The sequence below is a fragment of the Chiloscyllium plagiosum genome, unplaced genomic scaffold (assembly GCF_037043375.1).
Source record: "Chiloscyllium plagiosum isolate Xiang-an unplaced genomic scaffold, Cpla_swu_hap1 HiC_scaffold_19, whole genome shotgun sequence".
NCBI lineage: Eukaryota > Metazoa > Chordata > Chondrichthyes > Orectolobiformes > Hemiscylliidae > Chiloscyllium > Chiloscyllium plagiosum.
This window is the reverse complement of record NW_028270157.1, coordinates 64,629,092-64,747,822: the sequence shown is the minus strand read 5'-3', so window position 1 is coordinate 64,747,822 and position 118,731 is coordinate 64,629,092. Positions and strand designations below refer to the sequence as shown.

Here is a 118,731-nt window from a genome sequence, read left to right as displayed (position 1 = left end):
GCAGGAGCCCTCAATCAGGAATGAGGCTGGAAGCCTCAGGGGTGGAGAGATAAATGGGAGGGAGTGGGACTTAGTTGAGAGTGCAAAAGCTGGATGGAGGAAGGGGTAAAGGTGATGGGTCAGAGAGGAGGGTGGAGCTGATAGGCGGGCAGGAAGATTGACAGATGGGACAGGTCATGAGGATGGTGCTGAGCTGGAAGTTTGGAACTGGGGTAAGATGGAGGGAGGGGAAATGAGGAAACTGATGAAGTCCACGTTGATGCCCTGGGATTGAAGGGTTCCGACGTGGAAGATGAGGCATTGTTCCTCCGGGCGTCGGGTGGTGAGGGATGGCGGTGAGGAGGCCCAGGACCTGAATGTCCTTGGCAGAGTGGGAGGAGGAGTTGAAATGTTCGGAATATTCATGGCAGGTGAATTTATTTTGCAAGTGATGAGAATTTTGGTACATCGATCTTCCTCTTATTCTGTGTGTCTCACCTAAGACCTTAAATTTGGTGCTTCATAGATTCATGTCCAGCCCCTTTTTATCATTCCTTTCATTCTGTTATTTTTGAAATCCTTAATAGTTGAACCATAATTCTTAATTGGTCAGATTTTTGAATAAACCTATATTGCTACTGAAAGTAAGATGAGAATTAATTTGGCTGAACAGCTGACTATTCGTCTGCTGAAGATGTCATTAGTCTGGATCTATTACCTTGACAAATAAAAGCTGTATCCTATTTCTCTGACTAAAGGATGGTTGTAAGAGTTACTGTTGTTCAGTGCAGCTTGACCTCTTGGCTAACCTGTCTCCACACAATATTCAGGGTGCTGACTGATCGACTTTGTTGCTTTGTGCTGTGTTAACTCTCAGGTGATTCCATCTGCAAAGCAGACCTTTTCGAGAAACTACTGCTTTGAACTTTCTGCTGCATGTTCGGTATCGACACTCTCCCAAGATGCTTCATTCAAACTTTACAGGAAAACTTCAGTTTCTGGGAAGACAACCGGATTATAAATTTGTTTGGTGCATTCATGATCCTTATATTTCTTATTAGCCTAAAGCTTTTTTTTTTAGTGTGCCTCAGTATCAATTATCTTTATTTTCACCAAATATTGGTCCCAGGTAGTGCTTTGATAGGATGTTCTTACGCTAGAAGTCACTTCGGAAGATGAATAAAAATCATCCACAGTCTGTTACAGAGAGACCAATCGTTGCTAGAGGTCCAGGTTCAAGACACACTTGGCCTGGAAGTGTGTCTTAACATGTTTGGAATGGTTGATTAAAAGTAACTGGAGACAAGTAGTTGATTGGTACCAACCCTTAACAAGAACACACCAGTTTAATGAGCTAGGCCTCCATGAGATATCACAGTCAGTACAGAGTTGAGCCCACACTCTTGGTTATCTTTTCTACTACATTCTAACCATGTAAGCTAATCATCCACGCATAGCAGCTACTTCCACGAATCAGATTTATTTGCAAATTTAATTATTTACTGAGGTAAACCATATATATTATATGCTAAACAGTGCAATAGAAAAAAAATTATGTAGTGCCTTTTATAACCTCAGTGCATTATTATCATAGAGTCATAGAGATCTACAACACGGAAACAGACCCTTTGGTCCATCTAAACCATGCTGACCAGATATCCCAACCCAATCTAGTCTCACCTGCCAGCGCCCGGCCCATATCCCTCCAACCCTTCCTATTCATATATCCATCCAAATGCCTCTTAAATGTTGCAATTGTACCAGCCTCCACCACTTCGCCTGGCAGCTCATTCCATACACATACCACCCTCTGCGTAAAAAAGTTGCCCCTTAGGTCTCTTTTATATCTTTCCCTTCTCACCCTAAACCTATGCCCTCTAGTTCTGGGCTCCCCAACCCCAGGGAAAAGACGTTGCCTATTTATTCTAACCATGCCCCTCATAATTTTGTAAACCTCTATAAAGTCACCCCTCAGCCTCCGACGCTCCAGGGCCTGTTCAGCCTCTCCCTATAGCTCAAATCCTCCAACCCTGGCAACATCCTTGTAAATCTTTTCTGAACCCTTTCAAGTTTCACAACATCTTTCCGATAGGAAGGAGACCAGAATTATTGAGTATGTACAGCACAAGACTCACACGATAGTTTGCAAAGTCTTAACCAAACAAAGGCCACCCCACAAGTCACTATGCAAATCTTTCTGTTAACCATGGTGCATGATGCCGCATGAATACATATAAGTTATCTTGTTCCTTGGTGAACACAGATGCAGTGTTTGGAGGAATTGCACTCATTTACGTGAAGTCCTGTGAAGCCAAAGGATTATTAAAGTTGACGAACACCAAACAGCCTGTCAAATGTGATAGGATAAACGTTACTACTAATGTCTACAACTTGTAAATACCAAATAGAAAGATGGCCACATGGGTTGTTGATTAGTGACCTGAAATAAATGTGGCTTACACTCGGGACATTCTTTGTATTTCAAAATGCCTGGTTCACTGCACTTTCACTCAGTGGGAACCATGTGGTTTTGACAAAGTGTGGGGTGGGGAGGGGAAGTACATGAGAGGGAGTCCAGAGAGAAAGAAAAAAGGATATGCAGATAAAAGAATTGTTACAATGGAAGAGAAGCTGGATATGTGGTAGCAGAGGCTATGAGTGATTGAAAATGGGTTGGCTGTGCACAAAGCAACTCCTTTCATAACTGGGCCAGGATAGGTATGTGAAGTGGAAGGGTTTAGAGGGACAGAGGTCAAGTGCTGGCAAATGGGACGAGACTAATTTAGAATATTTGACATGGATGAGTTGGACCAAAGGGTCTGTTTCCATGCTGGACATCTCCATAACTGGCTTCTGGCAGGTGACGCCATGCGAAATGTCCGTTCGGTGACGTCACATGTGCGTCCGTACGATGACGTCATATCAGCCTTTCGATTGGGCAACACACCCGTCTGGTGTACCATGACGTCATAACGCAATATCATACTATGACGTCGACGTTTGTCATGAGGTGACATCATGCGGCTCGCCGTTCGATGACGTCACCGTAAGGCAGGCTTGAATGACGGCCACGGGTGGCGTTGCCATGGTTTCCAAACCTAGCGTCGGCCGGCTCGAGCCCCTTAAATTTTGTGTTTGGCGCCACCTTTGAGCGACGCGAGTGACGCACGGGTGCGGAGGGAGGAAAAGCGAAAAAAAATAGAAACAACAATCGATCGCCGAGTGGCCGCCCGCCCCGGTTTACGGTCAAGGCCAGACAGGGAGGCGGCGGAGGCGGAGGCCACGGGGACATGGACCCGAACCGGATCATCCAGGCGCTGAAGGGGACCATCGACCCGAGCCAGAGGATCGCGGCCGAGAGCGAGCTCAATCAGGTGGGCAGCCCCCTCACTCGCTTAACCGCCGCTTTTCGGGCTGCGTGCGATTTTATATCTGCTCGTCATCGTGGTCTCGGCCTGGTCCCACCGCCCGGGGGGGAGTGGGGGGAGAGAGGGGGGGAGAATTGGGGAGAGAGCGGGGGGGGGGGGAGAGGGGAAATTGGGGTGGGGAGAGAATGGGGGGAGAGAAAGTGGGGGGGGGGGGATCGGAGAGCGTTGGGGGGGAATCGGGGGAGGGAGGGGGGGAATCGGGGGAGGGAGGGGGGGAATCGGGGGCAGTGGGGGGGAATTCGGGGGGAGAGAGATTGTGGGGTATTGGGGTGAGACTGGGGGGGAATCGGGGGGGGAGAGAGTGGCGGGGGGAATCGGACGGAGAGAGTGGGGAGAATCGGGGAGAGAGAGTGGGGGAATCAGAGGAGAGTGTGGGGGGGAATCAGGGATTAGTGGGGGTGAATTGGGGGGGGAGAGAGTGGGGGGGAATTGGGGGAGAGAGAGTGGGGGGGGGAATCAGGAAGAGAGAGTGGGGGTGAATTGGGGGGGGAGAGAGTGGGGGGGAATCGGGCGGAGCGAGTGGGGGGAATCAGAGGGAGAGAGTTGGTGGGAATCGGGGAGGAGTGGGGGGGATCGGGGAGAGAGTGAGGGAGAATTAGGGAGAGAGGGTGGGGGGAATCGGTAGGTGAGAGTGGGGGGAATCGGGGGGGGAGAGAGTGGGGGAAAATCGGGGGGGAGAGACTGGGGGGGAATCGGGGGGAGTGGCGGGAAATCGGGGGGAGAGAGTGGGGGGGGGAATCGGGCGTAGAGAATGGGGGGCAATCAGGGAGAGAGTGGGGGAATCGAGGGGATAGAGTGCGGGGATAATCTAGGGGGAGAGAGTGGGGAGAATCGGGGGGAGATTGGGGGAGAATTGGGGAGAGAGTGGAGGGGAATCTGGGGAGAAAGTGGGGGAGAATTGGGGAGAGAGAGTGGGGGGGAATCAGTAGGTGAGAGTGGGGAGAATTGGGGGGAGAGAGAGTGTGGGGGGAGAGTGGGGGGGGGTGTCAGGGAGCGAGAGTGGGGGAGAATCAGGTGGAGACAGAGTGGGGGGGAATCAGGGGAGAAGAGTGGGAGGGAATCGGGGAGACTGTGGGGGGTAATCGGGGGGAGAGATTGGGGGAGAGTGGGTGGGGGGAATCGGTAGGAGAGAATGGGGGGAATCAGGGGGAGAGAGTGGGGGAACCGGGGAGAGAAAGTGAGTGGGGGGAATTGGGAGAGTGTGGGTGTGTCAGGGAGAGAGATGGGTGGAATCGGGTGGAGACAGAGTGGCGGGAATCAGGGGGGAGAGAGTGGGGGGAATCAAGGGGGGAGAGAGTGCAGGGGAGTCGGGAGAGAGTGGGGGGAATCGGGCGGAGAGAGAGTGGGGGAATTGGTGGGGAGTGGGCGGAATTGGGGAGAGAGTGCGGGGGAATCGGGAGAGAGTGGGGGAGACTTGGGGAGAGAGAGTGGGGTGAATTGGTAGGTGAGAGTGGGGGGAATCGGGGCGAGAGTGTGGGGGAGAATTGGGAGAGAGTGAGGGGGAATTGGGGGGAGGGAGTTGGGGGGGGGAATTGGGGGAGAGAGTGGGAGGGAATCTGGGGGACAGAGTTGGGGGGGAATCGGGGACAGAGTGTGAGGGGAATCGGGGGGACAGAGTTGGGGGGGAATCAGGGGAGAGAGTTGGGGGGGAATCGGGGGAGAGTGTGGGGGGGAGTTGAGAAGAGAGAGGGTGGGATCGGGGGAGAGAGTGGGGGGGGAATTAGGGAGAGAGAGTGGGGGGAATTGGGGGAAGAGTGGGTGGAGTCAGGGAGACAGAGTGGGGGGAATCGGGTGGAGACAATGGGGGGGAATCGGGGGGGAGAGAGTCGGGGGGAATCGGGGGAGAGACTGGGGGAGAATTGGGGAGAGAGGGTGGGGGGAATAGGTAGGAGAGAGTGGGGTGAATCAGGGAGAGAGTTGGGGGGAATTGGGGGAGAGAGTGGGTTGGAATCGGGGGGAAGTGAGGGGGAATCGGGGGGAGAGAGAGTCGGGGGAATCAGGTGGGAGAGAGTGGGGGGGAATCAAGGAGGGAGAGAGTGGGGGAGATAATCGGGGGGAGAGAGTGGTGGGATAATTGGGGGGAATCGGGGGAGAGAGAGTGGGGGGTATTGGGGTGAGACATCGGGGGGGAGAGAGTGCGGGGGGAATCGGACGGAGAGAGTGGGGGAGAATCGGACGGAGAGAGTGGGGGAGAATTGGGTGGAGAGAGTTGGGGAGAATTGGGTGGAGAGAGTGGGGGAGAATTGGGTGGAGAGAGTGGGGGAGAATTGGGTAGAGAGAGTGGGGGAGAATTGGGGAGAGAGAGTAGGGGGTATCGGGGAGAGAGTGGGGTGGAATCGGGGGGAGAATCGGTAGGAGAGAGTGGTGGAATCGGGGGAGAGAGTGGGGGGCAATCAGGGAATGAGTGGGGGGGGAATCGGAAAGAGAGAGTGGGGGGAATTGGGGGGAGAGAGTGGGGGGGAATCGGCGGGAGAGAGTTGGGAGGGAATCGGTGGAGAGAGTGGGGGGGAATCGGGGGAAGAGAGAGTGGGGGGGGAATCGGGGGGAGAGAGTGGGGGAAGTCGGGGGTAGAGAGTTGGGGGAATTGGGAGAGAGTGGGGGGATAATCGGGGGGTGAAGGTGGGGGGAATCGGGGGGGAGAAAGTGGCGGTGAATTGGGGGGAGAGAGTGGGGGGGAATCAGGAAGAGAGGTTGGGGGTGTAGAGTGGGGAGGAATCGGGGGGGAGAGAGAGTTGGGGGGAATCGGGCGGAGAGAGTATGGGGGAGTGGGGGGAATCGGGGAGAGAGAGTGGGGCGAAATCGGGGGGAGTGTGGGGGAGAATTGGGGAGAGAGTGCGGGATAGTCAGTGGGAGAGTGGGGGTAAATTGGGGAGAGAGAGTTGGGAGAGAGAGAGTGGGGAGGAATCGGGGGGAGAGAGTGGGGCAAAATCGGGGGTAGACTGGTGAGAATTGGGTAGAGAGAGTGGGGGGGATATGGGGGGAGAGAGTGGGGGGAATCAGAGAGTGGGGGGGAATCAGGGGAGAGAGTGGGGGGAAATCAGAGAGTGGGGGGGAATCAGGGATAGAGAGTGGGGAGGAAATCGGGGGAGAGTGTGGGGGGAAATCGGGGGAGAGTGTGTGGGGAATCGGGTGGGAGAGAGTAGGGGCGTAATTGGGGGGAGAGAGTTGGAGGAGGGGGAGAGAGTTGGGGGGAATCGGAGGAGAGAGAGTGGGGGGAATCGGGGGAGAGAGAGTGGGGGGAATCGGGGGGGAGAGAGTGGGGGGAATCGGGGGAGAGAGATTGTGGGGTATTGGGGTGAGACAGTGGGGGGGAATCGGGGGGGAGAGAGAGGCGGGGGGAATCGGACGGAGAGAGTGGGGTGAATTGGGGAGAGAGAGTTGGTGGGAATTGGTGGAGAGTGGGGAGAATTGGGTAGAGAGAGTGGGGGAGAATTGGGGAGAGAGAGTGGGGGTATCAGGGGAGAGAGTGGGGTGGAATCGGGGGGAGAATCGGTAGAAGAGAGTGGGGTGGAATCGGGGGGGAGAGAGAGTGGGGGGGAATCAGGGAGTGAGTGGGGAGGAATCGGAAATAGAGAGTGGAGGGAATTGGGGGAGAGAGTGGGAGGGAATCGGGCAGAGAGTGGGGGGAGAATCAGGAAGAGAGAGTGGGGGCGAATGGGGGGGAGAGAGTGGGGGGGAATCGGACGGAGCGAGTGGGAGAATCGGGGGGAGAGAGTGGGTGGGAATCGGGGGGGGGAGTGGGGGGATTGGGGAGAGAGTGGCGGTGGAATCGAGGGAGAGACTGGGGGAGAATTGGGGAGAGGGAGTGGGGGGAATCAGAGGAGAGTGTGGGGGGGAATCAGGGAGTGAATGGGGGAAATCAGAAAGAGAGAGTGGGGGGAATTGGGGGAGAGAGTGGGAGGGAATCGGGCAGAGAGTGGGGGGAGAATCAGGAAGAGAGAGTGGGGGCGAATTGGGGGGGGAGAGAGTGGGGGGGAATCGGGCGGAGCGAGTGGGGGGAATCAGAGGGAGCGAGTGGGGGAGAATCGGGGGGAGAGAGTTGGTGGGAATCGGGGAGGAGTGGGGGGGTGGAATCGAGGGAGAGACTGGGGGAGAATTGGGGAGAGGGAGTGGGGGGAATCGGGGGGAGAGAGTGGGGGGGAAATCGGGGGAGAGACTGGGGGAGAATTAGGGAGAGAGGGTGGGGGGAATCGGTAGGTGAGAGTGGGGGGAATCGGGGGGGGAGAGAGTGGGGGAAAATCGGGGGGAGAGACTGGGGGGGAATCGGGGGAGAGAGTGGGGGCGGAATCGGGGGGAGTGGCGGGAAATCGGGGGGAGAGAGTGGGGGGGGAATCGGGCGTAGAGAATGGGGGGCAATCAGGGAGAGAGTGGGGGAATCGAGGGGATAGAGTGCGGGGATAATCTAGGGGGAGAGAGTGGGGAGAATCGGGGGGAGATTGGGGGAGAATTGGGGAGAGAGTGGAGGGGAATCTGGGGAGAAAGTGGGGGAGAATTGGGGAGAGAGAGTGGGGGGGAATCAGTAGGTGAGAGTGGGGAGAATTGGGGGGAGAGAGAGTGTGGGGGGAGAGTGGGGGGGGTGTCAGGGAGCGAGAGTGGGGGAGAATCAGGTGGAGACAGAGTGGGGGGGAATCAGGGGAGAAGAGTGGGAGGGAATCGGGGAGACTGTGGGGGGTAATCGGGGGGAGAGATTGGGGGAGAGTGGGTGGGGGGAATCGGTAGGAGAGAATGGGGGGAATCAGGGGGAGAGAGTGGGGGAACCGGGGAGAGAAAGTGAGTGGGGGGAATTGGGAGAGTGTGGGTGTGTCAGGGAGAGAGATGGGGGGAATCGGGGGGGAGAGAGTGGGGGGAATCAGGGGGGAGAGAGTGGGGGGAATCAAGGGGGAGAGAGTGCAGGGGAGTCGGGAGAGAGTGGGGGGAATCGGGCGGAGAGAGAGTGGGGGAATTGGTGGGGAGTGGGCGGAATTGGGGAGAGAGTGCGGGGGAATCGGGAGAGAGTGGGGGAGACTTGGGGAGAGAGAGTGGGGTGAATTGGTAGGTGAGAGTGGGGGGAATCGGGGCGAGAGTGTGGGGGAGAATTGGGAGAGAGTGAGGGGGAATTGGGGGGAGGGAGTTGGGGGGGGGAATTGGGGGAGAGAGTGGGAGGGGATCTGGGGGACAGAGTTGGGGGGGAATCGGGGACAGAGTGTGAGGGGAATCGGGGGGACAGAGTTGGGGGGGAATCAGGGGAGAGAGTTGGGGGGGAATCGGGGGAGAGTGTGGGGGGGAGTTGAGAAGAGAGAGGGTGGGATCGGGGGAGAGAGTGGGGGGGGAATTAGGGAGAGAGAGTGGGGGGAATTGGGGGAAGAGTGGGTGGAGTCAGGGAGACAGAGTGGGGGGAATCGGGTGGAGACAATGGGGGGAATCGGGGGGGAGAGAGTCGGGGGGAATCGGGGGAGAGACTGGGGGAGAATTGGGGAGAGAGGGTGGGGGGAATAGGTAGGAGAGAGTGGGGTGAATCAGGGAGAGAGTTGGGGGAATTGGGGGAGAGAGTGGGTTGGAATCGGGGGGAAGTGAGGGGGAATCGGGGGGAGAGAGAGTCAGGGGGAATCAGGTGGGAGAGAGTGGGGGGGAATCAAGGGGGGAGAGAGTGGGGGAGATAATCGGGGGGAGAGAGTGGTGGGATAATTGGGGGGAATCGGGGGAGAGAGAGTGGGGGGTATTGGGGTGAGACATCGGGGGGGAGAGAGTGCGGGGGGAATCGGACGGAGAGAGTGGGGGAGAATTGGGTGGAGAGAGTTGGGGAGAATTGGGTGGAGAGAGTGGGGGAGAATTGGGTGGAGAGAGTGGGGGAGAATTGGGTAGAGAGAGTGGGGGAGAATTGGGGAGAGAGAGTAGGGGGTATCAGGGGAGAGAGTGGGGTGGAATCGGGGGGAGAATCGGTAGGAGAGAGTGGTGGAATCGGGGGAGAGAGTGGGGGGCAATCAGGGAGTGAGTGGGGGGGAATCGGAAAGAGAGAGTGGGGGGAATTGGGGGGAGAGAGTGGGGGGGAATCGGCAGGAGAGAGTTGGGAGGGAATCGGTGGAGAGAGTGGGGGAGAATCGGGGGAAGAGAGAGTGGGGGGGGAATCGGGGGGAGAATCAAGGGGGGAGAGAGTGGGGGAAGTCGGGGGGAGAGAGTTGGGGGAATTGGGAGAGAGTGGGGGGATAATCGGGGGGTGAAGGTGGGGGGAATCGGGGGGGAGAAAGTGGCGGTGAATTGGGGGGAGAGAGTGGGGGGGAATCAGGAAGAGAGGTTGGGGGTGTAGAGTGGGGAGGAATCGGGGGGAGAGAGAGTTGGGGGGAATCGGGCGGAGAGAGTATGGGGGAGTGGGGGGAATCGGGGAGAGAGAGTGGGGCGAAATCGGGGGGAGTGTGGGGGAGAATTGGGGAGAGAGTGCGGGATAGTCAGTGGGAGAGTGGGGGTAAATTGGGGAGAGAGAGAGTGGGGAGGAATCGGGGGGAGAGAGTGGGGCAAAATCGGGGGTAGACTGGTGAGAATTGGGTAGAGAGAGTGGGGGGGATATGGGGGGAGAGAGTGGGGGGAATCAGAGAGTGGGGGGGAATCAGGGGAGAGAGTGGGGGGGAATCAGGGGAGAGAGTGGGGGGAAATCAGAGAGTGGGGGGGAATCAGGGATAGAGAGTGGGGAGGAAATCGGGGGAGAGTGTGGGGGGAAATCGGGGGAGAGTGTGTGGGGAATCGGGTGGGAGAGAGTAGGGGCGTAATTGGGGGGAGAGAGTTGGAGGAGGGGGAGAGAGTTGGGGGGAATCGGGGGAGAGAGAGTGGGGGGAATCGGGGGAGAGAGATTGTGGGGTATTGGGGTGAGACAGTGGGGGGGAATCGGGGGGGAGAGAGAGGCGGGGGGAATCGGACGGAGAGAGTGGGGTGAATTGGGGAGAGAGAGTTGGTGGGAATTGGTGGAGAGTGGGGGAGAATTGGGTAGAGAGAGTGGGGGAGAATTGGGGAGAGAGTGGGGGTATCAGGGGAGAGAGTGGGGTGGAATCGGGGGGAGAATCGGTAGAAGAGAGTGGGGTGGAATCGGGGGGGAGAGAGAGCGGGGGAGAGAGTTGGGGGGGAATCAGGGAGTGAGTGGGGAGGAATCGGAAATAGAGAGTGGAGGGAATTGGGGGAGAGAGTGGGAGGGAATCGGGCAGAGAGTGGGGGGAGAATCAGGAAGAGAGAGTGGGGGCGAATGGGGGGGAGAGAGTGGGGGGGAATCGGGCGGAGCGAGTGGGAGAATCGGGGGGAGAGAGTGGGTGGGAATCGGGGGGGGGGGGAGTGGGGGGGATTGGGGAGAGAGTGGCGGTGGAATCGAGGGAGAGACTGGGGGAGAATTGGGGAGAGAGAGTAGGGGGTATCAGGGGAGAGAGTGGGGTGGAATCGGGGGGAGAATCGGTAGGAGAGAGTGGTGGAATCGGGGGAGAGAGTGGGGGGCAATCAGGGAGTGAGTGGGGGGGAATCGGAAAGAGAGAGTGGGGGGAATTGGGGGGAGAGAGTGGGAGGGATTCGGGCAGAGAGTGGGGGGAGAAACAGGAAGAGAGAGTGGGGGCGAATGGGGGGGAGAGAGTGGGGGGGAATCGGGCGGAGTGAGTGGGGGGAATCAAAGGGAGAGAGTGGGGGAGAATCGGGGGGAGAGAGTGGGTGGGAATCGGGGGGCAGTGGGGGGGATCGGGGAGAGAGTAGGGGGAGAATCAGGGGAGAGTAGGGGGGGAATCAGGGGTAGGTGTGAGTGGGGGGAATTGGGGGGAGAGAGAGTGTCGGGTGAATCAGGTGGGAGAGAGTGCGGGGGAATTAGGAGAGAGTGGGGGGGAATTGGGCGTTGAGAGTGGGGTGAATCAGGGAGAGTGTGTGGGGGAATCAGGGGAGAGAGTTGGGGGGAATCATGGGGAGAAAGTGGGGAAATCATGGGGAGAGAGTGGGAGGAATCGGGGGGAGAGAGTGGGGGGTAATCAGGGGGGAGAGAGTGAGGGGGAAGAGAGTGGGGAGTAATCAGGGGGGAGAGAGTGGGGGGGAATCGGGGGAGAGACTGGGGGAGAATTGGGGAGAGAGGGTGGGAAGAATTGGTAGAGAATGGGAATCGGGGGGAGAGAGTGGGGTGGAATCGGGGGGAGAAAGTGGGGGGAATCGGGGGAGGGAGGGGGGAATCGGGGGAGAAAGTGTGGGGGGTGAAACGGGGAGTGAGTGTGGGGTGAATCGGGGGGGAGTGGGGTGAAATTGGGAGAGTGGGGGGAATTGGGGGAGAGAGTGGGGGGGATTGTGGAGGGGAATCGGGGGGAGTGGGGGTGAATCGGGAGAGAGTTGGGGGAGAGAGTTGGGGAATTGGGGGAGAGAGTGGGAGGGAATTGGGGGAGAGAGTGCGGGGGAATTGAGGGAGAGAGTGTGGGGGAATCGGGGGGAGTGGGGGGGATTCAGAGGGAGAGAGTTAGGGTGGAATCGGGGGAGAGTGTGGGGGAATCGGGGGGAGTGGGGGGGATTCAGAGGGAGAGAGTTAGGGTGGAATCGGGGGAGAGTGTGGGGGGAATTGGAGGGGAGTGGGGGAGATTCAGAGGGACAGGATTGGGGGAGAATCGGGGGGACAGAGTTTGGGGGGAATCGGGGAGAGAGTTTGGGAATCGGGGGGGAGTGGAGGGGAATCGGGGGGACTGAGATCGGGGGAATCGGGGGGAGAGAGAGTGGAGGGGAATCGGGGGAGAGTGGGGGACACACGGGAGTGTGGGGGGGGAATCGGGAGGGGAGAGAGTGGGGGGGAATCGGGGGGGGAGAAAGTTGGAGGGAATCGCGGAGAGAGAGTGTGGGGGTTGATTCGGGGAGAGAGAGTGGGGCGGAATTGGGGGGGGGGAGTGTGGTGGTGGGGAATCAGGGAGAGAGAGTGGGGGAATCGGGGAGAGAGTGAGGCGTAATCGGGGGGAGACTGGGAGCGAATTGGGGGGTGAGGGGGGGGTGGAATCGGAAGAGAGTGGGACGAAATCGGGGGGAGAGAGTTGGGAATCAGGGAGAGAGTGGGTGGGAATCGGGGGGAGAGTGTGGGGGAATCGAGGGGAAAGTGGGTGGGAATCGGGGGCAGGCAGAGTGGGGGTGAATCATGGGAGAGAGAGTGGGGGGAATCGGGGGAGAGAGTGGGGTGGAATGGGGGGAGAGTGGGGGGGGAATCGGGGGAGAGAGTGGGAGGAATCGGGGGAGAGAGTGGGGGTGAACGGGAGGGGAGAGAGTGGGAGGGAATTGGGGGGAAATGGGAGGAGCGAGTGGAGGGGGAATCGGGGGGAGTAAGTAAGGGAATCTGCTGGAGTGAGTGGGGGGTGAATTGGGGGGAGAGAGTGGGGGGAATCGTGGGGGAGAGAGTTGGGGGTATCGAGGGGGAGAGAGTTGGGGGAATCGTGGGGGAGAGAGTTGGGGGGGAATCGGGGGGAGAGAGTTGGGGTGGAATCGGAGGGGAGTGGGGGGGATTCAGAGGGACAGCGTTGGGGGGGAACCGGGGGGACAGAGTTTGGGGGGAATCGGGGAGAGAGTTTGGGAATCGGGGGGGAAGTGGAGGGGAATCGGGGGGACAGAGATGGGGGGAATCGGGGGGAGGGGGGGAATCGGGGGAGTGAGTGGGGGGGACACGGGAGTGTGGGGGGGAATCTGGAGGGGAGAGAGTGGGGGGGAATCGGGGGGAGAGAGTGGGGGGAGAGAGTTGGAGGGAATCACGGAGAGAGAGAGAGAGTGGGGGTTGATTCGGGGAGAGAGAGTGGGGCGGAATGGGGGGGAGAGAGTGGTGGTGGGGAATCGGGGAGAGAGAGTGGGGGAATTGGGGAGAGAGTGGGGCGAAATCGGGGGGAGACTGGGAGCGAATTGGGGGTAGAGGGTGGGGTGGAATCGGAAGAGAGTGGGACGAAATCGGGGGGAGAGAGTTGGGGGGGAATTGGGGAGAGAGTGGGAGGGAATTGGGGGGAAATGGGAGGAGCGAGTGGAGGGGGAATCGGGGGGAGTAAGTAAGGGAATCTGCTGGAGAGAGTGGGGGGGGGGAATTGGGGGGAGAGAGTGGGGAGAATCATGGGAGAGAGAGTGGGGGGGTATCGGGGGGAGAGATTGGGGTGGAGTCTGGGGAGTGAGTTGGGGGAGGAATTGGGGGGAGAGAGTGGGGGTGGAATGGAGGGGGAGATTGGGGGGAATTGGGTGAAGAGAGTTGGGGCAGGGGATCTGGGGGGAGAGAGTGGGGGAAATCGGGGGGAGAGAGAGTGGTGGTGGGGAATCGGGGGGAGAGTGGGGCGAAATCGGGGGGAGACTGGGAGCGAATTGGGAGAGGGTGGGGTGGAATCGGAAGAGAGTGGGACGAAATCGGGGGGAGAGAGTTGGGGGGGAATCGGGGAGAGAGTGGGTGGGAATCGGGGGGAGAAAGTGTGGGGGAATCGAGGGGAAAGTGGGTGGGAATCGGGGGGGAGACAGAGTGGGGGGGAATCATGGGAGAGAGAGTTGGGGAGTTGGGGGAAGAGAGTGGGGTGGAAATCGGGGGAGAGTGTGGGGAATCGGGGGAGAGAGTGGGAGGAATCGGGGGGAGAGAGTGGGGGGGAATTGGGGGGAAATGGGAGGAGAGAGTGGAGGGGGAATCGGGGGAGTAAGTAAGGGAATCTGCTGGAGAGAGTGGGGGGAATTGGGGGGAGAGAGTGGGGGGATTCGTGGGGGAGAGAGTGGGGGGGTATCGAGGGGGAGAGAGTTGGGGGGAAATCGTGGGGGAAATCGGGGGGGGGAGAGTGTGGGGGGAATCCGGGGGAGAGAGTTGAATGGGTAGAGTAGGGGGGCGAATTGGGGGGGGAGAGAGTGGGGGTGAATCGGGGGGAGAGATTGGGGGGGAGTCTGGGGAGTGAGTTGGGGGAGGAATCGGGGGGAGAGAGAGGGGGTGGAATGGAGGGGGAGAGAGGGGGGGAATTGGGTGAAGAGAGTTGGGGCAGGGGATCTGGGGGGAGAGAGAGTGGTGGTGGGGAATCGGGGAGAGAGAGTGGGGCGGTTTGGGGGGAGAGAGTGGGGTGAAATCGGGGGGAGAGTGTGGGCGAATTGGGGAGAGAGGGTGGGGGGGAATCGGGCGAGAGAGTGTGGGACGAAATCGGGCGAGAGAGTGTGGGGGAATCGGGGGAGAGAGTGGCGGAATTGGGGGGAGAGTGGGTGGGAATCGGGAGAGAGAGTGGGGGGAATTGGGGGGAGAGTGGGGAGTGTCAGGGAGAGAGAGTGGGGGATAATCGGGTGCAGACAGAGTGTGGGGAATCAGGGGGGAGAGGGTGGGGGGGAATCATCGGAGGAGAGAGTGCGGGGGAGTTGGGGGGAGAGAGTGGGGGAATCGGGCGGAGAGAGTGTGGGGGAATTGGTGGGGAGTGGGGGTAATCGGGGAGAGAGTGGGGGGGAAATCAGGGGAGAGAGTGGGGGAGAATCGGTAGGTGAGAGTGGGGGGGAATCGGTAGGTGAGAGTGGGGGGAATCGGGGGAGAGTGTGGGGGGGAATTGGGGAGAGAGAGTGAGGGGGAATTGGGGGGAGAGAGTTGGGGTGAATCAGGAGAGAGTGTGGGGGTTGAATGGGGGGGGGGAGTGGGGGGGAATCTGGGACAGAGTGTGAGGGGAATCGGGGGGGACAGAGTTGGGGGGAATCGGGGGAGAGTGTGGGGGGGAATTGGGAAGAGAGAGTGGGGGGAATCGGGGGAGAGAGTGGGTGGGAATCGGGGGGAATCGGAAAGAGAGTAGGAGGGGAATCAGGGGAGAGAGTGAGGTGGAATCAGGGAGAGAGAGTGGGGGGGAATCGGGAGAGAGAGTGGCGGGGAATCAGGGGGGAGTGAGTGGGGGAATCGGGGGAGTGAGTGGGGGAATCGGTGGAGAGAGAGTGGGGGGAATTGGGGAGAGAGTTGGGGGGAATCGGGCGGAGAGAGTGTGGGGGAATCGGGGAGAGAGTGGGGGGGGGAATCGGGAGAGAGTGGGGGAGAATTGGGGAGAGAGAGTGGGGAGGTATCGGTAGGTGAGAGTGGGGGGAATCGGGGGGGAGAGAGTGTGGGGGGAATCAGGGGGGAGAGTAATTGGGAGAGAGTGGGGGGGCAATCGGGAGAGAGAGTGGGGTGAATCGGGGAAGAGAGTGGGGGGAATTGGGAGAGAGAGAGTGGGGGGGAATCGGGGGAGAGATTGGGGGGGAATCAAGGGGGGTGAGAGTTGGGGGAAGTCGTGGAGAGAGAGTTGGGGGAATTGAGGGGAGAGAGTGGGGGGATAATTGGGGGGTGAAAGTGGGGGTGATTTGGGGGGGGAAATCAGGGAGAGACAGTGAGGGGAATCTGCAGAGAGAGAGTGGGGGGGAATCAAGGGGGGAGAGTGGGGGGAATCGAGGGGAGAGAGTGGGGGGAATCGGGAGAGAGTGGGGGGAATCGGGGGGGAGTGAGTCGGGGGGAGAGAGTGCGGGGATAATCTGGGGAGAGAGTGGGGGGTGGGAATCGGGGGGAGAGAGTGGGAGGAATCGGTGGGAGAGAGTGGGGGAATCAAGGGGGGAGATTGTTGGGGTGAGTCAGGGGGAGAGAGTTGGGGGGAATCGGGGAGAGAGTGGGGGGGAAATCAGGGGAGAGAGTGGGGGAGAATCGGTAGGTGAGAGTGGGGGGGAATCGGTAGGTGAGAGTGGGGGGAATCGGGGGAGAGTGTGGGGGGGAATTGGGGAGAGAGAGTGAGGGGGAATTGGGGGGAGAGAGTTGGGGTGAATCAGGAGAAAGTGTGGGGGTTGAATGGGGGGGGGAGTGGGGGGGAATCTGGGACAGAGTGTGAGGGGAATCGGGGGGGACAGAGTTGGGGGGAATCAGGGGACAGAGTTGGGGGGAATCGGGGGAGAGTGTGGGGGGGAATTGGGAAGAGAGAGTTGGGGGGAATCGGGGGAGAGTGTGGGGGGGAATTGGGAAGAGAGAGTGGGGGGAATCGGGGGAGAGAGTGGGTGGGAATCGGGGGGAATCGGAAAGAGAGTAGGAGGGGAATCAGGGGAGAGAGTGAGGTGGAATCAGGGAGAGAGAGTGGGGGGGAATCGGGAGAGAGAGTGGCGGGGAATCAGGGGGGAGTGAATGGGGGAATCGGGGGAGTGAGTGGGGGAATCGGTGGAGAGAGAGTGGGGGGAATTGGGGAGAGAGTTGGGGGGAATCGGGCGGAGAGAGTGTGGGGGAATCGGGGAGAGAGTGGGGGGGGGGAATCGGGAGAGAGTGGGGGAGAATTGGGGAGAGAGAGTGGGGAGGTATCGGTAGGTGAGAGTGGGGGGAATCGGGGGGGAGAGAGTGTGGGGGGAATCAGGGGGGAGAGTAATTGGGAGAGAGTGGGGGGGCAATCGGGAGAGAGAGTGGGGTGAATCGGGGAAGAGAGTGGGGGGAATTGGGAGAGAGAGAGTGGGGGGGAATCGGGGGAGAGATTGGGGGGGAATCAAGGGGGGTGAGAGTTGGGGGAAGTCGTGGAGAGAGAGTTGGGGGAATTGAGGGGAGAGAGTGGGGGGATAATTGGGGGTGAAAGTGGGGGTGATTTGGGGGGGGAAATCAGGGAGAGACAGTGAGGGGAATCTGGGGAGAGAGAGTGGGGGGGAATCAAGGGGGGAGAGTGGGGGGAATCGGGAGAGAGTGGGGGGAGTCGGGAGAGAGTGGGGGGAGTCGGGGGGAGAGAGTGCGGGGATAATCTGGGGAGAGAGTGGGGGGTGGGAATCGGGGGGAGAGAGTGGGAGGAATCGGTGGGAGAGAGTGGGGGAATCAAGGGGGGAGATTGTTGGGGTGAGTCAGGGGGAGAGAGTTGGGGGGAATCGGGCAGAGAGAGTGGGTGGAAATCAGGGGGAAGTGGGGGGAATTGGGGAGAGAATGGAGGGGAATCAGGGGAGAGAGTGGGGGAGAATTGGGGAGAGAGAGTGTGGGGGAATCGGGGGGAGAGAGAGTGGGGTGAATCAGGTGGGAGAGAGTGCGGGGGAATTAGGTGGAGAGAGTGGGGGAGAATTGGGCGTAGAGAGTGGGGTGAATCAGGGAGAGTGTGGGGGAATCGAGGGAGAGAGTGGGGGCGGAATCGGGGGGAGTGGGGGGAATCGGGGGGGGTGAGTTTGGGGGAATCGGGGGGAGAGATTGGGAATCGGGGGAGAGAGTGGGGGCGGAATTGGGGGGGAATTGGGAGGGAGAGAGTGGGGGGGAATTGGGGAGAGAGAGTGCGGGGATAATCTGGGGGGAGAGAGTGGGGGGGAATTGGGGAGAGAGAGAGTGTGGGCGGAATCAGGGGGAGAGAGAGAGTGGGGGGGGGGAATCGGGAGAGAGTGGGGGAGAATTGGGGAGAGAGAGTGGGGAGGTATCAGTAGGTGAGAGTGGGGGGAATCGGGGGGGAGAGAGTGTGGGGGGAATCAGGGGGGAGAGTAATTGGGAGAGAGTGGGGGGGCAATCGGGAGAGAGAGTGGGGTGAATCGGGGAAGAGAGTGGGGGGAATTGGGAGAGAGAGAGTGGGGGGGAATCGGGGGAGAGATTGGGGGGGAATCAAGGGGGGTGAGAGTTGGGGGAAGTCGTGGAGAGAGAGTTGGGGGAATTGAGGGGAGAGAGTGGGGGGTGAAAGTGGGGGTGATTTGGGGGGGGAAATCAGGGAGAGACAGTGAGGGGAATCTGGGGAGAGAGAGTGGGGGGGAATCAAGGGGGGAGAGTGGGGGGAATCGAGGGGAGAGAGTGGGGGGAATCGGGAGAGAGTGGGGGGAATCGGGCGGAGAGAGTGGGGGTGAATCGGGGGGGAGTGAGTCGGGGGGAGAGAGTGCGGGGATAATCTGGGGAGAGAGTGGGGGGTGGGAATCGGGGGGAGAGAGTGGGAGGAATCGGTGGGAGAGAGTGGGGGAATCAAGGGGGGAGATTGTTGGGGTGAGTCAGGGGGAGAGAGTTGGGGGGAATCGGGCAGAGAGAGTGGGTGGAAATCAGGGGGAAGTGGGGGGAATTGGGGAGAGAATTGTGGGGAATCAGGGGAGAGAGTGGGGGAGAATTGGGGAGAGAGTGTGTGGGGGAATCGGGGGGAGAGAGAGTGGGGTGAATCAGGTGGGAGAGAGTGCGGGGGAATTAGGTGGAGAGAGTGGGGGAGAATTGGGCGTAGAGAGTGGGGTGAATCAGGGAGAGTGTGGGGGAATCGAGGGAGAGAGTGGGGGTGGAATCGGGGGGAGTGGGGGGAATCGGGGGGGGGGGTGAGTTTGGGGGAATCGGGGGGAGAGATTGGGAATCGGGGGAGAGAGTGGGGGCGGAATTGGGGGGGAATTGGGAGGGAGAGAGTGGGGGGGAATTGGGGGTAGAGAGTGCGGGGATAATCTGGGGGGAGAGAGTGGGGGGGAATTGGGGAGAGAGAGAGTGTGGGGGGAATCAGGGGGAGAGAGAGTGGGGGGAATTGGGTGGAGAGTGGGGGGGGAAATCGGGTGGAGACAGAGTTGGGGGGAATCGGGAGAGAGAGAGTGGGGGGAATCGGGGAGAGACTGGGGGAGAATTGGGGAGAGAGGGTGGGGGGAATCGGAGGGAGAGAGTGCGGGTGAAATCGGGGGGAGAGAGTGGGTGGGAATCGCTGGAGGGGGGGGAATCGGGGAGAGAGTGGGGGGAATCGGGGGGAGAGAGTGCAGGTGAAATCGGGGGGGAGAGTGGGGAGAATTGGGGAGAGAGAGTGGGGGGAATCGGTAGGAGAGAATGGGGGGTATCAGGGGAGAGAGTGGGTGAGAATTGTGGGGAGAGAGAGTGGGGGGAATCGGGGAGAGAGTGAGGGGGGAATCAGGAAGAGAGAGTGGGGGGGAATCGGGGAGAGAGTGGGGGGGAATCAGGAAGAGAGAGTGGGGGCGAATTGGGTGGGAGAGAGTGGGGGGAATGGGGGAGAGAGTGGGGGGAATCGGGGGGAGAGAGTGGGGGGGAATCGAGGGAGTGACTGGGGGAGAATTGGGGAGAGGAAGTGGGGGGAATCGGGGAGAGAGTGGGGAGGAGTCAGGGAGAGAGATTGGGGGGAATTGGGCGGAGTCAGGGAGAGAGATTTGGGGGGAATCGGGTGGAGACAGAGTGGGGGGGGAATCGGGGGAGAGAGTGGGGGGGAATCAGGGGAGAGAGTGGGGGGGAATCGGCCATAGAGAGTGGGGTGAATCAGTGAGAGAGTGGGGGGAGAGAGTTGGGGGTAATCAGGGGAGAGAGTGTGGGTGGAATCGGGGGGGGGGGGAGTGAGTCGGGGGGAGAGAGTGCAGGGATAATCTGGGGAGAGAGAGTGGGAGGAATCGGTGGGAGAGAGTGGGGGAATCAAGGGGGGAGATTGTTGGGGTGAGTCAGGGGGAGAGAGTTGGAGGGGAATCGGGTGGAGAGAGTGGGTGGAAATCGGGGGGAAGTGGGGGGAATTGGGGAGAGAGTGGAGGGGAATCAGGGGAGAGAGTGGGGGAGAATTGGGGAGAGAGAGTGTGGGGGAATCGGGGGGAGAGAGAGTGGGGTGAATCAGGTGGGAGAGAGAGTGGGGGAGAATTGGGCGTAGAGAGTGGGGTGAATCACGGAGAGTGTGTGGGGGAATCGGGGGAGAGAGTGGGGGCGGAATCGGGGGGAGTGGGGGGAATCGGGGGGGGAGTGAGTTGGGGGGAATCGGGGGAGAGAGTGGGGGCGGAATTGGGGGAGAGAGTGGGGGGATAATCAGGGGGAGAGTGTGGGGGAATCAGGGGAGAGAGTGGGGGGAATTGGGGAGAGAGTGGAGGGGAATCAGGGGAGAGAGTGGGGGAGAATTGGGGAGAGAGAGTGTGGGGGAATCGGGGGGAGAGAGAGTGTGGGGTGAATCAGGTGGGAGAGAGTGCGGGGGAATCAGGGGGAGAGAGTTGGGGAATCAAGGAGGGAGAGAGTTGGGGGGGAGGCGGGGGGAGAGAGTGGGGGGGAATTGGGGGAGAGAGTGGGGGGATAATCGGGGGGAGAGAGTGAGGGGAATCGTGGGGAGAGAGTGGGGGAATCGGGGGGAGAGAGTGAGGGGGAATTGGGAGGGGAGAGAGTGGGAAGGAATCGGGGAGAGAGAGTGGGAGGGAATCAGGCGGAGAGAGCGTGGGGGAATCGGAGAGAGAGTGGGGGGGAATCAGGAGAGAGAGTGGGGGAGAATTGGGGAGAGACAGTGGGGGGGAATCGGTAGTTGAGTGTGGGGGGAATCAGGAGGGAGAGAGTGGGGAGGAGTCGGAGAGAGTGTGGGGGGGAATCGGGTGGAGACAGAGTTGGGGGGAAATCAGGGGGCGAGAATGGTGGGAATCGGGAGAGAGTGGGGGGGAATCGGGGGGAAAGAGTGGGGGGAATCAGGGAGAGAGTGGGGGGGAAGAGAGTGGGGATAATTGCCACCATATATTTATGACATAGAGTCATGAATTGGTGGGAGAGAGAGTGGGGGGAATTGGGGGGAGAGAGTGGGGTGGAATCGGGAGAGAAAGTGGGTGGGGGAATCGTGGGGAGAGCGTTGGGGCATTGGGGGGAGAGAGAGTGGGGGAGAATCGGGGGGAGTGAGTGTGGGGAATCGGGAGGAGATAGTTGGGGTGGAATTGGGGGAGAGAGTGTGGGGGAATTGGGGAGGGTGGGAGAAATCGGGGTAGAGAGTTGGGGGAATTGGGGGGGAAATCGGGAGGAGAGAGTTGGGGGGAATCGGCGGGAGAGAGTTGGGGTGGAATCGGGGGAGAGAGAGTGGGGGGAATCGGAGGGGAGTGGGGGGAATCGGAGGGGAGTGCGGGGGAATCGGGACAGCGTTGGGGGGAATCGGGGGGATAGGGTTTGGGGGAATTGGGGGGGAGTGGAGGGGATTCGGGGGGACAGAGTTTGGGGGAATCGGGGGAGAGAGTGGGGGCGGAATCGGGAGGAGTGGGGGGAATCGGGGGAAGTGAGTTGGGGGGAGAGTGTGGGGGGGAATCAAGGAGGGAGAGAGTGGGGAGGAGGCAGGGGAGAGAGTGGGAGGATAATCGGGGGTGAGAGTGGGGGTGAATCGGGGAGAGAGTGGGGGTAATCGGGGGAGAGAGTGGGGGCAAATCGGGTGGGAGAGAGTGGGTGAAATGGGGGGGCAGAGAGTGGAGAGGGTAATCAGGGAGAGTGGGTGGGGGGAATTGGGGGGAGATAGTTGGGAATCGGGGGAGAGAGTTCGGGGGGAATTGGGGGAGAGAGTGGGGGGGGGAATCGGGAGAGTGTGGGGGGGGAATCGGGGGGAGTGGCGGGAGAGAGTTGGGGGGGAATCGGGGGGAGAGAGAGTGGTGGTGGGGAATCGAGGAGAGAGAGTGGGGGGAATTGGGGAGAGAGAGTGGGGCGAAATTGGGGGGAGAGTGGGGGTGAATTGGGGAGAGAGGGTGGGGTGGATTCAGGGGGAAGTGGGTGGGAATTGGGAGAGTGTGGGGGGAATCGGAGGGAAGTGGGTGGGAATGGGGGGAGAGAGAGTGGGGGGGAATCGGGGGGAGAGAGTGGGGGGGAATCGAGGGGGAGAGAGTGGGGGGGGAATCGAGGGGGAGAGAGTGTGGGTGGAATCGGGGGGGAGTGAGTCAGGGGGAGAGAGTGCGGGGATAATCTGGGGAGAGAGCGTGGGGGTGTGGGAATCGGGGGGAGAGAGTGGGAGGAATCGGTGGGAGAGAGTGGGGGAATCAAGGGGGGAGATTTTTGGGGTGAGTCAGGGGGAGAGAGTTGGGGGGGAATCGGGCGGAGAGAGTGGGTGGAAATCGGGGGGAAGTGGGGGGAATTGGGGAGAGAGAGTGTGGGAGAATTGGGGAGAGAGAGTGTGGGGGAATCGGGGGGAGAGAGAGTGGGGTAAATCAGGTGGGAGAGAGTGCGGGGGAATTGGGCGTAGAGAGTGGGGTGAATCAGGGAGAGTGTGTGGGGGAATCGGGGGGGAGAGAGTTGGGAATCGGGGGAGAGAGTGGGGGCGGAATCGGGGGGAGTGGGGGGAATCGGGGGGGAGTGAGTTGGGGGGAAATCGGGGGAGAGAGTGGGGGCGGAATTGGGGGGAGGGGTGGATTGGAGAGAGTGGGGGGAGAGAGTGTGGGGGAATCGGAGAGAGGGGGGAATTGGGGAGAGAGTGGAGGGGAATCAGGGGAGAGAGTGGGGGAGAATTGGGGAGAGAGAGTGTGGCGGAATCGGGGGGAGAGAGAGTGTGGGGTGAATCAGGTGGGAGAGAGTGCGGGGAAATCGGGGAGAGAGTTGGGGAATCAAGGAGGGAGAGAGTTGGGGGGGAGAGAGTGGGGGGGAATTCGGGGAGAGAGTGGGGGGATAATCGGGGGGAGAGAGTGAGGGAAATCGTGGGGAGAGAGAGTGGGGGAATCAGGGGGAGAGAGTGAGGGGGAATTGGGAGGGGAGAGAGTGGGAAGGAATCGGGGAGAGAGAGTGGGAGGGAATCGGGCGTAGAGGGGAAATCGGAGAGAGAGTGGGGGGGAATCAGGGGAGAGAGTAGGGGAGAATGGGGGAGAGACAGTGGGGGGGAATCGGTAGTTGAGTGTGGGGGGAATCAGGAGGGAGAGAGTGGGGAGGAATCGGTGAGAGTGGGGGGGAGTCGGAGAGAGTGTGGGGGGGAATCGGGTGGAGACAGAGTGGGGGGGAAATCAGGGGGAGAGAATGGTGGGAATCGGGAGAGAGTGGGGGAATCGGAGGGAGAGAGAGTGGGGGGAATCGGGGGGAAAGAGTGGGGGGAATCGGGGAGAGAGTGGGGATAATTGCCACCATATATTTATGACATAGAGTCATGAATTGGGGGGAGAGAGAGTGGGGGGAATTGGGGGGAGAGTGTGGGGTGGAATCGGGAGAGAAAGTGGGTGGGGGAATCGTGGGGAGAGCGTTGGGGCAGTGGGGGGGAATTGGGGGCGAGAGTGGGGGAGACAGTGGGGGGGGAATCGGGTAGAGAGTGGGAGGGTATTGGGGGAGAGAGTGGGGGGAATCGGGAAGAGAGTGGGGGTAATTGGGGGAGAGAGTGGGTGAAATGGGGGAGAGAGTTTCGGGGGTAATCGGGGGGAGTGAGTGTGGGGAATCGGGAGGAGATAGTTGGGGGGGAATTGGGGGAGAGAGTGTGGGGGAATTGGGGGGGAGTGTGGGGGAAATTGGGGGAGAGAGTTGGGGGAATTGGGGAGTGGGGGAAATCGGGGGGAGAGAGTTGGGGGGAATCGGCGGGAGAGAGTTAGGGTGGAATCGGGGGAGAGAGAGTGGGGGGAATCGGAGGGGAGTGGGGGAATCGGAGGGGAGTGCGGGGGAATCGGGACAGCGTTGGGGGGAATCGGGGGGACAGGGTTTGGGGGAATTGGGGGGGAGTGGAGGGGATTCGGGGGGACAGAGTTTGGGGGAATCGGGGGAGAGAGTGGGGGCGGAATCGGGAGGAGTGGGGGGAATCGGGGAAAGAGAGCGGGGGGGAATCAAGGAGGGAGAGAGTGGGGAGGAGGCAGGGGAGAGAGTTGGGGGGGAATCGGGGGGAGAGAGAGTGGTGGTGGGGAATCGAGGAGAGAGAGTGGGGGAATTGGGGAGAGAGTGGGGCGAAATTGGGGGGAGAGTGGGGGTGAATTGGGGAGAGAGGGTGGGGTGGATTCAGGGGGAAGTGGGTGGGAATTGGGGGGAGAGTGTGGGGGGAATCGGAGGGAAGTGGGTGGGAATGGGGGGAGAGAGAGTGGGGGGGAATCGGGGGGAGAGAGTGGGGGGGGAATCGAGGGGGAGAGAGTGGGGGGGGGGAATCGAGGGGGAGAGAGTGTGGGTGGAATCGGGGGGGAGTGAGTCGGGGGGAGAGAGTGCGGGGATAATCTGGGGAGAGAGTGAGGGGTGGGAATCGGGGGGAGAGAGTGGGAGGGAATCGGGCGTAGAGGGGGAATCGGAGAGAGAGTGGGGGGGAATCAGGGGAGAGAGTAGGGGAGAATGGGGGAGAGACAGTGGGGGGGAATCGGTAGTTGAGTGTGGGGGGAATCAGGAGGGAGAGAGTGGGGAGGAATCGGTGAGAGTGGGGGGGAGTCGGAGAGAGTGTGGGGGGGAATCGGGTGGAGACAGAGTGGGGGGGAAATCAGGGGGAGAGAATGGTGGGAATCGGGAGAGAGTGGGGGAATCGGAGGGAGAGAGAGTGGGGGGAATCGGGGGAAAGAGTGGGGGGAATCGGGGAGAGAGTGGGGATAATTGCCACCATATATTTATGACATAGAGTCATGAATTGGGGGGGAGAGAGAGTGGGGGGAATTGGGGGGAGAGTGTGGGGTGGAATCGGGAGAGAAAGTGGGTGGGGGAATCGTGGGGAGAGCGTTGGGGCAGTGGGGGGGAATTGGGGGCGAGAGTGGGGGAGACAGTGGGGGGGGGAATCGGGTAGAGAGTGGGAGGGTATTGGGGGGAGAGAGTGGGGGGAATCGGGAAGAGAGTGGGGGTAATTGGGGGGAGAGAGTGGGTGAAATGGGGGAGAGAGTTTCGGGGGTAATCGGGGGGAGTGAGTGTGGGGAATCGGGAGGAGATAGTTGGGGGAGAGAGTGTGGGGGAATTGGGGGGGAGTGTGGGGGAAATTGGGGGAGAGAGTTGGGGGAATTGGGGAGTGGGGGAAATCGGGGGGAGAGAGTTGGGGGGAATCGGCGGGAGAGAGTTAGGGTGGAATCGGGGGAGAGAGAGTGGGGGGAATCGGAGGGGAGTGGGGGGAATCGGAGGGGAGTGCGGGGGAATCGGGACAGCGTTGGGGGGAATCGGGGGGGACAGGGTTTGGGGAATTGGGGGGGGAGTGGAGGGGATTCGGGGGGGACAGAGTTTGGGGGAATCGGGGGAGAGAGTGGGGGCGGAATCGGGAGGAGTGGGGGGAATCGGGGAAAGAGAGCGGGGGGGGAATCAAGGAGGGAGAGAGTGGGGGAGGAGGCAGGGGAGAGAGTGGGGGGATAATCGGGGGGAGAGAGTGGGGGTGAATCGGGGGGAGAGTGGGGGTAATCGGGGGAAAGAGTGGGGGCAAATCGGGTGGGAGAGAGTGGGTGAAATGGGGGGCAGAGAGTGGGGAGGGTAGTCAGGGAGAGTGGGTGGGGGGAATTGGGGGGAGATAGTTGGGAATCAGGGGAGAGAGTTCGGGGGGATTTGGGGGAGAGAGTGTGGGGGGGCGAATCGGGGGGAATGGCGGGAGAGAGTTGGGGGGGAATCGGGGGGAGAGAGAGTGGTGGTGGGGAATCGGGGAGAGAGAGTGGGGGGAATCGGGGAGAGAGAGTGGGGCGAAATTGGGGGGAGAGTGGGGGCAAATTGGGGAGAGAGGGTGGGGTGGATTCAGGGGGAAGTGGGTGGGAATTGGGGGGAGAGTGTGGGGGGAATCGGGGGGAAGTGGGTGGGAATGGGGGGAGAGAGTGGGGGGGAATCGGGGGGAGAGTGTGGGGGGGGGAATCGAGGGGGAGAGAGTGGGGGGGGAATCGAGGGGGAGAGAGTGGGGGGGGAATCGAGGGGGAGAGAGTGGGGGGGAATCGAGGGGGAGAGAGTGGGGGGGAATCGAGGGGGAGAGAGTGGGGGGGGAATCGAGGGGGAGAGAGTGGGGGGAATTGAGGGGGAGAGAGTGGGGGGGAATCGGGGGGGGAGTGGGGGGGAATCGAGGGGGAGGGAGTGGGGGGGGATCGAGGGGGAGGGAGTGGGGGGGGGAATCGAGGGGGAGGGAGTGGGGGGGGAATCGAGGGGGGAGGGAGTGGGGGGGGGAATCGAGGGGGAGGGAGTGGGGGGGGAATCGAGGGGGGAGAGAGAGTGGTGGTGGGGAATCGGGGGAGAGAGAGTGGGGGGAATCGGGGAGAGAGAGTGGGGCGAAATTGGGGGGGGAGTGGGGGCGAATTGGGGAGAGAGGGTAGGGGGAATCGGGGGGAAGTGGATGGGAATGGGGGGAGAGAGTGTGGGGGAATCGGGGGGGAGAGTGTGAGGAGGAATCGAGGGGGAGAGAGTGGGGGGGAATCGAGGGGGGAGAGAGTGGGGGGAATCGAGTGGGAGAGAGTGGGGGGGAATCGAGGGGGAGAGAGTGGGGGGGAATCGAGGGGGGAGAGAGTGGGGGGGAATCGAGGGGGAGAGAGAGGGGGGGGAATCGAGGGGGAGAGAGAGGGGGGGAATCGAGGGGGGAGAGAGAGGGGGGGGAATCGAGGGGGAGAGAGAGGGGGGGAATCGAGGGGGAGAGAGAGGGGGGGAATCGAGGGGGAGAGAGAAGGGGGGGAATCGAGGGGGAGAGAGAGGGGGGGGAATCGAGGGGGAGAGAGGGGGGGGAATCGAGGGGAGAGAGGGGGGGGAATCGAGGGGGAGAGAGGGGGGGGAATCGAGGGGGAGAGAGGGGGGGGAATCGAGGGGGAGAGAGGGGGGGGAATCGAGGGGGAGAGGGGGGGGAATCGAGGGGGAGAGAGGGGGGGGGAATCGAGGGGGGGGAATCGAGGGGGAGAGAGGGGGGGGGAATCGAGGGGGAAGAGGGGGGGGGGATCGAGGGGGAGAGAGTGGGGAGGGGAATCGAGGGGGAGAGAGTGGGGGGGGGGGGGAATCGAGGGGGAGGAGTGGGGGGGGGGAATCGAGGGGGAGAGAGTGGGGTGGGAATCGGGGGAAATGGGAAGAGAGAGTGGAGGGGAATTGGGGGGAGAGAGTAGGGGGAAATCAGGGCGAGAGAGTGGGGGGAAATCGGGAGGGGAGAGAGTGGGGGGGAATCGGGGGGAAATGGAAGGAGAGAGTTGGGGGGGAATCGGGGGAGTAATTAGGGCAATCAGCAGGAGAGAGTGGGGGTGAATTGGGGGAGAGAGTGGGGGGGAATCGGGGAGAGAGTGGGGGGAATCGAGGGGGAGAGAGTTGGGGGGCTGTGGGGGGGATCGGGGGGGAGAGTGTGTGGGGTAAATCAGGAGAGAGTTGGGTGGGGAGAGTGGGGGGGAATCAGAGGGAGAGAGTGGGGGTGAATCGGGGGGAGAGATTGGAGGGGGGAGTCTGGGGAGAGAGTTGGGGGAGGAATCGGGGGAGAGAATGGGGGTGGAATCGAGGGGGAGAGATGGGGGAATTGGGAGAAAAGAGTTTTGGCGGGGGATCTTGGGGGAGAGAATGGGGGGGAATCGGGGGTAGAGAGAGTGGTAGTGGGGAATTGGGGAGAGAGAGTGAGGGGGAATCGGGGGGAGAGTGTGGGACGAAATCGGGGGAGAGAGTGTGGGGGAATCGGGGGGAGAGTGGGTGGGAATCGAGGGGGAGAGAGTGGGGGGGGAAGTGGGGGAGAGAGTGGTGAGAATCGGGTGGGGGAGAGTGTGAGGGGAATTGGGGGGAGAGAGTTGAGCAGGGAGAGTGGGGAGAGATTGGGGTGGAGTCTGGGGAGAGAGTTGGGGGGATTCGGGGGGAGTGAGTGGGGGAGGTGGAATTGTGTGGGAGAGAATGGGGGGAATCGGGGGGGAGAGACTGGGGGGGCAATCTGGGGGGAGACTGCGGGAGAAATTGGGGGGAGAGAGTGGGGGGAATTCAGGGGAGAGAGTGGGGGGAATCGGCGGAGAGAGAGTGGGGAGGGAATCGGGGGGAGGGGGGAATCTGTGGGGAGAGAGTGGGGGGAAAAATTGGAGGGAGAGAGTGGGGGAGAATCGGGGGAGAGAGTGGGGGGAATCGGGGGCGAGAGGGGGGAAATTGGGGGGGAGAAGTGGGGAGGAATTGAGGGGGAGAGAGTGGAGGGCAAATCATGGGGAGAGATTGGGGGTGGCGAATCGGGGGGGAGAGAGTGGGGGGGAGTTGGGCGGGAGAGAGTGAGGGAGGAGTGGGGGGGAGAGTGTTGGGGGGGAGAAAAATGTGGGGGAGGAGAATTGGGGAGAGAGTGGGGGGAGAATCGGGGAGAGAGTGGGGCAGCAAATCGGGGGAGTGGGGGGGGCAAATCGGGGGAGGGAGTGGGGAGTAGAGAGTGGGGGTGAATTGAGGGAGAGGGGGGGATAATCCGGTGGGGGGGGGGGAAGTGTGGGGCAGAATCGGTTGGGGGGGAATCGGGGGAGAATCAGGTGGGGGAGGAGGGGGGGCGGTAGAGTTGTTTCGGGGGGTGATCAGCAGACGCTGGGTCTGGAGAGGAGTGGGAGGGGGATGCTGGGGCCGGAGGGGAGGCTTTCATCTATATCCCAGCATGGAGCACTTTTTCTGTGTATCCTAATCTGTATGATGATCTGTATGATTTCTCACTGTATGCACTAAACTCTTTCCAGCTAAAAGAGTAAAATTTCTCTCCTTTTGTGGTATTCCAAGCCAGTTCCAAATTTTCTCCTATTTCCACATTCATTTCTGGGTCCACTTTTTGAATTTGGACTGCATATTATGGCTTTCCATGTCTCTGCTTCATTTTTCCAATTCATGCATCATACCTCCTGTCCCTCATCTTGCACATTAAGTCAGTGTTTATATTTACTGCGGCATTCTTCCATTCAGTTGTTCCTAAAGACAAGTTTGTTTCTTTGGTGCTTGTCCCTGGAGGCAAATAACTTTGTTCTGCGTCACTATCCAAATTTAGTCAGCTCTTCATCTTCATTAATCAAGTCCTCATAATTATCTAACATGTATGCGAAGTGCATGGTGCCTCATCATTTCTATGACATGTTCAGATGATGTTAATTGGTAATCTTTACCAAACAACTTCAAAAGATGGATGCTAAACATTCGTTCCCATGCTAAGAAACTACTGTTATTAGCCTTATCCAGTCCTCCTTTGCTTTCTCATTTTTTTTGTTATGTACCATGTCCCCTAAATACATGCTGGCCGTGCTAGCAATGAATTAAAAAATGTTTTGGCTGACTTTATGCAGTTCTATAAGGCTCACCAAATTTTCTCTGAAGCCTTAGCCTTAACGTATTCAGGTCCTCAGAAAACATAGAGCTAATTGGAGTCCCTTTCTAAGACTGAGGTTGATCACTTAATACTGAAGGAACTTTTTGAATTTTTCCCAAAAGCCAATTGATACGGACAGCAGCTCCAATTACTGCAGTAAGTTCTTTGCACGGACTATAAATGCCAGAATAGATGTTGCATTACAACTTGTTCAGTCTTAAAATGTTGTCGAGTAACTCATTTGTCACCATGTAATTTCTTTAATGCACTCCATTACCAAAGAGACTTTGTGTTCATCACAACAGTGTTCATACTTGCTAAATTTCTTAAATATCTCCCTAGTGTCAGTTAGGAATTTGCCCAGTCCCGATCCAGTTCTCCATTAGCTTGTTCACAATCATTCTTTTCTATTCACTGTATGTTGTATACGGCATTCTTGTCCATTGCCATGCTTTTGTTAGTGTTTAGATAATGGGCAACTCAGTATGACCCATGGAGTTATATGCCCATAATTTTCTTTTTTTACGGATATCATGTTTGTTGCTGAATAGGAAAGTTTAGAGGGATATGGGCCAAATGCTGACAAATGGGATTGGATTAATTTAGGATATCTGGTCGGCAGGGATGAGTTGGACTGAAGGGTCTGTTTTTATGGTGTACAACGCTATGATTCTCCTGTAAGATTAGTGCACTCATTGTCCTTGTTCCTGCATCCTCCAGAATTTTTAATGTGCGCTCATGGATGGGCAAACAACCACTTAATTTTAAAATACAAGTAACACTTAATTTTTGCCTTTTTAATTAGCCCATCTCCTCATACCAGTTGCACCTGCTAGAGAAATTAATGCTAGAAGTAATGTCCAGATCATGGATATAAAGTTTACAGACTTCTCAAAAACAATTGCCTTGTCATGTTCCAACACTATTTCACTTGACATTACTCCTGTGCTGATAACTTGGTTTCTCCTGCTTATTTTACAAGGCATGGCCATTCTTTTGACTGACTCCAACACACTGTCAGCGCCACACCTGAAGCAGGACAAATTCTAAAATTCCTTTTTCTTACTTCAGTCCGTTTACCATTTAAATTTTAACCATCCAATTCCACAATCACTATGTATTCACTGTCCAAAACAATGCAATTTAATGAGTCTCCGACCAAAATATTAATTGCTGGGCTGAAGCTCCTGAAGTTTCTCCAACAATATCTATTTTTGTTTCAGATTTCCAGCATCTGCAGTTCTTTATATTTTGTTCTGATTTGGAGGTGCCGATGTTGGACTGGGGTATACAAAATTAAATATCACACAACACCAGTTTATAGTCCAACAGGTTTAATTGAAAGCACTAGCTTTCGGAACTCTGCTCCTTCACCAGGTGTTAGTGGAGTATAAGATCGTCAGATACAGAATTTATGGCAAAAGTTTACACTGTGATGTAACTGAAATTATATATTGATAAAGACTGGATTGTTTGTTAAGTCTCTCATCTTTTAGAATGGGTATGTTCCAGAACTTTCTTAAAGTTACATTCTCAAGTGAACTTTAAAAATAGGGGCACTTAGATGTACTCGATGTCCTCATAAGAACGGAATACGATGCTCAACTCATCGACCGCCAGTTTCGACGTATCCCAGGGAGAAACCATAAGGACCTCCTCAGGAGACAGACATGGGCTGTAACCGACAGGGTACCCTTCGTCGTTCAGTACTTCCCAGGAGCTGAAAAACTACACCATGTTCTTTGCGACCTGCAACACATCATCAAAGAGGCACCTCGCCAAGACCTTCCCCACACCTCCACTGCTCGCCTTTAAACAACCACCAAACCTCAAACAGGTCATTGTTCGTAGCAAACTGCCCGGCTTTCAGGACAACAGCATACAACCCTGTCATGGTAGGCGCTGAAAGACGTGCCAGAGTGTGGACATGGACACCACCATTACGCGTGGGGACACCTCCCATCATGTACGTGGCTGGTACTGATGTGACTCGGCCGACACTGTCTATCTCATATCCTGCAGGCAAGGGTGCCCTGAGGCATGGTACATTGGTGAGATCGAGGAGAGGCTACGGCAATGAATGAATGTTGTACGGTGTCCAATCAGCAGACAGGAGTGTTCCCTCCCAGCCGGAGAACACTTCAGCGGTCTGGGACATTCGACCTCAGACCTTCAGGTGACCATCCCCCAAAGTGACTTTGGGACAGGCAACAATGCAGAGTGGCCAAGCAGAGGCTGATAGCCAAGTTCAATATCCATGGGGATTGCCTTAACTGGGACCTTGGGTTCATGTCACACTACAGGTGACCCCACTGCACTACATAGATAGGCACACACACAGAGGCAGACAGACACACACACAGACAGAGACACAGTCACACACACACACTCCTACAGACCCATACACTGATGCAGACCCTCTCTCTCATACCCTCAAACATATACTTCCACATTCACACAAGCACCCTCTCACAGACTTATAACTCTGTACACTCACACCCATATAATACACACACTCTCTTACAGACACTCATACCCCCCCTCCCCGCGCACACACACACACAGGGCACCTCACACTCTCAATGCATTATCTGGGCCAACATGTCACCTATTGTTAAAGTTCACTTGAGAATGTAACTTTAAGAAAGTTCTGGGATTTATGAAATATGAAAGAACTGAAACCAACATGCCCATTCTAAAAGATGAGAGACTTAACAAACAATCCAAGTTTTTTTTCAATATGTAGTTTCAGTTGCATCACACTACAAGCTTTTGCTGTAAATTCTGTGCCTTACGATCTTATACTCCAGAACCACCTGATGAAGCATAAGAGGTATAACTAGTAAGTTTGCAGATAACACCAAAATTGGAGGCATAGTGGACAGTGAAAAAAGTTACCTCTGATTACAACGGGATCTTGATCAGATGGGCCGAGGAGTGGCAAGTGGAGTTTAATTCAGATAAATGCGAGGTGCTGCATTTTGGGAAAGCAAATCTTAGCAGGACTTATACACTTATTGGGAAGGTCCTAGGGCATGTTGCTGAACAAAGAGACCTTGGAGTGCAGGTTCATAGCTCCTTGAAAGTAGAGTCACAGGTAGATAGGATAGTGAAGGAGGCGTTTGGTATGATTTCATTTATTGATCAGAGTATTGAGTACAGGAGTTGGGAGGTCATGTTGCGGCTGTACAGGACATTGGTTAGGCCACTTTTAGAATATTGCTTGCAATTCTGGTCTCCTTCCTATCAGAAAGATGTTGTGAAACTTGAAAGGGTTCAGAAAAGATTTACAAGGATATTGCCAGGGTTGGAGGGTTTGAGCTATAGGGAGAGGTTGAATAGGCTAGGGCTGTTGTCCCTGAACCGTTGGTGACCTTATAGAGGTGTATAAAATCCTGAGGGGCATGATCAGGGTTAATCGAGAAGGTATTTTCCCTGCGGTGGGAGAGTCCAGAACTAAAAGACATATGTTTAGGGTGAGAGGGGAAAGATATAAAAGAGACCTAAGGGGCAATGCAGAGGGTGGTGATACGTGTACGGAATGAGCTGCCATAGGGAAGTGGTGGAGGCTGGTACAGTTGCAACATTTAAAAGGTATCTCTGGATGGGTACATGAATAGGAAGAGTTTGGAGGGATATGGGCTGAGTGCTGAAAGGTGGGACTAGATTGGGTTGGGATATCTGGTCGGCATGGACAGGTTGGACTGAAGGGTCTGTTTCCTTGCTGTACATCTCTATAAGGAAAATCTTAGAATAAAGGGCAAGCCGTTTAGGATAGAGAATTCTTTGAAATTTTCTGCCCAAAGAGCTGTGTCACCTCTTGTTGAGTATGTTCAAGAGTGAGATTAATAGATTTCTACTCATTAAAATCATTGAGAGATGCAGGGGTAAGAGTGGGGTAAGATGTTTCTGCTGCTGACCCGTAGGGCTAACTGTTCATTTCTTCCTCATCCAGAATCTCTGATAATATTTCAGAGGTCATGAAACAACATTCCAGAATGGAAAATCTATAGCAAAAGTGTAGAGCCTAATATCTACTACAACTTACATAGCTGAAATAAGCTTAGCAATGATTTTGAAAAAAAAGTTGTTTTGAAATGCTATGTAGGCTGGATGTGCTACAGAGAAGCATCTAGGGTGACTTCTCTTTTGTGGGAGATATGGGTCGTGCTGCTGTCTTTATCAACTTTCTCCTTATTAGCGTGACACTGCTGTTAGAGAGACAGTTGTTAGCCACTGACAGTATCCATTAACAGCTATTCACCCTCCTCGCCAGATCTTTATGTCCAGCTGTGTTTCCGCCCCCCCCCCCCCCCCGCAACACCACTACCACCCGCTGCCCTATCTTCTGCAACTAGCTACCACCAGTTCTGCAGAAGGGTCACTGGATCCAAAATATTAACTCTGATTTGTCTTCACCGATGCTGCCTGAACTGCTGAGCTTTTCCAGCAGCTTCATTTTTGTTTCTCCTTGTTAGGTTCATTTCAAAAGATGAGTCATGGTTAGAGTGAGGTGCTATCAATCTGTATGTTTCCTCATTGGCAAAGTGGTAGTGATAACAAGTATTCTATAGCCTCTGAGGAAAGAGACTGTTTAGTTAGCTTGCCATATCAAAGTAGTGCAATCATAGGGGTTGTTTATTGATGTGCATCGACTCTTAGCATCTGGCGAGTTGCAGGGAATTTCTCATAGGTATTCAACTAACTCCTAGCTGGTGACTTCAGCAGTACAGACGTTTCCTAGTTAGCATCCAGATGGAGTAGGATGCTTTCTCATATTATTCTCAATGACCTTGCTGACTGCTTATGGTTAGAATAGACATGGAAAATCATCCCTCTTTCCATGGAAGTAGAGCCCACATTTCTGATGAGTTTACATTGAAAATGCAAATACTTCAGTAACCATGAAAACTTAATATCATTTGCACTTGAAGTTATTTGTTTAGATTAAGTCTTTACCTATGGCCTGATGTAAAATGTTTAGTTCATGGGAGAACAATGGACAAGGAAAGGGTTCTCTCTATCGATTCCTTTTGAAATTTATTATTGTGGAAGGTGGAATCAGCATTTACTCTGTTACCATCCAAGTTACATAATTTGTCAGTGCCCAACATTCAGATTTTTATATTTGAAGAATGGCCATTTGAACAATTACCAGAAGATGGTTGCCAATGGAACTGTACTTCAGCATGAGTGATTGTTATCAGCAATGCATAGCAGCTGGAAGGAAATGAGGCAGTTTGGGACAAGTGTGCAAATCTTCAAGGATCAATGATTGGGCAACCTTTGGAGAGATTGTATATTGATTGTCCCTTTGGATTTCCTCTTGCAGTCAAGAAATTTAAAAAGACTGAACATAGGAGGGTGGGATTGGGAGAAATTCAGTTTTGAACCTAGGAACACTTTTTTTTGGTGCCTGTTGTTGTTCTGCTGGCATTCTGCTTCTGAATAGATTCATAGCTGTTAGTATTTTGGAAATAGGTTTATAAGATATACAGAGCATGGTATCAGAGGATGTTATGCTTAAAATGAAGCTGTTCTACTAATATCATAGATAACACCAGGAAATTATAATTACAGGTAAGAATTTTGGTGTAACCATAAGCTTGAAAAACACATTATTCTAATATCGTTCAAAAACCCGGCTCAAATTATACATGAGTTATATTAAAAAAAAGTTTGATCAGATATGGTATCAAGGAGCCTTGCAAAACTGGAGTCAGTCGGAATCCAGGGAAAAGCTCCCCATTGGAGGTTGGGGCTGTTTTCTCTGGAGCGTCGGAGGCTGAGGGGTGACCTTATAGAGGTTTATAAAATTGAGGGGCATGGATAGAATAAGTAGACAAAGTCTTTTCCCTGGGGTTGGGGGGTCCAGAACTAGAGGCATAGGTTTAGGGTGAGAGGGGAAAGATATAAAGGGGGCAACGTTTTCACACAGAGGGTGGTACGTGTATGGACAATTGATGCATGGCACCACCACTCCATGTAAATTCGCCTCTAAGCCACACACCATTCCAATTTCATTGCTATTTCTTCACTGTGGAGTCAAAATGTCCCTTCCTACTAGTACTGTGGCTATACCTACATCAATGGACTGCAGCAGTTCAAGAATGCAGCTAACCACTATCTTCTTGAGAGTGTTTGGTGGGCACAAAGTTTTGACCTTGTATATTTATTCCCATTAACAAGTAAACGTAAAAAAAATACTTTCCTGTCCCTAACCAATGAGTGCTGCAGTTGTGATACCCCACAGCTGGCTTTGTTGAACTAGATTGTTCACTAAGGTTGAAAGTTAAGTCTGGAACCTAGCAGTCTATGTGGCACAGGAGAGCTGCCCTCCAAATTGTTGTGATGCACAGTATATAAACTTTTGAGTTCAGGTCTAATTTTAGACATTTGTTAAGCAAGTGTATTGTTGAGCAACTTTGATGTAACTGTGGCTCAGCCTTAGATAGTTAACATATTCCATCTCTTAAATAAGTCAATACAGTATGTTTTAGAATTCAGTCTAAGGGAATAAACACTGGATTTAGGGTTAATATTGAATAATATTGGGTAAAAGTGAATAATAAAAAAATGCATATTGCTCTAAATCGAGCTGTAATCAAAATTATTCTTTGCAGAATCTTTGATTTTTTTGGTATACGTTTGAAGTATACATGATCAAATAGTTTGCTCAAAAGTGTGCCTATGTAGAAAGATAGTCATACAGCGCAAATTTGGTCCAAATCATTCATGTCGAGCAGGTTTCTCAAACTAAATTAATCCCACTTGCCTGCATTTGGCCTATATTCTGCTGAACCATCCCTATTCATGTACCAGTCTGAATGTCTTTTAAATATTGTAACTTTAAGGCACCTGCCAGTTCCTCTGGCAATTCATTTCACATATGCCACCCTCTAATGTAAAACGTTGCCCCTCAAGTCCTTTTCAAATCCTTCTCCTCCCATCCTAAAAATATTCTCTCTTGCTTTGAACTCCTCCACTCTAGGGAAAAGACCTTTGCTATTCACTTTATCTATGCCCCTTATGATTTTATAAACCTCTATAAGATCTCCCCTCAATCTCCTAGGTTCCAGTGAAAAATGTCCCAGCCTGTTCCAGTCTCTCCATATAATTCAAGCCCTCCAGTCTTGGTAAACATCCTGCTAAAGCTTTTCTGAATCCTCTCCAGTTCAACTACATCAATCCTATAGCAGGGCAACTAGAACTATACACAGTACTCCAAAAGTGGCCTCACCAACATTCTGTACAACCTCAATATGACATCCTATAGTCAATGGTCTGAACAATGAAGGCAAACGTTCTAAACATTTAACCACCCTGAATACCTGTGATACAACTTTCAAAGAACTATGTTCTTGAATCTCTCTGTTTGACTACACTACCCAGGGCCCTATCACTAACTGTATAAGTCCTGCTGTATCAAAATGCAGTACCTAATATTTATCCATATTAAACTCCATTTGTCACTTCTCAGCCCGTTGGCCCAGTTAATCAAGATCCCTTTGTAATCTTAGATAACCACCTTTACCATGTCAACAGTTCAAAGAGGTGACTCACTCACTGCTGCATCTTATTTAGTTCGCATCTTAAAACTTCTTTCACTGGATATGAGCATTGTTAGCTCAGCCAGCATTTGTTACCCATCCCTAACTTTCCTTCAGAATACAGTAGTCAGCAACCATCTTGAACTGCTGCATTGCACTAGTGTCCCTACCTCTGGGTCAGGAGGACTGGGTTCATGTACCACGTGCTCCAGACATGCGTAATAATATCTCTGAACAGGTTGTCCCAGAAATTTCGATCCCATAGAGCTATTAGTCAGAGAATTTAGCTCCAGTGATAGTGAAGGAATGGCAATATGGTTTCAAGTCAGGTTGGTGTGTGGCTTGGCGGGGAACCTTCTGGTGACTATGTTCCCATACATCTGCTGCACCTTATCGTCTTAAGTGGAAACTAAAATCCACCAATGTAATGTAAAAGAGCAAGAGGTGAGATAACTCCTGTTTTAATATTTTGGATAACATTTAGGGAGAACTTGTCCATCATTTAAACTCATTTCCCCAATATTAAGATCAAATGATTCCTTTCAGAACATTATTTGAGTTTCATTGTCAACTCTGTATATTGGGCAAAAAAGAAAGATTTTTTGTATCTGTTTTTGACAAAACTATATATGACTGACTGTTCATTCAACACGCTCTCCCAAGACCTCAGCCATTTAAATTGCTTTTTCATGACGTCTTCATAAGCCCCCCCCCCCCCCCCCCCATCAACAACATGATTGCTGAAAAGATTTTTGGATCTTCTCACTACCATATTGAATGTACCTTATGTTGCCGGGATGACCTGTAACTTCCTCCCAGGCTTCACTGAATCTCAATTTTCAGTTTACTGTCAGAAGCTGAGAGAAAGTAACAAGGATTGTCTTCTCAACAGAATTGAATTTATTTTAGTTGGTCATACCTATAGCTATTTATTCTCCCCTCTTTTAAATAGCTTCCTTCCAGCAACTCCAGCAGGTGCAGAAATTTGCTAAGTTTCATCATACAGTACTGTCTTTTGTGAGGGCAGGCTGTCTTCATTTTTGAAGCAGAAATTGCGGCTAGAAAGTTTGATTCCCTTCAAAATCCCCGTGTGTTGCTTTTCTTTGCTAACTCTGTCACTGTAGAAAATTGTACAGTAGTTTTATTAACATGATTGGATGAAACTGGCTGCACTATTGCAGAAGAATGCCAAAAGTCGAATGGAGTCTCTGTCAAGTATAATTTAAGGTTTCATGATTTTTAACACATCATTTGTGTATGCGCCCACTCCAAGTTTGAATTAATGAGAACCATGCATATATGCTGACGATGTCCATTTGAGGTGGCCTGTCACATTAAGTGTACTTTCTTAGGTACACAGGCAAAAGCTGGCATGTTTTTAGAAGTTTTTATCCAAAAAATACTTGGGGAGAATTGAAATGTAAACCAACTTGTACAGTTTCACGCAATTTTCCCATTGTGCTGAAAATGGAAGCTCTCTTCCCTGGAGTGTATTCTTGCAATTGACCAATACCCATCATTTAAACTTTAGTCTTCTGTGGAGAAGATGCTTTATGGAGCTGTAATGAGAAGTGACATTGAGCCAGTGAAAGATTGCAAAATGATGGTGACCAAGGTCGTGGCCTAAAAATGGATTTTAAGGGAGAATGAGTACACTGGAACTAACTATGCAGAAACCTCGAGGGAAACAGTTACAAAATATGGTTCCTGTATACTGTCTGCATTTCTGAAGATGAGTTTAAGGGAATAGGTTGTCAGTGAATGTTGATGGGGTGGAGAGCTGGCTGGCAGCATGAAAGATGCTAAGGCTATGAAATTAACCATAAGGAATTTTAGATTAGCGTTTTTATCAATCAGGAACTCATCAACACTGTGAAGTCCAAGCTTCAAACCATTCATCCAAAAAATATTTTTCCATCATCTTGTGAGATGTGACTTCAGTAAAAGAAATAAAGAGTTGTGTTTAAACAGTAGTGTATCATGTCTTTGTACGTCAAAGCGACTTATGTTCAGTGCTGGTTGTTTTGCAAGTTGAATTTGCCTACATGTAACAAGATGCCACAATTTGAATATTTTAATATTGGTGGATTAGCGGAATAGCTCCTGCCTTTCTTTGAAATTATTCCTTTTTCTCTCAAAAAGCTATAACTTTTTAAAATTGTAAAGGTACATGACAGTTTAAATTTGACTTTTCACAGTGTAATATAGCTCACTTTATTTAAGTCAAATGGGTAGTCCTCTGAAATCCTTCACTACAATTATATGATTACAGTATATACAATATATCTATTTTTCACACCAAAATATTCACTATTAAAGAAGACCATAATTCACAGAAGCAGAAATTAGGCCATTCAGCCCATCAAGTCTGCTCCACCATTCAGTCATGGCTGATAAGTTTCTTATCCCCATTCTCCCACTTTCTCCCCATAACCCTTGATTCCCTTGATGCTCAAGAACATAGTTGAGAGATTCTACACTGGTCCAGTCCCCCTCAGTACCATTGTCAGAGGGCCTTTGATAGTGCCTTACCTCACTGAACTTTCACATTGGCTGCCTTCAGTTTTAATCCTGGACATTGGAGGGTGCCAGTTGGTAATTCTTTGTCAAGGAAAACTCCTTTCACTCTAAGACCAACAAATTTCGGGGACACCAAAGAGTATCTTCTGCTGTGTTTCTTTATTACAATTAGTTGGATCATTTAGAATAAGGGGTTGCAGACATGTTTCACCTGAAAGATGCAACTCCAACACTGCAGCATCCCATTCTTACTGAAACAGAACGATGGGTTAATTTACTCAAGTCATGGGACATGAACACGTAACCTCTTATTCAGAGGCAAGAATGTTGTAGCTGAGACAAGCAATGTATCACTGTGTCATTGGGGGACATAAAAATAATTGGCAGTCTGGTTGTATCAGTGACACAGAAGCATTCACTTTCAATTCTTCTGCCAAAATGTAATAACCACGAAGGCAGAAAACCTTAGTACAGCAACTAAACTCTCATCATGTTTTGAAATCCTTATTTGTGAGAACAGTTGGTATTATTGGTCGCTCTGTTAACCTCTTTTTCACTCCTAGATTGCCATTTCCCTCCTATCTTTGCATGGACTTTCTCTTTTAAGCTATTCCATTTAATTCCTTTTTAAGGCCCTGTTCTTACCTTCCTTACACTCTGTAGAATCCAAGAATATAGGATGAAATAGGATATATTTAATCAACAATTATTGCACAGTCTGCAAAACTAAGTTTCAACAGAGGTGCAGTAATTGTAAATGGAGATTGCAACTGGGTAGTGAGGGAAGCTGAGACTGCAGTTCTGATATTAAATGGGACAAAAGTAGAGACCAGGGTTAGCCTGTTCTCATTGTGATCAAGAGAAAGTTGATGCAAAGATTTACATTTGTATAGTGATGTTTGCAGAATATCTCCAAGCTGATGTGAAGATTAGGTCCTGAGCTGAAAGTTGCAGGTATTCCAGGATGTGACTGCAACTAAACTGAGGACAGCAAGCTATTGCTTTCTTGATTTTGAATAGTTTCTTCAGTATTATCACACCTTATTGCTGTAGTGTGCTGGAAATAGAGCCCCACTATTCATAACGCCATCATTAAAAGTTAAAAGATTTTATAACTGTATGTAAAATTCTCAATTTAGACCCAGGTTGACAGAAAGTATGGACCAGGTTTCTGTACTTAAAAATAATTTGTTATAAATATATTTTTATTATAAAAATATTTTATTATAAATAGATTCTAGCTGCAGGTGTACTAAAATGACCTATTATATAGCTCAACTAGTTAAAACTCTAATCCCTTAAAGCTCACCCTACAAGCACATATAGACGGACATAAAATAAAACCATTGTGGTATGGATGGAGGGGAAAACTGGGGAAATGATTAATTGGTCTCTGTCCACAGGTTCACTGAAATTATCTTTTTAGTTTGTCAGGACATGATGTTTTGTTGATCTCTCTCTGTTATCTAAGTACTTTCACTTGCCTGGAGGAAACACAGAGCAACTGGTTCATAACCTACAGTCTCTCACTTATTTGTTGACAGCAACAGTTTAAAGAAAGTGTTGTGAGAAAATAAACTGGCTTTTGTCGAGCGTCAGGGGTTTTCTTATTGTAGCGAACAAGTCGGTACTTTCCTTTTCAGAGGTCCAAAGACTTATGGCTATCTTGTTGGCACTCATAAACTGTTCAGCCACCTGGGAGGAAATCACATAGCTGGTGGCAAACAGAAGGCCTTTATCATGAAAAACCAGTCATCGATCCACAGACCAATCAGCTACTTAGTACTTGTTCATCTGAAACTAAACTTCATCCACTGGTTGAACAAACAATCATGTAAATAGCAGTGATGATTTGGAGATGCCGGTGTTGGACTGGGGTGTACAAAGTTAAAACTCACCCAACACCAGGTTATAGTCCAACAGGTTTAATTGGAAGCACACTAGTTTTCGGAGCGCCGTTCCTTCATCAGATGGTAGTGGTTAGAGTTACCTGATGAAGGAGCGGCGCTTCGAAAACTAGTATGCTTCCAATTAAACCTGTTGGACTATAACCTGGTGTTGTGTGATTTTTAACTATGTAAATAGCAATTACATTAAGTGCTGGTAGCTTGCTTTTAAAGTGAAGCAATCTCTTTCACAGTTCTTGGTTTTTAAAATCAGTCATTTTCCTAATTCACTCCACGATCATAAATTCAGAAAACAAAACGATATGGTCATCGCAATATATATTGTACTTGGAGCAGCTAAAAATACACAGATTCCAGTTAGAAGTTTCATACTTTGGAAGTCAGCAAACAGTAAAAGGATCTCTCATGTGATCTCTCTATGATGAGATACCTTAGCCTGACCTGTTAGAACAGGATAGGAGTCAACTGTGCTGAACTGTCGAGTTTGACTTGCAAATACTGTGTGCGTTTTAAATTTGGTTTTGTATTTACTCATCTTGAATCTGCATTTTTGTTTTTTGCAGTCTTACAAGATCATAAACTTTGCTCCAACATTGCTTCAGATCATTGTGTCTGATCAGGTCGAATTTCCAGTCAGACAAGCTGGTGAGTTTATGTTGTCCTCTTCCAAATGTTTTCCTGTCATCCAACTAATGGATGATTAATATAATTTGATTTATTTTTAGTACCCAGTATTAAGAACAAGCCCTCTTAGGATGAGACATAGCATAGCAACATGAAACTTACTATTCCAAAAGACTTTAGTTCAGAAGATCATTCGTTACCTGCTCAATTTCTCATGCCATTAATTTCTTTCTATTTGTATTATCAGTTTTCATTTTATGACCGGTTGTATTCAGTGGATTTGAGCATTTAATCGTCATAACTTTCATTCACCAATCCTAAATTTATTAGGACCCATATGGTGAACAGTAATAGTTTGCTGATCCCCTTGTTTGAGTTTTGATTTAAATTCAATTCCTGAAGGCAAAACTGCTGTGCTTGCCTCACAGAACTGCAGTGTGTTTGATAATGTTTGGAATTTAATCTGCCACTCTTTATCTCATTGTTGACAAAAAGGTTTATTTGCTAATCTGAACAGAAACGATACTTTTCCTTATTTGATGAGTTATTTGTTTCCTCTGTCCTGCTGTGTTAGGAGTCTCCTGTTATCCCTAAAATCTGTAATCTGTATAGTATAGGACATGTAAGTTTTGTGTGCGTGTAAGAACACACAGATCCACTTTGTGACACAGGTTGATCTGTGTATCTCCCAGCACCACAGCTGAGATAAGAAACCCTCCACATGGGAAGAGAATCTACTAAATCACAGAAATTTACTGTTTGGTGACGATCACACCTGCACAGTGATAGTTGTTGAACTGAAGTAATCTTCTGTAATGTTCTTGACTCATGTCCTTTTTATATTCTTCCTTTTACAACGATGTTAGTCTCTGATCCAGTCATTACTTGTGGGGATAAAGAAATCCCGCAGTGAGAACATGATTATGAGCGTAGTCCCCATTTTTGCCATCTAGCCCGGGACAGTGAGGCAACTTGTGTGACCCATTTATAATCAGTTAACATGAAGACATCATGAATTGAATTTGATATTTTAATAATCTGTTTAGATTAGATTAGATTAGATTACTTTACAGTGTGGAAACAGGCCCTTCGGCCCAACAAGTCCACACCGACCCGCCGAAGCGCAAACCACCCATACCCCTACATTTACCCCTTACCTAACACTACGGACAATTTAGCATGGCCAATTCACCCGACCTGCACATTTTTGGACTGTGGGAGGAAACTGGAGCACCCGGAGGAAACTCACGCAGACACAGGGAGAATGTGCAAACTCCACACAGTCAGTCGCCTGAGGCGGGAATTGAACCCAGGTCTCTGGCGCTGTGAGGCAGCAGTGCTAACCACTGTGCCACCGTGCCGCCCACTAGAATTACACCACTGAGGAGATATTGAAGTTGAAATGACATGCACTTGTATTATGCACAAGTTATTAATTGATCATTAGTAGGCAAGATGTAATACTGTTTGGCTGTACTGAAATGTCACAGAGTTGTATAAAAACCCCATTATTATCTGTTTATTTTTCTCCATTCACTTGAAATATAATTACTGAAAAAAGTTGTTGAACTGCATCCAGTTTTCAAATTTAAATTCTTAAATTTCTATATTAGCCGCTATCTACATGAAGAACATGGTGACTCAGTACTGGCCTGATCGTGAAGCACCTCCTGGGGAAGCCATGCTGCCCTTCAACATACATGAAAATGATCGTCAGCAAATCCGGGACAACATTGTGGAGGGGATCATTCAGTCTCCTGACTTAATCAGGTAACATCTAGTCAGAGACAGCAATCACAGAGGCACCTCGATTTTCCGAAGGACGCAGGCAGGGAGTATTTCATTCAGTTAATCGAGTGCCGGATAATATAATTAGCTACGCATCGAGACCTTGCAATCCTGTTCAGATTGTCCGAAATTCGGGTTAATGGAATGCTGGATAATCGAGGTTCCTCTGTACTGAAGTTCTATAAGATCATGAGATATCAGAGCAGAAGTAAGCCATTCAGCCGATAGAGATCTGCTCTGCCATTTGATGAGATTATGGCTGATGCAACGATCCTCAACTCCACTTCCCTGTCATTTCCCCATAAGCCTTGATTCCCATGCTGATTAAACATCTGTCTATCTTCACCTTGAATGTACTGAGCCTTGACGGTCCTCTGCAATAAAAACTTCTGCAGATCAAGTTGAAAACCCCACCATTTGTCTACATTGAAATCTCAAGGTTTTCCCATTCACTTAATTTCTAAACACCACTTACATTATTATCTATCTTTGCGTCATCAGCAGACTTAGATATGTGGCTTTCAATGCTGCCATCCGGATCATTAATAAATATAACGAATAGCTGGGGCCCCAACACGGACCATTTTGAGACCCAATAGAAACATTCTGCCATTCGAGCAGCTGCCCATTGTTTGACCTCTTCTGTCCTTAGGTCATCCAGTTTAGTTTCTTCATTATTTTGTATCCTCAATGAAAATTCACTTCAAAGCTGCATTTGCTGTTCAGAATCAGTTTTTCACCCTACGTCTGTGAAGTCTGCAGAACAGAATTACCACGATATCTGCTATGAAAAAATTTGAAGAACAAATTGGAAATACTGAGACTGTTTTGGTTAGAGCAAGACATTCTGGAACAATTAGAAAGATTAACATTATGAAATGAGGGAAGAGAGTAGATTGTTTTGGCGGTCTTGAATTAAAGAATATCATCATAGAATAAGATAGCACAGAAGAGACTCTTCAGCCCACCAAACCTGTATTGGTAAAATATACTACATTCACTAGTCTCACTTTCCTGTACTAGCCCATAGCCTTGAACGTTATGATACTTTGAGTGGTTATGAGGTTTCCTGCCTGAACTAACCTTCCAGCCAGTGCATTCCAGACCCACACTATCCTCTGGGTGAAACAGCTTTTCCTCAAATCTTCTCTAAACCTTTTACCATACAGTTTAAAATTATGCCCCTTGTTAGTGACCTTTCAACTAAGGGGAACAGCTGCTTTCTGTTCACCCTGTCCATGCCTGTTAATCCGATACACATCAATCAGTTCCTCCCTCAATCTTCTTTGCTCTAAAGAAGATAACCCGACTCTATCTTCTTAGCTCATCATAAACAAGGTCCTGATGAATCTCCTTTGCATCCTTTCCAGTGCAATCACATTTTTCCTATTGTGAGGTGACCAGTACTCCAGTTGTGGCCTAACCAAAGTTCTGTGCAACTCCAACATGACCTCCCTGCTGTTAATAATCCATGCCAGAACTAATAAAAGTAAGTGTTCCATATGCCTTCTGAACGTTTCCAGCCACCTTCAGGGATCTGTGAAGCACCCCAAGATCCCTTTGTTCCTCTAACTTCCTAGTGTCTTTCCATTCATTAAATATTCCCTTGTCCTTCTTCCAGACTGCATTCACCTCACATTTAGATTAGATTACTTACAGCGTAGAAACAGGCCCTTCGGCCCAACAAGTCCACACCGACCCGCCGAAGCATAACCCACCCAGACCCATTCTCTTACATTTATCCCTTCACCTAACACTACGGGCAATTTAGCATGGCCAGTTCACCTAACCTGCATATTTTTGGAGTGTGGGAGGAAACCGGAGCACCCGGAGGAAACCAATGCAGACACGGGGAGAATGTGCAAACTCCACACAGAGAGTTGCCTGAGACGGGAATTGAACCCGGGTCTCTGGCGCTGTGAGGCAGCAGTGCTAACCACTGTGCCACTGTGCCGCCCACAGGGTTAAATTTATCAGGGTTAAATTTCATTTGCCACTGAGCTTCCCATCTGACCAATCTGTTTATATTTTGTTGGAATCTAACACCCTTCCTCTTCACTGTCAACCACCCGGCTAGTCTTTGTGTCATCCACACATTTGCTTATCATTCCTCCCAAATTTTCATTGACGTCATTTCTGAATATATGTGCATAAGAGTAAATGGGATAGGGAACAGGAAGAAATTGGGGCTAAGTATTCGACAGCCTCACAGCCCTCTCTTACAACCCTCTAACATCAATCTTTATGTATCAAAACTAAAGTGTCACAATTTTAAAAACATTTAACATTTAATAAAGCAAGCAGTAATAATAAGCGAGTGAAACCAGTCAAAATAACATTGGATTTTTAAACCAATCCATAAGGGATTAAAACCTTACTGTTTTGATGGGTTTCTTTGTAAATCTTTTCACAAAAGAAGGATGAATGCTTCTTAGAATGCGAACAAATATATTGTCCATTCTGGCTGTAGTCTTTCTGATTTATGTTGCAGATTTATTATGTCTAACTGTACATTGTATCTGTGTGACAAGGTCAAAATTACAGTGAACCAGTACATCAAAAGTGCTAGATTATTAGATCCATAAAAGCTTTTAAATACAGTCTTACATTTTGAGAAATTAACAACAGCAAAATATGTAGCAAGTTGTATTTACCTACTCTGATGCAGTCGGTTCCCAAGTCAGGGCATCTCCTTTGTGGAAGTTGACTCACATTGTCCTATATCTGCTTATACTTTACTGTGATCTAGCATTATGATGTGTCCCCTTGTGCTGTGTGCATGTACTAGTTTCTTGGACCTTTCTTCTATCACTTGGGAAGCAGATTAAACAAATATTTGGTGCAATGAGGCCAGGTAATGAGCAATTATGATGCTTTATTTTTCTGCAAGATACACAAAGAGAATAGCAATGAATTCCTCAAATCTAACAAACAAAGACATGCTAGAAATACTCAGCAGGTTGGGCAGGATCTCTGGAGAGAGAAACAGAGTTCATGTTGCAAGCAGATGACCTAAAGTGTTTTGAGGAAAGGTCCTGAATCTGAAATGTTCACTCTGATTCTTGGTCCAGAAAAGATGATCTCCTGAATTAAATCTCTACAATTTTATTGAATGTAATAATACAGCGTATTATTATTATTATTTTAGAAAAATCAAAACAATAATAATTTAATCTATATGTTGATTGGGTTAATCAGATTAGAAAGGGTAGCTATGATAATAAAATTATAGAGTACATTAGAGATCGTTTCCTAGAGCAGTATGTCATGGAGCCAACCAGGTAGTAAGCTGTCTTGGATCTGGTAATAGATAATGAGGTAGGTTTAATAGGAAATTAAATTAATTTCCCTAGGAAATAGTGATCAAAACAAAGAGTTTAACACTAGTTTGGCAGTGAGAAACTTGGGTCAGAAATAGCTGTGTTTAACTTAAAAGGTAATTAGAATGAAATGAGGATAGATTTAGCTAAAGTGAACTGACCTGATAGATTAGCTGGGATGACAGTAAGCAAGCAGTGGTAGATATTTAAGGAGGTAATTCATGACTCAGCAAAAATGCATCCCAGTAAGGAGGAAAGATTTTAAGTGAGGGATAAACCAACCATGGCTAACGAGTTAAGGAGAGAATTGAGTTGAAAGAAAAAGCATATAATGACACCAAGGTCAGTAGTAGCCCTGAAGAGTGGATTTCACAACCCATCAAAGGCAGACTAAAAAGTTGATAAAGACAGAGAAAATGAATTGTCAGATATATGCAAATTGTCAACAAGAGTTTGTTTAAATATATAAAAAGAAAGAGAGAGATCAAAGTGAAATAGGCCCCTTAGGAAATGAATGTGGCCACATAGTTTTGGGGAACGAGGAAATGCCAAAGGAATTAAACGTATACTTTGCATCAGTCTTTATGGTTGAAGATACTTGGAATATTCCAGCTAAAGAATTTGGGGGAGGAATTAAATGCCATCACCATCTTTAGGGATGTAGTATTAGACTAACTAATGGGGCTAAATACAGTAATTTGATCTTTCAGAAATCACTGGAGTCAGGGAAAGTCACAGATGATTGGAAAGTTGCTGTTGTAACCCACTTGTTCAAGAAAGGATCAAGACAAAATATAGAAAATTATTGGCCTATTAGCCTCACCCCGGTTGTAGGTAAAATTCTGGAATCCATCGTTAAGGATGAGATTTCTAAATTCTTGGAAGTGCAGGGTTGGATTAGAACAAGTCAGCATGGATTTAGTAAGGGGAGGCCGTGCCTGACAAATCTGTTAGAATTCTTTTGAAGAGGTAACAAGTAGGTTAGACCAGGGAAACCCTGTGGATGTTATCTACCTAGACTTCCAAAAGGCCTTTGATAAGGTGCCTCATGGGAGGCTGCTGAGTAAGGTGAGGGCCCATGGTGTTCAATGTGAGCTACTGGCATGGATTGAGGATTGGCTGTCTGACTGAATGCAGAGAGTTGGGATGAAGCGTTCTTTTTCAGAATGGCAGCTAGTGACAAGTGATGTCCCACAGGGTTCAGTGTTGTGGCCGCAGCTGTTCACTTTATATATTAATGATCTGGATGTAGGGACTGGGGGCGTTCTGGCGAAGTTCACTGATGATATGAAGTTAGGTGGATAGGTATGTAGTACTGAGGAGGTGGGGAGGCTGTAGAAAGATTTGGGCAGTTTGGGAGAGTGGTCCAGGAAATAGCTGATGAAATTCAATGTTAGTAAATGCGAGCTCTTGCAGTTTGGAAAAAGAATACAGGCATGGACTATTTTCTAAACAGTGAGAAAATTCATAAAGCCAAAGTACAAAGGGATCTGGGAGTGCTAGTCCAGGATTCTCTAAAGGTGGACTTGCAGGTTGAGCCAGTGATTAAGAAAGCAAATGTAATGTTATAATTTATCGCAAGAGGGTTGGAATATAAAAGCAGTGATGTGCTTCTGAGACTTTATAAAGCTCTAGTTAGGCCCCATTTAGAATAGTGTGTCCAACTTTGGGCCCCACATCTCAGGAAGGACATACTGGCACTGGAACGTGTCCAGCAGAGATTAACCCGGATGACCCCTGGAATGGTGGGCTAACATACGATGAATGGCTGAGGATCCTGGGATTTTATTCATTAGAGTTTAGAAGGTGGAGGGGAGATCTAATAGAAACTTATAAGATAATGCATGGCTTAGGTTAGAACTAGAATATGTTCCCAATAGTAGGGGGGAAGACTAGGACCCCTGGGCACAGCCTTAGAATTAGAGGGGGTCAATTTAGAACAGAAATGAGGAGACATTTCTTCAGCCAGAGATTGGTGGGCCTTGTGGAATTCATTGCCATGGAGCGCAGTGGAGGCCGGGTCGTTACATGTCTTCAGGGCAGAGATTGATAAATTCTTGATCTCGCAAGGAATGAAGGGATACAGGGAGAGAACGGGTAAATGGAGTTGAAATGCCCATCAGCCATGATTGAATGGCGGAGTGGACTCGATGGGCCGAGTGGCCTTACTTCCACTCCTATTTCTTATGGTCTTGTAATCTATATATCTCAAAATTTTCCAGGGGTTGCAATTTCCTGTCTCCCATTATGTGCCTTGTTGATCTATTTCTCGTTTTGTTGTTGGGCCGTCCTTCCTCGGGCATGCCAAATGTGCAGCAGAACAGTTTGTATTTCATGGACATGTGACTATTTATCTGCTAATGTAATGTTTGAAGGTCTCAGTTGGCTGTCTGTCTTCGTGCTATCATTAAATACGACTTCCCAGGGCGTTGGACGGCAGTGGTGGACAAAATTGGCTTTTTCCTCCAGTCTCCAAATAATGCAAGCTGGCTTGGCAGTCTGATGTGTTTATATCAGCTGGTCAGGACATATGAGTAAGTATCTACAGCATACTTCTTTTATTGTTGTGTTGATTAATTTTTAAGTGAAATAAAATTTGATGAAGATGGACCTCATTGAGCAACCATTGTAATTTTCTTAAGCCAATAATGGGACTTGATTAGAGCTACACATGTAGAAAGAGTTCAATTAGAATCTGGACTGCAGATTAGAGTCCTTTTTTTCAGTATAGGAGGCTGATTTTTACCAAATATCAGAGTAAAGGAGAAATAACAATGTATAAGTGTGTTGATGGGTTGACTCTGCTTTGTCATGGCATTGTCATGAAGCTAGCTATAAATATTGTTTTCCGTTTGCAATTCTTACAAATTGTCCTAATGAATGCAAGATAAAAAGCTTTGATTAAATTTTGATAAAAATGTTTCATACAAGAGAAACTAAGTTTAAATGCCATAGCTTTTAAAATGAAATAGTCTTGTGCAATAGTTGAAACTCAATTTCAAAATACCAACAGTAGTTCATAAAATATACAGAGGTACTTGAGGTACAGGTGCCAAAATTCTGAACTAAGAACAAAATACTGGAAATACCCAATAGTCTAACAGCATTTGTAGAGAGAGAGAGAGAGAAAGAAAAACCGAGTTCATGTTTTAATTCTGTAATCTTTTGCTATGGTACGACTTTCTGGTGATTCTCATCTCCAAACCTCATCAGGATAGTTTAAGACCACCTGTTACTAATTGGTCTTCCATCTGGCTAAACTTGTTCTCACAGATTGAACAACTTCAAATTCAATTTCATTCATTTCCTCAAAATAAAAAGATGCAGCTATGGGATCCAGCATGGGTCTTATCTATACTGACCTTTTTTTTTGTGGGACATATACAGCATTCTTTGTTCCAGTCCTGCCAGGCTCCTCCCTTGCTTCTTTCTCTCATACAGTGATGCTTACATTGGTGCTAGCTCCTGCTCTCCCACCCTGACACAGAAGACGTCATTGAGCTGTCCTCCAATTTCCACCCTTCTCTTGTCTCTAGGTGTTTTATCTCCAACTTCCCTTATCCTGACTTCCCTGTCTCTATTTTTGGGGAGATGCTATCAATCTGTATTCACAATGAGCCTATTTGACTATATTTTCTTGAATCTCACAATTACCTTTACTAACCTTGATGCCATGTTTCCTGCAGAGACTTCTTTTTTTTCTCCATTACATCTGTACAAGTGATGCAACACTCTGTGTTAAAGTTGCAGATAAATGTTCTTTCGAAATGTTACAGATCTGAAACATGAACTCTGTTTCTCTCCTTGCAGATGCTGCTGAGGATTTCCAGAGTTTTCTGTTTTCATTTTCAATAAAATAGTTTTTTTTCAAAACTGATTTTGCTGCTTTATTAAAAAACATTTTATCTTGCACTTATCAGGGCAATTTGTAATAAGTACAAACGTAACGGGAAATAATAATAATATTCGGAGTCACCTTGGTGGCAGGTCAGGCAGTATCTGAGGAGAGTCGACATCCTGAAGAAGGGTTATGCCCAAAACCCTGACTCTCTTACTCCTCAGATGCTGCCTGATCTGCTGTGCTTTCTCCAGCACCACTCTTTATCAATTCTAACTCTTCAGCATCTGCAGACCTCATTTTCTCCAAGCCACTTTCATGGCAATGCCTCATCAAATCAGAGTTCACTTGCCAGCCAGTCAGCATTCTTATGTGGTGAGGATGTTAGTTTCCCTATATTTGAGTGTTTCTTGCAATTGTCTTGATGAGTACAAAAACATTTAGCAACATATGTTTGTTTATTTTCAGCCTTACTCAAATTCTGTACTACTAGCCGCTATTTATAGACCTGATTTTATGTAACAGTGAGGCTTACAGGATTGTAGTATTTTCTATAGCAATAATGCTGACTACAATAGACCTCCCTTGACATAGTTCATAGGGAGGCAATGATATATGGTGCCAATGGAGATAGTGGGCTGTAACGTAAATTAAAAGAGTCAGCCCTGTGGGAACTCTGGGTAATGGAGGCTACACAGCTTTCAAATACCAAATTTGTAATTTGGCAATGGTTAATTTGGTTTCATGGAATGCTTTATGATTCTCTCCTGGCTATTTTGTATTTTTTTAATTGAAATTGTAAAAATAAATTATAAGGGACTGAAGTTGAGTCTGAGACAGGAATTCGCATTAAAAGTGTGGTAGTTCTATGGATTCGCCATTATCACTCTTCAATTTCCTGTGACCTTGCTGAAAGTATGTCAAACCTTTTGAAAAATAGGGATTTAAAAATCACGTAATTTCTCTGCAAATTTTGAGCTGTATTTGCAGTATGTTATAGCATTTTTAAGACCACAAAATCTAATTGTAAATAAATACAATATTGAAGTTGAAGTAGAGTTTGACTGCTGTTGCTGGGAGATGTTTGAAGATTATTAGGTTTTTTTAAAAGTATTTGTTCATGGATTGTGGGTATTGCTGCTAGATCAGCATTTGTTGACCATTCCTAAATGTATTTGAGAAAGTGATTGTGACCTGCCACCTTGAGTTGTAGGAATGCCCATAGTGCTAATGAAAGTTCCAACATTTTGACTCAGTTATGATGAAAGAAAAGCAGTACCATACCACTTCAGGACAGTGCGTGGCCTGGTGGGAATATTGCAGGAGCTGGTTGCATCCGTAGCCCTTGTTGTTTTAGGTGATAGGAGCAGTGGATTTGGAAGGTGCTGAAGTAGGATGTTTGCTGCAGCCCATCTTGTATTAGTGGAATGAATGAACATTGAAGCTGGTGGATGGAGTGCCAATCAAGCAGGATGGCTTTGTCCTGTCCTGTGGCAATTTTCTTGAGTGTTGTTGGAGATGCTGAATCCGTTTGGTTTGTTTTATCAGATTCAAGAAGGCAGAAGAACGAGATCCTCTGATAGCAGCGATGCAAATGTTTTTACCACGAATTCAGCAGCAAATTATACAGCTTCTGCCGGATGCATCCCATTGGTCAGTGCTGATACAGAAGCAGATCCTGAAAATCTTCTTTGCACTTGTTCAGGTATGAACAACACCCAGGATAGCAGAGATGCATTTCTTAATTATTGGGGCTGCCTTCTGCATCTTCATTTGTTCAGGCAATTTATTTTAGCATCTGAATGTTAGCCAGTTACCTTCGTACAGTTAGGCCAGAGGGAGAGAGTAGATCATGAATGGATTTACAATCTCTAGTAGTGTAGTCACTTTACCTTGACTGATAATCCAGTGAACAAATCAAGAATCTGAGTTCAATTTATCAAGAAATGCATAGCTGATATTAATAAATGTGGCCATGATTGTGTCTGATCTTGTTCCACATTTTCGGCGATTCATAAGGTAATCAGTTCACGAATGCAAGAGGGTTTTAATGGCCCCAGTTAAATAGCTGATCCAGCTGCCCTGTCGTGTCTTTATTAATAACGTCATATTCTTACTATTCGATGGCCATTCTGGTTTCCATACATCATACCCTTCACCACACACGTTGCTGATACTGGGATCTGAGGTGCAAGTTGGTTGTCACCCTTCCTACATTAGTGATTACACATGACAAAGGCGTTATTGATTGAAAGCATACTGGGTATCTTGGGGTCATGAAAGACTATATAAATCTTACCTCTCCTTTCACCATATGCAAAATTCCTAACTTTTTAGCATATTGGGCGTATTGATACTGTTCAGATGCCATGTTTAACTGAGTATTCTTGCCGTGTTTAACTGAGTATTCTTACTGTGTTTAGCATTGAGTATTGACAGGTTACTGAAGTGCAAAGACATGTTTACAGAAAGCCTGGTGTTGTTACATACTTCACTTTCCTCTGCAATCTTTCTCTGTCAAATCTTCTTTGGAAACTGCACATTCAAGCTGTTGAGGAACAGGGCACTTTGCTTTGCAGTTAGAATTTAGCCACTTCATGATGGGATACTATAATGGGAGCAGTTTTTCCATTGGATAACTAATTTTATGGAGTTTACTTTGTGGGTTCTGAAGAAATGGAACATCCTTTAGTTGCTATCTAACCATAATTGAACATAATATGCCAGGAGAAACTGAGGACTGCAGATGCTGGAGAGCAGAGCTGAAAATGTGTTGCTGGAAAAGCGTAGCAGGTCAGGCAGCATCCAAGGAGCAGGAGAATCGATGTTTCGGGCATGAGCCCTTCTTCATAATATGCCAGTCCAACACACAATCATGTACATCAAAAGCACAAGGTTTTTTGCTAGTCTGACAACCTCAGATGGATTGATCCTATTTTAGAACTCATTTCTAACCACTTTACACAAAACAAAAAGCTCTGTGACACCCGGTTTGGATTTTATCAGGACCACTCAGCTCTTGATGTCATTCCAGCCTTGGTTCAAACTGTCAAAAGAGCTAAATTCGAGAGGTGAGGTGAGAGTGACAGCCCATGACATCAAAGCTACATTTGCCAGCATGTAGCATCAAGGAGCCTGAGCAAAACTGGTATCGGTGGTGAATTCTGTGCTGGTTGGAGTCATATCTGTCACATATGAAAATGGTTGCAGTTGTGGGAGGTCAGTCATCTCAGTTTCAGGACAACTATGTAGGAATTCCTCTAGGTAGTGTTCTAGGCCCAAGCACTTCAGCTGTTTCATCTATGACTCCATCATAAACTCAAAAGTGGTGATGTTTGCCAATGATTGCACATAGTTCAGCACCATTTGCGACTCTTCAAATACTGAAGTAATCCATGTTTAAATGCTATGCTCCAACTGAACTAGATAAAACAAGCACCTGCTCAAGCCAGTCACTGTTCAAAGCAGCCCCTGCAGGAGTCTGCAGCAAAGTAAGTAGTTTTCACTAGTCGTGTTATTTTGCAGGCAGCCTTGTTAAAAATAATTTCCAATGTCCACCATGAACTTAGATTAGATTACTTACAGTGTGGAAACAGGCCCTTCGGCCCAACAAGTCCACACCAACCCTCCGAAGCACAACCCACCCAGACCAATTCCCCTACATTTACTCTTTCGCCTAACACTACGGACAATTTAGCATGGCCAATTCACCTAACCTGCACATTTTTGGACTGTGGGAGGAAACCGGAGCACCTGGAGGAAACCCACACAGACATGGGGAGAATGTGCAAACTCCACACAGTCAGTCGCCTGAGGCAGGAATTGAACCCGGGTCTCTGGTGCTGTGAGGAGCAGTGCTAACCACTGTGCCACCGTGCTGTCCACTAATTTCCAATGACTTTTTTTACACAAACCAATGCAAATATTTCCACAAAACCTGAAATAATTCTGTTTTCCACAGTCTTTCAAAACTTAGTCCTCCAAGCAATATTAAACATTCACACCTTGTTTCAAAGATGGTATATGTAATTAATTGTGTGAAGATTTTCAGGCTTCCACTTTCAGCAAAATTCGAAATCAGATTCAGCTGATCTTTCTGCAGTTTCTGGGTTTCTGTAGAGCAGTTGCAAGCATTGATGACTTCTTAGTGACTGCTAAGAGACTTGCACCCTGAGATGTATCAGACCTGCTCTAGTGGTCCATCCAAAATATAATTGAATGTTGCTTCTCCTTTGCTATGACAAGCTAGATTTGGGAAAATTGGCACAAGAGGAAAAGAGGGCATGAGGGGGAAAAATACGCTATGATCTATTACAAACTGGAATGTAGTGTCAGAAAAACAGCTTCATTAATAACCTTCAAAGAGAATTTGAACGCACACTTGAAAAGAGGGAAAATGGCAGGGCTTTTGGGGTAGAAGGATAATGTATATACAGTACTTGTTTCTTCCGCGAAGAATTTGTGTTGTCTTAAAGAACTGAATGGCTTCCTGTGTTCTATCTTTGCACCAATAGCTTCACCACTTCTTGAGCTGGCATTCCTCTGCCTGGAGCAATGATTCTGACAGGAGTTGAGTTGACCAGGAGTAGGGCTGCCCACTCCATACAGAAATGTTGGCGTTTCCAATATATTGAAGTGAATCAACATGCACCAATGCTGTGCTATTCATCATAACTGTATCCCTCTTGGCAAATGATAAAATTTGTATGCGTGTAATTATGAGGAAGACTCTCATTTATATTGAGCCTTTCACAACTTCAGACAGCACACAACAGATTAATGAAGCACTTTTAAATTTCAACCACTGTAGAAAAGTAGGAGTATTGAGATCACTCTGTTCATGACTTTGTGTCTGTTACTCAATTTTTTATGTATTTTATTAAATTCTTTATATTATATTAAATTTATTAATATTTTTATTTATTATGAATCAAAAACATAATTCCTAACACGTTCATTTAGCCACGGATGGCAGATAAGGTGTGGAATAATACTGAAGTGAGGTGCATAGGGATGTTCAGTACCCTGTGCCAATAGCAGAGGAGGCTTTTACTCCTTGGTGATGATTGTTATTAAAAAATCTTTGTATTCATGTAACTGTTACAACTGCAGCTGTAGGATAGTATACCATCACTGTAGTCCCACGATTCCATGGAACAAAACATAAAATAAAAATACTTTTTTTAATTACAAGGATCACCAATTAAAATTCTTACCTACTTAAACAACAAGATCTATCAACCAGGTTTCGTAATGAGCATAAATATTAGTTTATTATCGAAACAAAACTTATTTAATTACGGTGCAACAATTGGTTAACATAGACAGTGATATAGAAGTATAAGCACTTACCTGTTAAATAATTTCCACATGCAAAACACTTTCTTCTCAAAAAGGAAGGGAAATAAAATAAATTTTTCTGGAAAGATTGGCTCCCTGAAAATAAAAATACTTAGCCAATGGATTATTCTTATAAACAAAAGCACATAAAAAGCATAGAAGAGCCTGGAGTTTGTTGCTCTGATTTCTGACACATGTGGTCAGTTCACTAATCATGGATGGCTGTCTCTGGAGTCTTGCAGGCACAGTTTGCTCAGGAATTGTAAATTTGATGTTTCTTCAATCCCTGTTTCAAAAGAAGGAATAGATTCACCTTGAACTCAATAAGAGGGTTTTCCACTCAGAATTGAGAGAGATGAGCTAGACAACTTGTTGTTAGTAAGTTTTCCTCCCAATTCCGCTGATATTAGTAGACTTTTCTCTAACTCAATGTGTTCTCCAGAAGCTTCTCTCCAACTATTAAACAAGACAATCTCCATGTTACTTGCTGCTCAAAAACAGTCCCTGGAATTGTTTCCATTCTCCAAACTACTCACTATGCAAAAATATGATCTAGGATCTCTCTACAGAAAAGCAAGCAGTTTTTACCAGTCTTGTGATTTCATGCAAACAAGCATTTTTAAAAAAAAACTTGAGAGTCCATATTGAACTTGCAGTTATTTCTTTTAAAGGAACCACTCCAGGTATTTCCATAAAGCTTGAAATAAATAGGCAGTAAATGCTGGCCTAACCTTTATCCCATGAATAAATAAAAGTGAATCACTAAACAAGGTAAAAATGGAAGAGTTTCTCTTTTCTCCCATCCTCCATCATTGTTATGGTTCTGGTAATAAACTTACTCATTGTCTTAGGATTTTACATTGGGAGAGGTAAGAGGAAACAAACTCTTCTTCAGTTATTTTTCCCGGATATATTTACCCTCCATCATCATTAAGTTGTATCGCCCTACTGTTCATTAACTTTTGAGTCAGAGCATTTGGTAATCTTCATTGTTGTGTGTTTGACTGATCTTGAAACTCATCAGTTAAATATGAAGTAACTAAATGGAAAGGACTACATCTCTAATCAGAAATTTCTGACAGTTTGATTTAGTTTTTGGAGATTTGTTCAACTAACTTGTGTCTCTGGCTCCCTTTTGCTAGTACACACTACCACTGCAACTGGTAAATAAACAAACCATGACTCAATGGATGGAAATATTCCGAACAATCATTGACCGTGATGTTCCTTCTGTAAGTGCTTTTTGAAATGAAATGTTTACTTTGTTGTATTGAACGTCTAATTGGGTATGTGCTTATGTATTATGTGCCTCTTGCCCATTTCTATTGGGGTGTGTGTGTGTGCACATGCGTGCGTGCAGATGGAACAACAGTTATATTTATTGATTCTATGAAATAAGAGGGATTGAAAATACCAGATATTTTAGTCATACGGGAACTTCCTGTACTACTAAGACTAGCTTTGAACCTCAGTCTCTTAAGTAATGCATCAAGTTCCTGTCATTGTGCTCTGTCAAAAAAGGATGATTGTTCATTACAAATTACTTCGCCTTTGTTGATGTAGTTTAAATTCACTTAACACCAGGTTATAATCCAACACGCTGATTTGGAAGCATTAGCATTCAGAGCGCTCCTCCTTCATCAGGTAACTTTGTCTACCCCAGTCCAAAACCGGCTCCTGTACATTTTTGTTGATCTAAATCAGGGTGACCAACCTTCTGGACTAAAAAGGAGAAAGTGAGGAATGCAGGTTCTGGAGATCAGAGTCAAAAAGTGTGGTGCTGGAAAGGCACAGGCGGTCAGAAATGATGAAGAGCCTATGCTCGAAATGTCTACTCTCCTGCTCCTTGGATGCTGCTTGACTGGCTGTGCTTTTCCAGCACCACACTTTTTGACTTCTGGACTAAGAGGCCAGTAATGATGTGACCTTTAGCATATTCTATATTCAAAGATTTGCAAAAAGTCTGGATTATGCTCTCTTATTTTGGCTTTTCTTTCCTATCACATTTTTTTTTGTCCATTTGTCTGATTCTTCTTTCTCTCTATTTTTCTAATATGTTTGTACTAATGTTCTTTGTTTTGTATTCTCTCTCCCAATTGTTCCTTCTGTCCCATCTCTCTTGTTACTGCTTCACTATCTGTCTCTTATGATCGTTATTAGATCAATATAGTGTTTAAAGGAAGGAAATCCAAAACATCATCTAAGTATCTATATTTAGGTAGGGCTGCCATCACTGTAATGAAACAGACTACCCACAATAATCTAATCATGAGATACATCTGTTAATGAGTAAAAAGTTCGACCAGTGAAACAGATTTTAACATGATACAGAAACAGTTGATATCTCAAAATGTACGTGTTTTACTTGCTGAAAAAAACAGGAAGGCACAACTAATAGACAATGTAAAAGGGAAAGGAAATGTATTTAAAATGTAAAATTAAGCACACATATGGTGAATGGGAAATGTACAAAGAACAACAAAGAGTGACAACAGCAAATTCTCCGAGCTGCAAGCAGAGTGTGAAAGGAAACCGTCAAAGAATAAGAACCATCAAAATTAATTCTCTCTTTGCAGCTATTAGGAAAAAGGATAACTGGGAACAATGTGAATTCCTTGAAAATCATAGCGATGATATTGTCAATGAAAGCAAGAAAATCACAGACATGCTTAAGAATTATTCTGCATTAGTATAAACAATGGAAAAAGCGACGAGCACACCAACGTCACCAGGAAACAATAATGTTCAGTTCGGGGTTGGGACTGACTGAAATTAATACATGCCAAAAAACAATAATTAGCAGCATATTAGTACTAATAGAATCACAGGGATGTCTGAATGACCCCTGGGTGTGGTTGACCATGCTGTTGTATGAGCACCAGCTCCAGTTGGTCCACTCTGGGTTATGAGTGGATCCACCCAATGGTGGATCTGGTGGACTTGGCAAAAGTGAGGACAGAGGAGCCATGATCTCATAGCTCAAAAGCTGGCTGTTGTCGGATAGGGCATCTTCTAGAAAGAGCATTTCTGTTCCCATCAAACATAAGTAAGAAAAATGATTGGAAAACCATCTCATAGTTTTCTTTCCCCAAGTCAAAACAGGTCAGTTTATAAATAATTCTTGTCAACACGCCATTTGGCATGGATGTCTGAAATTACAGATGGTTCCAGACTGTACAACTGGCTTAAGCAGAGGTACAACAACCTATTGCTGTGGTGTGAAAATTTGGAATACCATGTTTGCCGACATGCCACTTGCCTTGGCACTTAGAAAATGAGGAATGGTACAAGAGGTAGTAAGAAAATCGCAAGTGTTCCAACAATAGTGTTCGCTTCGGCGGGTCGGTGTGGACTTGTTGGGTCGAAGGGCCTGTTTCCACACTGTAAGTAATCTAATCTAATCTAATCTAATCTAATCTAATAGCATCATAACTTCTTTTAATTTGGGAAACCATGACTTTAGTCGAGAGTGTGGTGCTAGAAAAGCACAGCAGATCAGGCAGCATCTGAGGAGCAGGAGAATCGATGTTTCAGGCATAAGCCCTTCATCAGGACTTTATTTTGGATAGTTACACATGTTACAATATTATTCTGCTGGTACTCTTAATTGTCCTAAGCCTCAGCATCTTCAGCTTTACTAATGACCTTCCCACTACCGTAGGCATGTTCACTAGTGATTGCACAATGTTCAGCACCATTTGCAACTGCTTAGATAGTGTAGCGGTACATGTCCAAATGCAACATGACCTGGTTCAGGCTGAAAAATGGCAACAGATATTTGCGCACCATGAATGCCAGGCAATTACCATATTCAAAAAGAAACAATCTCACCATTGCCCTTTAACATTCAGTGGCATGATCATCACTGAATAAAGCAACTCGTTAATTTGCAGCACATGCATAACCATCCGCTCTCTCCATCATTGTCACTCAGTACCTACAGTGTGTACCAGCTACAAGATGCATTGTAGAAATTCACCAAAGATCCTTAGCAACTTTGAAACCCATGACCACTTCCATTTAGAAGGACAAATGCAATGATACATGGGAACATTGCCAGCTGCAAGTTCCCCTCCAAGCCACTTACCATCCAGACTTGGAAACATATTACTGTTCCTTCAGTGCGGCTGGGTCAAAATCATGAAACTCTTTTCCTGATGGCATTGTGCTGTCTGCCAGGATGTGAATTGCAGCGGTTCAGTAAGCTGGTTCACCGCTGCCTTCTCAAAGGCAACTAGGGACAGGCAGTAAATGCTGGTCAAGCAAATGAATTTTAAAAAGTGACAGGATAGAACTAATAACAATGTGTACGCGTTGGTGTTTTGGCCTGAAACATTTTGCATATTGTTATGATGCTAACAAATGTTAATACTGTAAAAGTGGGGTCCCAGAGTGAAATGAGGCTTTTTGCAGTTGGTGAGAATGATGGTTAGTCACTGAACATATTCACACAAGTCTGCCAATTTTCTTTCATCAAAAGGCTTGTTTTTTACTGAAAGGGAAGCAAAACAAAACTCTATATTATAGTTTAGAAAGATCTTAACACAAGTGGCAGAACAAAGTTTTAACTTGCTTCCTAGCAATATCTGTTACAGATACTGAATCCCAATAAACTGTTGCTTCTATCTTAAGTCTTTAATATCTTATTACCAGACTCTTCAGTTTTGACGGCCTAGAGACTTCTTTCCAGTTCTGATGGCCTAAGTCCCTCTTCAGTTCTGATAGCTCAAAGTCTCCTGCAGGTGAGACTTGAGGTTTTACAAACCAAAATCCTTTTGCTAGGATGCACTTGTTTTCCTGAACCGAAACTTGATTCTGAACTGAACACAAAACAAATCTAGTGAACCCTGATTTCCTTGATAACAGTGCAGCATTACACTACTACCCTGAAGATGTAGTGATGGTGTAACACTTAGTTGAATATCCAGAAAAATTGAGAAATGTCATATCTTTGTGACTATTCATTTACATGAGCGAATGTGCAATATACTGTATGCGATGGAATAAAAGTAGTTGAATGCATTTTCAGCTGTTCCTTAACTTTACAGGAAACATTGCAGGTGGATGAAGATGACAGGCCTGAGCTGGTATGGTGGAAGTGTAAGAAGTGGGCTTTGCACTTGGTTACAAGACTCTTTGAAAGGTAGATCAAAAAAGTATCAGTCAATTCACTTGGTATCAATGAGCAATGCTTGCTAGAAGGTGATTTATGGAGAACTGGCAGAAGAAAGCAAGTCACATAACAGAGGCTCCAAAACGGCACACTAAAGATTCAGTTGAAGCAATACAACATGGCTGTTGACTGTTGAAAAAGTCATTGGCTTTAGCAGCTGACAAGCAGATATTGAAGGAAAGCTAACAGAGGAAGGGACTTGAATCATGAATTATAAAGTCAAGATGTAAGACGAAAGAATCAGCAGCACCAGAGAACATGGTTATCTGAGGCTTGTAGTCTTCAATATCCAATGCACATTGGCCTTTAAGTTATCAACTGTCATTAATAGTGTTCCACATTATTGGCATCATTGTTCTTGAATACTAGAGTCATCGTACTGCATGCAGATGTCCATCTACCCCTCTTTTCACTGCATGCAACAAATATGCCTGGCCACGTGCTGCACAAATTAATAACTTATTCCAGAAATTGGTAACTTTGAAAAGAAGCACTTCTTGTCATCTGTTATTTCTGTCCTTTCTTTGGTCTGGTAATGAAAAGGAGAAAGTGAGGACTGCAGATGCTGGAGATCAGAGCTTAAAAATGTGTTGCTGGAAAAGCGCAGCAGGTCAGGCAGCATCCAAGGAGAAGGAGAATCGACGTTTCCTTCTCCTTGGATGCTGCCTGACCTGCTGCGCTTTTCCAGCAACACATTTTTAAGCTCTGGTAATGAAAAAAAAACTCTAAATGCCCTCTGAAATGGCCTGTCAAGGAGCTCAGTTGTATCAACCGCTAGAATATCTCAAAACAGGAATGAAACTACAGCGGCGCCTTGTCGTCAAACTAGATACCAGAAACGATAAGGGCAAATTCAATGGTGTTAATCCTGTACAGTTTGCCTTAGGAATATCAGAGGCTTGTGCCAAAATTCGGAGAGTTGTCCCACAGACTAGTGAAGCTACAGCCTGACAGTGACATAGTAATATGTGGAATCTTACTTCATAGATAGTCTCTCAGAAAACACTATCATGACCTGTCTCACTGGCAGGATAGACCCAGCAGAGGTCACGGCACAATGGCATACAGTAAGTGGAGAATTGCCCTGGGGTCCTCAACATTGACTTCAGTCCCATGAACTGTCATTGCATCAGGTATAATGTAGGCAAAGAAACCTCCTGCTGATTACCAACTGATGAATCAGTACTGCAATAGCTTCCAAAATATAACCAGTTGTTACTAATGTGGTGAAAAAGGTGTCAAGTATTCAAAATAACTTGTGTTTCTAAAATGCATTAAACTTAGAAAACTATCTTGAGAAAGGAGGAGCAGAAGCTCAGTACACAATACCGAGGAGTAGTTCTCTTTTATATCGGGACAGATAGCGATCTATTACTTTAGTGTGTTTTTCTCCATGAAAAAACAGTTCATGGCTACCACCTTGTTACCAGAGAAACTGGTTGCTGTTAATATCTAGCATTCCAGTGATGAGAGCACTCTACCTCATTAATATGTTCAATTTGGGAAGAGTGAAACAGTGAAATTGAGTAAGATTTGCGAGAGAATGGTGATGAAAAGCGGTCATTCCCAATGTAGTGAGTTCCCACTCTCAAAGTGTTGCTGTAGCTAACAGCTAATCAGAGACAAAGTGATTCACGCAAATTGTTGGTGATTGAGAACGAGTCAGTTTGCTGTGACTCCCACTTGTGTCTTGTAGTATATGACCACAGATTGACTTGAGCAAAGGCCATACACAAGCCAGTTGATCAGAAAAGGTTTTTGGTGGAGGAATATTCCACAGAGAAAAAGAGAGCATTATGGAATTCATAACTCAGGGAAACATGAAGCACAATTCTAGTTCTGATCCAGAATTGATAGAAATTGGTGAAGATCTGACTAAAACAGAGATTGTCTCAAAGCCTGACACGTACTCTATTAGTCTCGAGATAAAAGGTTTAGGTTTTGCTGATTGAGTGCAACAGCACTTCTGTTAATTCCAAAGCAGCTTATTGCTGAAGTTGCATTGTTATTTCTGCTCCTTTATGAATGTATCTCATGAACTGAATAGCTTTATAGGGTACACTGATTTTTGTCTCATAAGTTAAACCAAAAGTTAAACATTTACATTTAGATTGCAACCTGTTTAAATTCATTTCTATTTTGTTATAATTTGACCATGACATTTTCTCATGCTTTTAAAAATCACTTTCTCTGCAGATATGGAAGTCCTGGGAATGTAACAAAAGAGTACAATGAGTTTTCAGAATTCTTTTTTAAAACATATGCTGTAGGTATTCAGCAGGTAAGAGCATTATGATTGTCTTGAAATGACCTTTTTGGGATGTTCAGTGACAACTATGTAAAATTGGTTCTGTGTCCATTTCTGAGTTATTTAATTGTTATCTGCTCTGTGTCTAAATTCCAAAATCGTGCCTCCAAAGTAACAGATTAGCTTTTGGAATACAATGGTTGTTACGTAATCTGCACCAGCAATCTCACGCCAAAAAGAGATAAATATCAGTTCAATTGTTTTAATGGTATTATTGGTTTTATTTGTGTAATAATTGTTGGCTAGAACATAGAGAGAACTCCTTACTTTGAAGATCGCACAGCAGGCTATTGTTTATTTCCACTGGAACAAAACACATGGGTCTCAGTTTAATGTTGCACGAAGGAACACAGTTCTGACAATGTAGTGCTCCTTCAGTACTGCGTTGATATGTCAGTTTACATTGTGTTCAGCTCTTAATAATGGAGTCACACCTCGTGACTCAATCATGAGCCAAAGTAATTCAAGTATTACAGTGAGTACTGGCTTTATTTACAAGGTCATAGGGGAATTTGTATGTTTTCTATTTCAGACATTCTGTCTACCTCAAATCATTACATTTCGCTATCTATCCCTCAGCTAACAGGAAAGATGAGAGAAGCTTAAACTTCAAGCCTGGCAAACTAGCAGTTTAGTGAAGACCTCATTGGTGCACAAAATCTTAAATGATATGCAGGTGAAATTATTTTTATCAGGAAGTGAGATAAAAGAATGACTGGAAATAAAGACAAGTTATGTTTTGATTATGTATCAGGAAAAGCTTGTATACTTATAGCAAATGTTTGGAATAAATAACTAATCTGGCAAACAACATGCTTAATTTATAATTGGAAGCATGAGATGTAGAAAATATTTGAAGCAATGTTCTCGAATCCAGTAAAAGCTTAGCTGCAGTTTAATGCAATCAGTTATCCATCTGAAAATCAATGTAATCAAAAAGAAAAACTGCTTTAGACCACAGTCATTTCCTCCTGATTTTGAATTGTATTTGGGGAAGTTATCAGCCCAATTAATTTGCAGTGTGTCCATTTTCCAGGGGTCTGGGCTGCAACATGTAGGGTGACAGATACAAGAGATGAAACAGCATGCAGTCTATGACTGTTGGTTGAATGTTCATCGCTAGGTTGTGCAATTCATTCTGTTTTCTTTATCCTACTTTTCTGCTCTCTGAGGCTGTTACTGTAGATTACCTTTCACTGGGATGCCAAGTTGAACACTTTTGTCCATATTTCGGCTTTATAATTGAGTGCTGGAAGTGTCACCCATATAGAGTTTATTGGTTCTCCATTATGTCATCTCCTTCAGCTGAAAATGTGTTCAAGGGCTTTACTTACATATGTTGAGCAGTTCCTCCAAGATTTGGCACAGTTTTTCCCTTCTCTTCATGTCCCACCCCGATAAATCAGATTTAGTGAGTTTGAGCTAGGCACTGACCTAAATGTCTGCCTATTTCTCTTTTTTTTTCAAGTTATAGGTACAGGGGATATGTCTATCCCTGGTTGATACCATAAATACCACTTAAAGGAAAGCTAGTTAAGGACATGAGAGAGAAAGTGTATACAGATATAGTGATGGGTCGGAGAAGGCTCATGTGGAGCATAAAGATTGACAGAGAGCTTATGAGACAAATGATTAGTTTGCGTACTCGAAATTCGAGATAATAACATCACTGTTAATTCTCATTGATTGAATCCAATTGTTATGGAATTAATTTGTTTCCAGTGAAGAAAACAAGTTATGAATTTTTTTGACACTGCAGAATTGTGGCAGGAGCAGCTTTTTTTTAAACCTCACTAGAATCTCAGATTTCAAATTTAAAAACCAGCCCATATAATAAGCTTAAAACTCAGCATTCACCCAAACACGATTTTCTAGTTAAAGTGAAAACAAGACATCTAAGTTGGCCTGCCCTATGTCTAGTTAGATGGTGTGCTTCATTGGCGATGTTCTCTTGTCCCAGGTGTTACTCAAGCTGATCGATCAGTACCGACAGAAACAGTATGTTGCACCTCGTGTACTGCAGCAAGTCCTTAATTACCTGAACCAAGGTGTCAACCACTCTCTCACATGGAAACAAATGAAGCCACACATTCAGGTAAGCAACATCTGTGCCTTGTATATCTGTGCTTGCTGCTAATTTTGTTACGTTTGTACGTTGTTAACTTGCTGGCAAAGGATGAGACTCCAGTTATTGAAAATCTGGTTCTTTGCTGTTGGGATGTTTCTCTAAAATTTAGACTTTTTTTCTCCATTGGCCTAGGTGCACTTGGGCTTGTTATAGTTTCATGTCTTCCGCTAAAACAACTTGGAGTTTATTTAACACTTTTTTAAAATGCAGTAATGGAGTGTCATCCGACAAAATTGGACATTGAACAATACAAAATATTAGGGCAGGCAGCAAAAAAAAGCTTTATGTTTTAAAGGAGTGGAAGAGGTGGAAAGGTTTTATGGAAGGGATTCCAGAAGGTAGGGCCTAGACAGAACCCCCATTTAACATCAACTGATGCAAATCAGACTGGAAATTGAGTTAAGTAGCCTTTTCATGTATTTGAACTTCTCTTTGAACTACAAATAAGCTATGCATGCTACTTGTCTTTTATGTAATCCTCTTTGTAATATAACCTTTACATGTCAGAAAATTAATAAGGGGAATCGTGTGAATGTGGTGCTTAAACTGAATTCACCAAACTCATAGATTGTACTGGCTAGTTTTAGACACTTTTATTCAACCAGTTCAAGCATGTGACATACCTTTGCAGCAGATTTGACTTAAACCCAGACCTTCTGGTCCAGAGGTAAGGATGCTACCACATACTGGTTATTTCTGGTTTGTTGACCTGACAAACTTCACTGTTCATCAGTTTTTAATATACCAGATATTGTTGAAAGGTCACGCAGAAAATCCTTCACAAAGTTAAACTTTTATTTGCAAACAAAAGCTGTGACAATCAGAAAATGGCTTCCCAACTGCCCCCAATTCTTGGGGCCACGACTGTTTATACTTTTCTAGTTCCTGTGCTTATGTGGTGTCATTAGCATAGCCAATCATACTAGCTTGCTTTGTCCTTCCAACTAATCATCTTCTGCCACGCTGGTCAGCTACTTTATACTTAACCTATCACATTACACCACCAGCGTCTCTAGCGTTAGCTCCTGTATCACTCACCTATCACAGTGTTGCTACCATTGTCTTCAGCATGAGCTCATTTATTGCTTATCTGTTACATGATCCTATGCATGCATTGCTCCATTATGTTAACTATATAACTGCCAAATTAACTTCCATATATTCCATAATATTAAACTACTAGTATACTCAGCTGCTTATTTTCTCTCTACAGGGCCTAGTGCCTTGTAGACCATAAGGTAAAGGAGACGAATTATGCCATTTGGCCCATAGAGTCTGCTTCTTCATTCAATCTTGGCTGAAAGGTTTCTCAACCCCATTTTCCTACTTTTTCCCCATAACCTGTGATCCCCTTACTAATCAAGAATCTCTGGCATAACAGCACTCAATGACTTGGCCTCCACAGCCTTGTGCAGCAATGACTTCTACAGATTCACCATGCTCTGGTTGAAGAAATTCCTCCTCATCTCAGTTGTAAGAGGCTGTACCCTCTAGTTGTGGTCTCCCAAGTGGAAACATCTTCTCCACAACCACACTATCCAGCCTATCAAGTTTTCTGTAAAATTTGATAAGATCCCCCTCATCTTTTGAAACTCTATCTAGTACAGACCCAGATCCTCAAGTGCTCCTCAAATGCTTCGCCTTTCATTCCTGGGATCATTGTTGTGAACATGTCTGTGAACATCCTAATTGGTCAGGAGGCAGTTAAGAGGCAACCACATTGCTGTGGGTTTGGAGTCACATGTAGACCAGATCAAGTGAGGGTGGCAGATTTCTTTCCTTAAAGGATGTTAGTGAGTCAGATTTTTCATGGAATCATAGAATCCCTACAGTGTGGAAACAGGCTATTTTGACCCAACAAGTCCTCGCCAACCCTCCGAAGAGTAACGCAACCAGACCAATTCCCCTACACTATTGCTGTATATTTACCCCTGACTAATGCACCTAACCTACACATCCCTGAACACTATGGGCAATGTAGCGTGGCCAGTTCACCTAACCTGCACGTCTTTGGATTGTGGGAGGTAACCAGAACATGCGGAGAAAACCCATGCAGACACAAGGAGAACGTGTAACTCTACACAGAAAACTGCCTGAGGCTGGAATCGAACCCAAGTCCCTGGTGCTGTGAGGCAGCAGTGCTAACCACTGAGCCACTGTGCTGTCCAACTTTTCGGGCAATCAACAATGGTTACATAGTCATTAGTAAATTCTTAATTGCCGATTTTTTTGTTGTTGTTGGATTCAAATTCCAGAATTCAAATATGGGTTTTCAGAACATTAGCTGAGTTTCTGGATTAATAGTCTGGTGAAAATAGCACTAAGCCACTGCCTTTTCCATGCACTTCTAATGGTCCGCAATCTCATCCTAAATGATAGATGCTCATATCTTAGCAATGTCTGAGGTCAGGCTAACTGCTTATAATTTCCCATCTTCTGCCTCCCAGCCAGGGAGTGCTGTCAGTCATCCTGAATTCTTCCTGGTAGCTTCTTGCAGGAATAATGTTGTTTCCAGGCAGGAAATTGGACTTAAATCATAGATATTAATTAGATTGATTTGTTGTTTGTCTGTGATCAACTAAAGTTACATTCTTAATCGTAGCTTGTTACTTTTTGTTTAAATTATAATCTTGATGTCTAGGATCTATTATTTGTAAAGTCTGGTTTGGAATAATTGACCAATTTTGAGGTTTTGATTTCACTGTGTCATGAACTCAGTGATTGTGAGGCTGCTTTATTTAGCTTGCTATCCCTGTATCACAACAGCTGGGATTTACAGTTTATGACCAGACTACAGACTCCACTGTGCAGCTCCTTTGAATGATAAACTAGGACTGTCTTGGTGTTGACACAATCGGTGTGGAGATGGAAAGGAAGGAAGCTTTAATACTTGGAAAGGTTAAGTGGGAACTAGTAATGTACTTGATAGGAAAGGGGAGAAAGTGAGGTCTGCAGATGCTGGAGATCAAATTTGAAACTTTATTGCTGGGACAGCACAGCAGGTCAGGCAGCATCCAGGGAACAGGAGATTCGACGTTTCGGGCACAGGCCGAAGAAGGGCCTGTGCCCGAAACGTCAAATCTCCTGTTCCCTGGATGCTGCCTGACCTTGATAGGAAAGGGGTTGAGCTTGAGTGAACCCAGAGGATCAGAGGTTAGGCAGAGTGAGCAAAATGCTTGGGAGAAAGATTGATGAGAGGATTAATGGAATCCTTTGGTTATTCCATTGCATCACAAGAATGCCGTGAATCAGTCCAGTGATTTGCTTGGACCTTGATATTTCTTTATAAGCACGTTTAATTGTTCCATTCTCAATGCATTGTTATTCTAAAGTTACAAACCTTTTATGACACTTGTTTACAGCATGAGAATGATCATTTATGATGCTCGCAGTATAGGACAGAAATAAAGCACTGCTTTACGCTTGTGTGTGTGTGTGTTCTTCAATCTATTCCCTAATTTAATTTTATTTGTCTACTTATAGTTGCAGACTATTTTCTGCTGGATAATTTTGGATTAAGGAATTTTGAAAAATAAATACAAACTTCTGAAGCTGTTGCTTTTTTCTCCATCTTTCTCACATTCTTGCTACCAACGTATCAATATCATTTGCACTCCTCCCTCCCCCCCACCAAACCCCACCCATCCTCCCCTGCCCAAACCCCTTATTGATACAGAGCATTTCTGAAGAAGTAGCTTTCCCGTTGATGTGTTACAAAGATGAAGATGAGGAGCTCTGGCAGGAGGATCCATATGAATACATTCGGATGAAATTTGGTGAGGTCCACAAAAATATCCCTGGATTTGATTGTGCTATCAATTTTCTTCTATATTTCTAAAAACAGAGAGAACCAGACAGTGATTTCTGTTTCCTCTCTATTGTCTCAGCCAAAAGAAAGTTTTATTTAATTGTGAAGTTAAGATAATTAAAATAGTTTCTGCATTTATACAAATGATTTGGATGTGAGCATAAGAGATATAGTTAGTAAGTTTGCAGATAACACCAAAATTGGAGGTGTTGTGGACAGCGAAGAAGGTTACCTCAGATTACAAGGATCTTGATCAGATGGGCCAATGGGCTGAGAAGTGGCAAACGGAGCTTAATTTAGATAAATGCGAGGTGCTGCATTTTGGGAAAGCAAATCTAAGCAGGACTTATACACTAAATGGTAAGGTCCTATGGAGTGTTGCTGAACAAAGAGACCTTGGAGTGCAGGTTCGTAGCTTTTTGAAAGTTGAGTCACAGGTAAATAGGATAGTGAAGAAGGCATTTAGTATGCTTTCCTTTATTGGTCAGAGTATTAAGAACAGGAGTTGAGAGGTCGTTTTGCGACTGCACAGGACATTGGTAAGGCCACTGGTGGAATATTGCATGCAATTCTGGTCTCCTTCCTATCGGAAACATGTTGTGAAACTTTGAAGGGTTCAGGAAATAGTTACAAGCATGTTGCCAGGGTTGAATGATTCGAGCTATCGGGAGAGGTTGAATAGGCTAGGACTGTTTTCCCTGGAGAGTCGGAGGCTGAGGGGTGACCTTATAGAGGTTTATGAAATCTTGAGGGGCATGGATAGGATAAACAGACAAAGTCTTTTCCCTGGGGTGGGGGAGTTCAGAACTAGAGGGCATAGGTTTAGGGTGAGAGGGGAAAGATATAAAAGAGACCTACGGGACAAACCTTTTCATGCAGTGGGTGGTACGGGTATGGAATGAGCTGCCAGTAGAAGTGGTGGAGGCTGGTATAATTGCAACATTTAAAAGGCATTTGGATGGGTATATGAATAGGAAGGGTTTGGAGGCATATGGGCTGGATGCTGGCAGATGGGACTAGATTGGGTTGGGATATCTGGTTGGCATGGACAAGTTGGTCCGAAGGGTCTGTTTCCGATGCTGTATATCTCTATGACTTTATGACTCTATATATCATTTCTTGGGCAGTACAATGGTAGTTGTTTGTTAGTGTATGTGAAAACTGCAGTTGCGTTTATTCGTAGATTGTTTAAATATTTTTCAGATGTATTCGAGGACCATGTCTCTCCAACCATTGCAGCCCAGAACTTTCTCTACACTGCTGCAAAGAAAAGAAAGGAGGTGAGGCACCACTTCTGTGTCAAGTGAGATTGAATTCTGCAACTATTAAAATGTAATGACCTTGAGCTGCAGCTTGAAGCTTTCAGCATCATTCTGATTCGTGAAACAACACTGTTTAGCTCTTGAGGTCTGGAAAGTTATACTTGACTTCAGGCTATTTTATGTAAGTTAGTGCTATTGCTGCAGTGGATGGACCTCCAGGTTGTCAAGGCCGGAAACCGCACTGTTATTCAAGTCCTTTACAACATCCATTGATTGGCGGCTGAGATAATTGGTAGTAATGTCATAAATACCAATTTCCCAAAAGGTATTAAGTTGCAAGAGGAGCCTCACAGCAAGAAGATGCTTTTCACAGTTTTGGCATCATTAACAGCTGAGTGGCACAAATTTGAGGAGAATCACAACTTGTGGGGTTTTCTCCAATTTGATAATAATGAGCACTGTTGATGTATAATCAGAATGATGTGACTGCAGCAATATCTGACTTACCTTTCTTTTAAAAAAAATCAGTTGAGTCTTGACTTCACGATATTGGTGAGATGGTTGGAGGTGAGGAGAGAATTAGTACAGCAAAATGTGTTTATTCAGCGAACTCTTCAATTTAAGCAATGTACCACTGAAAACTGTCTATTTTGTTAGCAAAGAGAATCTTTAAGCAGACCCTTCAAGAATTATAAACATAACTCATGGCCAAAAGTACAGCAAAGCTTCCTGATATACGTGTGATGATTTCTCCAGTAAAGTACAGTGAGTGGAGAAATGTTACACAGAAATGTGTATTCAAAATCAATCCCAGAGTTGATGGAGAAATCATCCCATCATCTTCATTCTGTCTGGGACTTGTGTCACAATAGACAAAATTCTAAGAACTTGTTAAAATAATTTATCAATGCATCAAAACCTTTGTGATGAGTTGTTTCATCAACTTGCTGTGCCTTAAAATTTTATTTATGATCCTATGTCCTGGGATCTGTTGCATATGGAGTGGAGGCCAAGTGCTTCCCATGTAAAAGAGAGCCACTTCTGGAGCAGACTTACCTGTCACCATGTCACCATGCAAGTGGGCACAGAGAGGAATGGTAGAACCTTGAGGGCAGGCTACCCATCAGTTTGCTTTGCCAAATTTGCTGGTTTTGGACTGTTGAAGGAAATTCTTCTGTGAGGAGAACCGGGATTGCACCTTCTGAAGCAAGTATCAAGCATTTGCATGCTGCTGACTAGGAAATTTTGTGTAAGGCTTATAGAGCAACTGCACCAGACTGGATATCATAGCTATTACAGAAACATGGCTGAAGAAAGAGATGCTATCAGAAAGGATAGAAGGGGAGGCAAGAGAGGAGGGAACTGGTGTTTTTGATTAGGGAAGCATACTTAGGGTATATCTGGGGGGTCGTCCAGTGCAGCTTCAGAAGTATAGGGGTGATCATTTTGATGGAACTGATACTACAGGCCTCCAGTAGTCAGCAGAAAGCTGAGGAGCAAATATGTAGGGAGATCGCAAATAGCTGTAAGAATAATCGCGTTATAATAGGGGATTTTAACTTTGCACACACAGACTGGGACTGCCGTGCTTTTCCTGGCTTGGATAGGGAGGACTCTGTTAAGTGTATTCAAGAAAACTTTCTCAATCAATATATAGATGGCCCTACTAGAGAAGGGGCAAACTTGACCTAATTGTGGGAAATAAGGCAGGACAAATGGGGGGTGCACTTTGGGCCCATAATTCTATTAGTTTTAAAAATAGTTATGGAAAAGAACAGTTCTGGTCCACAAGTTGAAGTGCTAAATTGGGGCAAGGCCAATTTGATGGTATGAGAGAAGAAATTTCAAAAGTTGCTTGGGGGAGGCTGTTTTCAGGCAAAGGGACATCTGGCAAGTGGAAGGCTTTCAAAAGCAAGATACCTAGAGTTCAGCGACAACATGTTCCTTTTAGTGTGAGGGACAAAGCTGGCAGGAATGGGGAACACTCCTAGAGATGTTGAGGCTCTGGTCAAGAAAAAGAAGGGGGCACATGTCATGCATAGACAGCCGGGAACAAGTGAATCCCTTGAGGAGTACAGGGGGTTTAGGAGTATACTTAGGGGGGGAAATCAGGGCAAAAGGGGACATGAGATAACTTTGGCAGATATGTTCAAGGAAAATCTCAAGAGATTTTATTAGTGTATTAAGGGCAAAAAAGCAACCAGGGAAAGAAGATCAATAAGGCTGTTTTTCTGTGGAACCAAAGGAGATGGATGAGATCCTAAATGAATACTTTGTGTCAGCATTTATTGTGGGGAATTAAATAGAGATGATTTGAAAAGAGTCCACATTACAGAGGAGGAGGTGCTGGATGTGTTAAAACGCATGAAGATAGATAAATCCCCAGAACCTGATCTGGGAAATAAGGCAGGGCAGGTGACTGAGGTGTCAGTGGCGGAGCACTTTGGGGCCAGCGACCATAATTCTATTAGATTTAAAATAGTGATGGAAAAGGATAGACCAGATCTAAAAGTTGAAGTTCTAAATTGGAGAAAGGCCAATTTTGACGGTATTAGGCAAGAACTTTCAAAAGCTGACTGGGGGCAGATGTTTGCTGGTAAAAGGACGGCTGGAAAATGGGAAGTGAGATAACAAGAATCCAGAGAAAGTATATTCCTGTTAGGGTGAAAAGAAAGGCTGGTAGGTATAGGGAATGCTGCATGACTAAAGAAATTGAGGGTTTGGTTAAGAAAAAGAAGGAAGCATATGTCAGGTATAGACAGGATAGATCAAGTGAATCCTTAGAAGAGTATAAAGGCATAGGAGTATACTTAAGAGGGAAATCAGGAGGGCAAAAAGGGGACATGAGATAGCTTTGGCAAATAGAATTAAGGAAAATGCAAAGAATTTTTACAAATACACTAAGGACAAAAGGGTAACTAGGGAGAGAATAGGGTGCCTCAAAGATCAGCAAGGCGGCCTTTATGTGGAACTGCTGAAAATGGGGGAGATACTAAACGAGTATTTTGCATCAGTATTTACTGTGGAAAAGGATATGGAAGATACAGAAAGTAGCGAAATAGATGGTGACATCTTGCAAAATGTCCATATTACAGAGGAGGAAGTGCTGGATGTCTTGAAACGCATATAGGTGGATATAATCCCAGGACCTGATCAGGTATACCGTGGAACTCTGTGGGAAGCTAGAGAAGTGATTGCTGGGCCCCTTGCTGAGATATTTGTATCTATCAATAGTCACAGGTGAGGTGTGGAAGACTGGAGGTTGGCTAACGTGGTGCCACTGTTTAAGAAAGATGGTAAGGACAAGCCAGGGAACTATAGACCGGTGAGCCTGACATCAGTGGTCGGCAAGTTGTTGGAGGGAATCCTGAAGGTCAGGATGTGCATGTATTTGGAAAGGCAAGGACTGATTAGGGATAGTGAACATGGCTTTGTGCATGGGAAATCATGTCTCACAAACTCGATTGAGTTTTTTGAAGAAGTAACAAAGAGGATTGATGAGGGCAGAGTGGTAGATGTGATTTATATGGACTTCAGTAAGGCGTTCGACAAGGTTTCCAATGGGAGACTGGTTAGCAAGTTTAAATCAAGGGAGAACCAGCCATTTGGATACAGAACTGGCTCAAAGGTAGAAGACAGAGGATGGTGGTGGAGGGTTGTTTTTCAGATTGGAGGCCTGTGACCAGTGGAGTGCTACAAGGATTGGTGCTGGGTCCTCTACTTTTCGTCATTTAGATAAATGATTTGGATGCGAGCATAAGAGGTAAAGTTAGTAAGTTTGCAAAATTGGAGGTGTACTGGACAGCGAAGAAGGTTACCTCAGATTACAACAGGGTCTTGATCAGATGGGCCAATGGGCTGAGAAGTGGCAGATGGAGTTTAATTCAGATAAATGCGAGGTGCTGCATTTTGGGAAAGCAAAACTTAGCAGGACTTATACACTTAATGGTAAGGTCCTAGAGAGTGTTGCTGAACAAAGAGACCTTGGAGTGCAAGTTCATAGCTCCGAGTAAGTGGAGTCGCAGGTAGATAGGATAGTGAAGAAGGCGTTTGGTATGCTTTCGTTTATTGGTCAGAGTATTGAGTACAGGAGTTGGGAGGTCATGTTGTGGCTGTACAGGACATTGATTAGGCCACAGTTGGAATATTGTATGCAGTTCTGGTTTCCTTCCTATTGGAAAGATATTGTGAAACTTGAAAGGGTTCAGGGAAGAGTTACAAGCATGTTGCCAGGGTTGGAGGATTTGAGCTATCGGGTGAGGTTAAATAGGCTGGGGCTGTTTTCCCTGGAGAGTGGGAGGCTGAGGGGTGACCTTACAGAGGTTTATGAAATCATGGAGGGCATGGATAGGATAAATAGACAAAGTCTTTTACCTAGGGTCAGGGAGTCCAGAACTAGAGGGCATAGGTTTAGAGTGAGAGGGGAAAGATATAAAAGAGACCTAAGGGGCAACGTTTTCACGCAGAGGGTGGTACATGTATGGAATGAGCTGCCAGAGGAAGTGGTGGAAGCTGGTACAATTGCAACATTTAAAAGGCATCTGGATGGGTGTATGAATAGGAACGGTTTGGAGAGATATGGACTGGGTGCAGGCAGGTGGGACTAGATTGGGTTGGGATATCTGGTCAGCATATCTGGACCAAAGGGTCTATTTCTGTTCTGTACATCTCTCTGACTCTCTAAGTATATCCCAGGACATCGTGGGAAGCTCGGGCCCCTAACCAAGATATTTGTATCATTGATAGCCACGGGTGAGGTGCTGGAAAACTGGAGGTTGGATAATGTTGTGCCATTATTTAAGAAAGGCTACAAGGAAAAGCCAGGGAACAACAGACTGGTGAGCCTGACGTCACTGGTGGGTAAGTTGTTGGAGGAATCTGAGAGACAGGATCTAATGCATTACGGACTAATTACAGGCAGTCAGTATGGCTTTGTGAGTGGGAAATTGTGTTTCACTAACTTGAATGAGTTTCTGAAGAGGTGACCAAGAAGATGAATGAAGGTAGAGCAGTAGATATTGTCTACATCGATATTTGCTAGGCCTTCAACAAGTTTCTGCATAGTAGGCTGGTTAGTAAAATTGGAGCACATAGAATTCAGGGAAAGCTAACCTATTGGATATAAAATTGGCTTGACAGTAGGAAGCAGAGAGTGATGGTAGAGTTGTTTCGACTGGAGGCCTGTGACCAGCAGTGTGCCACAAGGATCAGTGCTGGGTCCACTATTTTTAGTCATTTATATAAGCTATTTTTTGGATGAGAATGTAGGAGACTTGGTTAGTAAGTTTGCGGATGACACCAAAATTAGTGGTATAGTGGTGCAGGTAATAGTTCCTTGAAAGTGGCATCACAGGTAGACAGGATGGTGAAGAAGGCATGCTTGCCTTCATTAGTCAGAGCATTGAGTACAAGAGTTCACACGTCATGTATTGGCTGTACAAGACGTTGGTAAGGCCACATTTGAAGTACTGCATACAATTCTGGTTGCCCTGCTTTGGAAGGATGTTATTAAACTGGAAAGGGTGTAAAATGATTTACAGGGATGTCACCGAGACTGGAAGATTTGAGTTATAAGGATAGGCCTGGACTTTCCTGGGGTTTATAAAATCATGAGGGCATTAATCAAGGTCTTTTCCCTAGGGTAGGGGAGGCCAAAAGTAGAGGGAATATCTTTAAGGTGAGAGGGAAGAAATTTAAAAGGGACTTGAGGTACCCTTTTTCATAGAGGGTGTGCATATATGAAATGAGCTGCCAGAGGAAGTGGTGGAGGTGAAGACATTTACAAGATTCAAAGGCATTTGGACAGGTACATGGTTATGAAACATTTTGAGGGAAATGGGCCAAATGGGACTAGACGGAGTGGGCTAAAGGGTTTATCTCCGTGCTGTAAGACTCTGACCAGATCCTAAAGCCTGATGCAAATTTCAAGTTTAATACCCAATTATTTCCTAATGTAGATCCCTCTATAAATTAGTTGAAAACAGTAAACATTAACTGTATTGCTAACTTTCTTTTGAAAATCATTCATCCTAATTCCATGTTTTGTCCCTTTTAACTGCCTTGACTTTTGTAGGTTTTGCCAAAGATGATGAGCTTTTGTTACCAGATCTTGACAGACCCGAGTGGCGATCCTCGAAAGAAGGATGGAGCACTGCATGTAATCGGTTCTCTGGCAGACATTCTGCTGAAAGTAGGTGGATAAATAAAGATGTTTGTGTCAAGCTCGCCTTGACAGTTGAGATTAGATTAGATTCTCTACAGTGTGGAAACAGGCCCTTTGTCCCAACCAACCCTCCGAAGAGTAACCCACCCAGACCCATTTCCCTCTGACTAATGCACCTAACACTACGGGCAATTTAGAATGGCCAATTCACCTGACCTGCACATCTTTGGACCATGGGTGGAAACCAGAGCACCCGGAGGAAGCCCACGCAGACACGGGGAGAATGTACAAACTCCACACAGACAGTCACCCGAGGCTGGAATTAAACCTGGGGCCCTGGTGCTGTGAGGCAGCAGTGCTAACCACTGAGCCACCGTTTAGCCAGTGGAAAGCTGAGCTGAAGGAATCAGAAGCTTTTACACTTGAAGTGTAGTCTGTGCTGTTAGCTGATCTTTGCTGGAAAATACTTGGGCTCCGTAGGTGGCAAGAAAAAGAGAAATCCAGCACTTTACAGGGATCTGGGGACTGGGACTAATGGATAACTCTTTCCAAGAGTTGACAAAGGCACAATAGGCTGAATATCCACCATTTGATTTGCAAGATTTTAATGATGTCTACAGAGCAGACATGTTTGCATCTTGAACAGATGGGATTGGTCTTTGCTGCTCTTGTCTCTGAAAATAGTTTGATGGCACTCATTGTCTAGGTTCATGCAAGTGAATTCGTCATTCTGCCGAGGCTTCCCTCACAAAAGCAAGCATTTTCATACAAGAAAGGGAGAAAGGAACAACTCGATAATCTGTTTCTAAATGTTGACAGTACTGTCTCTGACCTAGAATCTAAATGTGTAGTATCAAGAAATGCCAGACACATCCAGCATTTATCTCAACCACGATGATTGTACTGAACATTCTATGAGTTTAACAATTCTCATGGCCCACAATGGAAAACATGTATTATTTCATCTGTACAGTTTTGTATTTATGAAAGAGCAAAACTATTTTGGACAAGTAAATGTATATGTAATATCCTGTCACTAAAGGTTGTCAGTGCATCTTGACAAAACAATAAAGACATCTTGAATTCTGAAAGGATACTGCATCCCTTAGTACAAATTCTACTTTGACCTTACCTGCATTTTCTACATTTCAAACATAATATTTGAACATGATAAGCATCAAGCAGCAAAGACTGAGAACAACACTGTTCGAAATAAAAACAGCTCCTACACTCTTGCCTGCAGTTTTATGCCAGCCTCAAATTTGGTTGAGCACTTCCTTCTACACACATTTCTCACAAAAGATATTCTGTTTCTACCATGCTCATGTATATTGGAGTTAACTTTACCATGTGGGATCATATTCAAGCCAACAAAGGCTTCCAGGCCCTCAATTGAGTTGATTTTGAGCCCACGTCACAGATGTTTGAGGTCAAAGAACCTTAATGAAATTCAAGTTATTCAGAATCTGGGAAAGTTCTCCACAGACGAAAATCAGTCTTAGCGTGAAGACAAAAAGTTGTGGAAAACTAATCAGCTCCAGAGCATCCACAAAGTCTCAGACACCAAAACAGTCTGTGCCTTTGTGCAGCAAGATTTGAACAACATTTGAGGTTTAATAATAAGTTACAAGTAACCCTTGAATTACAGTAGTACTAGGTTTTGATCAACTCAAGACCAGAATGTCTAAACTGCTTTTGCTGATTTGCCATGGAATTCCTGTTACTGAACCCCCCCAACAGCAGCATCCTGAGATTTGCCATTGATGAGGAGTTTAACTGAACAGCCATATAAATACAATGGTGACAAAAGCAGGTCAGAGGCTGGAAATTCTGCAAATTGCCTCATGACCTTCCAAAGCTTTTCCAAGATCTTCAAAGCACAAGTTAGGTATATGATAGAATACTCTACTTGGCTGGGGAAGTGCAGCTTCAACAACACTTACCAAGTTTAATGTATCCAGGGTGGTACGCCCATTTGATTAGTTCCCCATTCGCCACCTTTAAAATACATTCCCTTAAACACAGGCACACCATGGCTAATGTATGTGCCATCTATAAGATGCACCTTAGCAATTCACCTGGTCTCTTTTGTTACACCTCCTAAACACATGATCTCTACCACTTACAAGGACAAAGATAGCAGATACAGGGGATTGTCATCACTTGGACCGTCTCCTCCGAATTGCACAGAATACTAATCTAAAACTCTATTGTGATTGTTTCAATATCATTGGGTCAAAATCCTATAACTTCCTAACAGCACTCTGAATGTATTTTCCCAAATATACTGAGGTGATTGAAGAAGGCAAGGGCAATCAGGGATGGTCATCAGATGCCTGCCTTATTGGTGACACCCATATCCCACGAATTAAGAAAAAGACACTAGCTCTCTGTTTCAAGCTCTGTTTAATATTATTGTGACAGTTACCTCACCGTATTGTGCATTTTATTTTCCTCTTGTATCATCTACTCAGCTAACCCTTAATTTCTGTTTTTATCAACAGAAAAACATATACAAGGGCCAAATGGAGTTGATGCTTCAGAATTATGTATTTACACTCTTTAACTCCAATCTAGGCTATCTCCGAGCTAGGGTAAGGTCACTCATTGTTTGCATGATTTGGCGATGAGTAGCTCCAACTAATGATTGCTGTCCTCTTTCCTTCATTATGCGGGGAAATAAATTGTTCTTATGGCCTTTGAATTCTGTCAAAAATGCAACAACATTTGCCAGTATCTGTGGAATTTAGTTTGAGTGTAGACAGAAATGGGGTTGCAAGAAGGAAGTACTTGAGCCACAAAAAATGTAAAAGGTTATATGTCCAGCAACCTTCTTAAGGGGAGCACCAGTAAAATAAAATATTTGATCTCACCGTTTTTTCCTCCCCAATTTAATAGATTGAATTTGTATAGCACCTTTAAGGCAGTAAAATGTCTCACAGTGCTACATAAGAGTTTACCAGGCAGAGTTTGACACTGAGGCACTTGCGATATTAAGACAGCCAGGCCTAAAGCTATTAGGTTTCCAGTCGTGTCTTAAAGAAAGGGAGTGAGACAAAGATTTTAAAGTGAGAGTTCCAGAATTTTTGGGCCGAGCTGGCTTTGATAAGGAGTATGGCTATCAATAGTTGGAGGAGGAAAACTGGGGTACAGGAGGCCAAAATGGATGTTGCACTGAGTTCATGGAGCGCTGCCCTCGCCAAGATGTGGTAGCTACAGTAATGTCTTTGTTTCCTAATGTTGCAGAAGGGTTTCATTTGATATGTTGACCTATCTTTCTTCCTTACAGCTGCAATTTATCTCTTGACGAGTGTGTGTTCTGTGTTCATTCAAGATTTCCAGTGGAAAGTTTTCCAGTAGACAGTTAAGCATTGTATTAATTTGAGTTGTGGAAATTAGAGTTAGTGGATTTGAGTTGATGGCCTCTGTTAAGCTGTTGGAGTTAACAGTTTAGTTTATAGCTAGTTGAAAATGGTTTGTGTATTTATATTTGATTCAAACAGTGCACTCTTGTAATCTAGTAGTAGTATTCCCATCCCTGGACCAGGATGCCAGGGTTGAAGTTTCATCTGTTCCAGAGATGTGTAACAACGTCTCTGAATGGGTTGATTAGAAAAATAGGTTGACTCAACCAGTGCCCTCTTGCGGTGCAGTGGTAGTGTTCCTATCCTGGACTGGGAGGCCTGGGTTCAAGTCTCACCTGCTCCAGAGATGTGTAATAACATCTCTGAACAAGTTGGTTGGAGAAATAGGTTAATAAAGGAACTTGACTGAACCAGTGGAGGTCATTGTGGTCTAGTAGTAGTGTCTCTTAAGTCAGAAGACTGAGATTCAAGTCCTACGTGCTCTAGAGGTGTGTCATAATACCTGTAATGGATGATGAAAAATTCCTCGACTAACCAATAAGTTTAAAGCTTCTCCACAATGCCCAGCAAGTGCTTAAATAAAAGTTGTGAGGTCTTGTGGCACAGTGGTAGAGACCCTACTTCTGAGCCAGGAGGGCTTGTATTTTCTAACCAATGTTTACAAAGTGAAACCTTGATAAAAGTTGGATAGTTCCTGTCTGAAACCATTTTAATATACTAGTGAACAAATGTTGTCCAAATCCTGTCTGATCAAGCTCACACTTGTGTGAAGTGTTGCATTTGAGTCTATTCTTCAAACTTCTTTATGTTTGTGCCTAAAACTAAGAGTACACCTGACATGGCAAGTCAGTTGTTGGGAATTCTTTACATGACTGGATATTTGAATACAGAACAAATCTTGTAATTCCTGGGTGTCCTAATGCACGAATTGTAAATCGTGTGCGGGTACAGCAAGTAATTAGGAAAGTAAGTTTTGTTTTATTCATTCATGGGATGCGGCATTGCTGGCTAGGCCAGCCTTTATTTCCCATTCTAATTGCCCAGAGGACAGTTAAGAGTCAACCACATTAAAATATAATCATTTATTGTAAGGGAAATTGATTACAAAATTGGGGATTTGTGCTTCAGTTATACAGGACATTGGTGAGACCACATCTGTTGTACTATTACTGAATTGCCTTTATTTAAGAACGTTGGAAGCAGTTCATGGAATGCTAACTACAACAATTCCTGAAATGGACAGGTTGTCTTCGGGGGAAAGATTGGATAGGCTATGCTTGTATCATATGGTCTAGTGGCCTAGTCAAGGCCCTTGTGATATTATCGCTAAACTATTAATCCAGAAACTCAGCTAACGTTTTGGAGACCTGAGTTCAAGTCCTGCCATGGCAGATAGTTGGAATTTGAATTCAATTTTAAAAATTCTGGAATTAAAGATCTAATGATGACCAGGAAACTATTGTTGATTGCCAGACAGGCCTATCTGGTTTACTAACATCCTTTAGGGAAGGAAACTGCCATCCTTAACTGGACTTGCTGATGTGATTCCAGACTCACAGTAACATGGTTGACTCTTAACTGCCTTCTAGATAATTAGAAATGGATAATAAATGCTGACCTAGCCAGAGACACCCACATCTCATGAGTGAATTTTAAAAATCTGGGGTTAGAAGAGTAAGACACTTCTTAAGTCATCTTGACAGGGTAGATTTTCCAGCGCCACACTCTTTGACTCTGATTCAAGTTCACCCATCAACGTTTGAAAGTGGGGGGAGGATCTGACAGTATCGGCCCCTCAGATCTCTCTGAAACCCGAGATCCATCAAAACTTCCAGTCGTTCAGAGCATCCCAGCCCTTTAGCCACCTGCTCAATAAAAACATTTGACTTGTGCCAAAAAAAAACTTGCAAGTTTCACAAAGTTTAATGGCAGAGAGCCAGTTCTGGATAAACTCCACTCCACAAGGAGCAGGGAATACAACAATACATTGGGAAATTTCACTTGTAACAAATTGGCATTTCTGTAACTCGCCAGAAATGGACAGGTTTGCTAAACTGGAGTCCCTAACCCTGTTTTTCCCATAGGCCCCATTACTTCTATTGTGTGATTTTCTATAACATAGTGTCTCACGGGAATGCAACTACCATGTCACAGGAGAACTACCTGTATTTGAAAAAGGTGTTTGACCTCATTATAAAATGAACAACTGCTGTAATTAAGCTATGTTTATTCTATTGCCAGAAGTACTGAACAGAAATCTTCACAACTTACAGTATCATAATTAAGAGAACATCTACTCTTCTTCACTGGATAAATAAATTCAAATGACTAATGGTGTGCCAGTAATGGTAACATAGTAGTGATCTGTAGAGGTTTATAAAATAATGAGGGTCATGGATAAAGTGAATAGCAAACATCCTTTCCTAGCATAGTGAAGTTCAAAACTAGTGAGCATATTTTTAAGGTGAGAGCGGAAAGGTTTAAAAAAAGTCCAGAGTGGCAACTTTTTCACACTGATGGTGGTTCGTATGTGGAATGACATGCCAGAGGAAGGTGTTGATGCAGGTACAGTTACAACATTTAAAAGACATTTGGACAGATACATGGATAGGAAAGGTTTAGAAGGATTTGGACCAAATGGGACTAGTTTAGTTTGGAAAACTTGGTCAGCATGGATGTGTTGGACTGAAAAGGGTCTGATTCCGTGGTGTACAACTCTGTGATTCTATAACTAGACTAGAAATCTGGTGGTACAGTTAATACATTAGGAATGTGAGTTTATGTCCCATCATGTTAGCAGGGGAAATTTAAATTCTGTTACTTTGTACTTCTGAAATGAAAGATACTCTCAGTATTGTTGAGCATGAATTCATTGGATTGTGTTCAAGACACATCATAAAGTTCTCAGCAGACAGGATATCACCTCATCTTCATTTGTACATGCCCTTTGGCTCCAGTTCGTCTGAAACTAGACTTCTCCTCACTGCTTGAGCAAACAGCAATGTAAACAGCACTTACAATGACAGTCAGGTAACTTGCTTTTAAAACGTGCAGTAATCCGACGCACTAACCTTGATTTTTTTTTAAACCAATCCTTTTCCCAGGTCTTGTTCACAATTAAACTACAGAAATGAGGAAAGATTCAGTCTTTACACAGTTCTTTTATATTTTGCAGGAATTAATTTTTGTTTTCCAATCTTAGGCCTTTCTACCTGATAGCCTTAAACTATATTTTAAATTAGCTGTTTTAAATTAATCTTCTCACAATTCCAAAATAATGGGTGTATTTGTTTCTTTCCATATGGAATTTCCATTGTTAGAATAACTCATATACTACCTTTTTGTGTTTTGTTGTTAAAGAGACAGGAGTAAGAATTGTTTGTTCATCACAAACAGTTCACTCTGTTGTACTTCTGGCTATCTTTATTAGAAGGAAATGCCCCAATAATAAATATTGCCATTTTGAAAATTGGCAATACCAGGCAAAGTTAAAAATCACATGACACCAGGTTATAGTCCAGCAAGTTTATTTGGCAGTACTAGCTTTTGGAGCACTGCTCTTTCAACAGGTAGCTAGTGGTGTAGGATCATGGACACAGAATTTATAGCAAAAGATCATAGTGTCATACACTGATGCAATATATTGAACAAACCTAGATTGCTGCTAAGTTTTCCATCTTTTAACATTAACATGCGAATCCCAGAAGTTCTTTCAAGCCACATTTCTGACATAACATAACGTTTTATTAAAAAAGTGACAACTCAGCTCAGATAATGTGTCAAAGGTGTGAGGTTAGAGTCTGTATGTATTTCAACCTTGAGTCAGACTGGATCTATTTCCAAAGTAAGAATTTGTGTCACTTAGATTATAAAAAAAAATTGACTGCCTACAGATTGTGTGCTTTTTGAACAAATAGAGTGTATCTGAAAATCCAAATTCACCCCATAGACTTATATGTGTGTGTGCGTGGGAGAAAGTAGACTTAACTGCTTTCTGTGTTTGTTCAATGTATTGCATCTGTGTATAATGTTATGATCTTTTGCTATAAATTCTGTGTGCTATGATCCTACTCCACAAGCTACCTGACAAAGAAGCTCCAAAAGCTAGTGCTTGTAAATAAACCTGTTGGACTATAAACTGGTGTCGTTTATATTTGTCCAGCCCAGTCCAACATCGGTACCTCCACAACATGAATATCAGGCAAGATCATCTGCTTCCTGTTTGACAGGAATAATGTGCATCTTCTATGTTTATACTCCAACACCAGACAAAGTCCCTCCGTATAATTGCAAATTGTTGATATTATCTGCATTTTAGATTTGAACATTGTGACATTAGAGGTTTTCAGGAAGATTTGCTTCTGAGTTCTCTCTTACATATTGATTTGGTTTGAATTAGCATGACCTAAGATGTCAGTTTGAATACTTGAATTTAGACTAATGTTCAGCTTTTCCTATCAAATTCCACAATCTCTACTTTCTCGCAATATGTCACTGTGTTTTCTAAATTCTGGAAACTGAAAGAATATATAAAAATGTTTATCACTCTCTTAAATGCAGCAATTCATTGCTGATGAGTTGAAGATGCATCACCAGCCAATCAGCTGTGTAAGGCCTAACTGTAAAACAGCATTTTGTCTTTCTGATCCTTGACATTGGTAAACTGTGTGTGAGGCAATTGAAGTAATCATATTATTATTCCCACGTCTGTTTTGGAACAGTGCAGCTACCATTGTATACTACTGAAATGTTCTAATCTCCACAGTCAGACCTTTGTTCAACCACTTGGACTAGCATACATGCAAATACTTAGAAATTATCAAAATTAATTTGTTGCAACCATTTTCTTTTCATTGGTTTTGATAAAACTGAGTATATTTTTTATATCTGACTTTGTTTCCAGGCCTGTTGGGTTCTTCATTCATTTTGCAATCTAAAATTCACAAATGATCTTAACTTAAGAAATGCTGTTGAGTTGACAAAGAAGAGTTTAATTGAAGATAAAGAAATGCCAGTCAAAGTAGAAGCTGCCATTGCTTTGCAGACACTTATTAGTAACCAAGATCAAGGTGAGTTAGAGAGATCCTACATTGAAACATTACGTATCATTATTACAATTGTATAGGCTTGTTGCCATTACCTGTTCGGACATACTTATCACCTGTGCCAATCCTTTATCAAATATTTGGATTCAAGCAAATAATTTTTTTTATTGTTTTTAATTGTTAAATTAAAATTGATGTTAGAACTTTTCTTAAATTAGCTCATTTCTAATTAACTGTGTAAAAATTGTTTGTATTTTATGTTATGACAGGTTAGCTATATTATTGTATCAGTACAGCAATGTTTTGATGGAAATAGATATTGATGACTGTTGCTGAAGTTTAATAGGATCCACAGTGTCTGTTAATCCATTTGCACAGTACTTAGACAGAGGGAGGCAGATGCTGTTATGACTCTATTAGAATCAGCAGACAGTTATGGTTACATAAAGGCCTGTAATGTTTTTCTGTCTTCTCTATTGCTAGCTGCATTAAGATGTGATGTTTCCTCTGCTTCTGGGCTTGTCAAATTAGAATTGAATGGCCTAAAGAACTATGATCTAGCTGGATTGACTCCAGGTCTCTCACTGGCCCTTCTGTAAGACGATTCAAAGCTGAATCGTAGAAATGTACAATCAGTACACTTCTACCCATTCATTCTGGGAAGAGTTAGATCAATTTTGACCTTTTAGTATATATAATGTCAATGATAGCAGCTGAGGAAAACAGTGGATTAGGTAGAAAACTGAATTGAATGTCAATATTATTGGTTCTCTTGAACATGAATATTTCAATTCACTGGTATTATACCTCTTGTAAGTTTGCATGCTGAGCTGGTAGATTTGTTTTCATATATTTCGTCACCATGTTAGGTCACATCATCAGTGAGCCTCTGATCAAGTGTTGGTGTTCTCTCACACTTCTATTTATATGTTAGATCTGATCCACATCCTGAGTTACAAATCTTCTCCAAAATCACAAACACCTATGGACGCAAAATGCTCAAATTAGCCCGAAGCTGGGAAACCCATGCCATTATTACCTCTTATTTGAAGGCAACTAACAGTTTAAATCCAACAGCAACCACAGAAAACATGCTGCATTACAAACTCTCATTTAGAAACATGTCTGTTTGATGGTCTAGTTTTATAGTCAATCGTAAATGATCTACTGTTCAAATGAATAAGATTTGGAATCTCACTGTTCTTGACCACAAATCCAAACCACACGTCAGGAGGGTTTTCAGTTGAGTTTGCATTACTGTGGAACAAAACCAAATACATGATCAACTGAAGACAGGGTAACTTGCCCACATTGTCGCTCTCTGTTGTACAATGCAGTGTCATTTGAGGCTGTAGAGAATTGCAAAGACTAGGTCTGCCTAATAGGAGTGCACCGTAGATTTGTGGCACGTGAAAAGAAGTTGAAAAATAAAGATAAGGCATTGCAGCTAATACATTGACATTTGTTCCCCAGCTAAGGAATATATAAAACCATCGGTTAGGCCAGTAATGCAGGAGCTGCTCCACATTGTCCGAGAAACTGAAAATGATGATCTCACCAACGTCATTCAGAAGATGATATGTGAATACAGTGAGGAGATGACTACTATTGCTGTTGACATGACACAGCATTTAGTAAGTATATGCCAGAGACGTGTTAGTGAAGTTACCAGTTTAGTGTCTTGACTCTTTTAATTAAATGATGCTGCTTCTGTGAATTGCTCACTAACTTTCTACCTTGACTCAGTGGTAGAGCCCTGGCCTCTGAGTCTGCAGGTTATTGGTTTACAACTCCATTTAGTATCTTGGGCACATATTCTAGCCTGATAATCCCATTGCCGGTGCTTCTGTTAAAGCGGTCATGTTTGGGATGAAATATTAAACTGAAATATAAAACTGAAAACACTGACAGCCTTTTTGGGTAAAAAGGCATTTTTTTTTAAAGGCAGTATTTCAGAGAAAAGTATGAGAATCTCTTTCCTGTATATCCTGTATTTATCCTTCAAGCACCATTACTTCTTTAAAAAGACACAGGGCAGATTATCTGTCAGTTGTCTCATTGCGGTTTGTGGAATCTTGCTGTATGCCAGAGGGCTGCTGTGCTTCCTGCATCAAAAGGACTAGAGAAATTATACAAGTCTAATGTTTTGAATAACGAATATTGCACTCTTGAATGGCTGTTGCTTGTAACAAATGCTTGCATTTATGTAATACCTTTAATGGGATCAAATGTCCCAGGTTGCTCCAAAGAAGCAGTCCCAATAGAGAAATGCAACAGATCTCACTATTAATTTCTTCACCCAGAAATTGACTTGATGCATAGTTTTTCAAGCGTGTAAAGATATCACTATGCCCTTCCTGATCACAGCACTGGTCAACGTGCAACCCATGAACTGCATGGGGCTCTTCAACGTATCAAAGTAAGTCATGGCATATGGATCTCTGGATGGCTACATGCAGTGGAGTACCGTTTATTGTGGAATCATATTAGTATTTAGCATGGAATGAGAGCATAGATAACAAGGGGTGGTCACTAGAAAAGAACAAGTATTTGTTCCATTGAAGGTATCAGTATTAAAACATTAGCAGTTCTCAAATGAATAGCTTTGCTGTTGAATTTAAGTAATTTTACCTCTGCTTCCCTCGTGTTGTCAGTTCTACAGTGTAGATGCCAGAACATGTAGCTCTTTGCCAGATATTTTTCTTGCAAGGTCAAAATCTGAAAGATTGACTATCAATTTCTACCCACTAGATTTCTCTCCGTAGATGCTATCTGACCCACTGTGATCTCCAGCATTTTCTGTTTTCAATCATTATAGCTCGGATGTAAGCTTAAGCCTTGCATTGGCTGACTAGATCGGTGCAAGGATACTAATCTCCAGGAAGATGTCACACCATTTTACATAGTGCTTAGAGGGACAACTTAGATCCCTTGATCATTTCTTAAATCTTATTTGAATATATTGACATTGCAGCAGTCCCACCCATTATTATGGTACACTGAAAATTACAGCATCTTGTTTTTATAATAGTGTCCTTGATGTTCTAATAAATTTCCAAGACCTTTTTAGGAATCCAATTTGACAAAAGCTAATACCAGCTGAAAGAGGGAGATATTGGAACAGGTGACCACAGGTTTAGTCCAATTAAGAGTTAGATTGGAAACAGTGTCTTAAAATAGGAAAAAGATGGTGAGAGGTTTAGATCGAAGAGTCTAGGTGACACAAGGTATAAGTTACATCAGAACTTGGCGTAAATAGACTGTTCAATCTTCAATTAAGTACAGTACAGCTGCCCATCTGAGTATGGCCAGCGGTGATTGGGCTAAGGAACTGGTGCATGACAGCATAGAGATGGAGAAAAGCAGTTCTGAGGTTGAGACTGGAGGAAGTTACAGAGACTAGTATGGGAGTGGCTGTGGAGGTGTTTGAAATGAATAAGAGGTACAAAACTATCTTGATAAGAATTGGATATTAGACTGTACCATAGCTGCTAAAATCCAAACTGCATCTCCTCTATTTTCATTCAATCTCCAGTTGGTATCAGTGAGTGCACTATAGTTTTTGTTACATTGTAACAATTGAATAACTGGAGTGATGATTAATGGTGACAATTGTGTTCAGACCTAAATTGAGAGCCATAGAATCTTGATTGATCATGTTCTTTTTTGTTCAATTCTTTTGATATTATTGCCATTGGCACTCCCTCTACCTGTTGACAAGATATTTTAGTAGGTAAAATATGTGAATGATGCAATTTCTTTGCAACATTTTGGTACCTACAAGTTTTAAACAACTTTACAGAACTTAGAGTATGGAAATACAAATATAAGGTGTTTGCTTTTCATTTCAGGCCATGACTTTCAGCAAAGTCCTCCAGAGTGATGCTTATGAAGAGATAGAGGACAAAACAGTGATGGCTATGGGTATCCTAAACACAATAGACACCATCTTGACTGTCGTGGAGGCTCACAAGGAGGTCAGTGACCATTTTGTTTGGACTCTGAGCATTTAGTGGTCAGATGGTTAGGTTAATCATATTTTGAAATTAATAAAAGTCAGGTAAGTGATGCATGCATTAGAAGAAAGAGATGAGGCCTTTGACCTAACTTTGGTACATTTATTGTGTGTAGTGAAGTTGGTGGACAGTGTACCTGTTTCGAGCAAGTAGAACACATGGGCCAAGTTTATGTTGGGGAGGCGTGAGAGAGGAATATGATAGTACAGTAATTATGAATGGCAGGGAATAAGCAAGAAATATATACAAGATGTGCGGGGCTGAAGTGGACAAAATAAATGAAAAGAATGGGGTAATGATGACAGACTTAATGTGCGAACCAAACTCTGTGTGTGTTGTTAGACATACAGGAAATAGATGTGAAGTTATTAGTGCAAACATTTCAGAAAGTTATACATCACTAAATCTAATTGAAGGAAATAGTCCCAAATTCAGTAACCTGTTTGTCCTGGAAATCAATGTTTGGACGTTTCTCACTGTTTGATGATCAAGAGTCCATGGTCAGATATTGCAATTTTAAAGCAGTTTCTCTTTTCTTCATACAATAAGCTTGTGACTGCGCAATGACTAAGTGAGAGTTTCAGAAACATTACCAGTGTACCAGCTTGCCTTCAAGAGAAAGCACAGTTGTGTTCCCTACAGTGCAGTGTTACACTCTGCAGCAGATGTCTTTTTGTTGCCAATTTTCTTTATATATTTCCCAGGTAATCATGCCCAGGTATGTTCTAAACTCTCTCCCCACGGCATCCCACCCATTCCACCTTGCTGTATTTACTTGTGTTGTATATTCTGTTTGCACGGGGGAATTGGTCAACATTCATTCTCACTTCTCTCATGTGCTTATTGTAATAACTTTCTCCAGTGCAGTTTTACAAGTGTTATGAAACAAAAAATTCAAATCTGCCAATGGCCCAAATCTATCTACTTATTTACCTTTGTGTGATAGAAGCATGTGGCTCCGAAAGCACCTCTCAAATTAGAGTAAAATGAAACCTAAAGTTAGAAGGATAAACATTTCCATGTTATATTGAGTGAGGAGCTCGATCAAATGATCTTTCGTAATTCCAAACTTTTCCTGTGACTTAATAGACATTGAGCAATTATTTTTCACTATTTTCATTTACTGGATGTGGGTATTGCTGACTAAGCCATTATTTATTGACCATCACCAGTTGTCCTGCATTCTTTAACTGATGCAATCCTTGAAGTGTAAGTACACTGTTAGTGCTAGTAGGGAGGGGCATCCTGCAACAATGAGGGAATGGTGACTACATCTCCAAGTCAGGGTGGTGTATAAGTTGGTGGGGGGTATCCATGTAATATGTTCCTATGCAGATGCTGCCCAGCTCCTCCTAGATGTGGAGGTTTTGATTTAAAATAAATGTGTCAAAGGACCCTTGATGACCACATCTTGTATTTGGTAAACTGGTAGTTTTGAATGTTATTGAAGCTGTACTAATTCAGACAACTGGGGACTATCCCATTGCATTCTTGGCCTTGTCTTGTAGATGGGGACCAGGAATTGGAGAGTCAGAGGTGAGTTACTCACAACAGAATTCCTCGCCTCTGAGCTACTCTTGTAGCCACAATATTTACGTGGCTGGTCCAGTCCAGTTTCTGGTTAGTAGTAATGCCAAGATATTGATAATGGGGAATTCAGTGATGGTAGTGTCATAGAATATAAAGGGGCAATACTTAGATTCTCTTTTTTGAGGTGATCATTGTCTGGCACTTGTGTGGCCAAATACTGCTTGCTACCTATCAGCTCCAGTCTGGATAACGTCCACCTCTTGCTGTATTTGAATATGAGCAACTTCTCTATTTTTTGTTTCACTCAGTCCTTGTTGCTCAATGTAAAATGAAATTGTTTCCTGCTTTTGTAGTTTTTAAAAGTGTGCTGTAATTGTGTCATTCTAAAGGTTTACCAATTAATTCATTCTGGGTGGGACAGCAGTGTCAAACATTTTTTACTGCAACTCGGATGCTGTTCCAGCAAGAGGATGGAGTCTTTTTTGGAGAGATTTTTAAGGAGCCTATTGAAGGTTTGAAGCTGAAACAAACTGTTTCATTTCACTCTTAACTCAGGAATTTTGTCCCTGTTTTTGAAGAGTTGTGTCTTCAATTAGAGATAAGAGAAGGTAAAACTTCTGGTAGATGTATTGAGAAATTGGATCTTTCTATTGCTTACTCACCTTGATTGCTATCTGTTTATCCCAGAGTAACAGTACACATCTTTTTCCTCCTCCATTTCCACCCTATCCTCCAGATTACACTGCAGCTCGAGGGCATCTGTTTGCAGGTGATTGGACTAGTACTTCAGAAACACGTAATAGGTACAGTCTATATCTGTTGTTTGAACTTTGCTATTTAAAATGCAATAAGGCCTTGATAACATTGTACAAATGTTAGGATTTCTCTAATCATCAGTGCACAAACACCTAACAGGATACTGAGAAAGAACTTAAATTTACATGGGAGCCAGTTACTTTCTTAGAATGTCTGAAGTAATTTGCAACTAATGAAATTGTAGTAGATACTTATTGAATTATTATAGAAAAAAACACAGTGGCTCTTTTGCACACAGCCAGGTCTCACAGTCAGCAAAGAAATAAATAATCAGATGTTTTCAGGGCATGTGGCTTGAGGGATGAATATTGGCCAAGACATTGGGAGAACTCCCCGCTTTTCTTTGAAGTGGTGCCTTGAGATTGTTTACATCCATGAGAGAGCAGGCGGGCCTTAGTTTTACATGAATTGGAAAGCCTTTGAAGATGCAGCTCTCTTCCTGTAGTGGACTGAATGTTAATGCAATTTATGTGATCAGGTGTGGGATAGAAGTACTACCTCTGAGTCATGGTTAACGCATGTTAATATTGACTAATTAACATGTTTTTTTTGCCATTCCTCAATATATTGTGTGTTTCTGACGTGTCGTTAAGTGATTTCAAACTGCTTCTGCATTCCTTTCATAACTACAGTATTGTTCTACTAAAATAGCCTGTAATCTTGCCATGTTTTTATTCTGATGTTACTTTTACTCCTGATGAAAATGTGATAGCTTTTCCTTTATTTGAGAATTCTTAAATAGTAATCCCTGCTTTTTTTCTGCTGCAGAGTTCTATGAAGAGGTTCTGTCCCTTGCATATAGTTTAACATGTCAAGTCATATCACCTAATATGTGGCAACTTCTTGGTGTTCTTTATGAAGTCCTTCAGCAAGACTGCTTTGAATATTTCACAGGTATTCCCAATTATTCCTTTGAATACATTTCAAAAACTACATATTGCAACAGCAAATTTGGCTTCAAATGCACAATCTACCATTGATAATAACATCCAATATGGTATATCTATATAAAAGAGAATTCAAATTTCAGGTAATCCTGCATTACTAAACTTGACACAATTTAATTAGTTGTCTAATTTTTTTTTAACTGGATTTGAAACCCACTAGTCTGAATTTCTTTGCTATGAGTCCTTACTTGACTATGAAAGTAGACGTAAGCTATTAGATAAGCAAAACTAATGTGGATGTCAGCAAAATAATATTGCTGGCTTAGCCTGCAATGAGATCTGTCCAAGGTTTGATCGAAGACCATGAGAGAAACCATCTGAAATTGTGCCATGAAGATCGTTGTGAAAAGTGAATGGAAGTGAGATAGAAGAATGATATTCTAAAGAGGGTTTAATGAATTCTGTAGTAATAGGCTGTTGATAAAATTAGTGTGATTTAATTGTTCCAATGGGTAACCAGATCAAATAACATTGACTCTCATGTGCTGTTCAACACTTCTTGTGAGTGATCTACATTTAAGCTTGAATGTAGACATTTTTATCTCTCAAATATAAAAAGTATGAGTCTATTACATTTGCAGACTACATTTAGCATCTAGTAAAATATCAGACCTTGAATAAAGTAGGTATTTTGTCCAAAGCAAAACAAGAAGTCTTCTCCAGGCTGAATAAGGAACTATTAAATGTTTGTTTATTATCTTAACCATACTGGTTAGCTGAATGGCAAAACCATACTTATTTATTGGGTATGAACAGCTTGCATGTTGGCTAAACATGCAACCACACTACTTTCTCAACAGTACAACTACCAATTGGATGATAAAGAAGCCCTCACAGAAAACTGCATATTTTAAAAGGCTCAAGCTTTAAAATATATATACACAAATCTGAATTAGTGCTGTCAGTTATTGCAGTTGCCATTTTTCCTTCTATCTCACTGATATATACAGCTCTATTAATTAACATTTTGGTTAAAAAATGCATAGTTGCACCTCAAGTTATTAACTTTGCCCAATTTTTCCCCCCAAACATGTCAATATTTTGTCCTGTTTGGCAAACCATTCATTTTCTTTCAAGAAGTACTTGACATTAAATATTCTGCAGATTTTGCCTTTTCCCTTTGGCCTTCATTTGGCCCAGCCTGATCTTAAATGTATGATCATCAGTGAATTTTGATGACTAAGCATTTCTCCACTGGTGGAAGGCAGTTATTTCTTAAAGCCAAAATGTGGTTTTGTTGTATCATGGTTGCTCCTAAGAAAGTGCAACAATTGAGAAGGAGACAACATAGATGAAATATACTCATCTCATCCTCAATCTGTTGGAGCCAACCTAACTTTAGTCTTGACCATAGCCTACTATGGGGAAGAATTAAACAGATCAGCTTTAAGGTCTGAGGAAGAGCACCGTTATAGCTTACAGGCAGTGCTCATATTGCACTAATGGATCCTGGCTTTATGGTCTTCCAAATCTAGTCCACACCCATTACATTTTACAACACTGTGCCTCATTAACTCAATTATGTAACTAAGCCACCTTTGAAAATCGGGCTAATCATATATCTACTACTTTGAACATGTTCAACATGGATATGGGTGTCAGATTTCAGTCTTTAAACATTTTAATGCTGCCTCTCTGTGTCTGTCTCTTGTACCTGTTGAGGTTTAAAACCCCACCCGCTATCACCTCCCCCACTGCTTCCTCCTTCTCCTATATTCTATCAAACACGGTCATATCAAATGGTCAAACTGTTGCGTGTAAACAAAAATAAAAATGCTGCCAATGTTGAAAATTTGAAAGTGTTCTGCTGACAGGTTATTTATCTGACACATTGAGTCTCTTTCTGTAGATGCTGCCTGATCTGAGTATTTTCAATACACTTAATTTTATTTCATCATCTTGATTGATGTTTCCAATCTTAAATTGGTGAATCTGATCATTTCATAAATTCCCTCCACCTTTCTAGGAATTGCTAACCCGAGATATCAAGTCAGTCTTCTTAGCCCACTATTCCCGAGTGGGAAATTGCCTTATCGGCACTTGTTTAAAAGTAAGCTCAGAACGTTGTGTTGTAGATTTGACGTTATTACAAAGGCTGTAATATGAGTATCACTTTTTCCATTGCCACCTTTTCAGTTCAGAAGAAGTCATATCGGACTCAAAACATGAATATTTAATTCTGTTTCTCTCTCTCCAAGTTGGCTCTGTTGAGCTTCTCTAGCACCTTTCCAATCTGGTCTCTCTGCCAGTCGAGTAAGGAACTCTTTGTGGTTGCAGCATCTTTCCACACTGAAAGTGCACACAACTTTTATAACTGCAATCTTTACTTTCAGGAAACTAAACTTTACAGGCAAATTGTATCATCTCTGTTTTAGTGGAGAAATTATGAGCCAATTTAAACCTTATATCATCAAACCGAGCTAGGAGATAATTTAGCAACTTGATGAATGTGAAAGGACATTATTACAGGCGTATTATGATTGGCTGTTTTCTGTAAGACTACTATAAAAATCAGCTACAAGAAAGTTGTGCTCTACTTAATTAGCAGCTGTTCAAATTTCAGTGCTTGGTTTACTGTTCTCCATGGAGACATTCTTAGAATTTGCTTTTGATTACCAATATAAAAGGTTTTGCGTGAGTTATGATTGTCACAATAATGACACTTGGAAATTGCAAATGTGGTTGGAAATCAAGGTTTAAAAAAAGCCATGAAGAGTTGGTAAATTTAACAGACCTCTTTTATTTTCTCTCCTTGTCTAATCTCTTCAAAACTATGTGCGCTTCAGCTAAGGCTTCTTTGCTGGTCATGTCCAAACGTGTGATATTTCCATCTTGGATAGGGGGAGCAGATACATTGGAAGACCATTGCCCCCAGCAGATTCCCTTCCAAGTGTCAGATCATCCTAATTTGCAACAGTGTTGCCACTCCTGTGTCACTGGATCAGGATCCTAGAACTCCCTCCCTTAAATACTTGTGTGTACCTAAATCACTTGAACAGCAGTGGCTCAAAACGGCAGCTCCCTTTCACCTTCTCAAGGGCAAGTAGTGATAAAATCTGAATTTTGACCTTATCATCAAGAACAGATTTAAAGGAAAGAAATATGTAACTCTGCCAGTTTACTAAGTTCCTGGACCTACACATTCCTTGTACACCATGGATGCCCCATCCCAAACTAGCTACCACCAGGACATCCTCCACCTCTGCCTTGTACAAAGCCTATCTGGAATGGTGCATTTGTTCACACAATGAGTAACTTTTCCTTTGACTTCAGCTGCTTCCTCCAAACAAAAGGTGATTTCCAATTTGAATCCATACAGGTGCTCGCCGCATCTGTCTTTTTTGTGAGATATGTTGAACATTCTTTGCTCTGGATCTTCCTAAATTGCATCCCTCACCTTTTCTTCCGGTACATTAAGGTCTTTGCACGCCATTTTGCGCTTTTGCCCTACTTTCATTTGCCACAGTTCCCTCGCCTTCACGTGATCCAACTCTGACCTTTCTCTTCCCTTGACTTTTCTGTCTCCTTCACTGGCATAATGCTGTTAATCTGCATCTATGCATAACCCACTGACCACTACTCTGCTTCCATATGCTTCCAGAAAGGCTCTAATTCATTGTCCCAAATTTTCCATTTTGATTGTGTCGCCTGCCATATCAGTATTTTTAAGATGTATTTTTTATCCTCAACTGTGGATTTCCCTCCACCATGGTTTGCAGGATGTTCAAATGTGTCCATTCCATTTCCATACCATCGCCTTGTTTGTTTCTTTCATCCCATAATCCTTATTCTCTTCCTCTACTCTAGCAATCTCCATATTCAACAGATGCTCTGTTATTTCGGCCACTTCCAATATGAGATGCTAACATCAAATGTGTATTTCCATCCCATCTCTTCCGACATTCTAAAGGATCATTCCTACCGCGTCACTTGGTCCTCTCTTCAGTCACCACAACAGCCCTCACTTCTAATGGCAGCTTCCTATGCAAGCTCAGGCATTGCAATACCTGGTTTGTTACCTTGTAGCTTCCTCTGGTCAAAACCCCAAACAGTGTTTCTGAGACAGCAGGTTTCCTGTACCTCTTCCAATTGAGTATGCTGTATTTCTGCTCTGCTTGGTGAACCAAATGCAGTTTGGGTGGGCACTTATCAATCATCTTTGTTTGACCTTCAGTTGTGACCTAGAACTTCCAGCTTCTCGTCACTTTAATTGCCCATCCCAGAAAATATAATGAGTTAAGACCACAAGAAGTACGAGCAGCTGTTGGCCATTCAATTTTCGGCTTCCTAAGCTCTTTCAGTGAAGCTCAAAGAACATTTTTCTACGTATCATTTCAGAGTCTTCTGGACTAAATAATTTTAGATCATAATCATTGCCTCCTGTTTTGGGAAGCGTCATCTAACAATGGTTCTATTATTCCTGTATACACCACCTCCCGATCTATCTTTTGTTTCTTATTTGATTTGCTTGTTTTGCTTTAAATCATCATCCTTTTTTCATTTAACTTCTCCTGTCCTCCATGAATCATTCACCTGTCTTTTTGTGATTTTCTCTGGATATGTGTATGGTTTAAACATGCCAAATATCCAGCTTTTTCAGTTTTGACAAAAAAAGAGGAGCTGAAATTCTCTCACCACTGCTGTGTGTTTCCAGCATTTTCTGGTGTTGTTTCAATAAATTACCATTTTATTGAATAAGTAAAGGAGCCAGATAGTCAAATCTATCCAAATAAACAAGAAACACACTTCTACACAGGTATCCAAAAAGGAAATGATGATTGGGAATACCTAGAAGATGATTATGTTCTTCAGCTGGACTCGCTTTTAAGTTTACTGCTTGGGTTCTTCCTGTAGGAAAAGTCTGACATGAAATGAAGTTTAATTGCTTTTTGTTGAAGAAAACAATCAAATCACCAGGTACTTGAACATATCCAGTTGCAAAATAATTTGATTTCTTCACATGAGAATTGAGGACAGTTGGTAACACTGCAGTTGTTATGATAAAGCTTTGTATTTAATAACGCTTGGGACACCCGAGTTTTTGAAGGATTATGGAAGCTGAATTTATTTCAAATTTTGTGGAAATGTCTGAGTTTTGTTTTGTAAAAGAGGTAATTGAAAATTCACTGTAGACTTTGGAGATCATTTTTAACATACCAATCGCGATTGGTTATAACGGCATGCTTTGCTTTAGACCTCAGCTGAGGCTATTTTGAACAGTGACTGGCATGGAGAGATGCTTATTTTGTCTGGTTCATTGGAGGGCAATCTGCTAATCAACAAGCTGAGTTGGAGAAAAGTTTGCTCAGAACAAGCTGCTGAACTGACCATTCTCACTTGTGAAAAGAAAATCTCCTTGAATTCAGGGTGAAACCTGTTCATTTGAAAAACTGGTTTCAAAAACTAGAATCAAGCAGAGTCAGGCATGACTTCACAAAGGGGATATCATGCTCACAAATTCATTAGAACTGTTTGAAAATTAACAAGTGGGATAGATAAAGATTAATCAGTGATGTAATATATGTGATTTTTTAACTCATTTGATAAGGGACCACGTGTTAAACTACTTAATAAGAGCCTCTGGTGTTAGATGTAGTATATTAGCATTGATAGAGGATTGGCTAACAAATGAGAGGACAGATAGTTGGGAAAGGTTGGGGGGTACTTCCAAAATGGCAACCTACAATTAATGGAGTGTCGCAGAGATCAGTGCTAGGGCCACATTCACTTATAATGTATATTAATGACTTGGATGAGGGACGTGCACATACTATAACAATGTTTACAAATGATACACAAATAGATGGAAAGGCAAGTGGTGAGAGTGACACCTAGAGTCTGCAGAGGGATATCAACATCTTCAGCGAATGGGCAGAAACTTGGAAGACATAATAGATTTTGAAAAAATGAGAGGTTATGCACTTTGCAGGAAGAATAGAGGACCTGAATATTATTTAAGAAAGAAAGAGTAAGCTGCAGTAATCTTCAGCACATCAGGATTTGGGAGTCGTCACAAAAGCCAGCTTAGAAGCTCAACAGGTAATAGGGAAAGCAAATGAAATGTTAGACTTTATTTCAAAAGGAATAGAGTATAAAACAGGGAGGTCTTGCTAAGACTATACAAGCTATTGCTGAGAACACACCAAAAATATTGTGAACAGTTTTGGTCCCCCATCGAAGAAAAGATGTATTGGCATTGAAGACAGACCAGAGAAGGTTCATGAGGTGGATCCCGGTTATGGAGGGGCTGTCTCATTGGAGTTTAGGAGAACAAGAGGGAACCTTATTGAATCTGTCAATATCCTTAGGGAACTTGACAGGGTAGATATGGAAAGGTTGCTTCCCCTTGTGGGAAGAGCCTCGAACAAAAAATGTAATCTCAGAATAAGGACTCGTTAATTTAAAACACAGATGAAGAGGAATTTCCTTGCTGAGAGAAGTCAATCTATAGAATTAATTACCGGAGAAGATTGTCGAAGCCGTTTCATGAAGTATATTAAAAACTGAGGTACAGATTTTTAATCAGTAAGAGGGATCAGATTTCATGGGGAAAAGGCAGGAAAATGAAGTTGAGGATTATTGCATAAGTCATGATCTCCTTGAATATTGGAGAAACTTGATGGACTGAATGGCTTGCTGATGCTCATCCTATGGTCTTATCTCAATTATATTTCCCCAACAAGCTATGTTTGAAATAATTCAGGGACAGCAGTTTCTAATTATGATTTGACCACACCAGCCAGAACATTAGAGCAACGCTGAAACTTGATAAAGCTGTACATTATGTGAATTAGGCACCATCTGGAATACTCTGTGAAGTTCTGATCGCCAGACTATAAGAAGGATGTGATTGCAGAGGAGATTTACCATGGTGCTTCCTGGACTGGAGTGATTCAACTATAAATAGAGACAGTAGGTTACAGTTGTCTTCCTTGGACTAGAGGAGCCTGAGAGGGGGACCTGATTGAGGTGATAGTTATGAGAGGCATAGATATTGAGAAATGTTTCTCCTTTATAGTGTGCTTAATAAGCAAGGGGGGCAATTTTAAGGTACCAAGCAGGAGATTCAGAGATTTAAAGACCATTTTTCAAGCAGAGGGTGGTGCGTATCTGGAACTCACTGCCCACAAAGATGGTAGAGGTTTGAACCTTCATGACATTTTAACAATATAGATGAATGGTGGAAAAGACATAGCTTATATAATGGGTAAAGTGCTGGAAAATGGTGGTGGGGGGGAGGGTGTGTGTGATGTTGGTCACCTTTGTAACTGGAAAAAGTATTTTACTTTTTTGCTCTGACCTGTGGAGTAGTGGGACAAGAAAGATGGTGCACTCTGCCAATGTAAGTTGCAACACAGTACCCAGAGCAGTCATTGTATATTATTGTAAGTGTAAAGCAAGCCCATTTATATAAAATGCTCATGCTGTAGAAATTCTATTTCTGTTCTCTTTCAGATATGATGCCTCTTTTACACAATTATGTGACCATAGACACTGATGCATTTCTGTCTAATCCAAAAAATGTAGAGATTATTTATAACTTGTGTAAAAAGGTGAGTTCTTAAAGTCAAGTATTAGCTAATGAAAGATAAACCCTACATTTATCTAACTTTTTACGCCCACAAACCTTCCTGCAAGTGAATTACTTTTGATGTCGAGTCAGCACCATATTGTGGGAGTAGACAGCAGTTTGTTTACCCTCAAAGTCCCGTTAAGAGCAACAAAATTAATGATCATTAAATCTGATTTGGTAGTATTGTCTAAGAAATAAATGTTGGTTCATTCACATGGAGAGGTTCTCTGCTCTTTGCAAAGTAATATGGGAACTTCTAAACTTATCAGAACAGGCATCCTTGGCTGAATGTCCCACAGAGCAATTGGGTTAATGCCCCTCAGAACAGGAATCTTTGGCTTAATGTCTCATATGAAAGGTGGCATCTCCAGTAAGTCAGCACTTTTTTAATCCAATAAGTCATTTACAGGAGGCTAAAGTTAGAGTAATATGGCAGAGTACAGGCAAGAGCTATTGTCAGATGGAATAGTGACTGACTTTATGGAAATAGGAAATTACGAAGCGTGACAGGATTCAAATGTGTGGATCAAGTTTTTTTTAAAATAGGATATGGGAAGCCAAGTTTTAGATAAATTGCATTTTAGGAATGGATGGGAGGCCAACTATCAGCGCAGATTATGTGCTTAAATTTTGGCGGGAATCTTAAATCGACAGCCATTCAGTGCTGCCAGATAATTATGGAGGATGGTGAATTTGCACAGAATACTAAATTTAATTTTGTTCTTGTAAGAAATGCTGATGCTGAGAAGTTAATTGTATTTATATTTTTTATGAATCTGACTAAATCAGATATTTACAGTGAAGCAAAGTTTGGGTTAATTTTTTTATTCCTTTCAAGGTGTCTCATCCTCTACCTGAGAAAGGTACAATCAGTGCCACCTGTGAACTTTCCATTTTTTTAGATTGACTGTAGTGCACCTAGATTGGGTTGCAGCATTGTAATCAGCAACCTCTGTCAGAAATACACATGAGGTGACAGGACATTGGGCCTGGCTGAGTTCCTCTAGCAATATAAATGCCAGCATCCATGTTGAGGCTTACATGCCCAGATTCTTGGGAGGTGATGGGGACACATTGTCATCTGATATTTGCTATGTAGAATGTTTTCTAGAAAGAATAGAGAATGGAAATGGGTTAAAAATAAGTGTTACGATTACAGTGTATTCCTTTACGCTCTGAAAATTGGGAATTATATCAGACCCTCATTTGAGAATTTTTGCCAATTCTCTTTGTTTCACTCACTCCTGTCCTAGGCATAGTTGTTCACAAATTATTCAGGCCTTACATAATATATTGCTAATTAAACGAGCAAAAGTTTACTCATGGCTTCATCACTAGTTGATCATAGCATTGCAACATAGTTGCAGATAATGACAGAGTAAATAGGGAGAAACTGTTTCTTTCGACAGGAGACAAGACTGGCGAAAGGTGATTGGCAAAAGAAGTATTAGTGACTTGAGCAATATTTTGTTTTACATACCGAATGGTTAGGATTTGGAAAGCACTACCAATTGTATGATGAAGGCAGATTCAGTAAAGGTTTTCAGGTGAGAACTGGATAATCATTTGATGAGAAACAAAAATATGCAGGGCTGTGGGCAAAAGTAGGACGAGTAAGTGTCTCTTACAAAGACAAAGTACAAACACGAAGGGTCAAATGACCTCCTTCTGTGCTATGTAACCATTCTTTGTTTCTATGAATATCATTGTTGAAAGAAGTGCTAGGGGTGTTTTAAAAAAAAGTATCTTAGTCTTCGCCATTATCATCACTGCCCATGTAGACAACTTGTCTATATTTTACAGTAGGTTTTAAGTAAAGGTGGTGTATTTATTTGGCCCTTGTATAATTGTTTTCAAATTTAGTTCTTCATTCTGCAAACCAGAAATTGTGTAATATATTCTCAGGTCCTGACTGGGGATGCTGGGGAAGATGCAGAATGCCATGCTGCAAAACTGCTTGAGGTGATCATCCTTCAATGTCGAGGGAAGGGCATTGATCAGGTAACTTGATGGATCCACGTGAATGTACCTCGGCATAAAATCTCTAACTTTGATTTCCGCATGAAAGGGTAGTAGGTCACCTGAGGCCAATTGGAGCATTGTATTGTATAGGCTTGATTAACTGACGGTAATTGATCTTTCTATAAATTATGGAGATGATTAATTAATCCATGGATTTGTTCAGCACAAGGTCAGCAAATTTATATGTAAAATGCTGAATGGGCAGTTCATTCGGAAATGTTGGATTAGTTTGTTCAGCAGAATTCTGCAGCTAATGCGTAGAATCTCCAACTCCTACCAACTGAGTGACCAGTGAACCATTTCAGTTTTTGTTTCATTTTAGCAGTTCATTTGTATCCTCATACTAGCTAATCCTCTTCCCCATGCAGTCGCAGCATTCAGTATTGCAGAGGGATATCTCAGAACCTCACTGTTGTACAATGCTAGATCCAGCTGTTATGATGTATTCACAAATGTCCTGACTCATGCTGTATGTTTAGATTGATGTTGACACAATAGGTCCAGCCTGCAGGCTTGAATCAAGATTAACATGTTTTCTCTTACAAGTGGGCATGTTTCTCTTGTGCATGTCAGATCCTGTGCTGTCTGAAACTATCGTTAGCTTCTTATTTCTACCTCATTCAAGGCTAGACTTAAGGTTTTCTCTGAGTTAATAATCTATTTATGATTTTAGACTATGACATTGTGTTTTCTATATCCTATACTGTGATTCAAATCTCATCTGTAAAAGTTACTATGAACATATAAAGAAGGAACGACAGTAGACCGTTTGACCACTTTGAGCCTGCTCCATCATTCAATAAAATAATGGCTGATCGGATTTTAGCCTTGACTCTATATTACTGCATAACCCAGTAATCCCCTTGGTAATCAAGGACCTGTGCCTCTCTGCCTTAAAAATATTTAAAGTTTCTGCATCGGCTGCCTTTTGAGAAAGAGAATTCCAAAGACTCTCAACCCTCTGAGAGAAAACAATGTTCTCCTCATTTCTGTCTTAAATGGGCAGCCACTTTATTGTTAAATCCTGGCCCCTAATTCCAGGTTTTCCCTTATTAGGAGAACGTCCATTTGAGAGTCCACTGTTTGCAGCTGCCTTACAGCAATGTTAACTGCAGCCCACTCCTCAATCTGCTGCACTGTGATGCTGATTGCAGCCAGTCTTCCTTGGATGATTCACAGTGATGCACTGTTCTTCCTTAAAATTCATTTCCATATTCAGAATTATGGTGTGAATATGCTTTTGGTTTTGTGGTTAAGGCCTCGTGATACATCAGTCTGCAACTTTTATGAAAGCGTGTCAGTTGTAAAATTGCACCAATGAGAGAGTCTCATCACTACAATCTTGGGCATTAACTATTGAAAGGGGCCTGGTTTATGCAATGAAATAATGCCAAGTATTCACTTGAAAACAGGAACTGCAAAGGAGATCAGACATGAAATATTCAGTTGAGCTGTTTTTCTCCTTGTTTATTTTTCAGGCCTCCCTTCTAGGTTGACACTTGAGATAGCTAACTGAGTACCTATAGCAGTCTGGCACCTGACCCAAGGGACTGTTTTATTGTTTTCATAGAAAGTATTCGCAGAATATTTAACTGCCAAATGGATTAAGACTAAACCCAATCATCTTTTAACATGACATTTTCCAGGAAGGATAGAGAAGGGGGAAATGTGCGTGCAGGGTTTTACACCTCCAAGGTGCATTATCCGCCGGACCATTTCTGCCACCTACAATCAGACCCCACCACCACAGATATTTTTCCAAACCCACTCCTCGCGGCATTCCGCAGAGATCATTCCCTCCGCAACTCCCTCGTTAAGTCCACGCACCCCACTAATCTACCCTCCGCTCCCGGCACCTTTCCTTGCCGCCGCCGCAAGAAGAGTAAAATCTGTGCTCACACCTCCCCCCTCACCTCTGTCCAAGGTCCCAAACGATCCTTCCACATGTGGCAGAGTGTTTTCTGCACATCCAAATACCTCATCTCCTGGGTCCGTTGTTCTTGATATGGTCTCCACTGCACTGGGGAGACAAGACACCAACTCGCGGAATGTTTCAGAGAATATCTCTGGGACACACACAACAAACAACCCCACCGCCTTGTGGCTGACCACTTCAACTCTCCCTTCCACTCTGCTAAGGACATGCAAGTCCTGGGCCTGCTCCACCGCCAAATCCAAGCCACCCGACACCTGGAAGAAGAACACCTCACCTTCAATCACACTGCGTCAATGTTGACTTCACCAGTTTCCGCATCTCCCCTCCCCCACCTCATCTCAGATCCAACCCTCTAACTAGGCACCGCCCTCTTGACCTGTCCTACCTGTCCATCTTCCGCTCCACCTTTCTCACCGACCTATCACCATCAGCCTCCACCAGCATTTACCTGTCACCTTCCCAGTCACCTCACCCCCACCCTCCTATTTATCTCTCAGCTCCCTTCCCCCTCTGCCCACATTCCTGAAGAAGGGCTTATGCCCAAAACATCGATTCTCCTACTCCTTGGATGCTACCTGACCTGCTGTGCTTTTCCACTTCTGAAAACTGCAATTACTGATAGCATTGTCACTTAAAGGGTCTGAACTGGCCCTTGTCTCGAAGCATTGTTGATGTTCCCTATTACTGGGATAGATTCGCATTAGGTTTAGGTAAACTGGTAAATCACTTTTTTGAACCACTCCATGCAATTAATACAGAACCAGTACCCAAATGTCCGAATGGGCCCCTCCTACTTTGCCCACCTCCTAGCTTGAGGAAATGTACATTCTACCAGGAACATCTCTAGCTCGTTTTTAAACCCTGTCATAGATAAGGGAATACAGAAGGCACTATCCCAGCTACTTGGAATGTCAATATGGAAGGGTGACTCAAGTGACATGGATGCTTGCAGGAACTATTTACTGCCCATCCCTAGATGCCCTTGAGAAGGCAGAAGCTGCTTGAACTGCTGTAGTCCATGTGCGGTAGGTAGACCCACAAGGCAGTAAGGGAGGGAATTTCAGGATCTTGACCCAGCGACTCAACGGCAATATATTTCCAAGTCAGGATGGTGACTGTCTTGTAGAGCAATTTGCAGGTGATATTATTCCCATATATTTCTGGAGAGAGAAAGAAACCTATTTTGCTAATGAAGTAGCCTAATTCTAAGCAAAACAATTCTTAAAAGACATTTTTATGCCTATTCTAAAAAGAATCGTTTAATAAATGTTCCATTTTTTGCACATTAGAAATGAACAAGTTACCAGACAGTCAGTGCAGAATTGTAGGGGTGAAAATTGATTTTGAAGAAAAAAGCGGCAGCTTCCATCTACAACCTGAAAATTCTAAAAGTGTGTATATTTTCTCTGTCTCACTAGTGTATTCCATTGTTTGTTGAAGCAGTCCTGGAGCGACTAACACGAGGAGTTAAAACGAGTGAACTCCGGACCATGTGTCTTCAGGTGGCCATTGCAGCCCTTTACTACAACCCCATGCTGCTTGTGACTACCTTGGAAAACATTCGCTTTTCACACAGCGCGGAACCTATCACAGCACAGTTCATTAATCAGTGGATGAATGACACAGATTGCTTTCTTGGGTAAGCAAATCCTTTGCTCAGGTAAATAATCAGTGTTGGTTCTTTGCTGAATTACAAGAACGGCTGCAAATCTCATCATAAGGTGCTGACACAAGGTTGAAGACAGAGGTAAAGCTGCAAAAAGGCAGGCGGTGTTTGTTTTCTTTTAGTACTTGCACACAGCGAGGAGTATTTACACAAAAAACATTTAGATAGCTTGGACTACGAGTTTCTGCAGTTTCCAACCCCTCATTATTGAAAGGCATTGAAACTATACATTGTATAATGTTGATTCTCAAAAATTATTGTACCATTCTTTCAGTCAGTCGGAAGACATGGTGTAGGAAATAACATAAGGATCAAAAATGAAGGTTAGCTTTTCTTGCTACTGGTATTAAAATTAAAATAGGATTGTATACGTTTGGTCCTATGAACATGAATGCATCTTGGGTGTGTTTATTGCTATAATATATAGTTAGAGCAGTTTCTATTTATTAGATGACTTTAGAAAATAGGCATTCTGCCCCATTTGTTTTTTTTTTGCTGTCCTCTTCTGCACATCAGCACAGGAATATAAACAAAAAACATTGGTCAGTCCACATCAGCGTAAAAAGTTACTGCAGTTTCAAAAATCTCATTATCAAAAGGGCATTTGAACCATTGATACATTCTGGACAGTGTAGATTCACCAAAATTATTTTTATGGTTGACAAACAATATTAGTTGAAAAGTGTGGCCCTGGAAAAAGCACAGCAGGTCAGGCAGCATCCAAGGAACATGAGATTGAACAGTTCAGGCATAAGCCTTTTCCTGATGAAGGGCTTATGCGTGAAATGTTGACTGTCCTGCTCCTCGGATGCTGCCTGACCTGCTGTGCTTTTTCTAGCACCACACGTTTCAGCTCTGACTCTCCAGCATCTGCAGTCCTTAATACTAACAGTTAGTATTAGCAAAGATTAGAAACGCTGTGAGACAATTGATACTGAGGATGAGAAGCCTGCAATATGATTTAGTGTCTGTTTTAAATTATTAAAGGCTTTGCTCATTTCCTTTGGTTGGGAGTTAATGGGGCAGCACAGTGGCTCACTGGTCAGCACTGCTGCCTCACAGCATCAAGGTCCCAGGTTCAATTCCAGCCTTGGGTGACTGTCTGTGTGGAGTTTGCACATTCTCCCCGTGTCTGCGTGGGTTTCCTCCGGGTGCTCCAGTTTCCTCCCACAGTCCAAACATGTGTAGGTCAGGTGAATTGGCCATGTTAAATTGCACATAGTGTTAGGTGCATTAGTCATGGGTAAATGTAGGGTAATGGGTCTGGGTGAGTTGCTCTTTGGAGGGTTGGTGTGGACTTGTTGGGCCAAAGGGCCTGTTTCCGCACTGTAAGGAATCTAATCTAAATAGGAGTTTGCACTGTGCATTTGGGGCTCTCACTCACCCTCTGGACTCTAGGTTAAGAGACTATTGCAAGTCAGGACCATTCAAGACTGTATTGAGTGCCCCATTTTCAACATGGTTTAATGTGAGTGTTCTCAAGCTGAAAATTTGATTACATAATCTAAATTCAACCATCGAAAGGCATAAAAAGGACTAAAAACCCCTGTGTCTCAATTCTCCACCAGTTTTCATTATCCATTAGATAGCAATCTGCTCCATTTGTGGAAGTTCCAGTGTGGAAGGATATAGAAAGATTAAGTGTTGCAACAGACTGGCACACAATGTAAATTAATTCATCTCAAATTTATACTATTTGTCTCTGTGATAGCAGTAAAACTTGTTAACTGCAGTAGCAATGATGTGTAGTAATAAAGATAATCAAAAAGTTTTATAGTGCACATACCATAAGTAAATTTTTCATTGCTCGCTTCATTTATTTTGATTATTTTAAAATGTTTAAAAGAAAATTGTTAAATGAATTCAAGCTTATCTACCTGCATTGGATTTAGTGATGTGTTTTGACTGCATTTCATGCCTCTATTATAATTGCTTTTATTACCAGACTTCACGATCGGAAGGTCTGCATCATTGGTCTGAGCACGCTAATGGAAATGCAAAACAGACCCGAAGCTGTGGATGCTGTGGCTGCTCAAATTCTACCTTCGTTGCTGCTTCTGTTTCTTGGTCTAAAGCGAGCATATGCAAGCAGAGCTCCCAATGACCAGAATGAGAATGGAGAAGAAGCACATGAGGACATTGAAGAAAACGGTTCTTTGTTTCTTTGTTATGCATTTACTTTTCTAATGAATGCAGGCTTCTCTTCAGCATATGCATATAGTTTAATTTCTTCCCCATTTTCTTTTCCTGTTCTCAAGGAGTGAACTCTGGGTTTTGGGCTGAAGGCATCTGGTGCCTTCTCTATTTAGCCAATATTTTGAGAATCAGCAGGCTATTTGACTATTGCTGTAATGGCTGGTGGAACCCAAACAAACAGAATAATACAGCTAACTAACATCCACTGGTTCATTTTCCATCTGAGGTTGTTGGATAGTTGTCAGCAGTGAGGTTCCTAATTTTCCTTCCCCTAACCAGCCCCAAGGGATGCTGACACCATTTGTGATAGTACTACTGTCATTTAAAGCCATTTCGACCTGTGTCTGAGAGAGGTTTTATAACCAATCCCAGAGTTAACTCATTTAGCACCAAAGTAATTATTTTACTCATGAGCATGTGTTCCTAGGCTGCATGATGCTTGTTGCAGAGAAAGTAAAGGAGATCAAAAATCTGAGGTTACTTTTGCTCTCACTGTTATCCCACAATTTTTATTGAGTGCAAAATGGACTGAGCAAAGTGTTGTTTAATAATTTAATAACCTCTTGAAGATTAATTATGATGACGATTCTCCATGAAGTGTGGACAAGCTGTTTTGTCAAATTGAGCTGGAAGCAGGTTTGAGACTTCTTAGCCAATAGCCAATAGGGCAGCACGGTGGCACAGTGGTTAGCACTGCTGCCTCACAGCGCCAGAGACCCGGGTTCAATTCCCGACTCAGGCGACTGACTGTGTGGAGTTTGCACATTCTCCCCGTGTCTGCGTGGGTTTCCTCCGGGTGCTCCGGTTTCCTCCCACAGTCCAAAGATGTGCAGGTCAGGTGAATTGGCCATGCTAAATTGCTTGTAGTGTTAGGTAAAGGGGTAAATATACGGGAATGGGTGGGTTACGCTTCGGCGGGTCGGTGTGGACTTGTTGGGCCATGCTAAATTGCATTTATTAAGTGCTGCAGAAGCTGCTTCATTTTATTTGGGAGACAGTGCTGTAATGGTAATGTCACTGAACCAGTAAACTGGAGACCCATGGGATACTGGTTCAAATCCCACTGCAACGCTGATGTGATCTGAATTCAGTAGATTTAATTAAGGAAGTCCAGAATAATAGCCATGAAAATATCATTAAGTCATAAAACCCCATCTGTTCAGCAGTGTTCTTTCGGGAGGAAAATCTGTCATCCTTACCTGGACTGGCTTCTATGTGACTACAGATCCACAGCAATCTTAACTGATTCTTAACTGCTCCCTAAAATTACCCGATCAATCCTTTCATTTCAAGGCAGTTAAGAATGGGCAACAAATAGCATTGCCAGGAACATCCACATTCCATAATAGGGAAATGAAGACTGTAGAAGGAACTTTGGAGACTATAGGTGAGGTCACGATCAATACTTGTTTAGATTAGATTACTTACAGTGTGGAAACAGGCCCTTCGGCCCAACAAGTCCACACCGCCCCGCCGAAGCGCAACCCACCCATACCCCTACATTTACCCCTTACCTAACACTAGGGGCAATTTAGCATGGTCAATTCACCTAACCTGCAGATCTTTGGACTGTGGGAGGAAACCGGAGCACCCGGAGGAAACCCACGCAGACACGGGGAGAACGTGCAAACTCCACACAGTCAGACGCCTGAGGCGGGAATTGAACCCAGGTCTCTGGCGCTGTGAAGCAGCAGTGCTAACCACTGTGCCGCCCCATCTGAAGTTGCTGAAGATTAATAGTTGCTGAAGATTGATGTGTAACTCTCAGATGTGGTTCTACTATCTGTTCAGGACAAGGAATTAGGATTTAAGTACAAAAGGCTAATAAATTTTAGTTTTACTATGAAGTATTTGAGCAGAACTTACAGTCAGTGACTATAAATCAGCAGTAATTGATCAATATACAATAACTATGGGGAAACCAAAATTCTAAAAAGTGAAGTAGGGCAAATTAAGGATAAATTTTTGTTATATCTGATGATGGTTATTGCAATATAAAGATGATAACTAAGATGATTCTTGAAGTTGGATCTCTTAATTGGAAGCATACATTTAGGATATGAGAAGTTTACTTAATTTTCAAGACCAGAAATGATCATTAATCCATGAAGCAAGAGCCCAGCATATTTTTCTTTCGCTTCATTTATCCTAATGTCACCAGTGGTCGAATGTTCTATCATTCGGTGAATAGAGTGAGCATTATGCATTTAAATGGTCTTCTCATCTCATATTAATTAAATCAGCATATACCAGGAATCAAATTTGGCTTTCAGGTGATTGTCTTTGTTAAAAATGTTTCATTCTTTTATCTTGACAGTCCTTTCATGGTAATTATACATACTTCCAACAGGGATTACTGTAAAATCGGAAAAAAATCAGATATAGAAATCAGGGGTGCTGATACTGACAGCAGTGTCTCTCCAGCAGCTACCTTAGCTGACAAGAATTAAATTATGAATCATGGCTTTCTATAGATAACTGCTTCCTGGTTTAACTGGCCAATGCATCAGTTGAGTAACAATGATCTTTTCTTTACCCTGACGTAATCCTTAATCTGTCCATGGTTTGTTGAACAAAGATTTTCTGTCTAAAACATAACTTTCAATTTCAGAAGAGATTCCAAGTGATGAAGATGACATTCGCGAAGCAGGGCAGCAATACCTGGATATGTTGGAGCAGCATCAGGTGCAGGATGATGATGAGGATGATGATGATGAGTGGGATGAAGATGGTTTAGAAGAAACTGCTCTGGAAGGATTCTCCACACCTCTAGATGAAGACAACAGTGTTGATGAATATCAGATTTTTACATCAGCACTCCTAAGTATGTGTTTTGTATGCCCATATTGAAATTTAATCATTTAACTAAATGAGATGAGAATCTGATGATTTCTTAAAAATAATCTTGTTTTCCTTGGATCACAATTTATATTAGTCCAATGCCATACTGCAAAGAAGTATATTGCAAATAAAACACGAGCATTGCATAAATTGTTCTCCAGTGAAATAATTGATTTTAACAACTAAAATGGCTTAAAATGTGTCAAAAAGAACATTTTGTTTGTGTATCAGCACATTGTCACCTGCTAGCAGTAATATTGATAAATGCTCATTGTGTAACTGCAAACACTTCTAACTTGGCGAGGAGGGTGTCCTTTTGAGCATTGCAATCATATCTCTCAACTGTGAATTTTTTGATCAGAGTTTCCTGTTACTGCTACTCCATTGAGAAAATAAATGACTAAAGTCTAAAGTTGCAAAGTTAACCAGCTTGCTGGTTTTCTGTAAAATCACATTGCTGCCATAGCTACTCACTCTCCACTCCATTGAAACTCAAGAGATGACCAAAGGGAAAAAGAGCACCTTTAACAGCAACAGCGCCAATCATTCTCTCCTTGAAACTTTGGAAGGTGTTTCATTGCATCTGCATGTTATGCATTGCAGACAGAGAGGTATGCCATTATTATTGTGGGAGAATTGTGTGCTCTACAATCTGGGCTTGTTTTTGATACAGGGGTACAGAGCAGGGATGCTGCCTGGTACCAGACTCTCACTGCCCCCTTGAGTGAGGACCAGAAGAAACAGTTGCAGGAAATCTTTACACTGACAGAACAACGGAAAATTGAAGCAGGTCAGTGCCAAGTATTGCAGCATTGTATTTTTTTTAAAGTATAACTGGCAATAAATGTTAAGAATATTTGGACTCTGAGCATGAAATTAGTCCTCACTTAAATTGATAGTTACAACATTAAGTTAAAAAATTTTAAACAAATTGCATTTTTCCATGAAAACCAATTTACAAGATGTAGTTAGGTTCTCTAGGACTTTCCTCATCGAAAACATAGTCTTCAAGTTATAATGATTCATATCGCTAAATTCTATTTCTGGTAAATGAAATAACTTTCAAGACAAAGTACAAAATATAAAAAGAAAAATTGTAACGTACTGCTGACAGTACCTCCTGCTTGTTACCTATCTGGCTAGCTCACATACATATATATCTCTAATCTTACTGATTGCTGCAGACTCTCAAACTTACAACCTTTCCTACTTTTTGACATCCCATCTCGCTGAACCTCCCACTTCCCCAGTTCCCCACTCACTGCTTCAATCTCCTCAACCTTTTCCTTTTGTGGTCCAGATCCTATCCACATTTGGAACTCTGGGATTGTGGAAGTGCAGATCCTGATTGTGCAGACGTACTGAGTTATGGCTGTTATAATCAAGATTATTCTTAAAAATGCTTCTGCTCATTGCTTCCCTTTTTGTGAAAGGGTGGTTTCAAAATGACAAGCAAGAGGCAGAAGGAGCCACTGAAGCATTATTTGTTGTGCTCGATTAAACTGGTGAGCACACAAAGATGTGTCTTCAATCCGGCCTAAAAATCTTGGTCCTCCAAACCCCACCAACAATTAGCACGCTCCTTGTTTCTTCTGTGTAAAGGTTAAGTGAATGAGGAAGAAGGATAGATTACCTTACAGTCTGAATAAACTTCGGTATTTGCTTCCAAGATGATGCTGTTGGGTCAGGAGCAAGTTGCGCAAGTGATCCAGAATCTGGTGAGTAAAGGCTCACCATGGGTAGCAGCACCATTGCTTCTGCCTCTCACCACTCGTTTCCAGTTCACAGTGAGAGGTTTTTTTTTACAGAGAATAGCATCCTTTCTAACTTCAGCATGGTATTGCTGCACAATCCAGGTATGCACTTTCACAACCATAAAGCTCCGGTTTCAGATCAGATCTGCACCTGGACACTGAATGAGAGGTTCAGTAAGTAGCAAGTGGGAGACTTGGAGATTGAGAAGTTTAGAGAGGAAGGATTGGCAGCAAATTGACTGAGAAAATGAAAGAGACTGTAAGGCAGAGGGCAGCAGCAAAAAGGTGAATAAGGGAGTGGGAGAGGTCACTACAAAATGGTGCTGATCAGACTAGCAGGAAATAACATGTTAAAAATCTCACAACACAAAATATTTCATGAACTGATTGTTAAAACTAAACAACATAAAACACGGCAGCATTAAATGGGGACTTGATGAATTCAACTCCCCCTTTCACCACCCTCTAAAAGCTTTAAAATGTTCTCCTTTGGCTGGTAACAAATAAGTTTCTGCAGTACTGTGGATTGCCTGCTGATGTCACTAGTGGACTTGATCAACAACACTCACAATTCAGTGTCAAACCAGAAAGTTTGGTAAGCTTTTGGGAAGATAAACAGAATTAACAAAACTGTTAGTTTATTCATAACCTCCTCTATGGTTTCAAACTAAGGAAATCTTACATGGAATTAAATGAAGTTTCTGCCAGCAAAAAATATTTTTTTGGCCCAATTGATCTGTGTTGGTACTTATGCTTAACAAAAGTCTCCATCAAGGATACTTCAGCTCACAACATCTATCTGTCTATTAGTTTATCCACTTAAATGCACCTGTGCTAATCACCTCAACCACTGCTTCTGGTAGTGAGTTCCACAGGAAGTCTTATTGCATTGTCAATCCAACTTGAAATTGTGTGACTTCAAAACTGTTGTTTAAATGATTGCAAAGTTACTGAAACAATTACCGTAGCTGTTGCATAGCAAGATCAAGACCCTAGTGCAACCTTGCAAAGATGTTACAGAAGTGCACGTCACTGAGCATCACTAGAACAATTTGGGTGGAGTTAGAGCACGCTGATCACTGCGTTGCACTCTCTTATAAAACACAACCACAAAACTCAAATGAAGCATTTGGACATGAACACAAGATGATAAATTAGTCCTCACCAAATGTGACTCTAAGATCAAAGTCTAGTATATCTGTGATTGTTGTGTATATCTGTTTAATGTTAGAATATAATAAATGGAGTTACTTTGAAGCCTAAACTGAAGACAGTTCTTGACTTTTTCTCCACGAGCAGTCTGTGTTGAACCCTAATTCATGTTGTGGCATCAAGTGACACAATAAAGAAATAGATGTGTGTTTGAAAAGCTGGAAGAGCTCTTCAGACCCCAATGGGTACAATGAAAGTAGTGTTCAGATGAAATTAAATCTTAACATTAGATAGCTGAAATTATGAAATGCTGCAAGTTTTTTTTTGGTTTTTTTGAATAAAGGACTGATTGGACAGTTCACAAGCCTGAAATTCATGCTATTTCCAATGGACTTTCAGGATATTTTAGAAACTGAAACATAATTTATCTCTGCTGGCATAAGTATATTGAGTACATTCCTCACTGTTAAGAGGATAGCGAAGTTTTGATGTGAAAGGTTTATCCAATATAACTTTTATGGTTGTGTTCCACAAAATGTATGGAACTTCGGTGTGAAAACCACTAATAATTCCCTGTCACAATTATAATTCTAATTCTTCCTCTGCTTTGGATGTATGCATGTGCGTTTCAGTGATTTACCTGTATGCTTTTCTGAGTTTTTACGTCATATTTCATTTCATATGGCAAAATATTTGGGGCTTTTAAATGAGCCTGGCCATCATCTGGTCAGCTACAAGTCAAACAATGCTTTTGTTGTCAGGCCTTTTACTGACCAGATTGGGTGCCGTTCCATGATTCTTCATTTTTCACTCCGAAAATCCTAAGCAATTACCTTGGGAATCATAGAAGGTATCATAACTTTCAAATTAAGATAAACTAGATATGATGCATTTTCATTTTCACAATTCAGGATTTGAAGAAAAGTTCAGACTTTAAGTGGTATTAGAATATATTTGTCATTGGTGAGCGTTGAAACCCCAATTGGAAATGGCTGGCAGATTTTCTTTGCAACCTGGACCCAGAGGCAAATACTGTTAACTTCCCATTTGTTTAAAAGTTACTTAGTGCTGTAATATTTGATTACATCTAATTTGTGTCAGACTGCTTGAATATCTGGGAACAATGCTATTTTGGTATTCAGTGCAGCAGAAACTTTTACAAATTGAGCTGAATCAAATTTATTTGACATTAATGAACTAATGGGAGTAGAGGTGGAGACAACTGCAGGCCTGCTTCAGAATTCCAATAAAAACAGAATGAACAAAGCTGGAATTTGGTACATGAGTGACTCCTGTATCTATTTTCTTGGTGTTCTTAAATTCAACAATAACATTTAAACTGAGTTAGCATTGAGATTTTCCAGATGGATTTTTGGAAAATAAGTAATATGTTGTAATTGTGTGATTTAATTCTTCTCCTATTTCAGGTTTGAATTCTGATCAATATCTCATTTTCTTTCATTTTCTTAGAATCCAAGAAAATTGAAGGACAGGGTGGCTATACATTTGACATAACTGCACCAGTTCCCACAGCGTTCAATTTTGGAGCAACTCCAGGGGATAACTGACTTACAGATGGCATTCTATTAAACTTCAGGGCATCATGAAAAAAATCTTCCATCCATCAGCATTACTGAAGCTGTCGGTAGACCTTCGGTACTGGTGTTGAACCCTTCCAGTGCTGAATCATAACTTTATCATTTGAGGGTTTTGTCGGTGTTTATTTTCTTCCTTAAGTGAATGGAGTGAAAATCATCTCCTCTCTCCCACCCTCTCCCTCTGCAGGCACTACGGGGAAAGATTTGGTTAACTACCACCTCTCAGGTTCCCAAAATACAGGCATTTGACGGGTTAATACAGATACATAGTGCCTTCTGTCGCATGTGGATTGCCTCAGATTTTAGTTTGGAAAGAAGTGGCATGATTTTAAAGAAAAGTACTTTAACTTTTTTTTAAATATTTACCAGAGATTTAAAAAGAATCTGTTTATTGCAGCTCTGCTATTTTTAAATTTACGTGTGGTAACTGTTTTAACATTTAAAATATTATCCTTGGTAAAAGAACCTGTGGGTTTCTGTGATTTGTGATAGCAGTGGTAGCCTTAGAGATAAAAGAATTGCAGCTCCATTTAAAATTACGTGGAAATTCACAAGTCCATCTTGGTGGACAATCGTGATTCCTTTTTTCTGAAAGGGGGATAAATTTTAATAACCGTGCACAGTTGAAAAATATCAATATTCTGGCAGTACGTTTAGCTGTTTAATGGCAGATGAGAGGATTTTAGACTTTTGAAATGAATTATTTTCTTGTTTATGTTAATTAGAATATCAAATGCCCATCTGGGTAAAACAGAATTGTCACGGCCGGATTACTGTACTTTACATTGGTTCTTTGAGAGAGCTTGTGAGTTTTCATTCTCAACTATTGGGAGCCTCAATAAAACCTTTGGTTGAGCACACTTGTCTGAATGAATTTTGTTTGTTGAAATCTAACAGGGCTGCAAGTTTTGACCGTTCTAGGCTAAATTGAGAAAGCCAGCTGAGAGTTCAAGAGCTATACTGCTGGACATCATAAAGGATCAACTGGGTAAAGTGAAAGGTGCGAGTGGAACTCTCAATGTGACAACAGAACAAGAAAATCAACACTGGAACAGTTGTAAAGGAAACCATACCATGGGTTAGACTAGCACTTTTTAAGGTGAATACTTTTAAAGTAAACATTACGTTCCAGAATTCTATAAAGTAATCAGCAGCAATATTTTTTATACTTGCAGGGGATGCAAGTCTCACTGGCCAGGCCAGTATTTCTTGAACATCCTTAGTTGCTTTTGAGAAGGTAGACACGAACTGCCTTTTTGAAGTACTACTGTCTATTGGTGTAAGTACACCTGCCTGCAGAGGGAGTTTCAAACATATGGATTCAGTGACACTGAACAAACGGCGATATATTTCCAAGTTTGAATGCTGAGCGACTTGGAGGGCTACTTGCAGGAGCTTCTGTTCCCCTGTATCTGCTGCTTCCTTCTAGAAGGTAGTGGTTGTAGGGTTTGGAAGACGCTGTGAAAACGTTCCTGCAGATTTCCTCAAAATTGAAGTTTTGAGGATATCGGAACAGAAATGTTGCATGTTCGCGCTGATCAAAGAAAAGGAATCTAATTACTTTATGGTATCCACAAGCATCTGTGTTAGGGCCTCAATTATTCACGTTATTTGTTAAGAACTTAGATAATGACTTAGAAAATCATTTTTTCAGAACTTGCTGATGACAAAGTTAGGCAATATAGATGATAAAATCTCTTGCATAAAATTACAAAGGAACCTCGATTATCCGGTAAATTCAATTAACCGAAGTTCGGATTATCTGAACAAGATCACAAGGTCCTGATGCGTGGCTGACTATGTTACCCGACATATGGTGTGAAGTTAAATACATATAGTAAATGACCAAAGAGACTTGGGTGGGGGTCAGGTGCATAAATCTTTAAAATGCCACAAATGGAAAATAATGAGAATTACTCGTGAAATGCTGTCTTCAGATCTCGAAGACTGGAATAGAAGGACACAAGTTATGCTGCAGCTGTACAAAATCTTGGTTAGACCCCATTTGGAATATTGTGGGCAGATCTGGGCACTACATCTGAGGATGGATATGTTGTTCTTGGAGGGAGTACAATGTCACTTACAAGGATGATACAAAAACAGAGGTTGCTGGAAAACCTCAGCAAGTCCGGTAGCATCTGCGAAGAGAAATCAAAGTAGACATTTCAGTTCCGGTGACCATTCCTCAGAACTGAAGGTAGCGAGGAAAATGTTGGTTTATATGCAGAAGATAGTGTGGGGGAGCGGGTAAGGAGTAAACAATAGGTGGGGGTAGAGCGCAAAGAGAGATGAACAGTTTGACAGACAAAGGAGTTGATAACAATTTAGTTGGGAGGGTGAATGGCTGTGATTGGAGACTGTTAGTGGCTCAGCAATAGGTAGTGTGTAATGGCAGACTATGTGATAACAAGGCTGGTGTGTGGGGTAGGGGACTAGGAAATGGGAGAGTTCAGGCCCTAAAATTAATGAATTCAATATTGAGTCTTGAAGGTTGCAGGGTCCCCAAGGGGAAAATGGGATGTTGTTTGTCCAGCTTGTGCTGAGCTTCACTGAAGCACTGCGGCAAGCCTGAGATGTTGGCCAGAGAACACTCCCTCCAGGGTGTTAAAGTGGCAGGCAACTGGAAGCTTAGGGTCTTTTTTGCGGACAGAACATGGAGGTTCTGCAAAGCTACCCAGTCTGTGCTTTGTTTCCCCACTGCAGGGGAGACCACATTGTGAGCAGCAAATGGAGTAGACTAGATTGTGAGAAGTGCAGGTAAAGGGCTGCTTCACGTGGAAGCTATGTTTGGGCCCTTGGATATTGAGGGGGTAAATGGACAGGTGTTACAACTTCAGCCGTTGCAAGGGAAGGTACTGTGGAACTGTAGGCGGGTGTTGGGAGTGAAGGAAATGTGAATCAGGGTGTCCCGGAGGGAATGGTCCCTGCGGAAGACGGACAAGGGAAGGGCGGGTGGCATCGCACTGGAGGTGGCAGAAATGGCGGCTGATGATCTTCTGGATGGCTATGCTGGTGGGCTGGTATCTAAGGACAAGGGGAACCGTACCACTGTTGCAGGAAGGAAAAGGGGTGTGAGGGTCGAAGTGCAGGGGAGGGGTCGGACGGGTTGAGGGCCCTGTCAACAACGGTGCTGGAGAATCCTCGGTTGAGAAAGAAGGTGGACATTTCAGAGGCTCCTTGTCAAAGTTGGCCATATCGGGACATAGGAGATGGAGACAGAGGAACTGGGGAAATGGAATGTGTGATGCGAGGATGTATAGTCCCCATAGCTGGGGGAGGTCCCCTTAGCTGTGGGAGTTGGGTTTTACAGTGTATATTAGTGGCCAGTCTATCCCTAGAAATGGAAACAGAGGTCGAGGAAGGGAAGAGTTTCAGAGAGACCGGGTAAAAATTAAGGTGGGGGGGGAGGAATTGGAAGCAAAATCAATGGACTTTCCAATT

General features: G+C 44.7%; 1 protein-coding gene across 1 annotated transcript; it reads left to right on the top strand.

Moving 5' to 3' along the window:
• The first annotated feature begins 3,099 nt into the window (after positions 1-3,099).
• Positions 3,100-116,148, top strand: ipo8 (importin 8). The gene is made up of 25 exons (XM_043709009.2): positions 3,100-3,353; positions 41,645-41,726; positions 43,319-43,475; positions 49,189-49,347; positions 52,200-52,356; positions 57,134-57,223; positions 61,040-61,134; positions 63,361-63,445; positions 65,433-65,567; positions 69,277-69,376; positions 70,612-70,688; positions 76,744-76,860; positions 79,338-79,427; positions 85,102-85,267; positions 86,717-86,877; positions 89,095-89,220; positions 91,526-91,592; positions 92,374-92,499; positions 100,008-100,105; positions 102,031-102,126; positions 105,502-105,722; positions 107,695-107,900; positions 110,557-110,769; positions 111,460-111,576; positions 115,163-116,148. The coding sequence occupies exons 1-25, from the start codon at positions 3,270-3,272 to the stop codon at positions 115,258-115,260; spliced, it is 3,123 nt and encodes a 1,040-aa protein (XP_043564944.1). The 5' UTR covers positions 3,100-3,269; the 3' UTR covers positions 115,261-116,148.
• The last annotated feature ends 2,583 nt before the right edge of the window (positions 116,149-118,731 follow it).

What these genes read in the sequence shown, in the direction of transcription:
- ipo8 (XM_043709009.2), top strand. Translation starts at nt 3,270, where the DNA reads ATGGACCCGAACCGGATCATCCAGGCGCTGAAGGGGACCATCGACCCG. An exon ending in CAGCTGGTCAGGACATATGA is followed by an intron (nt 49,348 to 52,199) that starts GTAAGTATCTAC and finishes TTGTTTTATCAG; the next exon opens with ATTCAAGAAGGCAGAAGAAC. An exon ending in ACTTCAGAAACACGTAATAG is followed by an intron (nt 91,593 to 92,373) that starts GTACAGTCTATA and finishes TTTCTGCTGCAG; the next exon opens with AGTTCTATGAAGAGGTTCTG.